The sequence below is a fragment of the Amphiura filiformis genome, chromosome 15 (genome assembly GCF_039555335.1).
Source record: "Amphiura filiformis chromosome 15, Afil_fr2py, whole genome shotgun sequence".
In the NCBI taxonomy this organism is placed as follows: Eukaryota; Metazoa; Echinodermata; class Ophiuroidea; order Amphilepidida; family Amphiuridae; genus Amphiura; species Amphiura filiformis.
In genome coordinates this window covers 11,694,758-11,822,927 of record NC_092642.1, presented here as the reverse complement: position 1 = coordinate 11,822,927, position 128,170 = coordinate 11,694,758, and the positions used below count along the sequence as shown (strand labels likewise).

Sequence of the window (128,170 nt, the reverse complement as noted above, 5' to 3'; positions counted from 1 at the left end):
CCTTTCCACCAAGTATATTTTAGTATACTTTTTGTATGCTGTTCAGGGGACATCTCTGACATTCATAGCAGTGAAAAAAATTCTGTTGCAATTAGTGGTGAGTCAAAACCCACTTTGACTGGACTATAATGACTAATTTGCATATTCAATATTTCTAAACTTCAATTTTAGCCAATTGTTGTTTCGCGTCATTTTAAACCTTGCAAGCAGGTTTTTAGTGATCTAAAAACGGTAGTCGCGTCATTATTTGTTTTTCCTCAAAACTTTCAGTTCCATCAAGTTACACCATCCCACCAATTTTGCAGCCTTTCGTAACTTTCCTTTAGAAAAACTCTTTTACGAGTTCAGATAGGCCTATTAGATTTTGCACAGAGGCGTTGTTGTATACACACGCGTTGTGATAATGTCACAACATGTTGAGCTGATAACCAATAGAATTGAATAAGATCTGTATGATGCATCCCGATTTGATAAATTAGGATTGTAGGCCGATTCCACGATTCATTACGAGCATTCAGCGCGCGGCGGGTTAGCCGTAATGTCCTCGATTTGCATAATTGCATCACTGAGGTACCGGGTTCGAGCATTTTGCATTTGGTTTCCACTTTATATAGGCCTACTCGCTTCCGCAGGAGTTCGGCAGTGGCGTAGCGTGGGTCATCCGACGTGCGGTACATGTCTTTTTTAAGGTGACAATTTACAAAGAACCCAATTGAAACCCAATGGGGTTCCTTGTAGAACCAAAAAAAGTTCTTTAGCCAAGAAAAAGGTTCTTTGTAGAACCTTAAGCTTGATGAACCTTTAAGGAATCTTAAAGAAAGAACCCTCAAAAGGTTCTTAGTAGAACAGAAAGAAATGTTCTTTATCCAAGAAAATGATTTTTTAGTACCAAAAAGGGTTAACACTACGTTTTACTTTTCTTAACTTTGTGATGAGTCCCTGAATGAATGAATTAGAATGTCCCCAGGCCTATTTAAATCTTTAAGGTTCTTTATAGAACTTTTTAAGGTTCTTTTTAGAACCTACTGCTAGGACAAAAAAGGTTCTAAGTAGCACCTTTTTTTCTGAGAGTGTACCGGGTTGAAAATTCAGATATTTTGAAAAGTCTAAGTAATTGAAACATAGAAAAGTACTAAAATCATAGCTTTTATACTTTTCATATATGACGCTAACTAGTTTATCTCATATATCTACAACACAGCGCTACCAGTAGGGTTCAATTGCCTATTGTGAGTGCCCCTATGTTGTGTGCATACATGTAGTTAACAATAACTGCATGATGGCCTGTCCAAAACAAGCAAACAAACAATCAAACAAACACGATTCGTTAGTATTATTAAACGTAAGACGCTTGACTGCAGTATTACTCAATCTAGTGACAATCTGATGGCTTGCAATAAATGTAGGCCTATTGTGGAAATTCCATAATGAGTTTATAACATTTTCACGCCGCCGTCGTTGAACAATTGCGTTATGGATCCAATGGCTTGCCATAACCACATGAGCGTTCAAGTACATGAAAATCTGGAATTTGCTGGGTCAGGTGATGACCGTTGTGTTGTTTACTGAGCGACGCACCCTCGGGGACGCATCATTAGACTTCAAGGGGGGGAGGGAGGAAGTTGGGGTCGGTGCAATTTTATTTTTCGCCGCCGAAAGCGGCAAGATTTTTTTGCACTATATGTTGGGCAGATTTTTTTTTTTGCACTGGGCCTATATGTTGCCCAGGAGTTATTATTATTTTTTTTCTAGTGATAGTGGGGAAAGTTTCCTTTTTGCTCATGTTGTGGGGTAAGTTTTTTTTTTTCAAACACTTCATCCTCATTGAAGTCTAATGGTGCGTCCCTAATCGATGTGTACTAGCCATAGTCATCATCATAACTAATATATTTCTTTTGGGGACCGTGCAATAATTATGAGCCCTGGGTGGACGGCACGCTGGGGGGGGCAGCCCCAGTGGCGGTGGGCAGGCTTCGGAGCCTTTGAGTTTTGAGGAATGCGAGTCAGTGGCGTAGCGCCGTAGGGGGTGGGCAACGTCTGGGCGCCACCCTTTAATAGGGGGCACCGTTTTGACCAATTCAGCATCCAGGGCCCCCTGTCCCCATTATATTTTACAATTGGCTGTTTTATTTATTTTAAAAAAAAGCGCAGTACCGTAAAATGGGGTAACTTCGGTCAGCGGGGTAAAATGGTCATATTTTCGTACAGCAATATTGTTTTTAGTCATATTTGGTGTCAATTTGTTAAGAAATATGTTTGGAAGAAATAATAGTCGCTCATGTGTAATTTCCTTGAAATTTACGAAAAAAGCGGGATTTTGACCAAAAATCAGCATTTTTTACATTTTTTCAGAAAGAATAAAATCGATATTTGTGAGCAAGGATGTGTGTTTGATTAATTTTGCAAGGTGTCAAATGTCACAAAAAACAACAACTTGCCCATATTCAGCGAAGATCAATTTTTTTGATTTTTTTTCCTTCATGGAATGTAATACTGTGACCAAAGTTGCCCCAAAGGCGGGGTAACTTTGGTCAGGTCATTTTGAACCCCTAGGGCACCCTTACAAAATTATTAAAAAATCTTTTTCAACTTCGAGGTGTAGAAGGGAACCCTAATGTCACAAAAAAGAGTTAATTAGAAATATAATTGGTTTTGTTTGGAAGCAGTGGTTTAAAAACTCTGAAAAGTGCCCAAAGTTACCCCATTTTACGGTAATTTTTAGTGCGCTACGCACAGGCACAACGCCTAGACTAGACGTTGATCCACAAGCCTCAGCACACTTTACAGGTTGTCGCTGACCACTACGGCCCCATATCATTCCATAAACCATTTAACAACAAATCAGGGACTTTGCTGCTTCAAGAGCGCACACCCTAGACATTCCACAAGTAACCATCGCAACCAGGATTTATTCATTCATTTATTTATTTATTTATTTATTATTTATTTATTCATTCATTTATTTCTTTATTATTTTCTTTATTTATTATTTATTCATTCATTCATTCATTCATTCATTCATTCATTCATTCATTCTTTATTTATTCATTCATTCATTCATTTATTTATTATTTATTTATTCATTCATTTATTTATTATTTATTTATTTATTCATTCATTTATTTATTATTTATTTATTTATTCATTCATTTATTTATTATTTGTTTATTCATTCATTTATTCAATATTTATTTATTCATTCATTAATTTCAATATTTATTTATTCATTCATTTATTTCATTATTTATTCATTTATTTATTTCATTATTCATTTATTCATTCATTTATTTCATTATTTATTTATTCATTTATTTCATTATTTATTTATTCATTCATTTCATTATTTATTTATTCATTCATTTCATTATTTATTCATTCATTTATTTCATTATTTATTTATTCATTCATTTATTTCATTGTTTATTTATTCATTTATTTCATTATTTATTTATTCATTCATTTATTTCATTAATTATTTATTCATTCATTTCAATATTTATTTATTTATTTATTTATTTATTTATTTCATTCTTTATTTATTCATTCCTTTATTTCATTATTTATTTATTCATTCATTTATTTCATTATTTATTTATTCATTTATGTAGTCTTTCTTTCTTTCTTTCATTTCATTTATTATTTATTTATTTATTTATTTATTTATTTATTTATTTATTTATTTATTTATTTATTTATTTATTTATTTATTTATTTATTTATTTATTTATTTATTTATTTATTTATTTATTTATTTATTTATTTATTTATTGCTGACAAAACTTTTATAATAATTATAGGCCATTCATTATTTTATTTATTTGTTTTGGGTTTTTTATTTTGAATTTCCTTAAGTAGCGCATGCGTGGCAAAATGCCGCCACCTGATTGGTCGATTGGTTAAAGTCAGTGTCACATGACCGGACCACAACGCCATTTTAATTGCAGTGCATCGATCGACCGGGAAAGTTAGTGAGGTGAAGTGAAAGTAAATTAACCATTTTTGACTACCTTATGACAACAGTTGATACTGACAAGTTTGCAGGAGCTTCCAGGGTGATTGTCGCATAGTTCGGTGAGTTATTAAAGTCAATTTAGTATAGTTTGTACCAGTGTAACACATGAACATCTGTCAACGGACAACGCGGCAATTCAGTCGCAAGCATGCAAGGCAGTCCAACTGCCACGCTCAGAGTTGCCACGCTAATCATGACATGGTAATTGGTATTGCTGTCTGTACAGCAACCTGCATGATGAATGGCTTGCTACCGCAGTTGGCCGTTAAAAATGTATGGACGGGTAACGTGGCAGGCCCCTGGGGGAAAGCCTACATTTTTTAAAGCTAAGTCACATTCATTGATTGAATAGTGGATGTAGGTCTACTCATGTACTGTTACAACATTGCTGTCATTGCGTAAACATTCCGGGGTATTAGCAGCCCTTTGGGTCAAAATGTGTCAATTTTTTTTTCAAATCAGGACACATGTTTAGATTTTTGTTACGGTACCTAAAACACAGCTGATATGACAGTTTTGACCATTTTTTGTTTGTTGCAAATCTGGACCCATATTCAGGGTTTTCTTGTAAAATAGAGTGGCACATCCCTGTATACCTATGTGAGCCCACCCCCCCCCCCCAAGATGAAAAATCATTGTTGAGTGGCTAGTTTGAAGTCTTACAAAGTGTCACCTAAATGTGGACCTGTATAACATTTAAAATTTAACAATGAGTGTGATGTCGATCAAACACAAAATTCATTGTTCAATTTCATTACATTGGCCATTCTGAGAGCATATTTTGCTGAATATGCCATTACAACTTGATTGACGGTTCCAGAGATATGGCCAGTGTTGCTCATAATAATAAAATACAAAGGAAGAAATAATAATATTGACTCTGTCTCAAAATCAATATTTCCGACATCCGACTCATAATTCTCAATCATCACAACCAACTTGGGTACGCACAGATATTTGCGTCGAGCGAGACCACATGCTTACGGCGCAAGCGCATCTTTTGAGAAGTGACCAATTACGGTCTTTGGCTGTGCAATCGGCGTGTTGTTCCATGAAAAGTACGCTGAAGGCACATCCTAATTGCTATAGAATAGAATTAATGAGAGCCCACAAATTTTAAAATCAAGTAAAGTTACAGAAGGCCCTAGTTGTGTGGGGTTAAATATCAAACTGTTTGAATGTTGGTTTTTTCATGCAGGCTCTTACAAGTTGTCCTAATGAACCTAAACCAATATGATTTCTGTATAACAGCAGATTAAGAGGGAATATTGTTTTGAGTAGGTTATGAACTTCACAGATTTTTGAAGGTACAGTCTTGTGAACCAATCTATTTTCAATGTTAGTGACCCCAGCTTTCTTGATTAACCGGTTAAAATAAATGGCGGTTATTTAACTGGTTAATTAATGGTAAGATTGGTTAATTACCGAGCTTGGAATTCAATATGCCATCATACTGAAGAACATTGTGCAAGTATTTGGGTTATGGGGTGGGCAAAAATTGACTGTTGTCGTCAACACCATGTGATTGTTCGGCAAATGTAGTGAAAGCTATGCGATTGTCTGCAAATTGCAAGAGTGTTACTGAAATTGTGCTGTTACTGAAATAGGCCTATATTGTTAATGTTATAGTAGTTACCGTATTCATTTCATTAACAGCCCATGCCCTATAAGCGCCCACCCATAAGCAAATTGTGATATTAGTTTATGATCGAACTACCGGGTACAAGCAAATCTTAAACATGGTTGGAAACATACACTGATGATGATGGATGAATATTTTGCCCCTTTTTATGTATTGTAGGCCTAAACAATGTGATTTCTATGTTTTGATAGTAAAAATACATGAAGATAAAAAAATTGACTTTGTCAAGCGCCCTGGGTGATAAATGGAACGAATACGGTACTTAATTAAAAAATTTGTTGAAACAAATTTGACCTGGCTAAAAATATGTTTTTTCAATTCACACATTATTTTTTTTTCGGGTGACTTTTTAGGTTGAGCATAGTCATTGATGATGTAACATTTCCTGAAAGTTACTATTAATTATGCACATTTTCCATGTTACAAATAAACACTTGCGGGCGAGGCTTGTGGTTCAAAACCGCCTTGTCTTTTGAATGTGCTAACATTAAACAAAACTGTTTTTATATTTGTGTCTCAGATGCTTATACCTACGGTGCTACCCTTCTAAAGATAGTATAATGAAGAGAGGAGCGCAGCCTGACAGAAGTTCACAGAACTAAGCTAGGATAAAAGATGACATTGTGTTTTCCCATTAAATATTGATTTGAATCCAGCCATTTTTATATGTCGAATCCGCAAAGAAATAGAACTGCAGAGCTTCCACAATGTGATAATGCACTACACTTCAGATGAGTTCAGATAAGTATTATGTTTGAAATTTGAAAATGATTAAAATGTATTTGACTGTTGAGTTGCATGGTGTAATTGGTGTTACAAATGTTTCATATACTGTGTTATGTTGCAGTTTAATTGGCATTGCAAGAGTTTTGCATGCTGTCTGGAGTAATGTAGTGTTGATAGTTCTTTTGCATGATGTTACAGATGTTTTGCATGTAGTTTTGAATTATAGTTTTTTGCATGATATTACAAATGTTTTGCATGTAGTGTTGAATCATAGTTCTTTTGCATGATGTTACAAATGAGTGTTAACATTTTATAGTTTATAGTTGTAGTTGTAGTTTATAGTTGTAGTTGTAGTTATAGTTGTAATTATAGTTGAGTTTATAGTTGTAGTTGTAATTATAGTTGAGTTTATAGTTGGTCGCATGTCATAAGGTGGTCCATTTTGCGTTACAGACCAAAAACTCACCAAAAAATTATTTTTGGATATTTTGGAGGTTTTGACCCCTTTTATTAAAATCAACATGACTTTTGAAGAAAAAATATGTTCCGTTTTTGCGAAAACAGACAGTTTCCGTCTAATTAATGTACAGGATTCAATGTAAATTTGAAACTTTAAATGCATTTTTCTCGTTTTCGACTATTATCAGAGCAATTTACATTGCACATCATTGGAATAGAATTTTTGGAATATTTTGTATCAGAATATGTTCCAAACATGATTGTGAACATCTTGGAGTCAATAAATGACCCTTTCATTAAAAGGCGTCTTGTATACAGGGTGCGCAAAAAGTATGTAAAAGTAATAAATTATTTTTTTGAATTTTTAAGGACAACTTGTTAACACTTCAACCTACACAATTTTGAATGCAAATTTTGAATTTGTCAGCAAATTTCACCCCAGAAAATGTAATACTTTTGGCATAATAGGGTGACTAATAAGCGTGCTATGGCAAAATGCTGTTTCTTCAAATTCGATATTAGAAAACAATAGAATACATAAGGAATTACAAGTGCATTCCATGCAAATCAGCATACCACTTTATAAGTAGTGATACTGAAAATGTTTTAATGTTTCAGAACAATACTCTGATGTGTTACTCACAATTAAATACTTCAAACAGCCCTGTATTGTGTACTGTTTAAAAGATATTCATTGCAAAACATGTCTGGGTATGATAAAAAATAACATCCCCATTCACTCAGCACACTCAAACCTCCTCCTGACCCACCTGCTCCTGACCCACCTGCTCCTCCACCCTCGCAATTTCAAATGTAAACTGCTGCCATTTTTTTGTTTAAACTTCTGTTTCATTGACATTTTACACAATATTTACCCCATCCTTCAGCTTTAAAATGAGACCTCAACTAGCTCAATAGGACAAGGGGTTCTTGCAGTATAACATTTTTCGTTCCGCCCCATTTAGAAAAATGTAACACCTCCACCTTTTTAGGGTATGAACTTGTGACATGCGACCAGTTGTAGTTGGAATTATAGTTGAGTTTATAGTTGTAGTTGGAATTATAGTTGAGTTTATAGTTGGCTAGATCGAGTTATATACATGTAACTAAAGACATTCTCTGTACCATTGTTGAAATTATGCCATAGCTTCCCATAATGCATTGTTAAAACTATATGCTATACCTATACTCTGTAGCGGAATGTCTTCCCATAATGCATTGCTGTAGATTGTATTGGAATGCTTTCCCATAATGCATTGTTGGAATTCTTGCCCATAATGCATTTTGTTATTGTCATGTTAAATAGGCCTACATGCATCAGCTGTAATATATTCCCATACAAAGTATTGATGAAATGCCATAGCTTCCCATAATGCATTGTTGATACTATGCTATACCTGTAGTGAAATGCCTTCCATAATGCATTCCTATGCATTCCATACCCTGTACTGGAATGCTTTCCCATAATGCATTGTTGAAACTATGATATAGTTTCCCAAAATGCATTGTTAAAACTATATGCTATACCCATACTCTGTAGCAGAATGTCTTCCCATAATGCATTGCTGTAGATTGTATTGGAATGCTTTCCCATAATGCATTGTTGTAACTCTTGCCCATAATGCATTTTTAAAACCATGTTATTGTCTGTGAAATGTTACATGAGTCCTTTTTGCAAAGGTAAACAAAGATACTAAACTGGGGTCCTGGGAGTTCTATAACTTCATGCTTGGCGTTGAGACACACAGTGAGGGGTCAATGTGTTGATGATGTTATGCAGGAAATGAAAGCCTCTGGGTGGTCAAATCATGGCCAAAACAGCAACCCATTAAATATGCAATTTATAGATAGCTCATGTCACTTCATGACTTAAGGGTAGACGAGGTATTGTTGGTCGAAGCAACCTAAAAATCGATTTTCATTGTCTAGATTAATATATTATTGAAAATTAACACCTTGATGTTTTGCAAAAGTTCATTCTACAATTCGTATACTCTGCAAACTTGCTTAATTTATTGTTGTTAATGAGTTATGTATGTTTTACAAAAGTGTTGTTGTTTCAGCCCTCTTCACAACGTAACTCAAGAACCGCAGCACCTATAAAAGTATATCTGCGATATTTTAATTCTTCTACACGCTCGCTATGAATTGAGCAATGCAATTTTTGCCAAAGCTCACTACCATTTGTAAGATGCTGTGGAAGTGGAACTACCAAATCACAACAGTTTAAAATAATTAATAACCTTAATTAATTTTTATAGCATGATCCTTCATCAATTCATAGACCCAGAAGAGCACAGGCATACCAGCATCAGCAGTAATGGGGAGTGGGAGAGGCTGGTCCCGAGAGACCCTCCTTTTTGGATTTCGCAGCTCCGAAAGACCCCCTATATTTGACCAAAATAGAACTCCGAAAGACCCTTGATTTTGATAATTTCAGCTCTGAAAGGTTTTTTTCAGGCGATTGTCAACCAGAAAGCCAAGATAGACCTTTGATTTGGACTGTTCGCAGCTCCAAAAGTCCCTGTTTTACTTGTTCGCAGCTCCAAAAGACCCCCTTTTATCGTTACGCACTCAGCTCCTAAAGACCCACCACCTCAAAATTTCGGGGGAGCATACCCACCAAAATTTTTTGATGTGACCCCCCCCCTGGGGGCTGGTCGATATTGCCTCGGCTCAAAATACTGGGACAAAATTGACCAAAAGTATCTACTTTTGGCCTGGTTAGACCACAATTTTTAAACATTCTAATTTTGACCCAAAATTTCTCAGTGAATATTAACAATATCTTAGTAGACGGACAGCAGGAAGATTTGGAAATTTTTCACCTCTTGGCCCCTTCTTAATTCTCCCACTCCTGTAGAAGAGTTTATACCCTGTCTTTTGAAGGTGAAAATAAATAGGGTTCTATGTACAGGCCTGTCAGTGGTTTTACTTTTGGCTCCATCACCCAAACACGCCTCATTTTGGACTGTGCACTAATTATGAGCTGTGGGGATTTGGCACTTTAAAAGAGGGGGCAGTACCCCGGGCAGTACAGAAATGTGTGCAAAATGTCATGCTTGCTATGCTCGCAAATAAACTATTTAGGGACCGTTCACAAACACTTGTAAGGGGGGGGGCCTGAGGCAAAAAAAAGGGGCACCATTATGTATCATTGGCCCCTGGGCACCACAACCCCTGAACTACACCACTGAAAACTAATTAAACTAATAGAGTGCAATTTGCACTAATTATGTTATGCTAAATGGTACTAAATGGCACAATTGTTTTAGCAAATCTATACCAAGTCACAGCACAGATCCTGGAATTTATTTCCTGGGTCTGTTTTCACAACTACTAATCATGCTAATAGTCTCCCACAGTGAAAACATTTAATATGGCCATAAAACTAATTCCCCTTTGTTGTGCCCTCAAGTAATTTACCCAGGTCTTCCAGAAAAAAAGAGTATCTGATGTTGGAGTATACTCTAAGAAGATTTGAATCTATAGACCTAGGTTTTGAATTTACTAGGTTTAATACCTGATCATCATGAAAGATTTCTTACTTCTGTGATCATATGTATCATAAGTGAAATATTCAACCCTAACTCTAAACCTACAACTACTATAAAGTAACTATAAACTCAACTATAACTCTAGACTCAATTATAACTCTCAATCCAGCTACAATTCTAACTGCAACTATAAATGCAACTATAATCCAACTACAATTATAAATGATTATAAAAATATGATTACAACTATAACTACAATGTCAATGATAAAAATACATTTACTCGTTACAAATGGTTTGCATGTAGTGTTGAATTAGTCCTTTTGCATGATGTTACAAATGTTGTGCATGTAGTGTTGAATTATAGTTCTTTTGCATGATGTTACAAATGTTTTGCATGTAATGTTGAATTATAGTTCTTTTGCATGATGTTACAAATGTTTTGCATGTAGTGTTAAATTATAGTTCTCTTGCATGATGTTACAAATGTTTTGCATGCAGTGTTGGGTTACAGTTCTCTTACATGATGTTACAAATGTTTTGCATGTAGTGTTAAGTTACAGTTCTTTTGCATGATGTTACAAATGTTTTGCATGTAGTGTTGAATTATAGTTCTTTTGCATGATGTTACAAATGTTTTGCATGTAGTGTTGAATTATATTTCTTTTGCATGATGTTACAAATGTTTTACGTGTAGTGTTGAATTATATTTCTTCTGCATGATGTTACAAATGTTTTACGTGTTGAATTAGTTCTTTTGCATGATGTTACAAATGTTTTGCATTTTTGCATGTAGTGTTGAATTATCGTTCTTTTGCATGATGTTACAAATGTTTTGCATGTAGTGTTGAATTATAGTTCTTTTGCATGATGTTACAAATGTTTTGCATGTAGTGTTGAATTATAGTTCTTTTGCATGATGTTACAAATGTTTTGCATGTAGTGTTGAATTATAGTTCTTTTGCATGATGTTACAAATGTTTTGCATGAAGTGTTGAATTATAGTTCTTTTGCATGATGTTACAAATGTTTTGCTTGTAGTGTTGAGTTGCAGTTCTCTTGCATGATGTTACAAATGTTTTGCATGTAGTGTTGAATTATAGTTCTTTTGCATGATGTTACAAATGTTTTGCATGTAGTGTTGAATTATAGTTCTTTTGCATGATGTTACAAATGTTTTGCATGTAGTGTTGAATTAGTTCTTTTGCATAGTCTGTTACAACTGTTTTGCATGTAGTGTTGACTTATAGTTCTTTTGCATGATGTTACAAATGTTTTGCATGTAGTGTTGAATTATAGTTCTTTTGCATGTTACAAATGTTTTGCATGTAGTGTTGAATTATAGTTCTTTTGCATGATGTTACAAATGTTTTGCATGTAGTGTTGAATTATAGTTCTTTTGCATGATGTTACAAATGTTTTGCATGTAGTGTTGAATTATATTTCTTTTGCATGATGTTACAAATGTTTTACGTGTTGAATTAGTTATTTTGCATGATGTTACAAATGTTTTGCATTTTTGCATGTAGTGTTGAATTATAGTTTTTTTGCATGATGTTACAAATGTTTTGCATGTAGTGTTGAATTATAGTTCTTTTGCATGATGTTACAAATGTTTTGCATGTAGTGTTGAATTATAGTTCTTTTGCATGATGTTACAAATGTTTTGCATGTAGTGTTGAATTATAGTTCTTTTGCATGATGTTACAAATGTTTTGCATGTATGTTGAATTATAGTTCTCTTGCATGATGTTACAAATGTTTTGCATGTAGTGTTCAGTTGCAGTTCTCTTGCATGATGTTACAAATTACAAATGTTTTGCATGTAGTGTTGAGTTACAGTTCTCTTGCATGATGTTACAAATGTTTTGCATGTAGTGTTGAGTTGCAGTTCTCTTGCATGATGTTACAAATATTTGGATGCAGTGTTGAGTTACATTTCTCTTGCATGATGTTACAAATGTTTTGCATGCAGTGTTGAGTTACAGTTCTCTTGCATGATGTTACAAATGTTTTGCATGCAGTGTTGAGTTACAGTTCTCTTGCATGATGTTACAAATGTTTTGCATGCAGTGTTTGTCCCAAGTGGAACAGTGCCACAGGACAAAATATAGTAACAGTACATGTTGAACCAGTGTTTGTCCCAAGTGGAATAGTGCCACAGGACAAAATGTAATAACAATACATGTTGAACCAGTGTTTGTCCCAAGTGGAATTAGTGCATGTTAAACCTCATAGTTGTCCCAAGTGGAAAAGTGCCACAGGACAAAATGTAATAACAGTACATGTTGAACCATGCAGTGTTTGTCCCAAGTGGAATAGTCCCACAGGACAAAATGTATTATTAACTAGATTACTTTGATTAGTGCATGTTGAACCCCATAGTTGTCCCAAGTGGAAACAGTGCCACAGGACAAAATGTAATAACAGTACATGTTGAACCAATGTTGGTCCCAAGTGGAATAGTGCCACAGGACAAAATGTATTATAAAGTAGATTACTTTGATTAGTGCATGTTGAACCCCATAGTTGTCCCAAGTGGAACAGTGCCACAGGACAAAATGTAATAACAGTACATGTTGAACCAGTGTTTGTTGCAAGTGGAATAGTACCACAGGACAAAATGTATTATTATCTAGATTACTTTGATTAGTGCATGTTGAGCCCTATGGTTGTCCCAAGTGGAACAGTGCCACAGGACAAAATGTAATAACAGCACATGTTGAACCAGTGTTTGTCCCAAGTGGAATAGTGCCACAGGACAAAATGTATTATTATCTAGATTACTTTGATTAGTGCATGTTGAGCCCTATGGTTGTCCCAAGTGGAACAGTGCCACAGGACAAAATGTAATAACAGCACATGTTGAACCAGTGTTTGTCCCAAGTGTAATAGTGCCACAGGACAAAATGTATTAACTAGATTACTTTGATTAGTGCATGTTGAGCCCCATGGTTGTCCCAAGTGGAACAGTGCCACAGGACAAAATGGAATAATAGTACATGTTGCACCAGTGTTGGTCCCAAGTGGAACAGTGCCACAGGACAAAATGTAATAACAGTACATGTTGAACCACTGTTTGTCCCAAGTGGAATAGTGCCACAGGACAAAATGTATTATTATCTAGATTACTTTGATTAGTGCATGTTGAGCCCCATGGTTGTCCCAAGTGGAATAGTGCCACAGGACAAAATGTATTATTATCTAGATTACTTTGATTAGTGCAGGTTGAGCCCCATGGTTGTCCCAAGTGGAACAGTGCCACAGGACAAAATGGAATACTAGTACATGTTGCACCAGTGTTGGTCCCAAGTTTAGTGTGCCACAGGACAAAATGTAATAACAGTACATGTTGAACCAGTGTTTGGTCGCAAGTGGAATAGTACCACAGGACAAAATGTATTATTATCTAGATTACTTTGATTAGTGCATGTTGAGCCCCATGGTTGTCCCAAGTGGAATAGTGCTACAGGACAAAATGTATTATTATCTAGATTACTTTGATTAGTGCATGTTGAGCCCCATGGTTGTCCCAAGTGGAATAGTGCCACAGGACAAAATATATTATTATCTAGATTACTTTGATTAGTGCATGTTGAACCCCATGGTTGTCCCAAGTGGAACAGTGCCACAGGACAAAATGTAATAACAGCACATGTTGAACCAGTGTTTGTCCCAAGTGGAATAGTGCCACAGGACAAAATGTATTATTATCTAGATTACTTTGATTAGTGCATGTTGAGCCCCATAGTTGTCCCAAGTGGAACAGTGCCACAGGACAAAATGTAATAACAGCAAATGTTGAACCAGTGTTTGTCCCAAGTGTAATAGTGCCACAGGACAAAATGTATTATTATCTAGATTACTTTGATTAGTGCATGTTGCGTCCCATGGTTGTCCCAAGTGGAACAGTGCCACAGGACAAAATGGAATAACGGTACATGTTGAACCAGTGTTTGTCCCAAGTGGAATAGTGCCACAGGACAAAATGTATTATTATCTAGATTACTTTGATTAGTGCATGTTGAGCCCTATGGTTGTCCCAAGTGGAACAGTGCCACAGGACAAAATGGAATAATAGTACATGTTGAACTAGTGTTTGTCCCAAGTGGAATAGTGCTACAGGACAAAATGTATCTAGATTACTTTGATTAGTGCATGTTGAGCCCCATGGTTGTCCCAAGTGGAATAGTGCCACAGGACAAAATGTAATATTATCTAGATTACTTTGATTAGTGCATGTTGAGCCCCATAGTTGTCCCAAGTGGAATAGTGCCACAGGACAAAATGTAATATTATCTAGATTACTTTGATTAGTGCATGTTGAGCCCCATGGTTGTCCCAAGTGGAACAGTGTCAGTGCCACAGGACAAAATGGAATAATAGTACATGTTGCACCAGTGTTAGTCCCAAGTGGAACAGTGCCACAGGACAAAATGTAATAACAGTACATGTTGAACCAGTGTTTGTCCCAAGTGGAATAGTGCCACAGGACAAAATGTATTATTATCTAGATTACTTTGATTAGTGCATGTTGAGCACCATGGTTGCCCCAAGTGGAATAGTGCCACAGGACAAAATGTAATGTAATAACAGCAAATGTTGAACCAGTGTTTGTCCCAAGTGTAATAGTGCCACAGGACAAAATGTATTATTATCTAGATTACTTTGATTAGTGCATGTTGAGCCCTATGGTTGTCCCAAGTGGAACAGTGCCACAGGACAAAATGGAATAATAGTACATGTTGAACTAGTGTTTGTCCCAAGTGGAATAGTGCTACAGGACAAAATGTATTATTATCTACATGTAGATTACTTTGATTAGTGCATGTTGAGCCCCATGGTTGTCCCAAGTGGAATAGTGCCACAGGACAAAATGTAATATTATCTAGATTACTTTGATTAGTGCATGTTGAGCCCCATAGCGGTTGTCCCAAGTGGAATAGTGCCACAGGACAAAATGTAATATTATCTAGATTACTTTGATTAGTGCATGTTGAGCCCCATGGTTGTCCCAAGTGGAATAGTGCCACAGGACAAAATGTAATAACAGTACATGTTGAACTAGTGTTTGTCCCAAGTGGAATAGTGCCACAGGACAAAATGTATTATTATCTAGATTACTTTGATTAGTGCATGTTGAGCCCCATGGTTGTCCCAAGTGGAATAGTGCCACAGGACAAAATGTAATATTATCTAGATTACTTTGATTAGTGCATGTTGAGCCCCATAGTTGTCCCAAGTGGAACAGTGCCACAGGACAAAATGTAATAACAGCACATGTTGAACCAGTGTTTGTCCCAAGTGTAATAGTGCCACAGGACAAAATGTATTATTATCTAGATTACTTTGATTAGTGCATGTTGAGCCCCATGGTTGTCCCAAGTGGAACAGTGCCACAGGACAAAATGCCAAACTGGAATAATACTACATGTTGCACCAGTGTTGCCTGAAGTGGAACAGTACCACAGGACAAAATGTAATAACAGTACATGTTGAACTAGTGTTTGTCCCAAGTGGAATAGTGCCACAGGACAAAATGTATTATTAACTAGATTACTTTGATTAGTGTATGTTGAGCCCCATAGTTGTCCCAAGTGGAACAGTGCCACATTACAAAAGGTATTATTATCTAGATCACTTTGATTAGTGCATGTTGAGCCCCATGGTTGTCCCAAGTGGAACAGTGCCACAGGACAAAATGGAATAACAGTACATGTTGAACCAGTGTTTGTTGCAAGTGGAACAGTGCCACCGGACAAAATGTAACAACAGTACATGTTGAACCAGTGTTTATCCCAAGTGGAACAGTGCCACAGGACAAAATGGAATAATAGTAGGCCCCCTACCGCATATGTTGCACCAGTGTTGGTCCCAAGTGGAACAGTGCCACAGGACAAAATTTAATAATAGTACATGTTGAACTAGTGTTTGTCCCAAGTGGAATAGTGCCACAGGACAAAATGTATTATTATCTAGATTACTTTGATTAGTGCATGTTGAGCCACATGGTTGTCCCAAGTGGAACAGTGCCACAGGACAAAATGTAATAATAGTATATGTTGCACCAGTGTTTGTCCCAAGTAGAATAGTGCCACAGGACAAAATGTATTATCTAGATTACTTTGATTAGTGCATGTTGAGCCACATGGTTGTCCCAAGTGGAACAGTGCCACAGGACAAAATGTAATATTAGTATATGTTGCACCAAGTTTGTCCCAAGTAGAATAGTGCCACAGGACAAAATGTATTATTATCTAGATTACTTTGATCAGTGCATGTTGAGCCACATGGTTGTCCCAAGTGGAACAATGCCACAGGACAAAATGTAATATTAGTACATGTTGAACCAGTGTTTGTCCCAAGTGTAATAGTGCCACAGGACAAAATGTATTAACTAGATTACTTTGATTAGTGTATGTTGAACCCCTTGGTTGTCCCAAGTGGAACAGTGCCACAGGGCAAAATGTATTATTAACTAAAATATTTTGATGAATACAAATACATGGTGAGCTTAAATATTTGTTCCAACTGAAACAGTGTTATAGGGTTATTGTATTAGCTAAAATATATTGATTAGGAAAAATAGTACAATGAACCAATGTTTGTCCCAAGTAGAACAGTGCCACAGGGCAGAATGTATTGACATGAATACTATTAAAAGAACACTGCATTCTGCAACTTGCCATGAAATTTGTCCCAAGTGGAACAGGGCCATGGCAAAATGTATTTAAAATAAAGTCCTAAATGATTAGTATTACTATGTATTAAATGTTGAACCGTTGAAAGTGGAATTTGGAACAGTGCCATGGCGAAAATGTATTAGTTACGGTACTATGATTAGAAATATTGTATAGATAGTACATGTTGAAGCGATATTTATCTCAAGTGGAAAAGTGCCACAGGACAAATGTAAATCAGACTGTGAATAGGAATTCAAAGATGGTTGTCCTGATCGACAGCCTCACACCCTCCCTCACTTTTTTTTTTTTTTATCAAAGTGGAGATTTTGGCATCAGAAGAGAGCTCATATTTTTTTCATAATCCCGTGAAATTTTAGCCCAAATTATGTTCTCTTTTGATGTTATGAATGAAAAAGTGATAGCCTCATCCCCAGTGAGTGCAGTATACCGATCTATGGGACAATTGTGAAATATGTTTTACTTCTAATTTAAAAATGGCTAGTGCAAATTGCATCAAAACTTCGAAATTTTATTATATCGGTACAGGCCTCAATGTGAAAAAAAAAAAAAAAAAATCTGACAACCTGCAATTAAGTTGTATAATTTCATGATCTCAATTTGATCTGTTAATCTGCTGATGTTTATAGACTTATGAATTGGATTTTGCTTTGATCTATTCTTGCAGCAATGCAGTTGATACTATCAATGACTGCTGGAACTATGCATATCAATGATATCATGATGAATTTGTCAAATCTGATGCCAACAGGCATTCAGCCTCATATAAAGGTAAGAATTAGAAGCACATGAATTAAAGGATATGGCTAGTTTTAGGTACATTGGTAGTTATAGTAATACTAGTTAAAACATGATATAACATTATAAAAGCAATTAGGGAATGTTCACAAACACTTGTTTGGGGCCTGATGCAAAAAAATTATCGCAAAAAATTTTTGCGGGCCCCGTTCAAACCTCCCTTTTGACATGAAAATTATGGGTCAGCCCCATAGAAAAGCATAAAACTCTTTTTCGCAGGAAAATGTGTGGTCATTTTTTCAACCCCCCCTAGGAGGTACAAAACTGTTAAGGTCCTCCCTTTTTGCATCAGGCCTCCCTAACAAGTGTTTGTGAACAGTCCCTTACTGGGTTCCTATGTGTACCATCCAAATATTAGCACTAGGATGTACACATATACATTGTGTTTTTTGGTTTAAGGGGGTACTACACCCCTGGCCAATTTTGTGCCTATTTTTGCATTTTTCTCAAAAATTATAGCGCATTTGATACAAGTAAGATATGTATATTATAGGGGCAAAGACTACAACTACTGCACCGAAAATTCAGCAACTCAAGGCAAGTGGTTATTGATTTATTGATCAAATACTGGTTTTCCTCATTTTGACTAACTCCACAACTGTTGTCCGTGCTGAAATAAAATGTCCAGTGCAGTAGTTGTAGTCCTTGCCCCTATAATATTCATATCTTACTTGTCGCCAATGCGCTATAATTTTTGAGAAAAATGCAAAAATAGGCACAAAATTGGGCAGGGGTGTAGTACCCCCTTAATGGCTTAAAGGAGTATTTCATGATCCTAGCATCCTCTTTTATGACATTTTCAGCAGATATCAACAAAAAAAAGCTTATACCCAAAATTTCAGTTGATTCCGATTTTGTATTTGTGAGTTGTGTATGATTATGTGTATTACACTGCTCCATAGACAATGTGTTGTAATTTCGAAACTTCAAATTTCACTATATCTAATTTGCTAACGAATTAATCTACAAGAAATTTTTGATTTTATTTTTTTATGTAGCCAGATGTTTGTGATATAAAAATCTCAACTTTTTTAAGTAAAGTGATGCTGTGGATCACAAAATGCCTTTTAAACTGGGAAATTAAATTTTGTGTTTTTCACTTTTTTTTGCTAATTAGTGTCTGAGCTGGGGGGAGGGGCACAGCTGCACATTTACCATTGTAGTTAACATTGTGGGCTACATAAAAACGCATAACAATTGAACCAGAAAAAGGTCATCGAACGGAAAAAAGATCATCAAACTTTACACAGGGTCAAATTTCAAAATTGCTCAAATTGTGTTAAAAAGCATTCCAATCAGGGATGCCTGATTTCCGGTAATTAATGTTTTTCCCCACAAATTTTCTGTTAATACTAATTTTCCTAACATTTTCCGTCGAAAAACAGCAAAATAGGTCAAGGTCAACAGGCGCAGGCCTCAATGGTACTCGACTTATTTTGTTGTATTACCTAACGTCCTAGATGGTGCAATCCTATCCCTATTTGAACTGTTTTATCAAAACGAACAATTTGACACCTCTTTTGTCAAAATCGGAGCAATTGGATGTTTTTGACCCCATAGAGCCAAAAACGTAACCTTTGACCATTTTGGTTATAACTCAAGAGCGGGACGTCCTAGATAGGTCAAACTATACATTTTCTGAATCCATTTGACTAGAGGAATACAATGAATTTAATGAAATGGTTTTAAACACAATTTGAGCAAGTTTGAAATTTGACCCTGTGTAAAGTTTGATGACCTTTTCCCATCAAAAGCTACTCCAGTTCAATTACTATCAGGCGTTTATGTAACCTCCACCTCTAACTTGTACCAAACACCCCAAATTAGTTTTGACCATCACTTGGCTTGATGGATTCATATACATATGAAATTGTATCCATAAAAACTGCAGCACTGCCATCGACTTTGAATTTGAATTTTTTTTTCCTGTATGCATGGAATGTGTTACATTTTAGATGCAATATACCCTCCCGAGATGAGTTTGTTCAAATCACAGTGCATGATTTTGAATAATAGACTGTGGATCGGTAATCATGGTAAAATAGCATATTGCTCCCATAACTAAATTTTTTTTTACTTCTACTTGCAGGGTTGGAGTGATTCCCATGGATTGTAACTAAAGCAACCACCAGAGAAAAAAATAAGAAAGGAACTGGAAGACACTACCTGATAAGAACAAATAGACTACGCACAGTTTTAAAGAAAGCATTTTTGAAGAAAAAAGTCATCTCAAAACCCCATTGAATTAAAGATGGACAGTTTAAATGGAATTTTGGTACTTTTGGTGTTTATGTCTTGTTAATGTTTCTAGCCCAAAAAAAAGGTCGTTTCCTGTAACACGTCCATTAGGTTTTTTTTTTCACTTACAAAGAAAAAAAATTCTGAAAAAAATCGCAAAGAATAATATAAAACACTACTGGAGTAAACATTTACATGTCACACAACAAACGAGCATAGTGAAAAAATACTGGAGAAAATATCACATTTCTTTAAAGCCTTTTTTAATCTATAGGTTGAAAAGGGATCATAAATATTCTTGAATATGAAAAAATATGATATTTTGTGTGTCGGAGAGACCCACAGTAAATTCCCATTCCAATTTGCAGCAAAAAAGGGTTTCGCATGTGACTTTTTTGACCTGCTACAGGAAACAAACATATTTTTTTTTTGCCTTACCCAAATATAAGATTTTTTTCTTGTGACATCACATGTTTACAGGAGTTTTTCGATACCCATCTTGGTAAACTTTTGTTGAAGTTGTGATATTATGGTAGCTTGTGGCACCTATAAACAATATTATTTTGTAAATTAAATCTAATACTGGAACCAAATTGATGGTTTGATGTCACATCAGATGCCTGATGATGTCAGATGGTTTCGAATGCAATGTAGTGAGTTGCAAAGTTTTAGTTCCAGTATTAGATTGACCTGTAATCAAGTTTGATAACAATTTGGGTATTATTTGCTTTAAAACCAAAAGTAATTTTAAAAAAATAACTGTGCTTCATGTCTTTTTACCATTATCTTTTGAGCCCAAAACCCCGGGGGGTCACTCCCATTGTGGCCTGTACACCATCCGCGAAAATGAAAACACGTAAAAAGGGTAGTTTTTCGTGGGTAGGCACGATACGAGCGTAACGTGGTTAGGGTGTCAAAAACATGAAATATTTGAAAAAAGGGTAGCAAAATTGCAATTGCTAATACGCGGAAATGAAAGTTAGGGAATGAAATTTGATGCAAGGAAGAAAACCCGTGTTTAGGGTGTGAAAGCACTTGTTTAGGGTATCGTTTTAGCCAAGGGTTAAATCCTTGTTTAGGGTGCTTTCAAAAGTTGATTATCACGAATGGTGTACAAGCCCCAATGGGAGTGACTGTGGCCCCCCCCCCCCCCGCCCAAAACAAAACATTTCAAAAGTTGATTATCGCGGATGGTGTGTACAGGCCCCAATGGGAGTGCCCCTCCCCCTGCCCAAAACAAGGAAACACATTCTATTTTCAAAAAATCCTGTGTAGTATTACAAAATACTGTAACATGTGATGCAGGTCAGTCTGTTCCCTGGAATACAGAAGCTTGTGTTGTTTATTCTGCAGATAATAAGATATGAGGGTCTGTCAGTATTTAATGAGTAAGTCAGGTAGAACTTGCTTGTGGGTTAGTTAATTTGGGTATGCCTAAAATGTTTTGCTTTAAGATGGCTGTATCTGCTCCGGTGTCATGCACAGAATTACTTGAAAATGATACACTGTGTATTGATGAGTAAACCTTGATTGCTCAAGGTTTTCCCCAAAAAATAGCAGTTTTGATATCTGCAATTTGTTTGTCATCTCAAAATCCCAACACAACGTGTACTACAGGGAAGTGTTTTTGGCACTTTGCCAATTTCTCAAAATAGCCAAACCTTTGAAAACAAAGATTTTATTAGAACTGGCAGTTGTATATAAAGTTTAAGTTTCATTTGCTGCCAATATATCACAGAATAATGCAAATTACCAAGTAACAATATATTTAAAAGAACTGATGGTACTTTTTCATGTTATCTGTATTTTTTGTAGAAACAATAAAATTCTAGGATTTTATTAGCTAATAGGGGAGGTGCTATATGGTTACCACCCTTACCAAACATGAATGCCTATTTGGCATTCTGTAGGTATTCGCCAAGCCCTCGAGTGCCAAGGATAGCGGTACTAGGTGGTCACTAGCACTCAGCAGCTAATGAATGCCTATAGAGCTGGTTCACAGGCATTCCGAATGCCTCACAAGAATGCTTCCAATGCCTATTTACTCATTAAGCCCTCAATAAAGTTCAATACTATTAACTTAGGCATTCCTAAGCATTCATAACTAAGTGGTTCTAGGATTAGGCGGTTTGCTATAGGCACTCAGTGGCATTCGGATAAGTCATAGGCATTCGGTTAAAAAATTCTTAAGTAATAGGCATTCCACTGAAAAATTTCTAAGTATTAGGCATTCGGTTAAAATTTTTTTTTTAAGTAATAGGCATTCCACTGAAAAATTTCTAAGTATTAGGCATTCGGTTAAAAATTTCTAAGTAATAGGCATTCCATTCAATTAGGCATTCTGCTAATAGCCTTGACTAGCATTCCTTAGTGGTTGACCCAAGGGTCAAACAGGTGCATGATGGGAATATATTTCTAACTGCCATTTTGAACTGGTGTGCCAGAGATGATGGTTTCTTAATCCTTTCATGTTTCCAGCTTTATTATAGGCCTTATTTTTCACTCTTTACATTTGGGATGTTACATGACAATGCCATATTATGTGGACAACATCATACATGTATGGGATCCATGTATATTTATCTTTGTGTGCAATAATATGCCACAATATGGATGGTGTAAGTATAGGTAAGCTTAAATATGACTAGATGTAACTTTGAATATAGGTTTTATGTAGGCAGTTTCTTGAAATATGGAATGGTCTAGTGTTAGGAAGGAGGAGCTAGTTAGCATATTGGGGCATTATTATTACATTAATAATAATTGTGTACATTTATACCACGCACAAATTCACTAAAAAGCACTCATATGGCACAAAATTAGGGGAAATTGTCTTCTTTTTTTCACTTTTGACTTCATTTATTATGAAGGGAATAGTTTAGACCTCCACAGTTGTTGATAAGAATTATTTAATTTGTTTCCAGGTGTCAATTTGGATAATTACATCAAAGAATAAAAAAGATAAACTATATAACAACCATAGCAGTGGCCAGCTTTCTGGTGTTTGCATATGGTTTGCGTGTTAATTGAGACAATAATAATTGTATCCTTTGATTCTGATATATTCGTTCAAGGGCTAATACAACCGTGTGATTAGAGGGCTAAAGCAACTACCTTTATGTGATGGGAATTCATTGAAGCATAGTTTGCATTTGAATTGGAAGGCCCAAGCCTCAAATTTACTCACTTTTTTCCATAGACAAAAGACGCAGTGATTTATCCATCGGATGTGATTTAGCCACCAGATGTTACATCTTTGCGTTCACTCAACTTATGTCAATACTGAATTCTAAGCTGATCTCCGCTAGTGTCTACACTAAAAATATCATAGACTCGACAAAGACAGACGATGTACTGAACTAAAATGCCTCTGCGTCTGTCACAATGGATAAAAAATGGAGTACATTCTGGGCTTACCATGTGCAATTTTCTGCAGTGCATTATATTATATATATTCCTATTCGTCACTCTCGTATAATTGCTTAGCCAGCATATAGTTATATAATTATATAGTGGTTCAAGTGCTTCACCTGTAAGTGGTTGGAATACCTATAAGCGGTTGGAATGCCTATAGGCGGTTGGAATGCTTCTGAGGCGATTGGAAATTTCATTGGCGGTTGGAGTGCTTCATAGGCGGTTGGAATGCCACTAAGTGGTTCGAGGGCCTAGCTCATTTACATATTTCGCCTCTGAGGAGGGCTTATGAACCACTTACGAACCACTAGTAGCGGTTGAGGGCTAAATAAGTGGTTCGAGTGCTAACCTGTAGGCGGTTGGAATGCTTCCTAGCGGTTGGAATGCTTCCTAGCGGTTGGAATGCTTCCTAGGCGGTTGGAATGCTTCCCAAGCGGTTCGAATGCTTCCTAGGTGGTTTAAATGCTAGGCGGTTTGAATGCCTCCTTGGTGGTTCGAATGCCTCCTTAGTGTTTCGAGTGCTTAGCTCATTTACATATTTCGCCTCTGAGGAGGGCTTATGAACCACTTATGAACCGCTATAAGCGGTTGAGGGCTAGCAAACAGGCGGTTGAGTGCTAACAACCGCCTATTAACTCAATGTTATAGTATTGGAAGCATTCACCATTTAGGCATTCATTACCGGTTCTTTACCATTCAATGGAATGCCTAGTGAGTGGCTAGGGAATGCTAGTTTTTTAGGTAAGGGCAAACTTTCAGGGGTTTTAAAGATGAATATCTATTCCCTCGCCAGCTTTTTCCAATTCAGTGTTTCTATTTTAAGCTACAGTGTTTCTAACATTCCCTAAAATACAAGCTGGAAAAAAGTAAACCTTTCATCCAAAAATCATGGTGAGAGAATTTAGGTATTAAGCTTAATTTTGGTAACCATAGCACCTTCCCTGTTGCCTAAAAAAATAAAAATTGGCAGAATTTTGGGAATAAAGAAAAACATACAAATTGTTACAATTCTGGGAAGACTCTTTAAAATAGTTGAGGAAAATACTTTTCTTTTGTTATGGTTGAAGATTTAAATAATAGACCTGATTGATTTGATACAGGAACTATCCCAGTCAGTTAATACTGACAGCTGAGGTTTCACAGGGGTTAAAACTCCGAATTGTTCGATTTGATTAAAACATATTCCAATATATTCCTCTGGTCTGGATTTGATGGCAAAAATCGAAATTTGGGAGTTTATGGGTGTCAAACAGAGAAAAGTTTACTAATTTTTCTGAAAATTCAATCAATATGTTTGTCTAATAATTCAAAAATTAAATAGGTTGCAGTACCTACAATGTGTCGTTACCATGGTAACACAGTAAACACAGGATGTGATTTTTCCAGATTTTTTGTGGCCAACATTTACGCAATTTTATTGATTTTCAGCCTGTTTTAGGGTATTTTTGCACAATTTCACACTGTTTTTCCTTTTTTACTATTTTCTGGATATTTCACAAGCTATGACACCCCTGAAAATAGTTCCTGCCCGTTGAGTCCAATTGATGTTGACTTATTTCCCGTGTCACCTATGCAACGAAATGTAGCACATATGGCAAACTTTTCTTTTTCTGAATTATTATAACAAAACATTTTTTAGATCATGTCAATATCGGATCAATTGTGACACATGTTGAGCCCAAATTGCAACATTTTACATTTTCACTAATAACTCCAGACTGATTGGTCTTAGGTGGTCAAACTGTATTGTTTTAAATCCTTGGACATGAGGAATGTTGCTTTTACCCAAACAGTAATTTTGAGTTTTGATCCCTGTGTAACCTTTGACCTCATTTTTTAATTGCTCAAGGGTGCCTCCTGGGCACCTGTCATTTTTGACGTCTCAACATGTTAGGCATCAATTTTAAGCAAGAAAATGTTAAGTCATGCAACTTAACTCTAAAGGAGAGAACAATTTTATATACTGGACTAAAAGTTTATTTCAACATAAAATATAGCTACAGTGGAAACTCTTGGGGCCACAAAATTTAGTTTGTCTTATCAGGATTTTTGTATTATCAGAGCTTGTATTAACAAGTTTCCACTGTATTTTACAAACTGTTTTTAAGAGAAAACTTCTGACATTATGGACGGTTCACAAACACTTGTAAGGGGGGCCTGATGCAAAAAAATGTTATCGCAAAAATTTTACGGGCCCCCCTTTACAGACCTTGAAAATTTTGACATGAAAATTATCGGTCAACCCTATAGAAACTCAATTTTTCCAGAAAAATTTGTGGTCATATTTTCAGCCCCCCCCCCCCCTTAGGAGGCTCAAACTTTTTCAGCCCCTCCTTTTTTTTGCCATCAGGCCCCCCTAACAAGTGTTTGTGAGCGGTCCATTATTATTTGATCTGAAATCAAACTGGAGGTAACGCCCAGCATGTATGGTATGATCATGGAAGTAAGAGCGCCTTTTATCTAAAGACTGCACAAAAAAGTAATGCAGCTGTTATAAACACACCTACCGGTATAGCTTCAGAACTATAATTATTGTTTTCACAATATCTTGACATAGAAAGAAGAACAATTTATGCGCATTTTGATACCTCAATAACCTCATTTGTCCAACGTTGTTCAATACAACACAGTAGTGCTTTTAAAGAAAAATATCCAAATTAAAAAAGTTTACAGCGAATCGCGATCAATGGTTATTACACAAGCATTGTGGCACATAAAATGCTCCATTATCTTCGCACAGACTTAAACGCATTACAAATAGCTTCAACTTTTAAATTCAGATATTTTTCTTTAAAAAAAACTGCTGTGTTGTTGATATTGGACGAATGGGTATCAAAATGTGCATAAATCATCCTTTATATCAGTGTTGAAACATTGTAAAAACAGATATTAGTTTTTAAGCTATAGGCATTTTATAACAGCCTGCATTACTTTTTGTGCAGTCTTTATAAGGCCTAAAAATTGAATATATGAATACAAAAGCCACCTAAGTCCATACTTTCGCCAAATTGAGTTAAGCATGGAAAAGTGTTGCTATACATAGGCCTGTCATATGTTTGAAAGAACAACTCAAATTCATCCTCTGTGTCTATTGAGCATGTGAAAAATAGCATGTACATGTATGAAAGAATCAACCCAAGTCCATGATTTGAGTCTTGTTGTAATACATTGATTGAAATCCAGTATGTATAAAAGTCCACTTGTAACATCTTCATTGCTGGAGAGTGACTTTTGAAAAAAAAATGGGTTTAATCAAGGAAAGTGTGTGGTTTATATTACATGGCAGAATGATTATCAACATTATACATAACTGTGTGCTTTATTTTGTATTATCTTACTAGTGGTAATATCATTCCAACATTATTGTCTTTGTATATGATTCAAAAACCACCCAAGTCCAGAATTTAAAATGAACCCCACGAAGTCCCTGAAATGCTAATCGTCATACCAAATACAGTTTAACCCACCCATTTGCACGTACAACTTACCATATTGACCAGGTAAATCTAACTGAAGGAATTAAAATGATACACAGGGTTTTTTCTCAAAATCACTTCCCATGGACTTGGGTGGGTTTTGGATTCATGTATTCAATTGTTTGATTGGGTAACATAAAAAAAAATAGGGTCTTCTGTATTTTTTTTATTTTTTTTTTACACACATCTTATTGGCCAAAATCTTCGTTATTTGGCCAAATTTCGACCTAAAAACAACTCTTATGTATAGTTTAAGTCTTCTACAGTCTTTTGACACCTTTTTTTGCAAAAAAAATGGCTAAAAATTACAAAATTTTGAAGAATCTTCGTTATTTGGCCGAATTTTGACCTAAAAACAGCAAACAGAAATTCAAGATTAGAAATAAGACAAATTCATGATTTCCCATAAATTTCACATAAAAGTGGTTATTAGGTAGAAATTTGAATGTCCAAAAATGGTGTCAAAATACTCTAGAACACTTGAGCGATACATAAAAGTGGCTAATAAGTCGAAATTTACCCAAATAACGAAGTTCAAATTTTTGGCTAAAATTTTTGAATGTCCAAAAATGGTGTCAAAATACTCTAGAACATTTGACCGATACATAGGTCGACATTCGCCCAAATAACGAAGTTCAAAAATTTTGAAACTTTTGGGCCAAAATTTTTGAAAGTTCAAAAACGGTCTCAAATGACGCCAGTACCCTTGATCGATACAGAAAAACCATTAAAAGTGTAATATTCAACGTAATAACGAATGTCGAATCTCTAATCTCGAGCCAACTTCACCGTGCCTTGTAATCACACCAATTCAGAGTATACCCCTAATCCCTATTGTGGTATTTTATAGTTAAGGGCAAATTACTGTTGTACATTTTGTTTGAAGGTAGCTGGTGCAAGCTCGTGGTACTTGCATCTGCTTAAACCTTTGTGAACCCTTTGTAACTTAAAGTTAGGTAAGCTGACTTTACCCTATGAAAATCAGGTGAAAGCTCATATTTTTCTCATTTATAACATATATTGAAATTAGGCGTTCCAAATTGGTATATTTCCGAAGAAATCGTCAAAAAAACTGGATTTAATCTCAACTGTGGTATACCACGTTTTCGACTACTTCAGTAGTTTTTTGATATCTTAAGAAATACACCGATTTGGAGCTCCTGATTTCAGTATGTTAATGAGAAAAATAGGATCTTTCATTTGATATCAATTTATTACATGATGATTATCATTTATAAAAACACTGAAGAGTACCATAAAATGGGGTAACTTCGGTCAGCAGGGGTAACTTTGGTCGGTCATATATATATTTTTTTAAATGGTCATATTTTCGTACAGCAATATTGTTTTTAGTCATATTTGGTGTCAATTTGTTAAGAAATATATTTGGAAGAAATACTAGTTACTCATGTCCAACTTTTTGACCAAAGATGAGCAATTTTTTACATAAAATAAAAATCGATATTTGTGAGCAAGGATGTGTGCTTGATTAATTTTGCAAGGGGTCAAATGTCACAAAAAAACTTGCCATTTACAGCAAAGATCAATTTTTTATATTTTTTTTCTTCATGGAATGTAATACTCCAGACCAAAGTTGCCCCAAATGTGGGGTAACTTTGGTCAGGCTATTTTTAACCCCTAGGGCACCATTACAAAATTATTTAAAAATCTTTTTCAACTTCAAGGTCTAGAAGGGAACCCTAATGTCATAAAAAAGAGTTAATTAGAAATATAATTGGTTTTGTTTGGAAGCAGTGGTTTAAAAACACTGAAAAGTACCCAAAGTTACCCCATTTTACGGGTACCAGTTTTACGCTGTACTCGTATTAAATGTCAGTAATTCCATAAAGAATTAGTCACATTTACAAGGAACATTTACATGATCTTTTTGCATGAATGCTTGAAAGGGATAACATTTTATGTAATACATAAGTTTTAAAGAATGTGATTTTCCAAAAATATCGGGTCTATGTATATTAAGCTACAATTTCATGTAAATCTGGTCAACCAGACATTGATGTTGCAACTCAACATGTTGTGATGCACGTGACCTTCCAGTACGGTATACAAGGTCACTTTCTTCACACGTGAAGAAAGAGAAGTTACCAGTACACAAGATACCTGTAACTCCTGATAAAAACGATTCTTTCCCAGTCTTGCGAAAGATTTGCCCGGACCATCCACTCCGGTTGAAGGAAGGTTGTTCAGCCCTCACCCACATACCTTTCACACCTTGCTCAAATCATTAATGCTTTAAATGTATTTTGAATCCCATGGCTTTTAAGATATTCCCAAAAGTTGTTAACCATATTTAAGTATTCCTCTCAAGGATTCAGAAAAAGTTAGGTTTTACCTATCTGCGACAACAGATTCGAGTTCAGCATACCCAAATTAAGAAATATAGGGCCTATGCTGGTTGCCAATTTTTATGCAAACTTGCCGATAGGAACGTGATTTTCCCAAAATAGAACCAGTCTTTACCCTATACTTGGCAACTCAATTTTAGTATTATATTGTATTTTTAATGTATTTTATAGTGTTTTTTAAAAATGTGTTTATAATTATGTACTGTGTAATTTTATTTCTTTTATTTTGGTGTGTGTATAAGGGACCCCATCCAGTGGGCCTGCGTGCCTGTTCGGGGATGCCCTTTTGCACCACACACCGCTTTTTGATATTTTGTGTAATAAAGGTATTAAACTAAACTATTATTTAGCCAAAAAAAGCTAGCGAGAGATTTTGGATAATATTCATTTACAATTTTACCAGTGGTAAAAGTTGGAATCAGTTGGAAGTTTTTAGTCCTAAAATTAAGGTTAAACTAATTAATTAATGCAAATTGTATGGTTCCAGCATTGGGATGTGTAGTTTACTCATACAAATCGAGAGGTGTGCACTTGGAAGGGGAATATTTTTTTATAATTTTTCCTTGGCGACATGTGGGAACCGATTTTCCTACCTTAAGCAGGCATGAGAATTGTAAGGCTGTTTTTTTTTTCTTTTTGCAATTTCTTTTAATTTCAGCCCGTTTTTGGCCAGTTTAGCCTAATTTCACATACTTATTCAGGTTTTTTTCATGCATGATCATTCTCATGCCTGCTTAAGTTAGGAAACCGGGGGGAGGGGGCACAACGAAAAATTTTGGTGGGTATGCTCCCCAGGAATTTTGAGGTGGTGGGTCTTTGGGAGCAGACAGCGTACCGATAAAAGGGGGTCTTTTGGACCTGCGAACAAGTAAATGGGGACTTTTGGAGCTGCAAACAGTCCAAATCAAGGGGCTTTCTGGTTGAAAATTGTCTGAAAAAATCTTTCGGAGCTCTATTTTGGTCAAATATAGGGGGTCTTTCGGAGCTGCGAAATCCAAAAAGGGGGGTCTTTCCAGGGGAGCATATCCTTATGGCCACTTGTGTTGAGTGCCGGCCCGGGGTTAGGAAACATCTTGAATCTGTTTTGGGACCATAAAAACCTGGAGGATGCAAAGGTGGTGGTCAGTGCTAGCTCCCAGTCTAAAATGGTGTGTCATTAATAAAATAAGCACATACCTTTGATGGCATAAACAGGAAAATGTGCTTTTTTATACTCTAATATTTTTGGACTAGAAAACTTGCTGGAAAGCACACATAGATAACATTATTTTCTTTCAAAACAAGAGAAATCAACAATCTTAGCCTACGATTAGGGTCTAATCACGGTAGATCAACTTTGCTAAGAAATTAATAGCTTAAATGTTCAAGTCAAAAATGCTCATCGGGATTCAATTTTGGTGTTGATAATTTTAAAAGGAAAAAGCAGATGAAAGTATCAAATAATAATTGCAAGTTGATTTCCAAATTGTGTAACAATTAGACCTTTAGTATTTCAGTATTCAGTATTTAATTTTTTTATTAGTTTGCTACCAAGTTTCCCGCTAAGTTTAGTACGTAAAGTGCTAATGGACCGTTTACAAACACTAATAGGGGTTGATGCAAAATGGAGGCACCGGGAAGGGGGTGCCTTTTGATAGAACATGATCTTACACTACTTTCTATGAGGTGACATGCGTACATACATTTTTCAAGGGGGGGAGCAGAAAATAATTTTAGGTCCGCAAATGGGTCCCTGAAAAAGTGTGAATTTTCCTGTTTACATCAGGCCCCCTCTAACATGTCTTTGTGAACGGTCCCTAATGAAAAAAAGTAAATAAATTGATGTTTTGCCGGGGATAAAGATTTATTTATTAGCTATTAATTACTGTATAAATTATTTGCTGTTTCATGCGAAAGAGGTAATAAAATGATTGTTATTTGAATATTGTTGTTTGTAGCACATTTTGTTCGTGTAAGTCTCTTGCATTAACTTAGCCTAAACTGTTGGGCTCATTTGAAGAAGAACGTGATGTTGATATTTTCCAAAAGATAATAATTTGAATGTTTTCCTCTTAGTTGCATTGGGCAAACAAAAAAACCAACAATATTAAATTACGATTAGGCAAGGGTTTCACTTTAAATAAGTTATCCAACAACACAATTAATATTCCTTAAATTTCAATTTATAGCTCCACAATTGCATTTGCCCCTTTAATCTGTCAATCACAGCTCATTAAATATCCTTTAATTCAGAGGTAATAACCGTAAAGTTACAAATGCCCCTTTAAACAACTTGATTAATATTCCTTTAATTTAGATTTTATAACTTCACAAATTTGCGAATGCCCCTTTAAACAAGTCATTCAGCAAGTTTGCAATCCAATCAGTAATCAGCTACTGAACAATCAGCGTTTTCAGCATTCAGTGATCAGTCTTATACCTGCTGAACAATCAGTAATCAGCTACTGAACGATCAGCAATCAGTGACTGAACAATCAGTAATCAGCTCCTGATCAATCAGTAATCAGGTAACCATTCAGTAATCAGTAACTGGTCAATCAGCAATCAGCAGTCAGTGATCAGCAATCAGTAATCAGTGACCAGTCTTTTATACCTGCCGTTGCAATTACCCTGATAAAAGAGTAAAATATCATCCCGATATCTACGATAGAACACTATGTTTGGGTCGGTTAAGATGAACTCTTTCTCAATAACGTACATGACCAAATCCGATATTTCGGGGATAGGATGTTCCTTGAGCCGCACCTACAATCTGAAGATAGAATTCATCATTAAACTCAAAACAGTTACGTTTGAGGATAAGTTCAAGAATTCTTCGTACTAGATGTGGTGGGGGTTTCGGAATTTGGTAGCGTTTGTTTGATTTTTCTAAGCGGTCAACAACAATCTCAAGACATTGATCCTGTGGTATATTGGTATACAAACTTGTAACGTCCGCTGTTACTAATGTTATATCTTGCGGGAGTTTTAAGTTTGCTAGAATTTTGATAAGTTCAGGCGAGTCTTTGAGATATGTTTCTTGTTCTTGGACTAGTGGTAGAAGAAAATAGTCTAAATATTCTGATAAGAGTTTGGTCGGTGACCGACATCCTGATATAATTGGTCTGCCACAAAAATCACTATCTTTGGGTTTAGGTTTATGGGCTTTGACCAGTAGATATAGGCTTGGTACCTTGATGTCATTGTTATCAGAAAGTAGATATTCTCTTGCATGTTTGTCTATGCATTTCTCAGCAAACAAATCTTCAACTATTTCATCCGCCATTTTGGCGGTGTCCGCTGTCATGTCATGATCGATTTTCTGGTATTGAAACGCCGACAATTGTCTATGCGCTTCTTTGATGTATTGATCACGAGAGACCACGGCACATGCCTTACCCTTATCAAGGGGTTTAATGACAATGGATTTGTTGTTTTTGAGTTGATTTAATGCAGCTTTTTCAGCTTTAGACATGTTGTCACTAGGATTTCTGCGCTTTAACTTCGAGAGTTCAAGTTTAGTTTCATCGAGATATTCCTCTAATTTGATATTATCAGAGGATCGTGGGTCCCACGTAGATGGTAATTTGAATAATGGTCTTTTTTCGACTTTCCACGCATGATATATTTCATTCTCATTTTACGTGCAAGTTGATGAAAATCTTGCAAAATTTGAGTACGTGGTGGTCTACGGCCCAGAGGTATAAATTTGAAGCCTTTAGATAGTGCAATGATTTGCATATCGGATAATTGGTAATCTGAATAATTATAGATGAACCGCTTACACAAATCAGCCTTGGCTTTGATATTCGCCTTAGCTTTAGATATATGATTTGATGTTGATGTTTTTTGACATCAACTCTATTTTTATGATAAGCAAGTTTAGATTTATTCTTTCCCCTTCTAGCCATTATTAACTATCAGAGATGGGTGGCTTTGATATATTTATATGATATTTAGAACTTAAAGGATAATAAGTGATACAATCAAGAGGTTATTAGGATGATATTTTATTTAAATATATATAATAACCAATTGTTGACATACAAAGCAATATCTCATTTTGAAGTATTGGTGGCTCTGAAAAGAGCCGTTTGGTTTATTTAGCTAAAAGGGTTTAGCACGATGATGACGGCGATAAGGATGGCGGCTGTTCTTGTTCTTCTTCTTCTCAGCTACTGCCTTTTTACGGCGATCTTCAAGGCGACGGAGTACCCTTTGTGCTTGATGCCGAAAAGCTCAATGGCCTTTCCTCGTTCTTCTTCGTCGGTGATGGATGCAAGAGAGTCTTCAGCTTCGTGAACCTCGAGATCTATTTCTAAGGATAGATTGTCGATGATACGGATGTATTCGGGTAAAAGGAGATTAGCCAATTTTGCACTATATTCCTTGACTTTGTCTTGGTAAACTGACAAAATTCAGAGGGAAAGTCTGTACCCTGGGGTGGCGTGGGTTCTGTTCGGATGCGCGTTACATTGGGAACAACACCACTGTTGATTTCTGTCACAGTCGTCTCGTGTGTCTGGATAATTGACTCACGGCGCCTGATCAAGGAATCAATGTTTGATATAAATTTGGACACAGACTTATAGTTCTCGTTTTGTAAACGGAGGCTTCTCTCTTTTGATGGTTCAAACTTTTTAGATGACAAATTTGGCTGGTTTGCGATATGCGATTTTTCATCCTGATGTGGTAGTGATGTCAGTACAGTGAGCATTTAATTGGGCACAGCCAAATAATTACTAGCGTTCGGTCAAAGCGCTGGTGTACACATGCACACGCTTAATACGCCACATAGATGCGCGAGCAAAACAGCTGCTTCAACGCGTTGACGTTGACTGCCACATCAGGGTGAAAAATGGTAGGCCTACATGTATGACTATAAAACCTCAAACACGCCCCTCGATAAAGGTTGGCAAATGAAGGAGGCGGCAGTTTAGCGAATATGCGAGTGTAAGCGCCGCCCTAACCGTGGAAGGTTTCCGCATACCGAATATAGGTTTATATCATGGCCTCTAGGCCTCATGGTTTATTTTTCGAAAAGAAAGCATAATCAATTGAGAAGGGAATGGATATTGCCATAATAATATCAAAGTTAATACTTGTCGTCCATAACAAGAAGGAATGCATCACGATTGTATAATATCCAGCTTTGGTATTTCATTTGATTAGGCTACACTAAACATATGAAGCTTTATCTTTACTAGATTTATGCACTTAACATTTGCAGACCAGGCCTTCTACATGTAGTGAGCACCACATTAGATTGTGTTTACAAGAAATATTTATAAAATAAATAAATAACATGAATCCATATAAGATTTATATAGTGCACCAGAGGATACAAAGCGCTGTAATTTCGCTGCTACTAGTGAATTATCAGAATCAGATATCCTCAACTATGCCGATTGTAGCCGATTAGATTGTAACATCCACTTATTATCTCAGCAGTTCCCCAAAGTCCATTGGATGAAGAAAGATGTGAGCGGTATGAATTAATAAGTGTCGCCTCCTAGAAATGTCCTAGATCACCAGCTTGGATGATAAAATATTATCTAGACACACGCATCTGTTTTTCAAGGTCTCCCTTTCATCTATTGACCTTAAAGAAAGGATTACAATTATTGAATAGAGTCCATGACCTGACGCAACGCATTATTAATGAGTAGCTATTAGGGACAGTCATGATGTTATGGTTGAGCGAGCAACGTATGACCACTACACAGGTCAATGGCCTGATTGCGATCTGGCGGGTTTTTAAAAGCACGGTCCCTGAACTACGGTGTACCATGAGGGACATGCAAACTTAAAATAATTTTTCACAAACTCAAATATTTTTTTACAAACTGAAATGATTTTCTACAAACTCAAATTTTTTTTTTACAAACTCTAATAATTTTTTTACAATCTCAAATAAATTTCTACAAACTCAAATAATTTTTTACAAACTTGAAATATTTTTTGGCAAACTTTCGACTTTCACGAGAGAGCAAGACTCCCAGCGAGACTCAGGCTATCGAGATTGAGTCTATGCACGATGCGATATTATTATTTTTTTTTAAAGAAGGGTCTTAGACCGCTCGGCCACACGACTTGTTGGTATCCATCTTGAATTTTTTTTACATATAATCGCAACCTCAACATAGGCTTACCACGTGGCAAGCAAAGGCAGAAAACGTACCATATTTTGGAATTTTATTTGCTTAAAACATTAATGTGTATTAATAGCGCCCAATTGTTGTTGAGGAGGCTGTGTACTCTCAGACATGCATGTAGTAAAAGTGCAATAACTTTGTAATTATTCGCACAAGACATATAAAAGTATACATTTTATGAAGGCAAGACATCAATAAATCTTAATATAAATACAGATTTGGGGTAAAAACAACAATTCTGAAGAAAATTACAAAAAATTGAGTTTTTTTTTTATTTAAGGTAGGTACAACAAAAAAAAAAACACTCTTTCCAAAATATTTTATTTTGTTTTTAGCTCAAACTTGAGTCTCCATTCCAAAAACGGTTTTTTTAGTTTTTTATATCAATTGGCCTTATATTTTGAGATATTGACCATATAAGACATCAAATTGAACTTTTGAAAATTCACAAACGCCTATTTGCACAAAATGATGCCGAAAATCGGAAATAGACCAAAATATAAAAAAATGAGAAAACCGTTTCTTGAGTCAATCGTGCTTTTTACGATGATCATATTTGCTTACCTATAGATGCTGTATTTATTGAGTTATCGTGTACCTAAATCGTCATTTTACCGAGAAAATGAACATTGAAATAATGGCCGTTGAAGTTTAAAGTGGTCACATTTTGCACTTTCATCGAATTTCACAGGGAATAGGGCAGTTTTCGTTTTTGTACCTTATATTACGTGAACATCGGGTAAATCCACAGCCCCTTGAGAAGTTTGAGCGAAATCCATTCATAACTTGATATTTAAATCGGGGAAAGAACTTGAAAAAACCCACATTTTATCAGCTAAAACGGAGCCATTTGACCACTAGGTTTTTGTGAAATCAGTGCTTCTGTGGTGTTTCCATAAGATGCGCCGCGCATGCAGATAAGCGTCACGTATGCGTAGCGTATTTGTGCGTTAACAAATTGCGCGATACGCAACGCGATGCGTTGTTGGGCGCGTGTACCCTGCTGGTTCAACAAAGATTTTCTTTCCTTTTCAATTTCAAACACGAGTGGAATAGTGAAATAAAATCCTTAAAATATTGCAGTTGGAGTTTACAAATCTGGATTTTCATTCCTTTTATTTATACATAACAAAGTGCAAACATAAAAAAACCCTCAATTTTGCGAAAGAAACAATGTCTAGAGTACACAGCCGCGTTAAGAGGCGCGCCATTTGATTTCAAGGGGCATGGGAGTTTTTGAAAAAAAACTTCGCCCACTAGTGAGACGAAAAAACAACTTCGCCCACTAGTGAGATGGAAAATTTTTTTGCCTCACTGGTGAGTAAAACAAATTTCTCCCACCCAACTTTGTATAAAGGTATACATTATAATTGAAAAATAAATAAATAAATAAATAAAGGCGGTGAAAATAAATCCTCCCTTTGGAGGCGATAAAAAATACAAAAACAATTCTGCCTGACCCAAACTCCCATTGCACACCTGAGAATCTAATGGTGCGTCCCCTGCGTGATCTAAATACAGAAATCCGACAATAAATGGGCCTCTACATGCACAATACATTATATTAAAGTTTGCAACAACAAAAATTAAAGTTTGTAATAATTATACGAGTTTGTAAAAAATCATTTGAGTTTGTAAAAAATTATCAAAGTTTGCAAAAATTATTTTAAGTTAGCATGTTCCTCATAGTACACCGTACTGAACATAACATATCCGTGGGCCATATGACCGAAATTGCCTAGCAATTGATGTCTCATGTCAACACAGTCTATAGTGTGATTAGAACATTATTGTCTGGTGATCATTATAGTATGATCAGTACAAAAAAATCCAGATTTTCAAAAATTAAAAGAACCACTTTTTAGCGGGAATTTTCGTAAGTTACACAGCTGAAGTTATGAAAGGGTTGAAAGACTACAATATTATGGCATAAACAAGAATATGTTCGATTGGTCTTTATTCCTATAGGCTGTACCCTTAAAGGGTGCCCTTGAATGGGTTGGATTAGGCAGTGTTAGAGCTAGATTTCGTGAATAAAAATTTACTGCTTTAACCAAGCATTTATGGTCGCATTGCCCGTCGGATCAACAAACTTTTCCCTTGCCAATCTCTTGATTGTCTCAGAAGTCTGATACCGAAAATCAGGATTTGGTGACAAGATAATGTCTTGAAACAGCCTCGCCAATTCTTCAGGGTCCTGCGTTTCATTTCCTATTTTGATATCCGGGTCAAAGTTGAGCATATCAGTGACGATCTTTCGCTCTTCTTCTCCTGGAATTATGCTGGCTGCGGCTGTATATAGAGCACAAGCGTTGTTACCATGGGGTAGAGTCAACCTAGTCGCGACGTAACCAGGCTCGATTACAGAAACCCTGTAAATAAACAGATTGCAAATATTTCAAGTTTGGAAAAAAATAGTGAAAAACATGATTCCGTAAAAATTAAGGTGGCACGCAGGATCGCTGAAATTGGGAAATGTTAGAGATTATTTTGTATTTCATCTTTCAAAGTAATGAAGCGCCAATATTGATTTTCCAAGCCAATACTTTTTCGGTCCGCCATAACAACTTACCTAAAATATCCTAATTTTATCCAAATTCCAAATTTATCGAAATTGCATATGTGTTCTAAAGACACAAAACTAAAAAGTGTTTTCTCAAGGTTTTTGAATTTTTTCTTCATTTTAAAAATATGGATCAAAAGGATCAAAATTTGCCTTTGATCAAAATTTTGATCAAAAATTCTCAAAAGTGTGGGCTATTAAACTCTAGGAGGGTGTAAACTAAATCCATAAATACAGGGGTCAAAAATGAAAAATGACTACTGTAAAATGCATGTCAAACTATCCGTCCTGTCACATAGATTTAAAAGAATGTGCAGTATACAAATATTGGCTGCTATGAGGGGCATGGTTGATTTTATAGGCCCGCGGTGATCTCAAAACCATGACTATGCCCCGAGACGAAGTCGAAGAAGCTAAACTGGTAAATAAATTCAAAAATAGTATGTTAAGGTATCTAAAAGATAACAAATAATGTCATGATTCATATTGTGCTGAATCTATGTTATTCACTATACTGTTTGATACTACACTACTGCTAAAATATTGGCCTACATAAAATTGTATTATGGTAAATTAAGATGGGTTCTTATAATTCATATTGTGCTGACTCTATGTTATTCACTATATACTACTTGATACTATACTACTGCTAAAATATTTGTTTGCTTAAAATTGTATTATGGTAAATTAAGATGGGTTCTTTGTTTATTTATTTTGTTTATTTATTTGTTTATGTGTATATTCGTTGTTTTGATTAAATTATAATTATTTGTTAATTAAAAGGTGGTACCACGTTATCAGGCCTCGGCTTTGTGATGTACCTACCTTCATCAATACTTGTTAATACACAATAATTGTATATACAGGGTGTCCCCAAAAAAAGAGGCCCCTCATTGCGCCCTCTTTTTCTCCTGTTTCTGAAAAGTTGATTAAATATATTTTGGTATGTAAAGAAACCTTTAATCGTTAGTTTTAATAAACCAAAACAATTACTTCAATCGGCTCACAACTTTTGAAGATATGCCATTTTGAATAAAAGTACCCGTTTTTCACTCTGTCCACGGATAGCAAACAGAGTGGTTGGGATGGCTCATGCTGTGGAGTGGCCTGCACAATCACCAGATTTTTTTTCCTTTGTGGCAAAATCCAAAATCTTCGCAAACGTATTACTGAATGCATTCGCAAGTATCCGGCGCACAAGGATGGTACGCAACGCAACTGATGCAATGAGGACCAGGGCTGAAACTTGTATTCGCCAAGGAGGCAACCAGGTAGAGGGCAGAGCAGCACAGTAAACTCACTTCAGAAGAACTATAGACAAACCAAACAGCCTTTCATGGCTACCTTTTATCCTAAAAAGAGAAATGACTTATGTTTTAAATAAAAATTTAAAAAAGCAAGAAACAAAAAAGTAAGAAAGTAAGAAACATAAAACAAAAAGGCATAAATAACCAAGAAAAAATAAGTAATTGCAAGTAAAGCAAAAGAAGTCCCATTCGGCATCCATTTTACCCACAAATTAATGACACTATTAACAAAATCCATTGCCCATATACCCACCGGTAAAGCCCATTCCATAAATAAAGTTATTTTATAAAGTTATCATTGAGGAATGTTTGATATTCATGCATGGTATGTGTACTCCTTTTCAATCTTTGAAGTAGCGAAACCTTCTCCGTGGAGAGAGTGAAAAACGGGTACATTTCTTTAAAAGAGCATATCTTCAAAAGTTGTGAGCCGATTGATATAATTGTTTTGGTTTATTAAAGCTAACGACTCAAGGTTTTTTACATACCAAAATATGTTTGATAAACTTTTCAGAAATAGGAGAAAAAGAGGGCGCAATGAGGGGCCTCTTTTTTTTGGGACACCCTGTAATAATGCTATAATGCTTTGTATGAGATTGATGAAAATAAAGATTGATTGAAGGGCATAGTCATGGTTTTGAAATCACCGCGGGCCTCTAATCTTAGCCATGCCTGGAATATAAAGCAGTAAAATTTTCATTTATCATGTGATTGGTTAAAACAATATGTAACATGTACTTACCATATGTTAAATTTCCTTAGTGGTGGAGCAATAGACTCACTGAAACCCTCCAGGGCAAACTTGGAGGCTACGTATTGTATAATTATAGGAACAGCTACAAATTTTAAAAATCAGAAAGTTCTTTGTTATCTTTTCAATTCGCCGTAGAAGTGATGATGTAACAGGATTAACTACCATAGCAATAGATGAATACAATTAGTGAATATATCGCCCTGCACTTCAATGTTCACCCGGTACATATGCATTGAACCAGCGGGCATCAGCATCTATTCATCTATTGCTTCCGATTAGAGCGCTAACATATTGGAAAATCTTACCAAAAATATTCATGCGAGTGTACATTCAACGTCCAGTTTTCGAAATTGGGTGACTTGTGTTTGGCAGGTGTGAAATACATCTGACTGGGTGTTTTAATTACGTAACGCATAAAGGTTTTGGCATCATTGAATGGCTGCCTAGTGCTGTTATTTGTTTGGTTTCTATAATAATAATAATTCTTATTTTCTTTGTTCATCCATTTCTTTTCCTTTCCCTGCACTTATTCTTTCTTATTCCGACACTTTAAGGGCCCATCACTCCCTTGCTCTACTTCTCCCTCTCTCTCCTCTTCTCCGTCCCCTCTGTCTTTCTTTTTCTTTTTGTCTTCCTCCTCTTCCCTTCAATTTCGATCCCCACCCGCTTCTCCTCTTTTCACCCCTCGGCCCCTCCGTCACTCCATCACTTGCACCTGGCTTTACAAATGGACATTCGTGATATTAAGAAGACTTTATTGAATAGGCCTATAACCATGATAATTACATATACTGCGAAATAGTTATTTGATAGAAAGTGACAGAGATAGACACGGACCAATATACCTGGCAGCCACGTCACGTTGTTACGGGTAATCGATCAGAAACTCTACAATTTATTTAAATGAGGCATCTAAATTTAGGTGGGCGGTGTAAATAACTGTACATCGACGGTAAAATGTGCGTTTGTGTGCTGGCGATCACACCGGTGTGCTTTATGAGAACAAAAGGTACCTCTCGCTCAAGTGGGCGCTTTCACATGACTTTCTTTTGATCACTTCTTGACAGTAGCCTGCCTGGTAAAGCGTTCGATCGGGTCAGTTACCGATTTAATGGTGGAACCCTTTTGTCCTGAACAAAAGGTACCTCTCGATGAATAGCTTTACGTAATCTATTGCGTTACGTAATCGATTGCGTTACGTAATATATTGCGTTACGTAGTCTATTGCTTCTCCATGATATGTAAGCTCCTTGCATTGAATGATGTCAAAGAAAAGGGATAAAGACCTGGATCGTAATTCTATAGAATATTCATATCAGGCTGATAACTCGCACCTGTAAGATTAATATCTTTGAAAAGAGCGGTATTGTATTCATTCTATGATTGCAGACATACACCGGTGATGCTTGTAGTGCAGGGCGATATATGCAAAAATTGTATTCATCTATTGCTATGGTAGTTAATCCTATTACATCATCACTTCTACGGCGAATATGATGGTCTGTTTTGTTTATCTGTTCAATATCGAGGTAATCCTTACAGTCTTTACAATATCAAGATGGCAGTTTCCACTGGGAAATATTTTAAAAGCCATTATGTATGATGTCGGTCAAAATTTATTATTATACTTTGACAAAAAGTATTACATAATATACAAGATACAAGATACAAGATACAAGATATTTTATTTTCCCATAATTCACATGAAATCACACAAGTATAAATTTTTAAAAACAAAGGCAATATCAAACAAACGAATTATGGAGGGGATGACAAGAAGGCCAGTAAGGCCAGAGGAAGTCACCCCCCTTAACAAAGAAATGTTACCATCAAAAGAAGTAAAAAAACAAAACAAAACATAACAAACAAACGAGAAACACAATGCTCAAGAATTAATCATATTTTGAGATCAAGTCACGTTTATATGTTTCAATGAATTTGCCGTTTTTATTGAGTTTGGCAATGAATTCCATAATATTGGACCAGCAGTACGAATGGCATGGTCAGTAAATGTTTTGTTGTTCTTCATTAAGTTGAATTTATCTGCGTTTCTCGTTTGGTAATTATGAATGTTGGAACATAGTGTAAAGAAGCCATCAAATACGCCCGGTAATTCATTATTACTGTACTTGTACATAAATACTCCCAATTCAAGTTTGTAGGTGTCTGCAAGAGTTAAAATATTGTATTTGGCCTTATATTAGAATTAAAATATTGTATTTGACCTTATATTAGGTTTTCTGATTATTTCGAGCAGAAATAATCGAGGTATTAAAAATGAAAGAAAATCACTATAGCCCCAGGCTATGGCCGCTTAACTGTGGAATTCTATCGGGCCGTTATATCGCCCCTGTCGTGACCTTGCTTCAATTAAAGCAATAACGTGTGATTTGCATAAAGAATAGATTCCTATTTAAATGTTTGTTTTTATTTATCACATTATCCCCTTTTAATTTCGAGCCAAACAAATGTGGTATAACGAAGAAAATTGCGATTTCATTCCAGCGCCTACATTGAGTGTACTACGCTCGCTGATCGTAACATGTAATACTGCACGGAGCATCGCGCTCGACGTGTGCACACATAAGCGGACATCCACGGGAGATGTTAGCAAGCGGTCGATCGATGAACTCTGAATAAAATCGGGTCGACCCGGTTTTAATATAAAAAGTTAAATTTTACTGTTATTAAAGCACTTCATGCTTAGTCTTTTACGTGGTATTTTAGTACACTACTGGGCATTATAATTATGCAAAGAGTAGAAATCCGAGTAAAATTGAGGGCGTCGCTGTGAAGCAAATCGCACATTATGGCTTTAAAATAAAAACGTAATTTGGGCGTGAGATGTCAACATCAAATTTTAGAATGTATCAGACTTTTAAATAAATCTGATACTCACTATAGAGAGCAACGATTATATGGTGTGTTTTGTGTTTGAATTATTAATTTTTATTTCAAGAACACTATTCTTGCAATGCACAGCGGAAATCACCCAATACAGCATTACTGTACGTCAGTAGCGTAGCCAGCGGGGGCAAGAGGGCAGAGTGCCCCCTGACAAAAAAAAAATGAAAGAAAAAAGTGCCCCTCTGACAAAAAATGAAAGAGAAAATCAGGAGGGCAAAGGAAAAGAAAAGAGACAAGGAGCCCCTTATCTACCAAATTTCAGCCCGATCATGGGCCAAAATAGTGTAAAAACGTGCGCACATTGTAAAGATATTGTTAAATATCTTTAAAATAAAGGACTTGTTTTGCGCGCTACGCACGTACATCGTTACAATAAAGCCTTTTTTGGAAGCTCGAAGACAACCAGTCTCTATGTATTGTATGATGCAACTGTAATTTTTTTCGTCTCTGCCCCCCACCAAAAAAACTGGCTACGCCCCTGCTGTACGTGCACAGATTGAAGAACATACAACCAATCAGGATTCGCAAAAGCATTGACCTAACGGTGTCACGGATTACCGACAACGCTTTACTCCACAAAATCCAGTTCTTATAACATAATATTAGTTACTTCAGAAACCATTCGGATAATTGGTGAAATTGTCTGATTTAACAATCGTTACAATCATTGACAAACATTTTAATTCATGCGTTGAGTTCTAAATTTGCGGGAAGTTTCTAGGGATTCTGAAAACGTCTGGTAATATAGCCGTTGTTAATTCCAAAGGCGATTTGCTTAGATTAGGAATAACATGATAATTGCCATAATATATATTTTCAGACTCTCTGGTAAATATGTTTCAAACCTAACGGTAAAGGGTGAATTGCACTGTGCCTGGTCACTATCTATGATTGTTTAACAAAAAAAAAACAATTACCATAGAATCCACATACACTTGAGATTTGAAGAATCTTGCCGCTCCGTTTCTCTTTCATGTACGGGACTACTGCCTTAGTCATTCTGGCGCATCCAAAATAGTTGATTTCCATGACGTCATAGTACGTCTGAATTGAACCGGTTTCCCACCAATGTCCAACTGATACACCTGCGTTATTAACTGAAAAGAATTTGAATTTTTCTCGCTTTTCGAAAGGCCAAGCAATCAAAAGCGAATGAGTATAAATGCATCTTTAGAAATGACCGCCGATTGTGTGTTCTCATATGGGTTTTATTAGCATGCTCTACCAGATTTGCAATATTAAAGGGGGTCTCCGGCAATCACAACATTATTCCTTATAGGTAAGAAAAAAATATCAAGCGCGAATTACGTGGTCTGATTTAAACAAACTCATAGTGACCATAAAAACGAATAAAATCAACGCTTATTCAAAATTCCCGGGCTTCGAAATCGTCGAGTGCAATGACGTCCCAGTATAAATACAATGAAGGCTGACGACGATTGAGCACAAATAACCATTACGTCATTGCACTTAGACAATTTTGGGGCGGGAATTTTGAATATCGCGTGTTGAGAGCCGACTGTTTTTATTCGTTTTTATTGTCAATATGAGCTTGTTTTGAATAAAACCATGTGATTCGTGCTTGATAGTTATTTTTCTAACATATAAGGCTTGATGCCCGGGGCTTGATGTTATGATTGCCGGAGACCCCTTTAAGTACCTTAGTAAAAGTAAAAACCGTAACTATGGCCAGAGTTTTTGGGCTAATTTTATCATCCAGACACGGTGATGCAGCAGAATTTGACACTAGTAGATTAAGCTAGATCTTACCCGAGTTCGGTACTTTAGATGCTAAAACGTCACGTTCAAACTTTAAGTTTACACACGAATTGAATGGTTACATTTATTTTGAAATGGTAAACTATGGCAAGCGGATCATTTAACAGCTATTTAATTGCGCATTTAACTCCACATAGAATTCGAGTCAAGGTCTGTCTGCGGATATTATTAGCACCCTCTAGCAAGGTCAGAACATCATTCTAATAACAATACGCTATTTAAATAAGAATTGGACACATGCTAATGAACAATTGTCACATCCTGATTTCTATTATCCTTGGCGATATATTCAAAAATTGTATTCATCTATTGCTTATGGTAGTTATTCCTGCAACATCATTACTTCTACGGCGAATAGTAACTGATAAACTGCAGGTCTTTACAATGGACAAAAATGCATTATAAAAATAAATATTCCCTCAATATCATAAAACTAAAATAAAACCAACAAACAAACAAACAAACAAACAAACAAACAAACAAACAAATTGAAGAATGGGTTTGTTTGGATGTATTATAATAATGCATATACTGATTAAAATCTTACCCAAAACATCGATCTGCCCCTCATTGTTGACAATTTCCATCACAGTTTCATCAATAGTTTCTTGCTTGGTAACATCCAATTCCCTAATAAACAATGTATCGTCAAGTATATTCCCTGCCTCTGTTTTCAACTCCTCTTGTCTTGTTGCCATATTACCATAGATGAACTCCTGGATGGGGCAGCTTTAATTAGCATGAGGCCACATTGATATGTAAATAGCGTATTGTTATTTAAATTTGCGCCCAGACGTATTGAGGGCGACAGTCAGGTTATCCAGACGGAGAATGGCTGCATATGCCGGGCATGTCAATTTGCTGAGTGAAGGCTGATAATCACCTTTCTGTATAGGTAATAAGCTAGTATATTTCGTGTACCAGTTGGTTATGACAAAAATTAGTATCATATTAAATATATTAAATGTATAAACTTTGAAATTTACATGAATTTGAAGAGCAGAGCTTCGAAATGTAGCTAAGTCAGGTGATGTGAAATTCTGCTGCGTGACCCCCTCTGCGTGGTAGAATTATATTCATAAAACATTGAATTTCGACAGATATCATGGGTAGCCAACCACGATTTATCAGCATTTAAAATATATGTTAATTAACAAAGATAAATAATAAAGAGTACAAATGGCAATTAACTAGTAAACAAGCCTGAAATCTTAAAATGTTGCCACGTGATTTCCCGAACACATGATATGTTAACATGTGACCACTATTCAGATTTACCGTAAATATTTGGAGTATGCTTGCACATCATGCACATACACTGTGCATTTCTTTACTTCCGTATAAAATCAATAATTCGTGCTGGGAGCCAAGTAACATTGTCTGCTCAGAGCAGATTGGTATTTTATTTTACTTGAGAGCATAATAGAAATACATAAAGACGAATAAGGCGCCATGATGGAAGGTCAGGTCGGGTATCAAAGGTTATTATAACTTAAATACTACTTGTATTTCTCACCTTGCCTCTGTCACATATTTCCTTCATATTATTGACAGCAAGTCCTAATTTTGACTTTGCTATTGCAAAATGTCATTTTATATCAAATTAGTAGACTTTCTTTGAAAAAACATATAACTGGTGCCTGATGGGAATACCCGTCCGCCATTTCATTAAACTGTATCGTTTTCGCCTGTTTTGCGCCCAGATGTATTGGGGGCGGGTTATACTCTCATTAAACAGGCAAAGTTCGCAAAACGAACAACGTTGTTATTTGCCAAACTCAATTAACATGATCCAAGGGTCGAACATGAATTATTCATAACGAGCTATAACGGATCGATAACTGGCCTCACTTTCTAGCTAGTAAACCAGCTGAATTTTTCATAGATTTTGCGTTGCTAATAGAACAACCGTGAATTTAGTGTCACCCCCTTGATATTACGCAAGGTAGCGTACACCTTAAAGCGCCGTTGTGGATCTCGTGCAAGAAATAAAGCTGTTTCTTTGCCGATGCCTTGGGCACAACCTGTGATCAGAATAACTTGTGAAGCCATGTTATATGTGTGGTACCAGAGCAAATGTATAGTCTAGACAGGTGGTAAAGACTAGCCCGATAAGTATAGTACTGTTTATACTCGCTTTTGCAGAAAACCGCATCACACGCACATGATCAGTGTACAAAATCGCGCGATTCAGTCACTATAAACAAGCATTACACTCGCAGTTGGTATCACTTTTAACAACAAGGATGCGGTCTAGCATGAGTAACCCATGAGTATGAACTCAGCTTTACACATTGACTAATTTACATAGGAACAAAAGACCGTGTACATGTACAGGCAAACATGGCAGAGTAGGGCCCGGGTGTCCTATCTTGACAACGTTTATTCTCTCTACCAGCACAGAGATACGAACAGCACAGGCTAAACGCTGTCAGTGACCTCGGCATCAATGAAGCGTGGAGACCTGCAATTAATGAGCCCGTCAAGTCGTTCACGTAGCGTCACACAAAATGTATTATCAACTTCGTTTTATGTATCTTAAAAGCAGAGGGGTGACACTTCTCCTGAAGCATGGCAGAATGACCCCTCTATTGTGTTTGTTCATTTGTGTATGGAGAGCAATTATACTAGAAATATCTTTTAAAAGCATTAAATTAGTATCACCCTGGCGGCCCCGTGCACTGGAAAACCAGAATATGTTATTTAATAAAAATTCCTTTAAAAGGAATAGGGCGGACAAATGAAAAATTGTCAAGAGAAATGAAAGAATGAGTAAGTCTTCACAATTAAAAACAGGGAAAATATGACACAATATCGATTTCCAATGGGGGAATAACACAAAACGTATAAACAAAGTTAAAAGAGTTTTTAACTTTATACGTTTATACGTTTGTTATTCCACCATTGGAGGTTGTGTCATATTTTCCCTGATTTTAATCTTATCTATTGCTTATACTTTGTTCTCTGCTAGTCAGTTGGAACAGATTTTCCCTGTTTTTATATTAACCCTTCACATCATAACAGAAGGCGTTTTATGTTAACATTTTATATACAACATTGTTGTAAAACTTTTGTAGATAATAGTTATTTGAAACATTTTCGTAATCATACGTAGAGTTTTTTTATCATCAGATAGAAAGACTTCTGCTCATCTTCTCTGGTGAGACAACAGGGCTGGGGTATCTTTCCATATCAAAGTTTAAAAATCTGTCATATCAATTTCCTCAATATGTTGTTTTGATACAACTTATGAGGGGAAAAGTTTGCTTTTACAATATTTCGATATTATTTTTTAACTTTGTAACTTTATTGTGATTAACATAACTGTATTTCAAAGCGTCAAACTATATCATTATTTTGTCCCAACAAAAATAATCCAGGGAATAAAATATTCATTCATATGTTTATTTATTTTATTTAACCTGGGCCATTTCTACTGGTGCACATGCATTCTAATAATGTGTCTATAATACCTTATAGAAGCATCAGCAAGCACTATGTGTCACAAGATTTGAAAAGTAAATATCCTATGTACACACTGAACACAATGCACATACAAGCTGTATTTAAGTACATGCCGAAGCTGTCAGTACAGTATAAAATGATATATGTGACCCCTCAGCACAACTGAGCCCTGAAGTCGCCAACCATCATTTTTGAGATATTCAACCAAAATATTCTGCTTGAAATTAGCTTTAAAATGATGTATATCATGTCTATAGTACTTGACATTTAAGCAGTGAAAATCAATAAAACAGTCAATAAATCCTTTGTTTCCTATTGTTTATTGTTAAGTTCGATGGAGCATATCTCAATAGTGGCACTGGCGACATCCGGGCTCAGTTGTGCTGAGGGGTCACATATATGACCTTCACGATGCTATTAATTTAGCCCAAAGATTAGGAAAACTAGCAAAACTGATGAACTGGTACTGTTCAAATAAAAACATCTGCAAATCTTGCTGCAATTTCCAAATAGTATTTCTAGTACTTAAATAAATATTTTTGTTATTTCTTTTAATACAAACACATCAGTTCAGTTCAGTTTTATTACTGCCTATGACGACTTTATCGTATTACTTACATATCAAAATCAAGTAATAATTACAAAACTCGCCGTAAACTATCACCTCTGTGGGTGTTTGGGATATAACCGGCACGAATATTTTCTCAACACTGTGGCATGTGAGAAAGTAGGTCAATAGTCAGAGAATATAGGGCGGGTGCGGCACGCCGCACCCGCCCAAAAAGAAACGAAAATACACAACAACAAAAAAACATATCCGCCTGTGTACATATAAATGGGTAGCAAAATTGGTCTCGAATATTAATGAATTAAAAGAAACATACGGGATATAATGAACCATTGACCTGACGCCAGGATGGCAGAATTTATTAGTCGTTTTATTCCATGTTTTTATAGTATGTGAAAATCCCACATCTTGTTTAAATTATAGTGACTTATTTTTTGCATGTTCAATGTGCAGTCCATATGCACAAATGAATACTTATCTTTTCGATATTGAGCTTTTTGTACAACTCATATAACATGTCATTAAAGCAGGTCATATGTGCTGACCTTCTTCTATTGTATTTGTTCATCTGTGTATGGAGAGAAGAACGCCATTGAAACTCCATCGGTATTAGGGCGTAGTTCATTGCACTCACCGGATTGTTATTCCAAGTACTTTGATAATACAGATAATATGTACTAATGGGTCGAGGCGATTGCATTATGTGCTGACCTTCTTCTATTGTATTTGTTCATCTGTGTATGGAGAGAAGACGCCATTGAAACTCCATCGGTATTAGGGCGTAGTTCATTGAACTCACCGGATTGTTATTCCAAATACTTTGATAATACAGATAATACGTACTAATGGGTCGAGGCGATTGCATTGAAAAACTAATAAATTATTCATAACAGTTACGTAATCAATCGATAGTGCGGACACTTTTCATTTGCAAACCACCAAAATTCGTGATCTTTTAGCGTTGGAAAAGAAACCACGTGAATAGAGTGCCCTCTCAAGAATAACTACTCTCTGCTTAAAAGTAAGCTATAGACGAATCCAATTTCACTCATTCCTACACCTCAATGACAGCCATTAGCTGGGTCCCCGTCGGCTCCATTTCACCTAAAATGTGAAATGATGCGGCCTTGGAGGTATTTTAAACTGCATTCTATCACCTGTGTTACACGTCAGACAAAAGAAAGATGACAACACAAAATAATCTAATATCGATTTTAAGTGGCTTTAATCCACCCAATTGGGCAGTCACAACACCAGTTAGGTGCTGCGGGGACCCAAAAATGGCCAACCAAATCCTGACCATGACTTGGCTCGTTGGATTCGTCTATAGACTTGGTAATTTCAGACAAGTAGAACAAAAGTACACTTTATCCCCGGATTTTATCCTGTCTTAAATTTAAATTTAAAAAATGATATTGAAATATAATATATTACTATTTTTACATTTTTCGATTTTTACAGTCATGTCTTTCAAATCGAGCAAAATACGGACACAGTACACTAGCCTTATCCTGTCTTAAATTTAAATTTTAAAAAATGATATTAAAATATATTCGATATAAAAATTATGATGTATATTTTACTACATTTTTCGATTTTGCAGATTTTTAGAAGACTATAATATTTATTAGGCCTATATTGGAGTCACGCGGTAGCCGTGACCAGCAAGTTTTAAAAAAACGACTGAAGACTAAACAGATGCTCCGCGAAACTATTATTTACATACATATATATAACAATTTCTTATCATATAAGGCGCAAAATACAACAAACAATACTAGATGAAATATAATACAAAGCAAAAATACAAATTCACATGAAAACAAATGAGTTTTCAGGAGGTACGTGTGTATGCATTTCTTACTAAATGGTATTGCAAGAAGAGTCTTATCTGTTGCAGACCGTGTAACTGGAGCCGTTGAAGGACGATTTATGTTAGCAAATAAGTTGGCAAGATATTCAGGACCACAGTGATTGAGACATTTGTACACATGAAGACATATCCATATGAAATCAAGGAGGTCCCCCACCCGACCCCCTCAGATTTGCTTTATATTTTAGTTATATGTTGAGGCAAATTTGAGGTCTGTAGCTCTTGCGGATTTTCTGTGGCAGCCATTTAAAGTTGGAGTAGGCGGGGCCTAAATTTAGACCCGAAAGTTGCCCTTTAAATAAATTCTTTGGGAGTCTGTGCCTGAAACCTTGTATACAGACTAACTGCATGTCCAATTTGTCACAAAGTAAAAAAAAATAAAATTTCTGTAATTGTGCGTTGTGTCACGGGGTCATTAAATCTGCAAGAAAAAAATGTAATGTTTTGTAAACTGGCAAGTTTAGCCCCCTTAATTCACATTTTTTGTCAGATTAATTATTTGTTGTTGTCACTGATGCTATAAATACATGAAATAGGATAAATACAATGCATATTCAAAAAATTGAGCTCACAATTCATTTACATTTCGAACAGCGCCCTCACGAAGATGAACTTTATTGCAAATTCAACATTTTCAGGGGGCCCAAAGTCGATGTGGTCCACCTTCAAAATTTATAACGTCACCTATATATGACTACTAGTCTTAAATTACAACTTTGCTAAGTCCCAGTAATTGTATAGGTTGACTTCATATTAAACGACAAGCCCAAAGGTGACCATTTTCTGCCTATATAAAACAAAATAATGATAGAACATTATAATACTTTCCTGGTTCATGTGTGTATAAAAGATATCTCAGGTTTGAGTTGGTGTGAAATATCAACTGTTCCATTCAACTCGGCCTTGTTGAATGGAACAGTCCATATTTCACCTCATGAAAATATTCTTACCATTGAACTCATACACATTCAATATTTGTATACCATACATGTATGCCTACAGTATGTGGTGTATTCTGTGATGCTGTGTACAAATCGTCTTTGAGATGATCATTAAAGTATCGTCAATGCCAGTTTACTGTTTTAACCAAGCATTCATAACCGCGTTGCCCGTCGGGTCAACAAACTTTTCCCTTGCCAATTTCTTAATTGTCTTCGAAGTCTGATATCTAAAATGAGGATTGGGTGAAAGGATAACATCTTGCAACTGTTTCGCCAAATCTTGAGGGTCCAGTACATCATTTCCTATGACGATTTCCGGATCAGAGGTCATCATATCTGTGACGATCTTTCGCTCTTCTTCTTCTGGGATTAAATAGGCTGCTGCTTTTGCAAATAGAGCCGTGGGATTTTCGCCAAACCTTTGATTCATCTTAGTCGCAACGTAACCTGGCTCGATAACAGAAACCCTGTAAATCAGCAGATTCCAGATCATTAGTATTATTTTAACTTTCTGGATTATTGTTCAAGTTCAGTGTAAGTTTATTCACTTAAATTACTTACATGTTTTGTTTTTGTTTTTACAGATGTCACATCCACAGGATAGTAATATTATTAAAAATAATGAGTACAATGATAATGTCGGGACCCAATGAAAAACCAGGACTGACACAGCTTCGTAAGCAAGCAAGAACCATATGAAGAGACTGTTTGAGCAATGTAAGAGTGTGTTCCACAGGAAGAACTAGAGGACCATATGAAGCAACCCTATTCGGACCAGCAAATGCCTAAGATCGCAGGTTTTGTAAAGCCAGCTCAACCAGTCTGACGTTTGACCTTTCACAACCAAAACTTGTTGAAGTTGAAAAATTCATCAACCATGAAGCCAATTCAGTAACAACCAGTAAGGAGCCTTGGATCGTAATCCACAGTAGCCGCACTAAAGCTGAATTTATACTACATCGCTGAGCTATAGCGATTGTTTTTTGGCCAATAAGGTTGAGCGCTTTTTGTTGCATTCGGAAAAGCGCTCTGCCTTATTGGTCAAATACCAACCGCTCAGCGATCGAGTATAAATTCAGCTTAAGTAGACTTTTCCAGTGCGTTCTTGTAGAAGAGTTCAAGGTGGCCAAGGCAAGATTATTCATGGCCCAAAAGAGACTCAAAAGACCCAGTAATCAAGAGCACCCAGCCAGATGGTATGTCAGGGAGAAGAGAAAGTGGACAGCCAACTTGGCAGTTGAGATGGCATAGTCAAAACTGAAGAACAATGAGATGGTTGGTACTACCAAGCTAGACCGTCAAGGGCTTGTTTGGACTACGCACATATGGTTGTCGACTTCTTCAGACAAGGAACGCCGCGAGCTGGTTTAACATGAGATAAGAGAGGCAGATGAGGAGAAGAGACTAGTTACAGCAGTAGGTCAAGCTAAACAAGGCGCTTGAACACGGCGCCGGATCCCGTCTGCTTACTACACGTAACATGGTATGAGCGCAGTAATCTGTATTTTTATACCTCAGACGTATCTTTGCGATAGGATTTTGTAAAATAAAGCAAAATGCGAGATACATGTACTTACCAGATGTTAAATTTCCTCAGTGGTGGAGCAATAGACTCACTGAAACCCTCCAGGGCAAACTTGGAGGCGTTGTATGATGCACCAACAGGAATGCCTAATTGTTTGAAAAATCAGCAAACCAATGTCTTTGTTACCTTTTTAATATTAAAGTCTTAAGGACAATCTTCTTTACTTGGCCCCAAGAGTAGGCTTCATAACTCAATTAATGATATAAATAGTCCAAAATTCGCCTGACCCTTATTTTGAGTCTTGAGTTATTTTGCAATATTATTTAACGATTATTTAACAATAACCATATAACTTACCATGGAATCCAACTACACTTGAGATTTGAAGAATTCTACCATTCCGTTTTTCTTTCATGTATGGGACTACAACCTTAGTCATTCTGACGCATCCAAAATAGTTGCCTTCCATGACTTCATAGAACCCGTCCATTGGACCGGTTTCCCACCAGGCTTTATAAGGCACTCCTGCGTTATTGACTGAAAATAATTTGAAACTTTCCTTTATACAGGGTGTCCCAGAATGATCTATACCGGAAAAGATGGAATTTTTAAGGTATGAATGGCATGTTTATTGGTTATATTGTTTTGCATTTTAAGTTCTACATTTATTTAGCTTTCTCAGATTTTTTAGATTTTAAAGATTGGACGTTTGTAGTAGAAGTTATAGAAGATTGCGTAAAATGGTGAATTCTAAGTTTTGACAATGCAACCTATTTTGAAAATCTGTAAAATTACTAAGCGTTCAGCACAAAGTTATTTGGAAAAAGGTATTTTAGTTGTGCCCCGTTCATATTTCCACTAAATATCCGATATCCATCTATTATTTATGACGTTACGAATCAGTTAAAGAATGAAAGTTGTTTGATTGACATTAAATGTACATAAAAAGATCCATGAGTTGATCAAGTGTGTTGTGTCATTTTTCAAGGGTATGCGAGTCGTTTGCGCTGAAAATGAACAGCAGGTTTTTCATCGATTTTACATTATTCCATGCCACGCCAAAACAAAAAGGTAGCGTGCTGAAATTAACAGAATAAGTAGGAGACATGATTGTCCAACATTATAATACAGGTATCAAAAATAGATACACTGCCCGTCTTCTATTTTTAGTTATTTTGGCAAACACGGTACAAATCATTCTGGGACACCCTGTACGTTCATCGTTTTTGTCCTTATCCACGCCAAACAAAATTTGGAAAGGCGGCTATTGATTTCTCCTAATGGCAGTTAGGTCAAAAACCTCAATTTGGTGACCACTCTCTGGCTAGTAAGGTTTGATGATTGATTCGACTTCTATGGACCATTTAGAAAAAAAAAATAGCCCATGTCCCCCGCGAAAATCCCGGCATTTTTCGCTGGAGGCCATAATCCAAAATGGCCGCCGCCGCCATTTTGAAAATTTAAGCTTTGAACTAGAGCACCTATAATCATGCACAAAGACATTTTTTCGGATATGTCGAGTACAAGGATTCCGATTCTGACATTAGTTTGACATTACGGCATCATTTTCACCCTGAAATCCAAGATGGTGGCCGGCACCATCTTGAAAAATTTAGTTTTGAACCAGAGGACCTAAAATCGTGTACAATGACACTTTTTTGCATAAGTTGACCACAAGGATTTCGAATCTGCCATTACGACCTCATTTTTACCCAGAAATCCAAGATGGCGGCCGCTGGCGCCATCTTGAAAAAATACGTTTTGAACCAGAGTACCTAAAATCGTGTACAAAGACACTTTTTCGGGTAAGTCGACCCCCAAGAAATCCGAATCTGACATTAATTTGACGTTATAATATAATTTTTGCCCAGAAATCCAAGATGGCCCTATTTGGTAAGGCGTAAATGTAATTTTTGAATGGGAGCACCTAGGATCATGAATTAACTCCTTTTTTTGGCTTATTATAAAATAGTAATGTATATGAAAGCATATATGTGTCATTTCAGCTTTATCTGGGGTTTACGTCCCTTATCTGGGATTTAGATTGCTCTATTTGCGGTTTACGTCCCTTAGCTGCGGTTTCCGTCCCTTATCTTTGGATAAAGCACCATATCTGGGGTTTAGATGCCTTATCTGGGGTTTACGCTCCTTATTTGATGGAAGGCGACTTATCTTGGGTTTAGACTGCCTTATCTGGGCTTACGTCTCTTAGCTGGGGTTAAGGCGCCTGATATGGGGTTAGATGCCTTATCTGGGGTTTAGACTGTGTTATCCTAGGTTTACGTCCCTTATCTGAAGTTAAGGCGCCTTATCTGGGGTTTACGTTCCTTTTCTGGGGTTAAGGCGCCTTATCTCGGGTTAAGACTGCCAGGTCTGGGGTTTACTTCTCTTATCTTAGGTTTATGTTCCTTATTTAGGGTTATGGCGCCTTATGGGTTGGGACTGCTTTATCTGAGGCGTACGTTATCTGAGACCCCTTGTCTGGGGTTACGGCGCCTTATCTGGGGTTTAGACTGCCATATCTGAGTTTACGTCTATTATCTGAGGTTAAGGTGCCTTATCTTGAATTTAGATGCCTTATCTGAGGTTTACGACCCTTTTCTGGGGTTAACGACCCTTATCTAGAGGTAAGGCACCTTATGTGGGATTTAGATGCCTTATCTGGGGTTAATGTTCCTTATTTTTTTTTTTTTTTATTTAGGGTTAAGGCGCCTTACTTGGGGTTTGGACTGCTTTACGGGGGTCTACGTCCCTTATCTGAGGTTACGGCGCATTATCTAGGGGTTAGATGCCTTATGGGTGCACACCAGTAAATAGCTCCCATTGACTTTCTGTACAAACAGGGTCTTGACTCCAGAGCGACTCAGTTCTTCAAAACTTACCCTTTCTGCAAGTCGGAGGTCAGATGAAGTCATCTATTGTAGAAATTATATACGGAGTCCAGCATTTTTTTCTAGATCACCCTATAGCCCATACAACGCACGCCACCTTACAAATAGCTTAGTGTTTCTGAAATGTAACACATTTTGAAAGTTTAGCCAAATTGTAATAAAAAGTCAGATCCTGCTCATTGTTCACACACAATCTATTTCCCAGGCCTAAATGAGGATTAAATATGAATCAGGGCCTAATAGTTGGGTTTTAAGCCTTTTCTAATGGATTTAATTCAGTCGTATTGCACGTTTCCTCGTTTGAAACACTGATTTTTTTTCTCCCAGGGTGTAGGAGACTTGTATTTACTGGTGTGCACTCTTATCTGGGTTACGAACGTAAACCCAGGATAAGGCCGTCTAAACCACAGATAAGGCGCCTTATCCCTAGATAAGGGATGTAAACCCAAGATAAGGCAGTTTAAACCCCATAAAAGGGACATGAACCCCAGATAAGGCGGAAAGGACACACTTATGCTTCTGCTCTCATTCAAATTGATTTCTGGGCAAAAATTATGTTATAACGTCAAATTAATGTCAGATTCGGATTTCTTGGGGTCGACTTACCGGAAAAAGTGTCTTTCTACACGATTTTAGGTACTCTGGTTCAAAATTTATTTTTACAAGATAGCGCCGGCGGCCACCATCTTGGATTTCTGGGTAAAAATGAGGTCGTAATGACAAAGTAATGTCAGATTCGAAATCCTTGTGGTCAACTTATGCAAAAAAAGTGTCATTGTACACGATTTTAGGTCCTCTGGTTCAAAACTAATTTTTTCAAGATGGTGCCGGCCAGAGTGGTCACCAAATTGAGGTTTTTGCCCTAACTATGGTTTTGATGGATTGGGCACAATAACCCTTGGGTACACTGACATTTGTAATGTTTGTTTCATCATCATCGTTATTATTTGGCAACAGAATCTGTCGATATTCCGGTATTTCAATATTTTCACCCTACTCATAATCTTTTTCTTAATTCGACAAATAGAATAAATCAGTAAACAACCCTAGGCCTAATATCCTGTGGTATTCGTTGACATTTTGTCACTTCTGCAAAGGCTAGCAATGTTGAGCCAATGGTGTGCCTAAATTTGCGACATATTATACAACTAATTTCAAATGATTAAAATCTTACCCAAAACATCAATTTTCCCTTCAATGTCTATAATTTCTTTCAAAGTTTTATCAATAGTTTCTTGCTTGGTAACATCCAATTCCCGAATAAACAGTGTATCGTTAAGAATATTCCCTGCCTCTGTTTTCAGCTGCTCTTGTTTTGTCGCCATATTACGCATGGTAGCATACACCTTGAAGCGACGTTGTGGATCTCGTGCAAGAAACAAAGCTGCTTCTTTGCCGATGCCTTGAGCACATCCTGTGATCAGAATAACTTGTGAAGCCATGTTGTATGTATGGTACTAGAGCAAATATTAGGTAGCCGAGACAGCTGGTGTAGACTATTCTATTTTGACTATATATTTGTACTAATGTTGACACTTTTTATCGCAACTTGTTGCTCTTTGCCCTATTTTGCGATATAGGTCAGTTCTTTAGTTGATTTGTGAATTGACCCAACTTGTGGCTATATCCAGTCAACAAATAACATTTAATTAAGACCAACAGAGGGCGCTATCACTCTTTCTGCCTCCAGAGAAGAGAGGATACTCTTATATGATCTAAACATGGGTGAACTCAACGGACGAGGACACAAAACATACCAAGGATCAATAAATGATACAAGAGGACACCTTGAATATGAACAATTGGAAAGAAAACGAGCACGGTAGGCCCTACACTGACTTGGCGTGGGGAATTTAATAGGGTCTATACCCTAAGTTGAGAATGGACCGTCCCACTCGATTTGTGAAAAGGTCGCGAACCCTTTTGGTAGACCCAAGTAACTGCCTAAAATAAGACAAAATTGAAAAGAAATGGGGTTTTAAATTGAACTTCGGAATTTGAACTTTGGAATTTGAAATGTGTAAATCACGTTAGGTGTAAGGCTGTGCTAACAACTTTCTTTGATGACTTTGACCACAATATTTATATTTTTTCAAATATCCTAAGAATGCAAGAATTTAAGCTAATTGAACAGACAGTACGGTACGCAGAGGGGGAGCAAAAAACAGCAAATGTAGCATTAGAAGAAGGTTAAGTTCGATCACCAAACATTACCAGTTCCAAGGCACACAGAAGTGCTAAGCCTTTAGAAACAACATGAATCAATGAGAATACAAACAAAAGTGCACTAGAACAAGTGATAAAAATCACCGTGCACGTACGATCAATCAAACAACCTATGTAGGCACAAAAACATGCAAAGTTCAATAGCCAAAAGTGTCCAATTCCAGAGCCCAAATAAGTGTTAGGAAAACAGTACAAAAGTACACTGGAAGTGATGACAGTGAAAAATAAGCCAAAATTGCTGGATAAAACACAAGTCAAGGAAGGTCTCAAATATTAGACTGTAGTATGCATACTGAAAAGAATTGGGGTGTAAAAAAACAGAGAGAAAGTAGGAATGTACATGGTCCATGGAGGATAAAAATTGATTTCAGTGGATGTGGAAAGGCCTGCGGCCGGGGCCTGCGGATGAAAGTGGTAAAGCCAAAAATCACTAAAACCAAAGCACAGTGATAGTGATACATGACAGTGATACACTAAAAGCTGGAAAAATATTAGTAAGCAAGGAGGCATACAGTAAGAAAGCCAAGTGTGAATTGACATATCAAATAGTAGGGCCTACATGAACGTCCAATAGTAAATGCTAACAAGATCCATATGCCTAATGTGCAAAAATTATGTATGCGTACCCCAGTGTGGTTTCAGTGGATGTGGATAGGCGTACCCCAATTCTCAAAGTGATCTGCCAAAAATCGCTTCCCCGTGGAGCCGTGCCAAAAAATCTTTGCCCCATTTTGACGTGCCATAAAATCTTAGCCCCCCCCCCCCCCACCCCCATTACACTACCCAGAATGTCGAAGGTGGTTACCAGTATAGCCTGTTTGTTTCTTGATTTCTCCAAAAATACATCAAATTGGATCGTCAAATTTCAGGATGGTAATGAGAAAAATATAATCTATTAAATGATACCAAAAACTCAACAATGAGAAAAATCGGGGGAATTATGCTGTCGATCGGGTCACGGACCTTTAACATTTAAAGGAGGAGTATATAGCTGCCCATGGAATAACGATATTAGGAGGTTAGCAAGGGTGATTGGTCGATTGCAATTCCATTGGGCTATTCCAGATGTATTCCGCACCCCCCCCCTATGGAAGACATTTAAAAAAATACAATTCCAGCTGGAATTGAGATGTGTCTAGAATTCCAGTCATTTTTAGCAAAGATTCCGGCTGGAGGGTATGGAAGACATTGAGATTAGGTGCTGATATCGGCTGCTGAAATAAACGAAAAAACAAGAGTGGGGATTATGAAAGGCCATGATGTGCCGATGGAAGACATTCACATTTCTTAATAGTCCGGCTGGAAAATGGTCAAAAATGCTCCAATTCCAGCAGAATCTTCACTTATGATCACCATCTCGATTAACCTATGAAAGACATTTACTTGAATTCTGACTGGAAACAAAAAATGTTCTAATTCCAGCTGGAACCCTATGGAAGACATTTACATTTACGTGCATTCCCGCTGGCCATATTAGACATATTACCACAATTCCGGCAGTGTCTTCCATGGGGTTTTCCTGACATGTGAATTCCGGCTGTCAATATTAGCCCCGAATTCCGGAAGTGTCTTCCATAGGGGGGGGGGGTGCGGAATACATCTAGAATAGCCCATTCCCCGCAGAGTACCTCCTCGTTGAACCTGTTAAAACACAATATGTGCTTCCCGATGAAAATTTATGAAGTCCCCTTTGCCTCCCCTTTAAAATTATTATATTCCCTTTCATATGATCAAAGGGGCTATCGGATTTCAAAGGGACAATTTGGAGAGAATCCCTAAAACAAAAGGAGAAAAGAAGCGGAATACAATATAACTGAAAAGTACAGTGAAGAAGAACTGACACAAAACCATAACCATACTGACGAAGATTACCTGAAGAAAATGTGGGGTTTTTTCTGATTCCCAGCAAACACAAAACGTTTTTGCAGAAAACGTTTAAATGTCGGTTTATATAAATGTTATTATGGTATAAAACGTTATAATAACATTATTGAAAACTATATAAAAATATTCTAGCATGAAGTTATTTAAGTGTTGGCAAAGTATTTTGCAAAAATATTTTGACAACATTAAATTATTTTTTGGAATTTTTATACAGGGTTTTATATACCAAAAATTTTAAAAGTTTTTACAAAAACTGAGACGTGTTTATAACGTTTAAAACATTTTTGTGTTTACCGGGTTATTGAAATCCTTTTGTTGTATTCACTGTTTTATAAGCTTGTATCACAATAATTCCAAGTAAAGGGATCGGATAGCAACCTGTGCACAGTATTGTTATACAGGGCGCGATTTACCTTTTTGGGGGCCCTGGGCCAAACCAACATTTGGAGGCCCCAAACGCAACGTGAGGAAAGCATGTGCACTCAAGTGGCCAAGTTTTTAGATTTAACTAGGACATTTGCGCGCAAAGCGCGAGAAAAATTTCAATTCTAAACTACTTTAGCCCAAATTGAAGCTGAATTTTGCTGTATAATAGGCCAGGGCGGGCGAAGCGCGCAAAATTTTGTAATTTTGTACACTATTTTGGCCCAAAACATGGTGTTTTTCGGCTAAAATGGAAGATGCACACTGCATAGGGCAATTTTGGGGGCCCAAAAAATTTGGGGCCCAAAAAGTTCGCGCCCGGGCCCATCTGGCCCTATGGTAAATCCGGCCCTGTTGTTATGGGGCCTGGAGAATATCAGAAACATCTAATTGCATTCTGAATACGAGGAATTTTATGGCAAAATATTAAAAAATTATATATGTGACATTTAACAGTCCTCGAAGTAAACTATATAAATCTAATGATATCGTTATGAATTCGGCAAAGAGACAAATCGAGAATTTTGAGCAACTTGAGTTTTTGTATGCTTATGATTATGTTTCAGGTTATCTTTTATTTCCACCAAAACTTAATGATAAATCTTACTCCCCGACGTAGATATTGAAATCTTGATTTGGACGAATCGCGCCTAAGTGCGATTAATGAATTCGGCAAAGAGACGAATCGTATACTTAACTGTACAAATCAGGTGGATCTATAGTATTGTATAACTAGAAACCCCTAATTTTTTTAATATTAAATGTCCTATACTAATATATTTGATGCCAACGTATAGTTGTAGGTATCCTCTATCCAGTGATACCAAAATAAGTACAAACATCCCCCACATAGTATGGGGATTTGCCATTTGGTCTAATACCATTTGGTCTAATATCTATTTCGTCTACATCCATTTCGTCTAAACCCATTAGGTCTATATCCACTACGTCCAATAATTATTTGGTCCTATAATCATTTGGTCCGATAACCATTTGGTCCGATAACCGTTTAGTCTAATAACCATTAAGTCTAAAACCATTTAGTCTAACAACCATTTAGTCTAATACCCATTTGGTCTATAACCAATAGGTCTAATACCCATTTTGATCTAATACCCATTTGGTCTACAAACCATTTTAGTCTTACAAGCATTTAGTTTATTAATAAATAGACGAAATTGTATTAGACTAACTGGTTATTAGACGAGTATTAGAGCAAACGGTTATTAGACCAAACGGTTATTAGACCAAACGGTTATTTAAGAAATATTAGACCAAATGGTTATTAGACTATATGGTTAGTAGACATACCGGTTATTAGACCAAACAATATTAGACTAAATAGAAATTAGACTATATAATTATTAGCCTTTCTGGTAACAGACCAAATGAATATAGACTAAACGGGAATTAGACCAAATGGTATTAGACCAAATGGTGTAACTTGCACAATTGAATCGTTAAAATTGCAACTTTTCATTTTGGGGTTTGAGAGTTTCGAGGCGCATATCTTGGTCAATTCTTGCTCAATGTTCACGAACAGGGTGTCAAATGAGAAAGAAAAGTCCAATTAACAAAATGTATATTTCAGAATAATCCAAAATTATTAGGTTATTGAACACCAAGGATGAATATAACTGACGATTTTTTTGTGTGTGTGCCTGGTGTAGTCTGGGAGACATGGTCCATGCTTCACATCCATAGGTTAGAACGGATTCGACGGTGTTTTTACATCTTTTTCCGTGCTAACCATACATGCACCCAGATACTTGAAGTCGCTCACCTCTTCAAGTTTGGTGTCATTGTTTGTCTGGATAGATATCTGTTGATTATGGTTGAAAGACATGAACTTTGTTTTTGAAGTGTTCATTTTGATGCCAACTTTTCCAACAGATGATTCAAACCTTTGCAGGCGCTCTTGGGCTTGGTGGATTTCCTCTGACAGTAGAGCTATGTCGTCTGCATAATCTACATCTGTTAGCACTTCAGGTCCGATTCGTCTGCTTCTTCTCTTTCCAGCTGGAATCCAAGCTGCGCTTCTTTGCCTTCAACTGCCTCCCTCAATGCATAGTCCAATACCACCACAAAGAGGTATGGGGCAAGGGTGTCTCCTTGCAGTACACCAGCAAGTATCTCAAACAGTTCAGTTTCTCCATCCGGTGAAATTACTTTGCCTTTTTATTTCTATGGTTTACACGAAGCTAATTGCGTATTCGACCCCGAATAAAACTCTCTGCGCGGTGGTAGACACATTTTGGATACAGCATAAAGCCGAATAGCTGTTAAAACGCGTTTTGAGGGGATATACCGATTGTTTCAAAACATCATCATCATCATCATCATCATCATCATCATCATCATCATCATCATCATCATTATCATTATCATCATCATCATCATCATCATCATCATCATTTGGCAACTGAACCTGTCGAAATGCTGGCATGTTTACATGATTCTTGTCCTAATAATAATCCGTCCTTCAGACTACAGCACTTAAAACAACCCTGAGACTTATCCTAAGGTACTGGTTGAACCAGGGAGGAACCACAAAAATGGGTTATCAGTTTTCAGTTTCAGTTTCATTTTTTTCACCATGCTTTTGTACATATACAATATGTATTTAAAGTGTTTCTCGATGGGAGTAAACGGGGTCTATTATTTGCCATTTTTGACCTTTCGTATTAAATATATACATTTGTTTTATCCCAAAACACCTAAAGAATTTAGGTCTTTTAGGGAAAAATATGTAATAACACAATTTTAATAATTTGCCATAAAATTTATATTATATCACATATCACAAATCAAAATTGTTTGATATCAGAAGGACATTCCTCGTATTCAGAATGCAAGTCTAACAAAAAGTGTGTGTAAACGTTGCTATCCGATTCCTTAAGGATGACGTTGAATGGAATTTGATTAGTGTTCGATCGATACACTGTAAGGTGCAAGTGTGATAATTATAGTATCGTCATTTAAGATTGGAACACTGTAAGTTGCAAGTGTGATGATTATAATATCGTCAATTCCAGTTTACTGCTTCAACCAAGCATTCATGATCGCGTTGCCCGTCGGGTCAACAAACTTTTCCCTTGCCAATCTCTTAATTGCCTTTGACGTCTGATACCGAAAATCTGGTTTGGGTGAGAGGATAACATCTTGCAACTGTTTTGCCAAATCTTGAGGGGCCAGCATATTATTTCCTGCGACGATTTCCGGGTCGGAGGTCAGCATATTCGTGACAATTTTTCGCTCTTCTTCTCCTGGGATGATTAAACCGGCTGCTTTTTCAAATGCGTCGGTAGGGTTGTCACCAAACTGTTTAACCATATCTGTCGCAACATAACCTGGCTCGATTACAGAAACCCTGCAAATCAAGAGATGCAAATATTTCAAGTTTACTTTGAAAACATGAGCTCACAAGAAATTAACGTGCGCAGTGGCGTAACTAGCGGGGAGCAGAGGGGGGCAACGTGCCCCGGGCGCTACCATTAGGGGGGGCGCCAAATTGACCAATTCAACATCGATTCTGCGCCCCTCCAAGCGATGAAAGTCAAAATTTTCGCGCGCTTCGTGCGCATTTCAACACAAAATCAATTGAAAGAACATTTTAAGACTGATAATCAACTTCTAGTAACCAAAATTAATTAGTGATAGGCCTTATTTGTCCAAAATTTCGCGCGCTCCGCGCGCAATTGTTTCAAGAATGGGGAGGGACATTATATATCCTTGGCCCTGGCCGCTACAAACCCCTAGCTATGCCACTGCCCGCTTCTAAGATATTCTTGGGTGAGGGGCCGGGGTAGGGGCGCCAATTTTGTTTCTTGCCCCGGGCGCTACCAACCCTAGTTAGGCCACTGAACGTGCGTTAACGTCTTGGCTCAGAACAGCGATGTCCTAAGCAAGGATATAAAGCACGTGGTGAATATTTTGTTCGACCCGTGAGCAGATCGTGAAGGAGCTGCTGATTAGATTGGTTGGAAAGATTCTTAATACGTCACGCATATCAAAATGGCGGACAAGAAATGTCACTAATTTGTAAAAAATACAGGTTATTTAACCAATGTCAACATGGGGTCATCAGCAGAAATATATCTTTCTAACATATTGAATTGAAACAGCTGTTTGGTACTTCACGATATGATAGTAATAGAAAGAAATTTCCTTCGTAACCAAATGTCTTAAATCGTGCAAACTATTCTTTTTTGGATTGCTCTATCAAGATAAACCTTTGAAACCATTTAAAAACATTTAAATTGGAAGCAATTTCTGTTTTGACCCAAGTGGGGCCGAAATATTGACATTCGATCTTTTCACATATAACTCTATAACTATATTTTATAAATTCTTATTACCAGAGGAATACTTTGGAATTGGGGTAACTCAATTTGAACAATTTTAACCCCTGTTTAAACTTTGACTTTGGATATATCGAAATGCCAAATTTCTTCTTCTACCCATCTGAAACTATATATAAAGCCTAAATATGATACCCAAGTTTACACTTTAAAAGACATTTTATCAAGTCGTCTTCTTTGTTTAATGATCATGAAGATCGTGATCTTTCAGCTCTTGTTAAAACGTACGACTCAGTGCTTCATGATGCATTTGACAAACATGCACTTGAATGTGAACGTGAAATATCCCTCCGGCCCCACGCACCTTGGTACGATGACAGTCTCCGTGCTTCAAAAAGAGAGAAACGTCGTCTGGAAAGAAAATGGATCAAGTCTGGTCTTACTATTGACAAACAGATTTTTCATTCTTTCTGTTCCGACTATCGTACATCACTAGAGTCTGCAAAGCGAGTCTATTACAACACAAAACTTTCGAATTGTAATCAACGCGAACTGTTTCGCACTGTTGACAAGCTCACCACTGCTAAGCCAGCCAAGACCCTTCCGGACTCTAATTCTCTTCAGAGCCTCACCAGTCAGTTTCAAGATTTCTTTGATTCAAAAGTAGACAATATTCGCTCGCAACTTGTCACTTCTGATCCGGGAACTATGTCTGTTGATATATCTGACTCCTGCACAACTGAGTTCGCGAAATTTCGTAATGTGGCAGATGACGAAGTTCGCAAGATTATCATGCAGTCTTCGAAAACATCTTGCACCCTGGATCCAATTCCGACACCGCTTCTCGCTGAGATGCTGGATTCGGTCTTACCCGTCATCACGAAGATTACCAATGAGTCGTTTTCAAGTGGTTATATCCCTGCTGAGTTGAAAGTGTCGTTGGTTTCACCTCTGATCAAGAAGCCTACATTAGACTCAAATGTGCTGGCGAACTATCGTCCAATATCGAACCTGCCTTTTTTGCATAAAGTTTTGGAGCGTGCTGCGGTTCTTCAAATTCAGCAATATCTGTCTGAAATAACTTTCATGCAAAAGCCCAATCTGCTTACCGACAGTTCCACAGCACCGAGACAGCTCTAGTTCGTGTCACAAATGACATCCTTCGTGCCCTTGATAAACATTGTGAAGTCATGCTGGTGCTGTTGGATCTGTCGGCAGCTTTCGACACGATTGATCATCATGCGCTCCTTCGCCGTCTGCAAAATCGCTTCGGTATTTGTGGCCTTGCACTTAAGTGGCTGGAGTCATATTTTCACGAGCGTCAACAGTATGTTGTGATTGATGGTACGAAATCTAATCCTGTACCCGTGACACGTGGTGTGCCACAAGGGTCGGTGTTTGGCCCTCTCGCTTTTACAATGTATATATCGCCCATTGAAGAAATTGTAGAAGCCCACGGCTTACAGTGCATTATTTATGCAGACGATACACAAGTGTATTTCACCTTCAAATCTTGTGAATTGGACAACGTTGTACACATTGTCGAAAGCTGTGTAAAGGATATCAAGTGCTGGATGGTGAAAAACATGCTTATGCTAAACGACAGCAAAACAGAGATTTTGCATCTTCATTCTCGTTTTGTACCAACAACACCGATTTCTTCTCTCCATATCGGTGACTTCGACGTTGAAACAACATCTTCAGCTCGCAACCTCGGTGTTGTTATTGACAGCAACGTAACCATGTCCAAGCATGTCAGCAGTATCTGCAAGAGTGCTTAGTTTGCGCTGTACAAGATTGGTAGACTGCGTAGTTTCCTTGATCAACCTTCAACGGAGAAACTGGTACATGCCTTCATCACCTTGCGATTAGCTGCTGTTTGGTCTTCCGAATTCCGAATTGGATAAATTACAGCGAATACAAAATTCGGCTGCGCGTTTGGTTACCAGAGTAAAAGGCCGTTGTCATATGAAACCTGTGTTGCGCCAACTCCACTGGCTGCCTGTGAAGAAAAGAATTATCTTCAAAATTCTTCTGCTTACCTATAAAGCCATCCACGGTTTCGCGCCTGATTACATCAAGGAGATCATTGTAGTTCGGAAGCCTGCTCGTACCCTTCGTTCATCGTCTGAAGTGCTTCTAAAACCACAGCCAGTTACATCACTCAAGACTGCTACATACGGCTATCGCGCATTTTCGTCATCCGCGCCGTCACTTTGGAACAAACTCCCACCATTCATTCGCGGTTCAAAATCTATTGAGCAGTTCAATTCGCATTTATTCACGCTGCCAGATTAATCTGATTTCACATTTTGGGGTTTTATATATTGATGTACCTAGCTGTTATACAACCATTTTTCATGTATATGTTTATTTAATTTGCTTACCCTGCCGATTTGTCATCTTACGGAGCAAGTTGCTGTTGCACTTGTTGAGAGTGATGTGCTGGTAACCTCTCCTCTCCAGGGATTTTCTACGTCATTGTTGTGCCGGGCACATCGCTTTTATCATTCTCGTGAACTCAGCCCTAGTGTTTCAGGGAGTATGTTGCTGTTGCACATACTGAGAGTGAAGTGCTGGTAACCTCTCCTCTCCTGGGTTACCATTTTCCTGTTATTGTGCTGGTCACGCATCTTCACATTCCCAAAGTTATTTTAATTTGTGCTATTTCTGTATATATGATACTTTTAAATATGTACTTTGTTTTTGTATATCCTAATTTATATTGTTGAAGTAATATTTGACTCAATATACTCGTAAATAATGTAAATTGGTTTTGTATTATCTTGCTTATCTTAAGGTGTTTAATATGTGTCAGATATATGCGTGTTATTATCATGTTTAAGTTAAGTATATCTGTATTTGTAGCTTAAGGTATTTTATTTGTTCAGCGCCCAGAGGCTATCAGCGTTGGGCGCTATATTAAGTCTCTCTTATTATTATTATTATTAGGGTTATCCACTAGACTAATAACAAAATTGTTCTCTTTGAGATTTTCATAGAGCTCTCAAGATTGGTAGAAATTGGGCCTTAATTGAAAACGTCCAGATAGAAACAAAAGACGTCTTAATAATAATAGCTCCGCCTTGAAGCACCACAGCCAAATTTGATCGATCTCAGGATCGACCGTCGATGCTACTACGATGTTTGTTGTTAATGACCTATCAACTAATTTTCAGACTTAACTGTAAATTTGTATTGGTCAATGCCTAACATGCAAAGATTAATGTTATCACAACTATATAGTCAATCTATTGATAATCAAGACCAAAAACCGGAAGTTGTTGTGGCGAACTAAACAGGCGATTTTGATCGATCTCGGGATCAACCGTCGATGTTGCTTCGATGTTTGTTATTATTGACTTATCAACTAATTGTTCAGACTTAATTGTAAAATGGTATTGCTCAATGCCTTACAAGATTATATATTATCACAACTAACAGTTTTCATAAAGAATAAGGCTATATTACCTAACATGATTGTAGTCTACTTACCAGATGTTAAATTTCCTCAGTGGTGGAGCAATAGACTCACTGAAACCCAGCAGGGCAAACTTGGATGCGGTGTATGATGCACAAATAGGAATACCTAATTGTTTGAAAAATCAGCAAACCAATGCCTTTGTTACCTTTTTAATGTTGTTTTAAGTCTTGAGGACAAGATTCTTTAACCGGTTATTTTGCAACATTAATTCAAAGGAAACTATTATATAACAGAAAACAATTAGGCCTACCATGGAATCCATTGACACTTGAGATTTGAAGAATTCTGCCATTCCGTTTTTCTTTCATGTATGGGACTACTGCCCTAGTCATTCTGACGCATCCAAAATAGTTTACTTCCATGACTTCATAGAATGTCTCCATTGGACCTGTTTCCCACCAGACGGTATTTAATATTCCTGCGTTATTGACTGAAAAGAATTTGAAATATTTCCTTACGTTTTATCATCATCATCACCGTCATCATCACCATCATCATCATCATCGTCGTCGTCGTCGTCGTCGTCGTTATTCGTCAACAGGATCTGTCGAATTGCCGGTATTTCGGAATTTTTACCCTCAACATAATCTTTTTCTAATTACCCCAAAATGATCCGACCTTCAGACTGAAGCACTACACAACCCTAGGCTTTATCATAAGGTATTGGTTGATCTTTGTCACTTGTCCAAAAGCTATCAATGTTGAGCCAATGACTTGCCTACTCTCTATTCCAGAAAAATACAGCATGGAATTAAAAAATATTATCCAGTTTTGCCAAATGAAACATAGCTGAATCCGAATCCTTTAGTTAGTTCTAACTGGCAATAAAGGTCACATTTTATAATTTGGCTACTTTTTTAAATAAGGGCCAAAAATATTGCGTTTTTAGAGTGGTTTTTGTTGTTGTATGCTGAGACATACAATCAAGTCATTTGTACTAAAACTAATTTCAGGTTATGTGTTATAAGTTTTGAAAAATATATTTTCTAATATCTTTCATAACCAATTTACCGTATATCAAAACTCACGTGAAATATCAAATGTATGTGAATGCTTAGACTTGTGCCAAGTCTTTGAAATTTAAGACTGAAATTGTTAGAAATCATGCAAAATTGCTTGTTTTTGACTAAATCCCCCCCCCCATTGCAAACCTATTAAAATTTGACTTTAATTCTCAGTTAGAACTTACTAAGGAATTACGATTTAGCTATGTTTCATTTGGCAAAATAGGATAATAAGTTTAACCCAAAATAATTAGTGCTGTATTTTTCTGCAAGTAAGTAAGCATTTCGGCATGTTACCATGTCTAATACATAATTAAAATCTTACCCAGAATGTCCATTTTTCCTTCTATGTCGATAATTTCCTTCACAGTTTTATCAATAGTTTGTTGTTTGGTAACATCCAATTCCCGAATAAACAGTGTATCGTCAAGAATATTCGTTGCCTCTGTTTTCAACTCCTCTTGTCTTGTCGCCATATTACGCATAGTAGCATACACCTTGAAGCGACGTTGTGGATCTCGTGCAAGAAACAAAGCTGTTTCTTTGCCGATCCCTTGGGCACAACCTGTGATCAGAATAACTAGTGAAGAAGCCACCGGTGAAGCCATGTTTGGTTGTCTGGTGCCAGCGAAAGTGTATCAAAGTCCCTTACAGTACTTTACAAGACAAGTCCCAGTTATATCGCACCCAATTTTGATAAATGTATCGTCAAGTCATATATCTCATGGATCTATATGGTCTAATTGATTAGGTGACACCATATCTATACGAACTTCATGCTACGATTTGCTGTCGCGAAACCCTATTAGTCTAGTCACCAGAGGGGTTCCCATACACCCAGTGTTTTTTTTCTAACTTACATTTTTGTAATCCTGAAGGTGTCTAGTAAATGAATTTTGATGTTCCCAAAATTAAATATTGTCCCATGGGGTTCATTTGGCGGCCATCTTGGATTCCGTCAAAATTCAATTAAACTGACATAACTTTTGAACTAGACATCATAGGAAGACAAATGACCCCATTTTTCGGGATAATGTGGACATGAGCAATCAATTGAAAGGGTTATTTTCATGATTTAAACATGTTGGATACATTAAAATGCAAAATATTACTAAAAATAATATCTTTATGGCATGCTCGCATGTAATAGGAGCTCTTTTTGGTACATTGAGAAGGATATTTTTATGTTATTGATTTATTTACTATTTTCTCTTCTAGGTGCATCATTTACCTTAGCATTAGCTAGAACTGGTGTTGGTGAACTAAAAATCGTAGCATAGTTATAGTGAAGTGGTGGATAATCATGCCAAAATGCAAGGGTGATAAAGGTACTGAGTCAGACTCACTGCAGAAACGTCCTCCTGTAAATTGTATTTTACATGTGAGTGGTATTGAGCATCTAGATTTTGCGCCGCTCAGTAAAGTAAGGGGGCCGCCACTGACAAGCTTGCTCAGCTACTTGACATTCGCGACAAAAGACTCATTGAACCTCATGATTCACCCTATCGCATTGATGATACCTTTATCACCCTTGCATTTTGGCATGATTATCCACCACTTCACTATAACTATGCTACGATTTTTAGTTCACCCACACCAGTTCTAGTTAATACTAAGGTAAGTGATGCACTTATAAGAGAAAATAATAAATAAATAAATAACATAAAAATATCCTTCTCAATGTACCAAAAAGAGCTCCTATTACAGGCGAGCATGCCATGAAGATATTATTTTTTGTAATATTTTGCATTTTAATGTATCCAACATGTTTAAATCATGAAAATAACCCTTTTAATTGATTGCTCATGTCCACATTATCCCGCAAAATGGGCCCCATGGGACAATATCTAATTTTGGGAACATCGTATGGGAACCCCTCTGGTGACTAGACTATGTCAGCAATGGACTATCAGCGACAATAATCTGTATGTTTCGTTCATCATGTTCATAGGACAACAGGGTCATAATGATAATTTTAACATAAGTTCAAGGTAACTTTACATTGTACTTTCCGTGAGTTTACACGCTATGCAAGTTTTATGAGTTCATGCAGAGAATATTAAAGTAACACGGCACCCCTGATTTTAAATGGTTTTGAACCATTTGGAAACCCGTTGCGCAAAATTAGCATAATAGCATTAGGGACCGTTCACAAACACTTGTAAGGGGGGCCTGATGCAAGAAAATTTCATCGCGAAACAGACCTCAAAAATGTCAGCCCCCCCCCCCCTTTTTGACATGAAAATTATGGGTCAACCCCATAGAAAAGCATATAAACTCAATTTTTCCAGGAAAATTTGTGGTCATTTTTTTCAGGGCCCCCCTTAGAAGGGTCAACAATTTTTAGGCCCCCCCTTTTTTGCATCAGGCCCCCCTTACAATTGTTTGTGAACGGTCCCTTAGCCTGCTTCAGTAAAGGACATGGTGTGCTAACCAAAGGAAAATATCATAAGTATTTCACAAGTCAAAAATCTATGTTTTTTTTAAAAGAATGGTGATTTAATTATGATGTGTAATAATTATCAGGAGCTTGAACTTTCAAGATCAGAGAAAAATTTTAGTTCATGTCAATTTTTAACCTTCAATGGAAGATGATTTTTTTCTTTCTTCACCACACCCTTAACACCCCAAGAACCAGAAACGACTTTGCATGTTGGTATCATATAGTTTCATGCATCATGTGTATACAGGACTTGGGTGGAAAGGAGTCAATTTTGAAAAATAAGAAACAAAAGGAGGGAATTCAATTGACATAATAGTCCACAGAGATTTTCTATTTCTGGTTCTCCAATTCTGGATACATTGTTACATTTACGTTCAATAAAGTTCTTTTAAAGAGATGAATTTTAAAGATGGAATACACAATCTATACATTTTTCTTGTCATTTAAAACAAGAAGATTGAATCCACTGTAGTGCATTATAGTCATGATAGTGCAAAATACAAACCGATGGTTTTATTTGTTACGTATTGGGTTCTGGTTGTAATTATGGGTGGTGTGTGCATTTAGAGACATCCTGTCCCCACCCTGGCTTTTTTGCCGTGCGGGGCTATTTTTATTTTAAGCCCGGCCGCGCTGGGTGCCGGTCATTGTAATAGGAGTCACCCAAGCCAGTGTGAAAGCAAGGGTAACGGGTTGCTTTTGCGCCAGACTTCTTCACTACTATCGTTACTGTCGATTAGTGGGTTGTATCGTAATTTAAAGAATCTTTCTAGCCAAAATGTCTTGTCATGCTCCTAACTCAATTGAATATAGAATGTGGTGGGTGCGAAGCGCTATTTTAGTCCGTTCCGCTTGATTACATGGGCACTCTCTCAACTTTCGCTTTTGGTGTGCGGAATTGTTTTGGCAAAATATTGGACCAATAATTATCCTCCTGCTGGACGGCTCACGAGAGGGATCAATTTTCAAAATGGTTCCAAAAAGGTTTCGAAATGCAAAGCATATTACTCGTTTATTACAAGGATTAATAAAATATATGGTTTGAATAATTGGGTAAATATACGACACCTATTAAATCACATATTTACCCAATTATAATATCATATCTTATCCACCAAAACCTGAACTAATTAGCCTGTTTGTCATTTTCGAAATAATGGTGTTCAGAATTTGTAGGCAGGGTGTCTCAGAATATGCTATGGTATATTTGAACAGACAAAATAGTGCGAAAGGGATTTGTAGCTAGGGCTGAAGCAAAAATTCTGGATATTATTTGATGGGAATTTATCCTATCAAATCCATTTTTTGATGACATACCTTGTTACAGTTGCATGCTGCTACGCAGCACTTCATCAGACTGGCAACCTTGCTTCTTCTTCTTTCTTGAAGTTGCTGCCGGTGGAAGGCTAGAAGCTGGTCGAAAATCTTCGGTAATAAATAATTCCCCTCGTCTCTGTTCATGGTGTTTCGCCCTCGTTTCCTGGTCCAAATTGCCTCTCTAATCTGTATTTTGTTCCTGTTGGCCTACCTTGATCTGATATTAGCGTCCTCCCAACCCATGACATGGTTGGTTTGCGCAACGTGGTATGTAATAGCAAATTTATTTACTTCTGTGAGCGATTGTTTCCTCTGTGACCGAGTATGTACCCCCAAGTGCTGCATTCTCCGATTCTCCTTGATGTTCTTTAGACGTGTGCCAAACAAGCGTGAAGTTTCGCCAATGTAGGCCTTGTTACCATTCTTGCAAGGGATCTCATACACACAGTCCGAGGTTTGCGATATGTCCCGTTTGTCCTTGGGGTGAACTAAAATATTGCTAATTGTTTTGTGCGGTTTGAAGGCTGTTGCAACGTCATGTTTTGACATTGGGTGACAATCCTTCAACAACAGGAACTACGACCAACCGACTTTTCCTGTTCGTTTCGCTTTTCTTTTTAGACTTTTTCAACAGGAACAAAAGACAGATTAGAGAGGCAAGTTGGATCAGGAAATGAGGGCGAAACACCATGAACAGAGACGAGGGGAATTATTTCTTACCGAATATTTTCGACCAGCTTCTAGCGCCGCCACCGGCAGCAACTTCAGGAAAGAAGAAGAAGCAAGGTCACGTTGCCAGTCTGATGAAGTGCTGCGTAGCAGTAGGAAACTGTAACAAGGTGTGTCATCAAAAATGGATTTGATAGAATGAATTCCCATCAAATAGTATTTATGAACAATCCAGATGAATCTAATACAACAAATTCTGGATATTAGGTATATTTTCAACTAATCATAATTGGCTATGAAATACCGGGTGAAATGAAACAAGATAATTTGTTTATTACCAAGCAATGATTGACTGCAGCGTTGTATCTTTTTTTAAATTAATTGAGTTTTTAAAATATTAAACTTAGAACAGTAACCAATATTTAGCATAGTTTTATATTTAGATATATTTTGTACCCAGGGCAAAATATCATAAAACAATAGAATTTTAATGCTACGTGTAAATATAGTCTCGCGGAGCATCTTTTTAGTTTTCTTTGTCAGTCGTTTATTTTAAAAACTTGTTGGTCAAAGCTACTGCGTGACTCTAATTCTGCAAATATTGTCGCCTTTGTGGACAGGGCCGGATTTACCATAGGGCCACATTGGCCCTGGTCCAGGGCCCAAAATTGCCTTGTGCAGTGTGCATCTTCCATTTTAGCCAATAAACACCATGCTTTGTAACAAAATAGGTACAAAAATTACAAAATTTTTCGCCCTTCGTGCGCACGATAAACTATGTTAAAACACGTAAAATGAACTCAAATAAGAATAGATTGTACTATCTAGAATGCTTTTTATTGCCAACAATCCATCAATAAAGGTCAACCCCCATTTCCGCCTAAAGAGCCTATTTCCTAGGTAATGAAGCATCCTGGATGGTGAGAACTATTCCTTTTTTGATTTCATTTTACATGACGATGACGAACACTTTGAGACCATTTTCATTGAAATCTGAGTACGTTTAGTTTTCAACCCCTGTGTGGCTAAAAACAATGATCACGCCTAATTTTGACCTTTCTGCTTATAACTTATATAGCTCTTGTATGCATAAAGGGTCAAACTATACTTTTTCTGAATCATTATGACTAGAGTAATACTTTGGCGTGGTTTTTGATAAGATCTGAGCATTTTTTAAATTTCAATCATACTGTATGAAATTTGACCCCTAGGAATACTTTTGGAATTTTTCAACATATCTTACCATTTCTACGTATGTTTTCTGATCTAGAAACGTTGATTAGAAGTATATTTCCGAGGGTGCACGATAGGCCCTTCTACCAACTGAAATAAAGTATAACAAGCATGACAAACGGAACATAAAGACAACAAATTTTCTTCAGTCATTTTTTTTTTTTATTAACGCTGTCTATTTTTGTTTCCTTTTTCCTCTCTCTTTTCTTTTCACTACGTTTACTTGTTTGTTCCACTTCTAGGCATCAGGATCAAAACGGACAAAGAGAGGCTATAGTAGCCTTCAAAGAGTCCGCCCTCTGGAAAACTTATGGGACATCATAAAAAGGAGATCAATAAGATGATGCTAGAGCCCCTTGGTGCGCCGAATTCTTCTCAAGCAACGTAACCGATTTGTCACGGTGAGATCAGAGGCCAGTTGATGTCAAAATACTAAAGGAAACTAAACAAAAGAACCAAAGAAACAGTACACAATGAAAAACCGAGATAAGTACAGATAAGTACAGTGAAGAAAATTAAAACAAAAACATAAGCTTGGACCACATTTGTTTTATTTCATGTACACGTTTTAGTATTAGATAAAGCTAAGAGTGAGTTTGAATGGAATTTGTTTAGGTTTAGATACATCGATGCAATTGTGATAATAATAGTATCGTCAATACCAAATTTACTGCTTTAACCAAGCATTCATGATCGCGTTGCCCGTCGGGTCAACAAACTTTTCCCTTGCCAATCTCTTAATTGCCTTTGAAGTCTGATACCGAAAATCAGATTTGGGTGAGAGGATAACATCTTGTAATTGTTTCGCCAAATCTTGAGGGTCCAGCATATCATTTCCTACGACGATTTCCGGGTCAGAGGTCAGCATATTTGTGACAATTTTTCGCTCTTCTTCTCCTGGGATTATACCGGCTGCTTTTGCAAATGCATCAGTAGGGTTGTCACCAAACTGTTTGATCATATCGGTCGCAACATAACCTGGCTGGATTACAGAAACCCTGCAAATCAAGAGATCCAAACATTTCAAGTTTGTGGTTTATTGCGAAAACATGAGCTCACAAGGAATTGACGTACGTTGACGTCTTGCCTCAGAACAGCGATGTCCTAACAAAGGATATAAAGCACGTGGTGTATATTTTGTTCGGCCCGTGAGCAGACATCGTGAGGGAGATGCTGATTAGATTGGTTAGAAAGATTCCAAATATGTCACACATATGAAAATGGCACACACAAAATCTCATTTATTTGTACCTTTACGGGCGAAAATACAGATTGTTTAACCAATGTCAACATGGGGTCATCAGCAGAAATATATCTTTCTAACATATTAAATTGAAACAGCTGCTTGGTACTACTTGGTATGAGAGTAATGGAGAGTAATAATATTGTCAAACGGCAATAAAGCTGACACACATCAAAATGGGTCAGTACGCATTCAGTCCTATTCATTGTGACTTATTTTGCTGTCTTTCCTTGGTAACAGAAAGTCCTGCATCGTGCAAACTATTCTATTATCCATTTGAGACAATTTGAAAAATAATAAAAAAATTTCTGTTTGACCCAAGTGGAGCCGAAATATTGACATTCGATCTTTTCAACTATATTTTATTAATCCTTATTACCAAAGGAATACTTTGGAATTGGGTTTAACACAATTTGAGCAATTTTGAATTTTAACCCCTGTGTAAACTTTGACCTCGGATATCTCGAAATGCCAAATTTCTTCTTCTACCCATCTGAAACTATCATATAAAGCCCAAATATGATAGTCATACCCAGGTTTACACTTTCAAAGACATTTTAAGGTTATCTACTAGACTAATAATTGTACTCTTTGAGATTTTCATAGAGCTGTGTTGAACACGTCCAGATGGGAAGCAAAGCCTTGAATAAAACTAATCACTTGAGCCATGTTTGAGCGGAAAATCAAGGCGAAAACCGAAAGTTGTTGTAGAGAACTAAGGGACGCACCATTAGATTCTCAGGGGGTAAGACTTTTTTTTAACATTCCCCACCTCACAGTGTATAAATGCATGAAAATTAAAAAAAAATTGCCCCGACCCCAACTTCCTACCCCACTGAGAATCTAATGGTGCGTCCCTAAAAAGGCGACGTCTGTCGCAACGGTAAATCGTCAGCAAAGACGTCTGCATATTAATAGCTCCACTTTAAGGCACCACAGACAAATTTGATCGATCTCGGGATCGACCGTCGATGCTGCTTCGATGTTCGTTATTAATGACCCATCAACTAATTTGTTAAATTTAATTGCAAATTGATTGGTCAATGCCTTTACATGAAAAGATTAAATGTTATCACAACTAACAGTTGTCAATTAATTGATATTTTATAAAGAATAAGGCTATCCTAACATGATTGTAGTCTACTTACCAGATGTTAAACTTCCTTAGTGGTGGAGCAATAGACTCACTGAAACCCTCTAGGGCAAACTTGGAGGCAATGTATGATGCACCAAGAGGAATACCTAATTATTTGAAAAATCAGCAAACCAATGTCTTTGTTACCTTTTCAATATTAAAGTGTTGAGGACAAGATTCTTTAACCGGTCCCAAAGAGTTGGGCTTCATAACTCAAATGATATTAGTAGGCCAAAATTCGCCTAACCCTAATTTTTAGTCTTAAGTTATTTTGCAACAGAAACTATTATTTAACAGAAAACAATTAGGCCTACCATGGAATCCAGATACACTTGAGATTTGAAGAATTCTGCCATTCCGTTTTTCTTTCATGTATGGGATTACCGCCCTAGTCATTCTGACGCATCCAAAATAGTTGACTTCCATGACTTCATAGTACGCCTCCATTGGATCCGTTTCCCACCAGGATTTAAAAGGTATTCCTGCGTTATTGACTGAAAAGAATTTGGAATTTTTTTACGTTATTATATCATCATCATCATCATCATCATCATCATCATCATCATCATCTAATATGTTTCATAACCACACTCATAGAAATTGTTCGTTGGCATTACTCAGTAAGTTGATGTAAGTCGTTGCGTCAACTTTCCGAGTAATGCCAACGCGTACAATTTTGAGTAACGCTGACTCGATATCATTATGTTGGTCGCACTCATTTGCACTTACTTTATTGAGTTGTTACAACTCAGAAAATGAAACTAGGTTCGCAGAATTTTCTAGAGGTGTGCTATAGTATACAACATTTTGCACTGATTACAAAAATAAATATTTGAATACTGCTAATTGTGCAGAAAATGATCCAATTACGTGAATTAAGTAACAAAGTACCAAATTGGAATAACTCAAAACAATAAGTACCAGTAACTTAATATGAACGAGTTACATCAACTTACATGTTGAGTTACAATAACTCAACTAATTGGTTCTTTGAACCTTGTTTATTTTTCTAAGTTCCCTGAACTTGAATACAGAAGTTGGCATTACTTAAAAAGTGCTGATGGGCTGTGCTGATGCAGGTATTGACATTGCCGGAATTCAAGAACATCGTCTAATTACACCAAGCCCAACTGATGAACTTTGGTCAGATGATAGGAACTGGGTTTTAATATTCAGTTCTGCTACCAAGCAAAGGCACGGAGGAGTTGGTCTGGTCATGTCCAAGCACATTCACAGATGTCTTAAGAGTGTTGAAGCTGTTTCCGAGAGGATACTATTTGTAACATTCCATGGCAACCCTCAGCTTAGCATCACTGTTGTATATGCACCCACTGAGTGCTCAACATCTTCTGACAAAGAAGAATTCTATTCATCTCTATCTGACCACCTGGATGGTATAAAAAGACACAACATCCATCTCATCCTCGGCGATTTTAATGCCAGAATAGGAGCAGATAGTCATCTTTCTCATCCTTGGGTCATTGGTCCACACTGCTACCATGATTCAACCAACGACAATGGTGAGCGTTTAGTCAACATCTGCCAGGAGTACAATCTTAGACCGGCCCAGATGAGATTCCCCAACCCAGGAACCGTCTCTGGACTTGGACCCATCCAGCTGGATCAACCCATGCACAGTTAGATCACATACTAATAAACAGCAAGCGGGTAAACTCTCTCCGCAACTGTCGAGCATACAACTCAGTAGAAGTGGACTCCGATCACCGTATTGTGAGCATCCGTCTAGCTGCCAGTCTGCGAACTAGCAAAGGAAAACCTTGCAAGAGACCAAAATTCAACTGGAAGAAGTTGCAAGATCCTGATACAAAGAAGGAATTTCAGCTGGAGCTATCAAACAGATTCCAGGTCTTGAGCATGGATGACACCACACCCATCTCTAGAGAAAGATGGAGGAACCTGAACACCAGCCTTAACAACTCTTATAAATCTGATGAGCTTGCTACCCTAAATAAGCAGATGGAAGACCTGAAGCTGGCCGACGAGATGGGGAATTATACCACCACCTGGAAAATCATACACTCACTTTATGGGAAGAACTCAAGAAAGGGGGGTGAAAGTCAAAAAGAGAGACGGATCAGTTCCAACCAGTGACCATGAACTGCTTGAGGAATGGAAGGAATATTTTAGCTCCCTCCTTAACAACGACAGTGGCACAGCAGCTTCAGAACTTCCTGCGCCAGCTGTTGAAGATCTTCCTATTATCACTGAGCCCCCAACTCTCCCTATGACTGTGCTATAACTGCAGAAGCACTTCAGGGAGGAGGGGATAGCATGATTGATATGATTCTCGAATTCTGTATGGAAGTATTCTCAACGCTGACACCGCCACGTCAATGGGTCACAAATGTAATAATTCCTCTGCCAAAGAAAGGTGACCTCTCTCTCATGACAAACTACCGTGGTATTTCGCTTATGTCCATTGCCGCAAAAGTGTACAACAAGATCCTTCTGAACAGGATCCGACCTCACCTTGATCCTTTACTGAGAAGCAACCAAGCTGGCTTTAGATCGGGTCGCAGCTGTGCTCAGCAAATACACATTTTGAGGAGGATCATGGAAGGCTTCAAGGAGTACCAACTTCCCTTAACAGTCACTTTTGTGGACTTCAAAAAAGCCTTCGACTCCATCAACAGGTCCGTCATGTTTTCAGTGCTGCGGCATTATGGAATACCAAAGGTTGTGGTAAATGCCATCCAGGTGCTTTACAAGGACTCCAATAGTGCAGCAGTATCTCAGAGCCATTCCAAGTAACAACTGGAATGCTTCAGGGTGATGTGTTGGCACCATTCCTGTTCATTATCCTGGTAGACTACCTTCTGAAGAAATCAACTTCTGGAATTGACGCTGGAATTGTTACCTACCCACGTCGGTCAAGCAGGTATCCTGCCAAGATGCTGAATGACCTGGATTTTGCTGATGATATTGCCCTGCTGGAATCTTCCATAGCCCGGGCCCAGTCACAGCTTACTAGGACTGCAACTGCAGCAGCAGATCTAGGCCTTGTCATCAGCGCACCTAAGACAGAATACATGACTGCAAACTGTAATGCCCAACCATCACTTGAAGTCTATGGTAGCACTATCAACCATGTCACAGACTTCAAGTATTTGGGTTCCAAGATGGGCTCTAGTGCTGGAGACCTAAAACGAAGAAAAGCACTAGCCTGGGCAGCTTTCTGGAAACTGGAACGCCTTTGGAGAAGCCCGTCCCTGCCAATCGAAACAAAAATCAAGCTGTTTCAGACAACGTGTGTTACTGTCTTTCTGTACGGGTGGAGAGTCATGGGTAATTACCAAGGACATGGAAAACAAGATCAATGCCTTTGCAACATCTTGCTACAGAGTCATGTTAAATATCAAGCGTGTGGATCGGACTCCAAATGAAACCATCTACCACCTGACCAACACCACTCCACTGGTTGCCAGAGTCAAGTTATATCAACTCAAATTTCTCGGCCATATACTGCGTCTCGAAGATTGCGAGCCTGCGAAAGAATATGCTCTTTATATCCCACCACATGGGAAGAGGAAACCGGGACGACCGCGCACACTGTACTTACAGTATGTCCAGCACCTACTAGGAGATACTGAAGGGATGCTGCAGCCAAACAAAATTGTTTCGCTTGCCCAAGATCGCAACAGTTGGAGAAAGCTTGACTGATGATGATGAAAAAGTTGACGCAACGACTTACATCAACTTTTTAAGTAATGCCAACAAAGTTGATTAGTTGACGGAACTTTTTGAGCTTTTTCAGCATTTTTTAAGTTCGGATAACTAAAATGAATTTTGTTTAGGCAACTTTTACACTATTTTTGAGTTGTCCAAACTTACTCCTTTTGAATTGCGCCAACAAGGCGAACAAGTCATTTCTATGAGTGCAATTATCAAAATTCACATAAGCAAACTCTTACCCTACATTACAAATTGTTGAATGCTTAGACTTGTCCCAAGTCTCTGAATTTTAACACTGAAATTGTTAGAAATCATGCAAAATTGCTTGTTTTTAAAACAATTCCCCCAAATTGCAAAACTATTAAAATTTGACTTTTATTCCTAGTCATATTTAAAGGTTTTGGCTACAAAACGAATCTCTCATAGACGCATCTATGCACAGTTTCCACCTCAATAAGCCTGAATACACAAATTTGTCCAAGCTAGCAATGCCTTGTCTCTACACAGTCTGTGTTTACGCTACACGGTTGAGTAGTAGGTTTTTAGCGGGTTCGCCGTCGGACAAGTTTAGAACTGTCAAGCTTTCGTCAGGAGTAGCTCTGACTTCTTCAGGACAAAGTACCTAAGAATGAGACATGTAGACCGCCCCTTGTCTACTGATGACTCTGAAAAGAGCCGTTTGCTGAAGACTGCCCCTTGTCAACAGAAACTAGCAGATCTCGCCTATCTGCTGATTTTGTAAGTTTTGGTGGCTCTGAAAAGAGCCGTTCAATGAAGACTGCCCCTTGTCTACAGAGAACTAGCAGATCTCGCCTATCTGCTAATATAAAGGTTTTGGTGGCTCTGAAAAGAGCCGTTTGCTGAAGACTGCCCCTTGTCTACAGAAACAAGCAGATCTCGCCTATCTGCTGAATTTGTAAGTTTTGGTGGCTCTGAAAAGAGCCGTTTGCTGAAGACTGCCCCTTGTCAACAGAAACAAGCAGATCTCGCCTATCTGCTGATTTTGTAAGTTTTGGTGGCTCTGAAAAGAGCCGTTCACTGAAGACTGCCCCTTGTCAACAGAAAACAAGCAGACCTCGCCTATCTGCTAAATTAAAGGTTTGTTCGCTCTGAGGAAGAGCTGTTCAATGAAGACTGCCCCTTGTCAACAGAGAACATGTAGACTGCATATACTGTAATAGAAGTATACGGCTTACCAGGAACCGTTTGGCCACTCATGGACCAATAATAATAATAATAATAATAATAATAATAATGGAGGGTTCTTATTAGGCGCACAATCTTCAAAAGAATTCAAGGCGCACAAACAATAAAGACAAACAAGTTACATGTGTGTATCCGGAAAAGCACGAAGAAAAAGATGTGTTTTAAGTTGCTTTTTGTACTGAGTAAGCGAATGTGTGTTACGGAGGCTGTTTGGAAGCGAATTCCAAACAGCCGGAGCAGCGAAATGAAAGGAGCGTTCACCGACTGATGTAAGATTAACACGGGGAGATTTCAATAATCGTTCGGTAGAAGATCGAAGTGATCGAGCTGGTTTGTACGTGCAGAGCGTAGCAGACAGATAAGTTGGTAAAGTATCTTCAAAGTGCCGAAAGCAAGAACAGCTAAGATTTAGGTTTTAAAAGTCAAAACCCCGAGTGATCCTTATAATAGTTTTAAAATTTTATGTCATTAAATGAAAGAGCACATTTATATTGTCTATATAGATTCATTTCAATGAGCGATAGCCAATCTCTTTAAATTGCCAATCTTCGCCTGTTTTGTCATTCGGTTGTAAATTCAATGAACAATGACTATGTTTTATTTGGCAAAACAGGATAATATTTTTTAATCCAAAATAATTAGGTCTGTATTTTTCTGGAATTGGGAGTAGTATTAGTTCTAGCATTTCGGCATGTCATCATTTCGACATAACATGTCTAATACATAATTAAAATCTTACCCAAAACATCAATTTTTCCTTGCATGTCGATAATTTCCTTCACAATATTATCAATAGTTTCTTGCTTGGTAACATCCAATTCTCGAATAAACAGGGTATCGTTAAGAATATTCCCTGCCTCTGTTTTCAACTCCTCTTGTCTTGTCGCCATATTACGCATGGTAGCATACACCTTGAAGCGACGTTGTGGATCTCGTGCAAGAAATAAAGCTACTTCTTTGCCGATTCCTTGGGCACAACCTGTGATCAGAATAACTAGTGAAGACGCCACCGGTGAAGCCATGTTTGGTTGTCTGGTGCCGGAGCATATATGCCGAAGTATATCACAGTTCCTTTACGGTACCTGAGACAAATAATGAGATAATAATGGAGTAGACTGTGTGTTATTATCTTGAACGCATATATCCCAGTTATATCACACCCAATTTTGATATAAACGTTTTGAACAAAATAAATGTATCGTCTAGTCATATATCTTGGAGATATATATGGTCTGATTGATCAGGTGACACCATATCTATACGAACTTCATGCTACGTTTGCCGCCGCGACAGGTTCATAATGATTATTAATATAACCCAGGTTAACTAGGTAACCTAGGTTAACTTTACATTGTACTTTCCATGAGTTTGCACGCTATTTTAGTTTTAGGAGTTCATGCAGAGGATATTATTAAAGTACCCAGGGGGCCACTCAAGTATGATAGTGTACACATGTGTGACCAAAATTTTTTGAAACGCCCCCTAAACGAGTTTTACCCTACCAGCAAATTTAGCCCCTTAATAAGATAGTTTAACATATAATTTACCACCTAATGAGTTTTTGGCTAGTAAAAATGCAGCAAATGTACCCTTTTTGGACTCATAATTTACCAGAAATTTGAAAAGGTACCCTTAAAAAGTTGTTCAGTTTCAGAAAAGTACCCTTTTAATAGAGCCTTCCAGATCAGAGAAAAATTTTAATACATGTCAATTTTCAACCAAAAGATTTTGTTCTTTCTTCAAACCCTTTACACCCCAAGAACCAGAAACGACTTTGCATCTTGGTATCATATATATAGTTTCATGCATCATGTGTATAAGGGGCTTGGGTGGAAATGGGTCAGTTTCGAAAAATAAGAAACAAAAGGAGGGGTTCAACTGACTGAATAGTCCATAGAGATTTTATTTCTGGTTCTCCAAATCTGGATACATTGTTACGTTCAATACGTTCAATACAGTTCTGTTTATAAAGAGATGAATAATATTAAAAGATTAATATACAATCTATATATTTGTTGTAGTTTTAAAGCAAATTATGGTTGGTGTGTGCATTTAGACGCATCCCATCCGCAATCTGGCTTTCCATCAGAAAAGTTAGAGGACATATCCCATTCGCCGTGTGGTAAATTGACTACGTAATAATCACACACTAAAGTGTATAGACCATTTGCTCGTATCCACTCCTTTCGAAAGCCGTATCTTTCTAAACAAATGTATTTAGGCCAAAATATCACACTTAGTATTGATTACAATATCTTCAATTACAAGGGAGTAGCGCTGTGAGGCTGCACCCCTTGGTGCTCTGCAAAACCAACATCAATTTTGCTGGCACCAAGCACTTTTACCAAATAAAACTGCTACCATTCTACTTGGCTAACATCAGGGAGTTTAATGATTCATCTTATTGAGTCTTTGGATGGACTATGCTTCGAAAGTTCATGATTCTTGTTTTGGATTTTCTGTTCTGTATGCTCAGCTTTACCACCATTGCTAGCCATGCATGTGTTGATTTGCATTGAGATTTGGACTGCCATATTCTTGTGGTCAACAATATTATTACCATCTAATCACATATTGATTGATCACTTATTGATGGAATCACCAACTCAAGTACCGATTAACTCTAGAGACCATCTCCTTGCAATCAATGATATTGGAAAATATAATGTATCCAAGGATGTTTTTGACACTATTTGCTCCTTGGGAGTTTCAAGATACAAACCAACTAGGAGAGGAAAGAAAGGAGGTCGAAAACTTAGACTAAAACTGCAACAGGTTAACACAAATAGACGTGTTGGGTCTGATGTTTCCCTCTATTCTTTGAACTGCCAAGGTGCCAAAGATAAGTCCAAGAACGGGATAATAACTGACTTGATTGTTGAACATCGGATCCAAATATTTTGCCTCACAGAGACTTGGTTCGCTGGAAATCAATCTGATGATTTCTGTCTTCGATCAATGACGCCACCTGGCTATGATGTGGTCAATGTTCCGCGTGGAGGTGGAGATGCTCATGGTGGAATTGCTGTGTTGTATCAGAAGTCCTTTAAGATTGTTTCCAAGATTGACAACACGGATCATCGGTTCAGGAGCTTTGAGTACTGTTCTATAGTTTTTACCTGCGGATCAAAATGTTTTACGGTTGTCACTATTTATAGACCTTATCCATCACCCAAGAATGGCCTCAACGAAGGACTGTTCCTTGAGGAATTTTCTCAGTTCATGCAGGATTTATCCATTGCTCAAGGTGAATTAGTTGTAGTTGGCGACCTGAATCTTCATCTAGATATCCTTAATGATCCCGGTACTCGCAAATTCAGTGAACTTATGAACATGATCGGTCTCAGTCAGTCTGTTACTGGACCAACACATCGCTGTGGCCACATGTTGGACGTTGTCATAGCACGCGAAAACGACAGTCTTGTAGAGAACACTTGTGTGCATGACCTTATTTCAGATCATGCACTTGTTGAGTGCACAATTAAGGTCGGTAAGCCTCCTGTTCCAAGAACCACAATCACTTCGCGGAAATACAGATCCATTGACTCTGATAATCTTAATAGCGATATTGTGGCAAGTGAGCTAACCACTTCGCTGCCTGAAAATCTTAATGCTGCTGCTGATCAGTACAATAAGATACTATCAGATTTATTGGATCATCATGCACCATCATGCACTATAACCGTGGTCCCTCGTGTTAAACAACCATAGTACAGTGACGCTTTACATCAAGCTAAACGTGATCGTCGTAAGGCAGAGCGAAAATGGATCTCGAGTGGACTGACAGTTGATTTTGAGCATTTCAAAGAGCTTAAAAACAAATATAATACTTCTCTGTACAATGCAAAATGTGAATTCTTCAATCAGAAGATCCTTGATTGTGGTAATGACTTTAAGTCGATGTTTGCTGTCATTGGCGACATCTTTCAGAATAAGAAATCTTCTAAACTGCCAGATCACATCTTATTTTTCGTCTAAGATACAGACAATCAGGTTGAGTCTCGCGTCAAGTGATCCTTTGCCTTCCGAAAATCAAACAACTTCGGAGTTGTCTTGGACGGAGTTTAGCACGGTTTCTGAAACAGATGTTAAGGACATTATTATGGAGTCTTCTAGTGCCTCTGGGCTTCTTGATCCCATGCCCACCTGGTTAATCAAGAAATTACTTGATTCGCTGCTGCGTATTAGCACATCCATCGTGAATATGTCTCTTAAAGAAGGAGATGTTCCATCTTCAATGAAATCTGCTGTGATTTTAATCACAGCAGATTTGCTCAAGAAACAGAACTTGGATGCTAACAACTTAAAAAAACATCGCCCTGTCAGCAACCTTTCCTTCCTGTCAAAAGTCCTTGAACGTGTTGTCGCTAAGCAGCTCAAACATTATATGTCTGATCACAATCTCAACGAACCTTTCCAATCAGCATATAAGCAATTCCACAGCACAGAGTCTGCTTTGTTGTCAGTGCACAATGATATTTTATGTGCAATGGAAAACCAAGGTGTTACCTTGCTTGTTTTGTTGGACCTCAGCAGTGCATTTGACACTATCGATCACGCTATGTTACTTGCCAGATTACAACATCATCTTGGAATAAAGGCTACCATCTTGGACTGGTTTTCATCATATCTTTCGGATCGGAATCAATGTGTGCATATAAACGGGAAGTTCTCTGCTCCACAACACCTGCAGTACGGAGTGCCACAGGGGTCTGTGCTTGGGCCCTTGTTGTTTTCGATTTACATCCTTCCTCTTGGTGACATTATTCGTAGACACGGGATGAAACTTCACATCTACGCTGATGACACCCAAGTTTATGTGTCTGTTTGCCCCACAAGTGGTGTGAATCTTGCTGTGTCCAAACTTGAGCAGTGTGTGAATGACATAAATATATGGATGTCTGAGAATTATCTCAAGTTGAACGCTGATAAAACCGAGGTTCTTGGTTACAGATCCCAACTGGCCAAGATCCATCTTCCGAATGTTAACACCGCAGGTGTTGATATAGCTGTCAAATCTGACCCAGTGAAGAACCTTGGAGTTATGTTTGACCCGGGTTTGACAATGGCTGCTCAAGTTGCAAGTATTACTAAGTCCGCCAATTTCCAACTTGTCAATATTGGTAGGGCGAGGAAAATGTTAACCACGGACTCCGCCAAATTAGTTGTTCACACCTTAGTCACATCTAGACTCGATTACTGCAACAGTTTGTTAGCAGGTATCAACAACAATCTCCTTAAAAGACTCCAGAATATTCAACGCACTGCAGCTAGGTTGATCACTAGAAAGCGAAAATACGATCCCATCTCTGACGATCTCATCAACTTGCATTGGTTGCCTGTTAAGCAAAGAATTTACTTTAAGATCATGGTTCTAACATACAAATCTCTCCACCAACAGGCTCCTGAATATCTTTCAAGCATGCTCCAGATACAGACTGACCGCAGGCCGTTACGTTCCTCCTCTGCACCACTATTATCCGAACTTACCACCGAACATTTGCAGACCGTGCTTTTACATGCTACGCACCTCGTCAATGGAACCGGCTACCGAAACATATCAGAAATGCAAACTCTCTTCTCATTTTCAAAAGACTCTTGAAATGCCATTTGTTTAATGTTGCCTATGGACTGTAATTTTATTTGGTTTAAGTGTTTATCAGCGCCTTAGTACAATTGTTTGGTTTTAGGCGCTATATAAATTTCAGTTGTATTGTATTGTATTGTATGTTAATATGTTACATGCAAAAATAATTGAAAAAACCGACACATGTACCTGATGTAATTTCAACAAAGCATTTCACTCTTGCGTAGTGAATATGGATGTGGATGACGGCGTGCTGCCATTCATAATACAGTTCATTCATCAAAATATCAAACTCACTCGATAGTATCGACCATAAAGTATATTCTAACCAAATTTGGACACCATCCGGCTATTTTCCCTATTATATATGTACCATGCAATATTCATAAATATTGGTCATAATGCCCCTATTTGGCAATATACACAAATATTATACACAGAAATATATACGCTAGAAATTCACACACACGGAAACCCGCTAGTTCCTCTTTGGATGTTCACTGAGGTATGACGAGTGTGGCCTTCAGCTAACTTCAGCGCGTAAAATTGGGAAAGCTATTTTGCATAACAAAGGGTTATTTCCCGATACACTATTGAGCAAGGAAAGTGGTTATTTGCATAGTAAATACACTATTAAATCACGGCGAGATGTAACTTGGGTGATGTCATAGCTCATTAAAGGTTGTCACTAGGTGTATAGCAACCTGTTGTAATGCATGACTGCGGGGCTATTTTATATTGGAACCCGTTACTTGGAAATCTTTTCTATGGGCTTGTGGCTTTTTGTGTTTTTTAAGCCCTGCCGCGCTGGGTGCCGGTAATTTTAATAGGAGTCACCCAAGCCAGTCATGAAAGCAAGTGTGACGAGCTGCCTTTGCTCCAGTCTTCGCATCTTCAATGACCATCTCTGCTGTCGATTAGTGGGTTGCATCGTAATCCAAAGTCTCATTCTAGCCCAAATGTCTTGTCATGTTCCTAACTCTATTGAATAGAGAATGTGACTGGTGCGATTCACTATTTTAGTCCGTTCCGCTTGATTACATGGGCACTCTCTATTAGCAAAACTTGACACAAGAACTGCACAACTTTGGCTTTTGGTGTGTGGAATTGATTTGGCAAAATATTTGTCCCCTGCTGGACGGCTCACGGGAGGGATCAATTTTCAAAATGGTTCCAAAAAGGTTTCGAGATGCAAAGCATTATTACTCGTCTATTACAAGGATTAATAAAATATATGGTTTTACACATATTGTATGGTTATGCAAATAGAGGGCAAAGGTCATTTGATAACTAAACAATAATTGGGTAAATATACGACACCTATTAAATCACATATTTACTCAATTATTATATCATATCTTATCCACCAAAACCTGAACTAATTAGCCTGTTTGTCATTTTTGAAATAATGGTGTTCAGAATTTGTATGCAGGGTGTTTCGAAATATGGTGTTCAGAATTTGTATGCAGTGTGTCTCAGAATATGCTATGGTATATTTGAAAGGGAAACAGACAAAATAGTGCGAAAATGATTTGTAGCTAGGGCTGTAGCAAAATTTTTGGATATTATTTGATGTGAATTCATCCTATCAAATCCATTTTTTGATGACATACCTTGTTACAATTTCATGCTGCTACCCAGCACTTCATCAGACTGGCAACCTTGCTTCTTCTTCTTTCCTGAAGATGCTGCCGGTGGCGGCGCTAGAAGCTGGTTGAAAATATTCGGTAATAAATAATTCCACTCGTCTCTGTTCATGGTGTTTCGCCCTCGTTTCCTGATCCAAATTGCCTCTCTAATCTGTAACAATAGAACTTTAATGCTGCGTGTAAATATAGTCTCGCGGAGCATTTTTAGTTTTCTTTGTCAGTCGTTTATTTTTAAAACTTGTTGGTCAAAGCTACCGCGTAACTCTAATTCTGCAAATATTGTCGCCTTTGTGGATCTTCTGCGACCTCTACAAGCCAAGTTACGAGGATTTGAATAGGCGGGTGTCGTAGGCCTATTTCGAAAATGACAGAGGCCAATTAGTTCAGTTGGTTGAAGGGTCTGTCGTGCACCTTTGGAAATCTACTACATAGATAAGCTATGTTAAAACACGTAAAATGAACTCAAATAAGAAAAGATTGTACTATCTAGAATGCCTTTTATTGCCAACAATCCAGCAATGGTCAACCCCCATTTCCGCATTTAAAGAGCCTATTTCCTAGGTAATGAAGTATCCTGGATGGTGAAAACTATTCCTTTTTGATTTCATTTTACATGACGAACAATTTGAGACCATTTTCATTGAAATCAGAGTACTTTCGACCCCTGTGTGGCTAAAAAAATGATTACGCCTAATTTTGACCTTTCTGCTTATAACTTAAGAAAGGTATGTCACATATAGGTCGAACTATACTTTTTCTGAATCATTATGACTAGAGGAATACCTTGGTGTGGTTTTTGATAAAATCTGAGCATTTTTGAAATTTCAATCATGTTGTATGAAATTTGACCCCTAGGAACACTTTTGGAATTTTTAAACATATCTTAAAATTTTCTACGCATGTTTTCTGATTTTAAAGTATATTTCCGAGGGTGCACGATAGACCCTTCTACCAACTGAAATAAAGTATAACAAGCATGACAAACGGAACATAAAGACAACACCTTTTCTTCAGTCATTTTTTTTATTAACGCTGTCTATTTTTGTTTCCTACGTTTACCTGTTTGTTCCACTTCTTTGTTTCATTGTTTCAATTTTCGTCAGTTATTTTGTTTTAGATTTTTGTTTATCGTGTACAACTATTAGATAGCAATATCGTATGCTCCTGGCATCAGGATTAAAACGTATAGTAGCCTTCAAAGAGTCCACACTCTGGAAAACTTATGGGACATCCTCAAAAGGAGATCAAAAAGTGGATTCTAGAGCACCTAGATGCGCCGCATTCTTCTTAGACAACGTAACCGAATTGTCAAGGTGAGATCAGACGCCAGTTGATGTCACAATACTAAAGGAAACTAAACAAAAGAACCAAAGAAACAGTACACAATTAGAACTGAAAAACCGACATGTACAGATAAGTACAGTGAAGAAAATTAAAACTAAAACATAAGCTTGGACCACAGTTGCTTTATTTTATGTACACGTTTTAGAATTAGATAAAGCTAAGAGTGACTTTGAATAGAATTTGTTTAGGGTTAGATACACCGATGCAATTGTGATAATAATAGTATCGTCAATACTAATTTACTGCTTTAACCAAGCATTCATGACTGCGTTGCCCGTCGGGTCAACAAACTTTTCCCTTGCCAATCTCTTAATTGCCTTTGAAGTCTGATACCGAAAATCAGGTTTGGGTGAGAGGATAACATCTTGCAACTGTTTCGCCAAATCTTGAGGGTCCAGCACATCATTTCCTATGACGATTTCCGGGTCAGAGGTTAGCATATGTGTCACAATCCTTCGCTCTTCTGCTGTTGGGATCGACTCGGCTGTTTTTGCAAATATAACACTAGGGTTTTCACCAAACTGTTTAGTCATATTGGTCGCCACGTAACCTGGCTCAATCAAAGAAACCCTGCAAATCAACAGATCCAAAAATTTCAAGTTCAACATGGAAATCAAGGGCGAAAAGTTGTTGTGGAGAACTAAAAAGGCGACTTCAGTCGCGAGGGAAAATTGTCAGCAAAGACATGTGAGTAATCTCGGGATGCTGTTTCGATGTTTGTTATTAATGACCTATCATCTAAGTTTTCAAACTTAATTATAATTGTAAATTTGTATGCAAAGATTAATGTTATCACAAGTGACAGTTTTTATAAATTTCATAAATACTAAGGCTCCATTACCTAACATGATCGTAGTCTACTTACCAGATGTTAAATTTCCTCAATGGTGGAGCAATAGACTCACTGAAACCCTCCACGGCAAACTTGGTGGCAGTGTATTGTACATAATGTGGAATACCTAAAAAAAGTCATAACATATCTTCAATTTAAATTTTATAATGTACGTATCAGACTTTTTAATGAACATTATTGGGGCATTCTGATACAGACGGTAACTATAACAATAACTATTAACCACCCTTTTACGGGTTTCAATCCCGGGGAAAGTGGGGACACGTCTATCATGTTTTTAGATGGGGCAAAATATCAAAATGCCCCTCACATTTTTCACATACAAGAGCTTATGATTTGAAAAGACCGCCACTTGAGATATACTTGATTTTATTCATAGCTATAATTGGCAGCATTAAACCATTTCTGGTATTTTTCCTAGCTATATGCCTAATGAAAAAAGACTGGTGGTGCATTTTCCTTTGATATGTCAATGTTTGATTATAATCTCAAATTATAGAATATATCCCGTTATTTTAAAAGCTATTGCTTGACTTGCAGTTGAATATATGTGTTGAATCGGCGCTTTGAAAACAAAAATCGACAAAAAATTTCTTGAGTAAGTAATGTTAACGAGGATGAGCATGCGCAGAACGTAAAAATTAGTCATTTCAGATGATGAATGGCAACGCTGCATTCGTAGTGGGAATGAATCTTTTTATCGTACGTGGTGGTGTACTTAGCCTGAGCCGAACAAAATCACCATGCGTGGCTGTTGAAGAACTAGTGGATTCGCCCTACTATCACGCCAATTTTTGATACAAAGATATAGGAATGATGACGCTGTGTTGTGGCCTGTTCTGCAATAACCATTAATGGGTTAAAATGTGCTGTTTGATTAGAGCAAAAACGAAATTATATAATTATTAGGTCTGCTACTGTATAACCAACAAAGGTGTAAAAAAATGCAACAAATGGTTTCAATTGGGGTGTAATTTTGTAAGATATTTCAGTCCAACAAAGGTAAACGATTATTGTTGAAGAAAAAGCAAATACCTCGGAATCCAATTCCGCTTGAGATTTGAATGATCCTGCCACTCCGTATATCTTTCATGTACGGGACTACTGCCCTAGTCATTCTGACGCATCCAAAATAGTTGACTTCCATTAGGTCATAGTAGGTATCCATTGGACTGGTTTCCCACCAGGCTCCACTTTGCAATGCTGCGTTATTTACTGAAAAAAGTGTGAGATTTCGTCTTCTACATTTACATTTCTTGGATATTTTCTACGGTAATTTTGAAATTGACAGAAACATTGGACCTGTTTCCCACTAAGCTTTACCAGAGTCCTGCGATGACTAAAATAATTTGAAATTTTCCTTATCATCATCATCATCATCATCATCATTATTATTATCATCATCATCATCAGCATCATCATCATCGTCATCATCATCATCATCATCATCATCATCATCATCATCATCATCACCATCATCATCATCATCATCATCATCAAAAAAAACATAAGCTTCGACCACATTTGTTTTATTTTATGTACACGTTTTAGTATTAGATAAAGCTAAGAGTGGCTTTGAATGGAATTTGTTTAGGGTTAGATACACCGATGCAATTGTGATATAAAATTGGATTGATTGAGCCCATATTTATAGCGAGACCAATAAATATTGGGCGTAAAGCATCCAATTTTATCATTATTATGTGTTGGATCCAATATTTTCACACACTTGGATTCATCAAAACATAATAATGATAATAATAGTATCGTCAATACCAAATTGAGGGCGCAATTTTAGTGAAATGTCCTTTTAATAGTCTTACCCAAAACATCAATTTTTCCTTCAATCTCGATAATTTCTTTTAAAGTGTTATCAATAGTTTGTTGTTTGGTAACATCCAATTCCCGAATAAACAGTGTATCGTCAAGAATATTCCCTGCCTCTGTTTTCAACTCCTCTTGTCTTGTCGCCATATTACGCATGGTAGCATACACCTTGAAGCGACGTTGTGGATCTCGTGCAAGAAATAAAGCTGCTTCTTTGCCGATGCCTTGGGCACAACCTGTGATCAGAATAACTAGTGAAGAAGCCCTCGGTGAAGCCATGTTTGGTTGTCTGCTGCCAGATCAAGTATACAGTATACGGTGCCTAAGACATTGCAAATAATGAGATAATGGAGTAGACTGTGTGTTATTATCTTGAAAGCATTTATCGCAGTTACAACGCAACAATTTTTGATATAAACGATTTGATCAAAAGTATCTTCTAATCATAAATCTGGAAGCAGACTTGTAGTATTGGGACCCGCCATAAGTACGGGTACGGGTATGGGTCCCAAGCCATGAGTACGGGTACGGGTACGGGTCCCAGACCATGGGTACCGGTACGGGTCCCAGGCCATGGGTACGGGTACGGGTCCCAGGCCATGGGTACGGGTACGGGTACGGGTCCCTAGCCATGAGTACGGGTACGGGTACCGCTCCGAACCCAAAATAGGGTGCAAGTGTGAGTACGGATACGGGCCACGGAAATTGGGACTCAAATACTTGTATGGGTATAAACAAAGCTATTGTTATTGGTGTAAACATTAATTTATTGGCATTATACCTCGCTGCAAATACACTCTTTGATGTCATTTATACCACAACAAATGAATAAAACTATATACATTCCGCACCAAAAAAAATTAGTTGCTGAGACATTTTTATTTGCTAACAAGTACTCTCATTTACAAAAACATTGTAGAACTGGTTTTGTGGAATTAATTAAGTATAAACAAAAAGAGTTGTAAAAAGTGGTGGTCTTATGAGATGATATTGAAATGACCAGACTGTCATTTGTGATTTAAATTTACTATACCTCATAAATATTTATTAGGTAGTCCAGACATCTTTAATTTTTTGGTTAATAACGCCAGCGTCCTCGTACGGTATTTTGACTACTTCCCCGCGCCTGTTCCATTACGCGCACGCGGGGAAGTAGTAACAACTTCCGCACCCCTACTATAATTAAAGACCGAATTAAAAAGACTAGTTTACGCGAACTAGTCTTTTTAATTCGGTCTTCAATTATACCACACGGTGTCTCGACCCCGCGTGGCACCGTTCCTTCAGACATTTGCGATATGCTACACAACGGCGATTCTGCAGATGCGTTTATCGTGAAAATAGCTGAACATGGCGTCTGCTGCAGTTATTTTGCTGACATTAGAGACTTTGCGAAATGAAGTTTGAAACCACATACTTTAACGTCTAGAGGATTATAGAGGATTATGTATTCAAAACCACCCTGCCATTAAAGCCGCTTGAAGTTAAAGTTAACGCCAGAATCTATAGTGTGCCGTCCTCATAGACTACATAATTACCACTTATGTATTATCTAGAATAATAGACCAATTATTGGAAATCTAATTTGGTTTGGGTAAAAAACAGGCTACGTGTTGCTGAAAATTATTGATTGAATTAGATTAGGGTTTCTTTGATTTTTGTTCCAAACGTCACACTTGATATATACTTTTGTGTGTGCTCATGACTTACACCAAATCAGTTTGCGGAACCAAGTTTTGGCTTGACTTCAACGCCAAGGGGATTAATTAAGTTCCCGTAAAAATGGACTGGTTTTACTTGATACTTGATTACTTACGATACTTCTGGAAGAGTAAAGCAGGTGCATAACATTTTTATAAATAACATGTCATAGGTTGTGCCTGGTAAGAGAGGGGGTAGGGAGAAGGAGAGGGAGGGCATTGGAAGTGGACAGGGAGGTGCTTTGCAGGTAGCCAAGGGGGAGGGGCAGCTCTCCTCTGGGACATCTTGTCTTCCTTCTTGACCCTCTCCTTTTGGATGCTGGCCGCCGTAATATTTTACGCTTGTAGGCCTTTTTAACGCTGGGTCCCGACATAATCCATATTGAGTGGTATCGCGAGTTCATTCATGTTTACTCAAACGAAGCTCTTAAGGTAGAGTCTTTTGTCTTGAAGTGGGACTAATAACCACTTGACTAAACAGAAGAGAGACATTTTGATGTAGTCGGTTACAAAGCTCTTACACATGCCCTTCTTTTGAACGCACATTGATACACATGTCCCGAGTTTAAGCGACAATACGCTGTTGTTGCAGTAACCAACCATACTTTCGCGTTGGAGTAAATTTGAGCAAGAAATCAAGTCGATATTTCTGAAGTTGCCTTTCCAGTTAAGGCGATATAATACCCTGGTTTTCATCAGTACCCATCTTCTTTTTTTGTTGCAAATTTATGAAGTATATAAATATGTTCATCATCTCATGTCCTGAACTTATAAAATATCTCTACATACAAAGTGGTTTTAAACCATTTTAGAAAATCATTTTAGCCCTATATATTTTTTTTTGTTTACTGTATCCTGGTAACTGAGATGTGTGTTTCATAACAAACCATAATTTATTCTATTGAACATGTCCAAGTAGAATACATGAATAGAATACATTAAATCCTTTGTTATACTATCTATAGAAATGTACTCACTGATTATAACACTGAATAAATTAAATAGGCCTAATCTCTTCCACATAGACAATTTAATACTACACAATGTACAGTTAGGACGCGGGACTACCAATTCTTTAGAAATGCATATTCGCGCTAAAAGTCGATCGATACATGTTAAAATCAGCACAATTCAGAGATACACCTTTTTGCTATGAAATTTATTTTCTCGGTCAAATATAAAGCAATATTTTTTTTTTTCTTCAGTAATGTCAGTTAAAGACATAGTGCTTGGATACACATTTTTTTTAAATCCTGGTGTTAAAATTCAAGCATCATATTTTGTCTTTTAGTGTGATATTTTTGATTTTTATAGGCCTTTAGTTCGCCCGCGAGCTTTTTACGGAATTCATTTTTTAGCGTCTCAAACTAATATAGTTTGCTAAAGAAAGATATTTCCCACCTCTGTAAAGCACATCGTATTGGTCTATATATTATAGTTTTGTCAGAATTTCCGTTTTTATTTTACCCTTTTTCCCTTCATGCTCCGAAAATGTCAAACTCAGTACTTTATCTCGAGAACAACCAGCAGAAATAATCGATATTTCAATTGTTGTCAACCAGGTCCCTTTGCATTGAAAACCAGGATTGCCTGACCAGCGATTTGGTAGCCCAAATCCCCAATTCTGGTAAATGAGGTGAATTTTGGAAATTTGCTCCCGTGATAGCCTGCAATTTCAATTTATAGGGGCTATGGATTCCATGATTATGAAAACCATTTTGTCTGTTTGTTTATTTACCTAGGATGAGGTCCTTGGGAAAATCCACTGTCCAAACCTAGAAAAATTCGCGTGTTATTAGAGGGGATTTTAATTTTCTGTCCCTCCTATCTCCAGGTGAATTTTGAATGACCCCCCCCCCCCCCCCCCCATCGCGGGTTGGCATTTTCATTACACCCTTCAGACTTGCGTTCGGGGTTGTGTAGGCCTATTTGTCATAATTTAGCGCTATAGGACCTACTTTCTAAATGTAGGCTATAGCTATAGCCGTGCTATATAAATATTATAAGGTACCGGTATGTAATATTATGTAGGCCTATGGGGGTGGGTGGGTACTCAACACATTTTAACCATGACTTACAATGCAAGGCTCATTGTTGCCATAAATGATTTTTCCTTTAGGTCATTATAATAGGTTGTTATAAACTTCCATGTTTAACCTTGTATTGTTTTGGCTGCTTCATTATGACTTTCGGTGGGTTTAAGCAATTTCAAACAAACACAAACAAAAGGCACTATACCCAGTCACCTTCATGACAATTGAAACACTAGGTAATTTCTTTGCTATATTGAAGTTCTGGCAACACTGTATCCAGGCCGGGCACCCAGAGATATCGATCCACAATGCTAGTATTAGCCTAAGATTTCACGCGTGGATTTGAAAATTTTTCAGCTGGTAGTCAAAAATTATGGAATCAAAACGGAAATTCTGACAAAACTATGATATATCGCTCACGGTGATGTGCGTTAGAAAGTTGGGAAAAATCATTCTTTAGCAAACTATATTACTTTGAAAAGCTAAAAGATTGATCCAAAAAAAGGCTCGCGGGCAGAGTTGAAGCCTATCAAAATCGAAAATCTTACACTAAATGACTGAATTTCACGACTAAGTTTAACACTAAGATTTGAAAAAAAAAAACATACAGTATCAAGCATTACAGTTTTTCCTGACATTTACTGAAAAATTATTGCTTTTCATTTGGCCGAGAAAAAAATTTTTACACTGAAAAGGTGTAACTCAAAATTTTGTTCATTTGAATACCAAATTCGATCATTTGTATTGCCTTATTAAATGACTGAGTGAGCCTTGCAGAACAATAACAATCGGTAGTCCCGCGTCCTAACTGTGTATGTGATGTGTTGTTAGGAAAAGAGATTAAAAAAGGCTATAAGGTCATCAAAGGTCAGGTTATAGGTCAATTGGTTCAGGTCAAATTCAGGCATCAATTTTGAATACATGTGATAGTCTGTGATATCATACATGTCATAATGAGGCATCAATTTTGATATTTTGTCTGTTACTGGATATATAATGGAAATGTGAGAGGTGGATATACTAAAATACCTTGGGATGTAAATGGTGAGTACAATTTAGATTGCCTAGTTGAGATGGATTGGGCAAATAAATATAAAATAGTTACCAAAATCACAAAAATGAAGCTTACGGAAAACTACCTAATATGGTGGTATAGGTGACAAAAAATACAATCTTTTTCAACATTGCTGTAGTGTGGTTGTGGTAACCTGTTACCTATGGCTTAATTAAGTTTCAGTGACATAGTGTCGCAAGTTCATAATACAAAATATAGCTCAACATTGAAAATAGAAGCATTTTAACCGGTTCGTTTTTGATAGTTGTGGAGCACCAAGTTCATGAAGTCATAAAAGAAATCAGGGACCACTTATTCCCATTTTACATATCAACATTATTTCCCTAATGTGTTAGCAACACATATCCAAAATTTTAACGAAATCCGTTGATAGTAAGCTTTCCAAAATGAAGTGAATTTAAAACATCAATGATGTACCACTTTTTGGCTTATACCATTAGAAGCATGTACGCGTCATTGATACTGATGCCACCAATTGAACGAGAAGATTTGCCCCTTCATTTTGCATACCACTTTGTCCAATTTCTTTTTCTCATTTCTTCACAAAATGCAAAAAAAATACAAAAAAAAATGCAATGGGTGAAGTACCCCCTTAAAGTAAATTTTCAAACTTCATTTCGCAAAGTCTCTATTATCGATGGATAATAACACGCGAATTTGACGTTTTATGAAACAAAATGTTATTCATGGAAAGTTGAAAAGAAAATATGGATTGAACAGAAATCGAACAAATTGAACAGAAATCTTCCAATAAAATCATGTAAGCAAAATATTAAGCTTTTTTACCATGCTGGCCGGCACGTTGACTGGTGTTTTAACTTTTTACCGTGATAGTGAAAATATAATGAGGTATACTAAATCAAATACAACATGTTTCATTTCGGGGAAGTAGTCAAAACTACTTGTCCCTCGGTGTCGGGAAGTAATCAAATCATCTAACACCTCGGGACCAGTAGTTTTGACTACTTCCCCTCAAAAGTATATGGTTTGTAGAATGAACTTTCGCAAAACATCAAAGTGTTATTTGTCAATAATTTATTGATTTGGATAATGAAAATCGATTGCTTTTTGGCTACTTCGACTAACAATACCTTGTCTACCCTTAAAGCCTGATCATTAAAGCTGATCATCGACCAACTTGAACATCACTTTGTGAAGTGTCATATTGATACTAATAATTAAAATAAATTAAGAAAAGAACAAACGAGAACAATAATACATATCTTCTTACCGTATATCCGAGAAAGCAATAATGGTTTTCATGTAATACAAAGTTATTGGCAAGCAATACTAACTAACATGTTCTGACCTCAGTATGACTCCGTAGTCCGTTCGAGATTCCAGCTATATAACTACTAAATAACACTGAACAAAAAGGTTGCTAAATATTTCTTACCCTTCAGGTAGCACGATTTTTATGCTTCGATTCATTTGACACAAAAGGTACTTTGACCAGAAAGACAAATATATTTGGTGCCTGTGCATTTTCAGTATTTACTATCCTAATGGAATGCATAAAGTATTTTGATTTTATTAATATTTGTTGGTATAATTGATCACCTACTGCACATCGGTGTCAACAACACATTCATTAATTTTAGTTAAAGCACGTCATTCAACTTCAAACGTAATAATTAATATAATATTGGAAAGTCAATTAAAGCCATAATGTACGATCTTATAATATGAAATTGGTTAATTTTTTTTAAAACCTGACTTTTTGGCATATTTGTAATGTTTACACATGTCCCAACTTGCACCTAAATGGAATCTGCCAAATTTGTTGTGTTTGTAACTGTAAGTCAACAGAGCAAGTTCGACATAAAGTCATAATTCATAAAATTATTGCTTTATATCCTCCTACATGTCCTATAGAACTGCATGTTAAACGGCCAAAATAACAGGTATTCATGATCGTGTTACCCGTCGGGTCAACAAACTTTTCCCTTGCCAATCGTTTAATTGTCTTAAAAGTCTGATAGCGAAAATTAGGTTTGGGTGAAAGGATAAATCTAGAGGGTCCAGCACATCATTTCCTACGACGATTTCCGGGTCAGAGGTTAACATATGTGTCACAATCCTTCGGATCACCTCGGCTGCTTTTGCAAATAGATCACTAGGGTTTTCACCAAACTGTTTAACCCACTAGTGGTCGCTACGTAACCAGGCTCGATCAAAGAAACCCTGCAAATCAAGAGATCCAAATATTTCAAGTTAATGGTTTATTGAGAAGGAATGAGCCAGTTAATGGTTTAAAGGAATTAACGTTAACGTACTTCAACATCTTGGCTCAGAAGAGTTATGTCCTAAAAGATAAGCACGTGGTGAATATTTTGTTCGGCCCGTGAGTACGTTAATTCCTTATGGGCTCATTCCTTCTCAATAAACCACTAACTTGAAATATTTGGATCTCTTGATTTGCAGGGTTTCTTTGATCGAGCCTGGTTACGTAGCGACCAATATGTGGGTTAAATAGTTTGGTGAAAACCCTAGTGATCTATTTGCAAAAGCAGCCGAGGTGATCCCAATAGCAGAAGAGCGAAGGATTGTGACACATAATTATGCTAACCTCTGACCCGGAAATCGTTGTAGGAAATGATGTGCTGGAACCTCAAGATTTGGCGAAACAGTTGCAAGATGTTATCCTCTCACCCAAACCTAATTTTCGCTATCAGACTTCTAAGACAATTAAAAGATTGGCAAGGGAAAAGTTTGTTGACCCGACGGGTAACACGATCATGAATGCATATTAGTAAAGAATAATAAAATCAAAACCAAGCAAGTTGTGTTTTTATTTCTAAGCTGGGCATACTTTTAAGGAAAACAGTTGCGAAGTAAATTTAGCAAGACCGACATTAGAAGCTTTTTGCAAAGTCAGCCAAATAAGGGGCCCCGCCGTAACAGGCCTACGGGAGTCAAAAGGAGCATGAGGACACCCCTGTTTTTAAACAACATTTTTTACCTCCTTTCTGACTCCCGTAGGCACGTACTATAAAGCGAATTCCCCGGGTACTCTGAACTACTCTGCAAAATGGAATTTTGTGCAGGTTTTGAATTCGGCGCTGCTTAGCTCAATTATTTTGCGTGGGCGATTATTCATTTCGCTTATGTTGTATAATTTTTTCTTAAGGATACAGCTCAACTGATCATACTTTTCCTACATTCGACCTTGCATGAATTTTGAGTTGACACAGTCATGAAAATAACTATAGATACTTGACAAGACCATTAGTAGCCCAGTTCTGAACCTTTTCATTGATCATTCATAACAATAGGTATCTGATGGATCAGTGAAGATAAGAAGGGATTATAATATCCGTAACCTTGATATTATAGTACATCTCGAGGAAAAAGTGCAATGGACATGTTTTCATTTTATGTTTCAAATATCCCGCGCATGAAAATTGAGTATTTAACCCAAAATGGAAAATGGAACAATTTATTGGAAATCTGTTTTAACAGATTTTTTGACATCTTTTTCTGCACTGTATTATACCTAAATTAAGAAATTTGATAAATATTCAAAGAAAATATAGGTCATCCAAAAAATTGTGATTTTTACACATTTTGGGGCAAAAAAGGAAAAATAAGCAAAAATATCAAAATCTGTCTAACAGTTTCATTCATCAAATCATAACAAACGGCCTACATGCTTAATTTCTAATAAAATATTGAAATTGTGAAAAATATAGGTATTTATTGATTTTCATGTTTTTTCTTGCAAATATGCTAATAATATGCAAATTATGAAATTGCAAAATAAAGTTTCTACATAGCATACATCTTTCAAGTATGATGTTCAAAATGACAGACATCAAAAAGAGATTCGATGAAATGTAAAGGTGTAGTAACAATTTTGGCATGGACTGTCTGGTTAGGCAAAGTACGGTAAGTTGAGCTGTACGATACATGATTTACCGACAAGTGCCTCATTTCGGAATGCGATCATGAATTTCTAAGAAAAAAAGTTTCCACAGGCTTCGCTGGGATTCGAACCAGCGATTCGAAACTTCCTTCGATTACGCGTCTAGCGCTTTCCCGCTCGGCCACGATGGCAGTTGAGTGGAGGAGTGTAATGATAAATGATAAATCTCATAATGCCATCTTTAGCCTTTTGTTTACTAAAAAAAGACGCGTTTTGAAAAGATATATTAGCCGTTTTATGCATAAAGCGCACGAACGTTTCGGAAAGGTTTCAAAAAATAATAAAGACACTGATGTGATGATGAAATTGTGTAAGTCGGGAAATATCTGCGTCGCAATGTTTTGTTTTGGTTTTAGGAATTTGACCTTAAAATTTACGACTTCATGACATTATCATTCGAAATCAACAAAAGATATTTCAACAGTATATGGCATCATTCTTTCTCTAGAATGTTTTATGCATGTATGTGAAACAGCTTCAACAATGGTTCGCTGCATAATGGTAAAAACAGCCTTTACCTAAAAAAAAAAAGGGGGAGAGGTACCATATTTACGGATTCAGGTTAAATTTAAAATTGATATAAAACGTGTGTTTTTGATCGATTAAAAAAATAATTTTTGTCATATGAAGAAATAGTGTCTGGCGTGAATTACACTACAGTTTTTATTCTTAGGGCTCTTTGACTTCTTCAAATGATTTTTTTAATGATACAGTGAATCCCCTGGCCCTCTATAATTACGCACAAAAGATCGAGTCCCCTTAATGCACCATGCTCACGTGATTCTAAACTTGTGACGCGGAACTATTATAACATGGTGAATATCAGAAAGTCTGATAATTATAAAATGCTGGTTACCTCCCTTGTTTATTCCTTCCTCGCTGATGATCTGCTTTATCGCTTATCTGCTTTGATGTAGTCGCTAGCGATGAGCAGCTAAGATCTGACCAAAAAGCGTGGTCGTTTATTGTTTTTTGGAAAGAACAATCCGCTTCATTGGTTAAAAATTAATGTCTCGCGCACGATTCGAATGTAAATTCAACTTGTCTAATAATTCAATATATTTTTAATATTTCGAATTTAAATTTAGCTTGTTTAATACTCAGTTCGACTGTGGTTGCTTGTGTTTATGTCGCGTGTTAAAAGACAATTTCTCCAATACACCAGCTTAAATATTCCGAAGTATGTTTATTTTTTCTCGATAGGATGTTAAATTTCAAACTCATTCGAGTATCAGAGTGTGAAAAAAGCAAATCTGTTGTTGTAATTCACTTTGTTCTGTTCTGTTCTTACTTCCCAACGCTACATACGAAACCAGGCGACTCGTTGACTTAAAAGACTGGTAGAGATATAATTTGATGAAACTGAGGCGTAGACCAGGGAAGTGAAACTGTAGAAAGGGAGTGGAGAGGAGATCGTATTAGCTATAGCAGTAAATGCTTAGGGGCAAGGAGTAACGTTGAAACACGGATATCATTTCATTTCGGATCTGTGGCATTCTCTGAACTGAAAAGAATCGAGAACAAAAACGTAAGTTTTTCTCACGCAGTACAGTACCTTAACAATATGGCTAGCATTTGAAAAGTTATTCTAGTTTAGAGAAGAGACTGGTGAAAATTTGAAATTTGAAACATTCTAGTTCAGAGAAGACATGTGTGCTTTGTGTGTTCAACGTTAGCTGTGAAGAGTTGCTGATTGTGTATCCGAGAAATGATTCTATTGCAGCCAGTGATTGGCTCAGTTTTCTAATTAGTTTAAAATTTGCTGGTTTCTTTGCAATGTTTTTGAATAAATGTATCAAAAAACACTAAATAAGTACGCAATGAATCATTGTTTTTGTTTGAAACGATTAACATTGATATAATTTAGCTGAATTAATCGAACTACTTTAGCTGTGAAGAGTTGCTGATTGTGTATCCGAGAAATGAATCTATTGGAGCCAGTGATTGGCTCAGTTTTCTAATTAGTTTAAAATTTGCTGGTTTCTTTGTACAAATGTATAAATGTATCAAAAAAACACTAAATAAGTACGCAATGAATCATTTGTTTTTGTTTGAAACGATTAACATTGATATAATTTAGCTGAATTAATCGAACTACTTGGGGATAGGAACATTAAAACGGAACAGTTAAACGTCTTGACTCTCCGCTGCACCGGCGTTATAAATGTAACTTACTGGCATGCTAAAAACCTTAACAAACAAGTGTATTATATCCATTAATTACTAGGCGAGCGCCAGACTCGTAATCCATAGGTTGCGAGTTCGAACCCCGCTTGTGTCAACATGTTGTGCCTACGGCGGGTGGAGTGCGGTTGGATGTTTGTATAGTTATTTGTTTCTAAGTTATAAGTTACTGCCTGCAAATTGCATTGTGTCTGTTCAGGTGTGTTTAATGTAAATTCTAGCCATTTGACCTGCGGGTCACCGTAGAGTTTTAAATAAAACCTTCCTTTTATATAAAATATATAGGCCTAACAATTTGCAATTTTTATTTAGTAGCAAAGTAATGTTTTACCCAATAACTATGTTTTTTTTACAAAACATTGAATAGGTAAAATTTTACACAATTGTTATCTATACCTACATCGAAATTATGTAAAATTGTACATAACTTATGTGACATTTTCTGTATGTGTAGATTGTGTCTTAACATCACAATTTACCATACTTTGTGTGATATTACTTATTCTAGGCACTACAATAAATTTGAACACAAGAAAACAAAACGTTTAGTCATGTGAGTCTAAGCTATAGTCAGACACGGTAGAAGCCGTAACCATGGGAAAGATATCGATTCCACAATGACAGACTTATGGCATGAGATTCCTTAGACGATTGTACATCTTCAAGGAATAAATATTTTTAAAGGGGGAAAAGCAGACAAGAATATATCGATGTGGAAGCTAAATTTATACTTTTCTGTTGTGGTATTAAATATGATTACTTTGCATAAGCGTGCAAATTAATCCACTGATAACAACTGCCTTTCTTACAGCGATCTGTTTGGTTAATTACACGATATAGCCATCTAGGTGACTAATTAAAATACAAATATAGATATTTAAGGGGGGTACTAAACCCATTGCATTTTTTTTTTTTTTTGCATTTTGTGAAGAAATGAGAAAAAAAATGCACAAAGTGGTATGCAAAATAAAGGGGCAAATCGTCTTGTTTTATTGGTGGCATCGGTATTAATGTTACGGTGTACCATCTCCGCCAATTTCCCTTTTTAATTTGCCCTTTTTTTAATTTCCTTTTTTTTAATTTCCTTTTTTTTTTTAATTTCACTTTTTTTTAATTACCCTTTTTTTGAATTTCCTTTTTTTTTAATTTCCCCTTTTTTTTAATTTCCCTTTTTTTTTTAATTTCCTTTTTTTTTTTTTTGAATTTCCTTTTTTTTTTAATTTCCTTTTTTTTTAATTTCCCTTTTTTTAATTTCACTTTTTTTAATTTCCCAAGTAAAATAAAGTTTGGCAGAGGCGGGTTCGAACTTTTTTTTGAATTTCCTTTTTTTCGAATTTCCTTTTTTTTTTTGAATTTCCCTTTTTTTTGAATTTCCTTCTTTTTTTTTGAATTTCCCTTTTTTTTGAATTTCCTTTTTTTTTTTTTTTTTTCCTTTTTTTTTTTTTTTTTTTCCTTTTTTTTTTTTTGAATTTCAACTTTTTTTTTTTTTGAATTTCACCTTTTTTTTTTTAATTTCCCCAAGTAAAATAAAGTTTGGCAGAGGCGGGGTTCGAACTCACGGCGCAGGGCTTTGGATACTCTGTGGGCCTAGCGCCTTAGACCAGTCGGCCACTTGTCATATTGTTATGCTTTTGAAAATTATTTGAACATATGGTCGCAACTTCAACATTGGCCTACCACGTGACAAGCAAAGGCAGAAAATGCGGGAGAAAATGTACCATATTTTGGAATTTTATTTGTTAAAAACATTAATGTGTATTAATAGCGCTCAATTGTTGAGAAATCCGACAATAATAAACATGATAAATGGGCAATTATTATACATGCATTATCGATTTGAACTCGCTAGGCCGTATGGCCGCACCGGCTGCACGTGCTATAATACTCCTATATACCGGGCCCGGGATACCGGGTATATACATGTGGTTCACATTATAGAACCTGCCATTTTTCGTGCATACACGGTCTGGATTTTCGCAATTTATAGGATAATTACACGTAGGTCCCCCAAAGTTTCTTCCAGTTATTGAAGTGCTTATATAATGACATGATGTTGCATTCAATAATATAAGCCTACGTATACTTTTATACTTTACCTTTAGGCCGTATAAAATTAATATTTTGGTTCTCGTCCAGAGGATTTTCATGACTTGATGAGGGAGGGAGGTTTTTTTGTTTTTTTCCAATGTAAAATCACCATTTTCAGTAGTTTTCGGTCTTTTCCAACAGTGCTTGAAGAAACGATGAGGCACTTTTTTTTTTTTTTTTTTATATTTTGAGGGATAAACCCCCCGAGTACCCCAAAAAGACTTGGAAGTGATCCTTGTTCTCTAATAAACTTATTTATATAATGTATGAAAAATTCATAGATCATTCCAAAGTCTAAAATAATTGAAAAATCTATATAAAAAAAATCTGACAAATCACAGAAATTGAGGAGGGAGGGGACGAGAACCAAAACATTAATTTTATTCGGCCTTACTGTCACTATTATAATTATATAAACTTTTTCATAACCATTTTATTCTAGTATTTTGATGTAATAAATATCAGTATAATTTCGAGTTCAACTGAATGCTTTCATCATGATTAATAACATGTTTTATTTATCAAAAATCGACTATGGCATAGTCTAGGACCTACGTAAAATTTTCATAAAATTTTTACCATCAATAGAGTGTTAATTTTGACTAAATTCAGAAAATATTTTGGCGTATATAATTATAAAATTGAAATAAAATTCTCTGCCTTGATTTATTTGTTTGTTTATGTATTTATTTAACAATTACCGGTAATTGATTATATGCTTATTTATGTGTTTATTTATCAATCAATGAATTCTTTTATTTAGGCTATTAATTTATTGATCAATTAATGATTTATTTTATTTATATTTATTTCTTTATTTAATCGTTTTCATTTAATAAATTAATTGATAACAACCGTATTCATTCCAATAAGCGCCCATGCCCCAATATAAAGCGCCCACCCAGGGAAGCTTAGGGATTAAGTTTAAAATGTAGCTCCTGGATGACCTTTGACCTCGGATGACCTCGATTTTAAGTTTTACGTGTTCCCCTCATATCAAGGATTCCACCCACCAAGTTTGAGCCAGATCGGACAAAGTTTGAAATTTGACCCCTCCATAATGACCTTTGACCTCGCTTGACCTCAATTTTATTTCGGGAATATATTCCCCTCGTATCAAGGATTCCACCCACCAAATTTGAGCCCGATCGGACAAAGTTTGAAATTTGACCCCTCAATAATGACCTTTGACCTTGGTTGACCTCGATTTTATTTCGCGCATTATATTCCCCTTGTATCAAGGATGCCACCCACCAAATTTGGGCCCGATCGGACAAAGTTTAATTTTTTGATGAATATGCATTTTTTTTGGCGAAATAATTTCCCCCTTTTTTTAAAATTTTTTAATCCAATAGAGTGATCACGAGGCTTATATTAAAAGAGACCTAATTTGAATTAGATTAGAATAATAATTGTTAATAATATATTAAATATTTAGACCCTTCCACTGTATAAGTCTTTATTCGGCCTATAGCTAAAGCCACAATTTCTCCGTGTTCATGGTGTTCCAAAATCTAAAATCCGTCTTGCAAATTGGACGATTCCGTGATTTTCCGTGTCCACTGTAAAGCACTAGGCCTATGGCCAGAATCTTGGATCGTAGGCCTAAAATTAATGCTAGAATTGATTGTTTAATGGTTGATTACTGCTAAATAATCACTTTTCTTTGTTTTATTTTACAAATCAACACAAAAGTTAGACATTTTATACAGTTTTTCACTATTTGGTGGCATTTTCAAATTTCCCTGAGCAAACCCCGACATAAGATGAGTTTTTAACATCTTTTTAAACATAGTTACATTTTTAGCAGTTCTAAAATATATAGGCAATTCATTCCATGACGTGGAGCTGCAATTTCAAATGACTCATGTGCTCTTATTTTGTTTCTTGAAGAAGTTGCATGTTTCCAGATCGAAGAGTAGGCCTACGAGTGGGAACATAATTTGAAAGAAGTTCAGATAAATATGACGGAGCAATAGGCCTATCATTATTACATTTATATACAATCAACATAAGTTAAACAACAATTCATTGGAACACAGGAAGCCAATGCAGTTCCTTACCAGTGTCTTATTAGTTTGTGAGAAAATGCAAAAATAGTCACATAGGCCTAATAGTCATAAAATAGCTCTATTAAATAGTACGAATATGCCGTCCCTTTACATGGCAATTTTAATGGCAATTTTAAAACATTTGGCATGTGCAAAGGAGGGGGGCGAAGATTTTTTTGGCAGGCCGAGAAGGGAAGCAAGCAATTTTTTTGGCACACCTTGGGAAAATTACACCCCCCCCCTCACGGGCCGGGATAAAACCATTGCGATTTATATACTAGTATTCTTATGGTTTTCCCGTGACTTGAAATAAGTCTACGGCCCTAGCACACAGGCTCCGGCACAGGCTATATCAGTGGTGTAAATAATACACACACATGGTCTGACCACTGACTTCTACACAGTGGGTCTGTCCATATACTATATCCATGGTCTGTCACACGAGCAAATTCTTGGACAACTATTGAGTATGTGTCTCGGCCAAGATTCTGCTTTGTGAGAAAATAAAAGGGGGAATTAAAAAAAAAGAGGGAAAATAAAAAATTAAAAAAAGAGAAATTAAAAAAAAAGGGAAATAAAAAAAAGGGAAATTAAAAAAAAAGAGGAAATTAAAAAAAAGTGGAAATTAAAAAAAAAGTGGAAATTAAAAAAAAAGGGAAATTAAAAAAAGGGAAATTTAAAAAGGGAAATTAAAAAAAAGGGAAATTAAAAAAAAAAAAAGAGGAAATTAAAAAAAGGGAAATTAAAAAAAAGGGGAATTAAAAAAAGGGAAATTAAAAAAAGGGGGAATTAAAAAGGGAAATTATGGAGATGGTACACCGTATAATGTAGCTTACATGCTTTTAAAGGTAAAAAGTGGTACATCAGGCAACCTTCCCAAATAGGAGTATATTTAGAATTTCAAAATTGCTACCGTGAATCCACTCATACATATATATTTAGTACTAATGTCAGACCCTAAAAATACCAAAATGGATTTTTTTGGAAATGCATTAATTATTATGCACACCTTTGAAAACACGTGCTTCTTCAAAATAGGCATCACTTTTAAGCACTCAAGGAAAATTCACTTATTTTTCCCCTTCCAGTTGACAATGATATGCAAAATTGGTGTGTTCGCAAGCCACCTAGGTTTCATTATCATTGAGGTATAGGACTTTTTATTTTTTCAGAGAAGAGCAGGTAGGGCAACTACTTGATTATATTTCTACATGTTCATACTACATACTCTGAAAATTTTAGAAAATTTGCACGAGTCCGTTTTTTTTTAATCTCATTTTTGTTCCTAAAATGGGGGTTATAGCGCCCTCAACGGACACTCTCTCCATAGGGCTACATGTAAAGACCAGTTATAGACAAATGGCCCTAAAATAAAACGGACTCGTGCGAATTTCCTCAAATTTTGCATATGACGTAGATTTAACATCTGGAATGTAATGCAAGTGATGTCGTTGCTGCTCTTCTAAATTCATTTTTAAAATGTCCGCCCAGACCAAGGTGAAGCCAGCACATCAGTTTTAGGTTTGATACAGTAAGATAAGACAATGCTTGGTTTTCAGTATTACGTGAATTTTAGGCAGTGCACTTGCTGGTCTTCTGAGAAAAATACGAACACTGAATATTATTTATCTCGTTTCAGCTTGTGTTTTGGACCCCGAACTCTAAAATTTATATGGTGATAGTATATTTTTAGTGGAGTCCTATTGTCCATGTCTTATCTAGATATTAGCTGGCAGTGAAAAAAAATCAAATTTTTACGGAAATGCATGTCTACTTTCACGTGTGTATTGGACGTAAATGCCAGAATTGAAGCCTACCCAGCAAACACAAAAACGTTTTAAAAACGTTTTAAATAAGTTATATTTTGGCTTTTGGTTTAGGTAAAAACGTTTTAATAACATTAAAATGTCGGGTTATATAAAAGTCATGGAATCGTTTTAAAACGTTTTGTATGAAAACACACTACAACAATATTTTAAAAATGTTTTCGAAATGTCATTGTAAACTATTTTTGCAAGCATTTTTGGCCAAATATTTTGTCAACACTTAAATAACATTATGTTAAAATATTTGCACCCAGCAAACACAGAAATGTTCTTAAAATGTTTTTTACAAAACGTTTTAATAACATTTAAATGTCGGGTTATATAAAGGTCGTGAAAACATTTTACAAACGTTATTGTAAATATTTTGGGCAAACATTTTTTGCAAAATATTTTTTCAACCCCAACATAACATTCTGTTTAGAATGATTTGTACCAAGTTTTCAAAAATGTTTTTGGAATGTTATTAAAACGTTTTTATACCCTTTATATGACCCTACATTTAAATGTTTTCTGTAAAACATTTGTGTTTGCTGTGCAGTAAATTACAAACAAATGTTATTTAATGTTATGAAAACGTTTTATACCATTAATGTACCCTTTATATAACCCGACATTTAAACGTGTTCTGACAACCTTTTATAACCTTTTGCGAATGATGTCGAAAACGTTTTGTGTTTGCTGGGTATCGGCAATCCAATTCATACCGTTCAAAATATATATAAATACATAATTAGAAGACGTATTTATCATCTCGTACTTCTATGTATTTCCTAATGCTGCAGTATCAGTACTGATTTCGCCTGTTTTGACGAATACAACCAGATATTTACACTTCCACGAGGAGGTCTACAGGGATATGTTCTACAAGGTCATTATTTTCTACACGGATTATGAACCTTGGATGATGACGATGATAAATGATTAAGGGTGGTGCAATAATCATGTGTGGGGCCTCCCCCGGGGTGGGTGAATTATAGGGGCGGGGGGGGGGGCGGCAAAATTTTTAGCAGGCAAAATAGGGTGGGGGAGCAAGCATTTTTGCTAGGTCGAAAGGGGCGGGCGGTCAAGTGATTTTTGGCAGGGCAGGTTGAAAGGGGGGGGGGCAAGCACGATTTTTGGCACAGATATTTTGGCCAACGTTTCTATATTACGCCCTAAAAATGTGTAGGAAAACAATAGGAACACGTTAAAATATGCAACATTTACTGCTCGCTGCGCTTGCTAATATATGGTAACACAATTTAAGGTTTTAAATTCGGGTTCCCAAAAATCTTACACGTGAAGGAGGAAACGAGAAGGGAGCAAGCGATTTTGACAGACCACTATGAGAATTCACCACTCCGGGGTTACACATAATTATTGCACAGCCCCTTAATAAATGAACTTGGTTAATTAACTGATTAGATGATTGATTGATTGAGTGATTCAGTGGAGAAGCATCTCCTCCACCCCGGCGGAGTCTTGCCCCCTGGCCTTATAGGATGCAGGCTGACCGCCCTAATATGATATCTATTTTTGTGTACCTTGTTTGTGTACATTGTTTGATATTCTTCTTTTAACTCTCCCCCCCGGTATGTTCTCGGTATTCATAATTCCTTGCGCTACCTATTCATTTCGAATACCAGGAATTGTAGCCATAATTAATTCGATTCTATTTTCTGTCGAATGGTCTGTAGGGGTTTCATTTTCTTCTAAAGAGGGGGTCATGAATATGTCGGTGACCGGTCGGTGACCTATCAAATTTTTATGCCCCCCTCCTTTCCGCACACACAGACTCCAGACAAATTATTCATTGTTGGAACTAAGGCACGGAGCGCACAAAAACTTGTAAGTGTAACGAAAGTGCGCGGAGCACCCAACAATTTTTATCATAAATGTAAAGAATAGGCCTATACAGGGTGTATCAAAATGATTGGTACCGGGCTATGTGACATTTTCAAAAATATATCAAAAATATAAAATTGCTAATCAATATAATTTTGTACTATAAATAGAAAGGGCATATGTTAACTTATTGATCTAATAATTTGAAGTTGATGGGTTGCTGCATCTGGGAGTTATTGTCATGTAAACCAAGATCGACGTAATCATGGTTTTGCTTAAATGAACAGGTTCACTGCTTGAACTATTTATTGCATACATGCTCTTCAATATCTCACCTCAGTCTACATAACATAAAATTGCTTTACACATGCTTTTAGAAAGACAGTCCTGAAGTCCCTGCCTTACGACTCTGGCAGTGTGAGGTAAAGCCCTATCTTGAATGAACACCTGGGATGGATCCATTCTGTAACTGCCCATATCAAATTTTGAAACATTGCAAGTGATAGCATGTTTGCATGGGATACTCCTTGCTCTCGGAAACTGTCTTCTAAATCTTCTCTGCACATTGTGTCAATCAGTAATTCTTTACTGAAGTGTGGAATACTGTTGAGCCATTCCAATAACTTTTACCAGGTCTAACATAACCTACACTGTCTACTAACAGTCTACAGCCACACCATCTACTTAGTAATCTCTATGCATCTTATACTACAATTTAACCGCCCTGGAAGGTGTTGATAACTTCTTTCACTTCACCTAAATAATTCAAGTCTCAATGAATAAATATTGATTAAAACATTTATATATATTATAAATGAAAAAAGTAGGCAAGGAAAAAATAAACATTTCCATGATTTTCAACATATCATTCTCACAAGGTATTTATAGTGAAATAGAGCTTTAAAAATGGTGCGCTCCAGCGTTACGAGGAAAATTGCAAAAGCACATACTTTCCTTTAAAATCATGTAACTTCTGAACAGAATGTGCTATCATTATGATCTAAAATTCTTAGAGAAGATAACACTACTATAATTACAAATATTAAAACAATTAACCCAAACCAGGTATAAAAATTGTAAAAAATTCGGCAAAAATGAGAAGTCGTCGGTACCAATCATTTTGATACACCCTGTATTATATTAAACTAAAGATTGTGCACACATTTTGATTAAGATAAAAGAATGCACGCGGAGCGAAAAATTTGAGTCACCATCCCTAATAATTTTGTAAGCCCTCTATTTTTGGTGTAACAAAATTATGACCCTCCCCCTAATTATGACCCTCCCCGTATATTCATAACCCTCCCCCTCATTCCAAAGAAAAATGACCGCCTCCTAATATTTACTCATTCGAAGCACCCTCATAAGTTTTACATGGGCTTACATTATATTATAGTATAGTATAATACAACGCATGACGTCACCTCATTAATATCAATTGGGCAAATTCGGTCGAAAGTTGGACCGTATTTTGGCCTTTTTGGCCATTAAAAGCATTTAATCCCTAATTTTTGATTAGGTAGCACAATGAGGTGGGTACCGATTTTTTGACCAAATCTGTTCGACCTGTGTATTTCCTATTGGTAACAAATTGACGTGTGCCAGTCCTAAATATATAGCCTACATAGGCAAGTCGTATATAGCACTGGTAGCGGGTCTAATACTGTATGTGGTTATCGATGAGTGTTAGGAACGGCAGAAACCGGTTGTGAAGGAGACTATGTGGATCGCTCAAAAATAAGCGTCCTTAACAACCAGTCAACTTTAAGACAAATGGGTGAAAAAAGGACCAATCAAACCAATATATTTGTGTAGTACCCCCTTAAGCTCAATGCTTTTCAATCCTACCCCCATTCTTACCAAGCTGCTGATTGGCTCAATTAATCATAAAAAATAATAAATAAATGTAGACATTTATATAGCGCTTTATGCCGTAAACAGCCTCTAAGCGCTTTACATTTATTCCGCCGTCATTAGAATATGTCGGAACCACGTTTGCAGCCTACAAGTGGCGCAGGGTCCATCAGTACAACGACTGTGACTACCCCTAACAGCTTCCCATTGCACCTGGGTGGGGTGATGCAAGCGAGGCAAAGCGCCTTGCCCAAGGGCGCAACACGGTGATGGGACGGGGACTCGAACCCACGCACGTCGAGCAAGCTCTCAGATTATGAGTCCAAGGCCGTAACCACTGAGCCACCGTGCCCTCATAATAGTCTTCTTGTAATCAATCAATAGGTAGTACTCATAGAGCTAAGATTCTTTGCTTTTCCTACCATACTGTGCAATAAGTGAAATCTTTGTAGCAAAAACAAACTAAATTAGGTTGGAAAATACAGGTTTCAAAAATTCATTAAGAAGAGTAAGAAAACAAATAACACCTATAGAAAGTTCACAATGGAAAACACACATTGAGTTTTAAATACCATAAAGATAATTTACTAGAACAAGTTTCTAGAACAAGTACAACGGGCAATAATTATTATGCGATGAAATTTTAAAAGTCTACTTCAAAAGCACATACTTAAGGTACCTAAATTTATTAAGAAATTCTGTTGTGTATTTATTTATTTTGCCGCTAGGAATGAATTTGCATTAAACATGTTAAATTTGGCTTCGTTCTAATCAGAACCACGTAAACACCAATTTACGCTCCTAAATCCATAATTAGAGTTCGGCTAGCTAACTTGTCATGTGATATCAAACAAAGAAGTTACAATAAGCAACATCTCGTGATGAGCGTAGTCTGCAAAGAAAGTGTGTGCATAATTGTCTTGAAAACAACAACCAATAGCTGCCGCGTGTCTAGGTTTGATATATGAGCGTATGTATAATTTGCCTTCTGTAATAATTATATTGATAGTTAGCAGCATACCTAGAATATTTTGACCTACCATCTTACCGAAGGGTTAGGTATTCGGTCAAACTTGCAGGAGTTGTTGAGACCCAGCGACTTTTATTTTTGCTCTTACAAAAAAAGTAATATTTTAGATTCTGAATCTGTGTGACCAGAGTTTTTGTGTCAGTTCCTGAGAACTGACACCTTCTAATACAGGTTTGACGATCATGTGACAATTCGAATCATATCGAATTGTCACGTGATCTGTAAAAATATCAATATCGATATCAATACTATTTGCAGCAACGAAATGGACCACAGCTGATGTACTTACTAGACTGTCTGTTTGACATGTTTGAATCAGGTGGTGTATGACGTGCAGTCCCTAAATTCAGTAAATTTTCATCGTCGACCGTGTAATTGAATGGGATTATTTTGAAATTTTAAAACGCTTGAAATATCACAAACAAATAGGCCTATGTTGATAAATAATATAAATACAAGCTAAAACCGTTGGGGTTCGATAATGAACCCCACAAAACTAACCGAGTATATGGAAAATGCCATACGGCCGGGCGGTTTCACGAGTTGCCGGCTCGATCATGTCATCCGCCGCCTGGTTTGAATACAAGTATAGGGAGCATAGCCGCGCGCGTGCGCAGAATCTAGTCTCAATTCTAATGTAAATTGGGTCACAAACCAATTCGGTCCTCGGTCACGTATCGTCAATTCAGTCCCAAAACCGACGAACATTTGGTTGTTTTTTCCATTACTATCATATTGTGAAAAACCAAGTAGCTAAAGGCCTAACTTTTGAGATGGTTTGTATGTTTGAAGGTACAAAATTAACAATAAGGCGCCCGGTCACTTATACCGCCGCGTTCAGCAAGTAGCTAGCAAGTCATCATCACGATACCTGTAAACAAATTTGAAGAATAGAAGGCTGACGCTGTGCCAAAACACGTATGTAGGCCTAAGTGTATAATTATTTAATGATAAATGAACTACCACTAAATGTTCCTGTCAGTGCTGCAGTCCCGGGCTGCAGTGCAAAACTTCTCATGCAATTCCATCTTTAACATTACATTCAAATAATAATTACATTGTAAATTGGAACTGACACCAATTTTTTTCAGGAATATCTTGTTTGGCATGGGTTTGATATAAAATTGGATCGATTGAGCCTCTATTTATTGGTCGAGCTATGAGTTTAAAATATTGAACCTGACGTCTCGTCCAATATTTTCAAACTCATAGCGTACATAATAATGGACAAAAATTGACCAAACTTGACCCGAATTTTATTATGTACTACTCAAATTTATTATGTACTACTCAAAGAGCAATAATCAGGAAAGAAATAAACCATCCAGACAAATTGGCAAAACCATCTAGACCTTCAAAATATTGCTTTCTCTACCGTACTAACGCCTTTTGCCCCGACAGAGTTTACGGTTCTTTAGTCCGAAGGTTCGCTAGTCCGAACATGTGTTCATAGCATTCCCTAGTCCGAATTTTAAAAGAGGTTCTCTAGTCCGAAAAAAATTTAAAAGAGGTTCTTTATTCCGACGGTTCTTTATTTCGAAGGATCTATAGTTCGAATTTTAAAAAAGGTTCTCTAATCCGAATATTAAAAGAGGTTCTTTAATCCGAATTTTAAAAATGGTTCTCTAGTCCGAATATGAAAATAGGCTCTATAGTCCGAATTTTAAAAAGGGTTCTATAGTCCGAAATTGCAAAAGGGTTCTATAGTCCGAAACGGATACCGTGTTCTTTAGTCCGAATCAGTAAAAAGGCTCTATAGTCCGATTTTTTTTATAACATTAACATTTACTGCACCCTCTAGCTAGATAATAGTAGAGTTTATAGTAAACGGGATGACGCTACTTTTAGCACCCCTCATCAAAAACAAATCCTGCGTACGCGCCTGATATCCCCCAACTTACTGTAAACAAAGATCCTAAAAATACGATATTTGCTCCAAAACTGTTGACATATTTTTTACACCATCAGAAACGAAAAGAAAAATAATGAATGGAACGAAAATATAAAGAAACCTGAAGAAGTACAAAAAAATACACACACAAAAATAGAACAAAAGAAGGACACAATGAAGGAAAATAAATGAAAGAACAATGAAACAACTGAATAAAGACTAAAAGGAAGTCCAAATGAAAGAACAATGAATACAAAGATAATGAACAAAATAATGAACATTACAGAAAGAACAAGGAGAAGAAAGAAAGAATGTAATAAGGATAGAACGAAAGAAATTAGAATATAGAACAAACAAAAATGAGAAAGGGAATTTAAGAAAGAGTTAATGAAAAAAATATCGAACGAAATCAAGAATGAACAAATGAATGATGATTTGACAGTGAAACAAATGATGAAAATAAAATTCGGACTATAGAACCTCTTTACCAATTCGGACTAAAGAACACGGTGTCCGTTTCGGACTATAGAACCCTTTTGCAATTTCGGACTATAGAACCTTTTTTAAATTCGGACTATAGAGCCAAGTTCCATATTCGGACTATAGAACCCTTTTTAAAATTCGGACTATAGAGCCTATTTTCATATTCGGACTAAAGAACCGTTTTAAAATTCGGACTATAGAACCTTCGAAATAAAGAACCATCGGAATAAAGAACCTTCGTAATAAAGAACCGTCGGATTAAAGAACCTTCGGACTAAAGAACCGTCGGAATAAAGAACCGTCGGACTATAAAGCTTCCACCAATTGGACAATTGCAGTAACGAATTTTATTGAAAAAGAAAAAATTTCATTGCCCCTAAAGAAAAGAGGTAAAGCTTCACTTTCACCTTCCTATACTATTTTCCGCCGGCTAATGTTGATTTTTCTTGGGAACTCGCACTACTTTAAAGTTTTGTTTTGTTTTTGTTGTTTTTTACGGAATTTCAACGACTTCATTATGCTGGTGCCAATAATTTCAGGAATAGCCAATATTAAACCACTGTTTATTTTTAACCATTTTATCTTTGTTGTTAAAACAGATCTGTGTACACGATTATAACGGGATCCTTAAACAGTTGGAAGATGTACTTTATTGTCCAAACTACAATTGCCCGTCACTGGAAGTCGATCAAATTCTCTCAGAAAGTTCAGAAAGAATCGTCGCCAGGTAAGAAAGAATCTAAAGATTGAACATCAGCTCAGTCATCCATCTGAATCAGAAACTACTGAATTGTCCAACCCCATTCTTCCATATCTTTGGATGTAAAACGCATTGAAGCAGTCATTCGTCGTGAGCGGGGGAGGAAATCGTTGTCAAATCTATCACTAGGAACCACAACATGCTAATCTATCAGGGGCACAGTTCTTATACCCTAATACATTTGTACATTCATTGAATGACCTTTGAAGATTTGGGTACAAAAACTCATTCTCTGCAACTTGAGGTCAAAATTTGCACTATGATTATGTAATTGAGGTTATTGGCCATTGGGATGAGGCTATTGTGGTCCATAGTGTATCTTGATATCAGAAAGAGCTTCATTTCATCTGCACTGTACCAATACCAAAAATACTATTATTGACAAAAAAGACAAATATGTTATTGTGTAATTGTATATTCTTAGTGAATGAAAACAAAGTATTCTACAAACAATAAAACTAGTTAAGAGAATTTGGTATGCAGTTCTTTTGGTACAGCCTGATTTTTGTGCACCAAGTTACCAAGAGTTGTTCGACAGGCGTTATGAGGGGTATTCGTAAACTAGATTAATAGTTTTGTAGTTATAGAGCACACGAAGATTCTTAATTTCAAGATACCTTCAAAATGTCGAATTTTAGCATATTCCGAATCAAAACTATTTGTATCATGTTTTCCCTTATTTTCTTAAATCTGGTGTTTCACGTTATTGCGAGGTTGCAAGTAGTTCCTCTCTGGAATACTCCTGACAGCTTGATATGTTCTCTCACCAACGATAAAAAACAAATAATCGATGAAGTCACGTTCACTTTCAGTGGAGATCCATTCAACTCGTGCAGTTTGCAAATATCAGCATCAGACGGAACAGGTGCTTTGATACGTATTCCTCAAGGTATGCCCACTGATACGTTTATATACGTGGACAAGGATGGAGATCTGTTAAATTGTCAGAATAGATATGTTGTTGTTGCAGGAAATGAATCATGTTACATTGTATTTGCACACCCAAATCTCCTACTACATATGCAAGGTACTGGCAATTTCCGTATTAGTAATATACCAATAAACCAGTCCCTGCATTTGTGCTCAGAAGGAGATGGTGAACAAAATCAGGCTTTTTCCGGGGTATATGATACAAACAAATGTCCCGCAAAAGAATTTAATCATACTATTACCTGTTCCTCTTTCTTTCATTTTATTTGTTCGTTTGAGTTTCCAGCTAACTGTGATGCTTTTCTTGGGAATAGATACGTAGAATTTAGGTGTCACAACTCACAGTCCAGCCACACAGCTCTGATTATTTATCCTAATGATATCATGATATTAAACCTGTCAAAACAAAATATAGTGCAAGTGACTAGTAATGCCTTTATCGACCAGAAAGGGTTGACGAACCTTAATGAGTTGTACCTCCATGGAAATCAAATAATCTCATTGGATGGGGATTTGTTCAATGACACTAAGAAGCTGACTGTGCTCACACTACATGCAAACAATTTAACACTTTTACCGAAAGGGTTGTTTAAAGGATTGATTAACCTTGAAAACTTGCATCTCTATGAAAATCAAATAATCTCATTGGATGGGGATTTGTTCAATGACACTAAGAAGCTGACTGTGCTCACACTACATGCAAACAATTTAACACTTTTACCGAAAGGGTTGTTTAAAGGATTGATTAATCTGGAAGAGTTGCATCTCTATGAAAATCAAATTATATCATTCGATGTAGATTTGTTCAATAAGACAAGCAAGCTAACTACACTCGATCTGGATGAAAACCAGTTGACAATTTTACCAAAAAGTTTGTTCAAAGGGTTGTTTAGCCTATATTACTTGTACCTTGACGGAAATCAAATTAGTTCGTTAGATGGAGATTTGTTCAATGAGACAAGTAGGTTGCGCGATCTCAATCTGAATAGAAACAAGTTGACAATTTTACCAAAGGGTTTGTTGAAAGGGTTGATTAACCTTAATCAGTTGTCCCTTAGTGGAAATCAAATTATTTCATTAGATGGAGATTTGTTCAATGAGACAAGTGGGCTGAGTGTACTCGATCTGTTTGAAAACAAGTTGACAATTTTACCAAAGGGTTTGTTGAAAGGGTTGATTAACCTTAATCAGTTGTCCCTTAGTGGAAATCAAATTATTTCATTAGATGGAGATTTGTTCAATGAGACAAGTGGGTTGATTACACTCTCCCTGTTTGAAAACAAGTTGACCATTTTACCAAAAGGTTTGTTCAAAGGGTTGATTGACCTTAATCAGTTGTTCCTTGATGGAAATGAAATTATTTCATTAGATGGAGATTTGTTCAATGAGACAAGTGGGTTGATTACACTCTCCCTGTTTGAAAACAAGTTGACAGTTTTACCAAAGGGTTTGTTCCAAGGGTTGATTGACCTTATTCAGTTGTTCCTTAGTGGAAATCAAATTAGTTTATTAGATGGAGATTTGTTCAATGAGACAAGTAGGCTGAGTATACTCTATCTGACTGAAAGCAAGTTGACAATTTTCCCAAAAGGTTTGTTCAAAGGGTTGATTAACCTTAATCAGTTGTACCTTCATGGAAATCAAATTATTTCATTAGATGGAGATTTGTTCAATGAGACAAGTAGGTTGCGCGATCTCAATCTGAATAGAAACAAGTTGACAATTTTACCAAAGGGTTTGTTGAAAGGGTTGATTAACCTTAATCAGTTGTCCCTTAGTGGAAATCAAATTATTTCATTAGATGGAGATTTGTTCAATGAGACAAGTAGGCTGAGTGTACTTGATCTGGATGAAAACAAGTTGACCATTTTACCAAAGGGTTTGTTCAAAGGGTTGAATAACCTTTATTACTTGTTCCTTGATGGAAATCAAATTATTTCATTAGATGGAGATTTGTTCAATGAGACAAGTGGGCTGATTGCACTCTCCCTATTTGAAAACTTGTTGACAATTTTACCAAAAGGTTTGTTGAAAGGGTTGATTAACCTTAATCAGTTGTTCCTTAGTGGAAATCAAATTATTTCATTAGATGGAGATTTGTTCAATGAGACAAGTAGGCTGAGTATACTCTATCTGACTGAAACCAAGTTGACAATTTTCCCAAAAGGTTTGTTCAAAGGGTTGGTTAACCTTAATCAGTTGTACCTTAGTAGAAATCAAATTATTTCATTAGATGGGGAATTGTTCAATGAGACAAGTAGGCTGAATATACTCTTTCTGACTGAAACCAAGTTGACAATTTTACCAAAAGGTTTGTTCAAAGGGTTGATTGACCTTATTCAGTTGAACCTTGATGGAAATCAAATTATTTCATTAGATGGGGATTTGGTCAATGAGACAAGTGGGCTGAGTATACTCGATCTGACTGAAAACAAGTTGACAATTTTACCAAAAGGTTTGTTGAAGGGGTTAATTAACCTTAATCAGTTGTTCCTTAGTGGAAATCAAATTATTTCATTAGATGGGGAATTGTTCAATGAGACAAGTAGGCTGAGTATACTCTATCTGACTGAAACCAAGTTGACAATTTTACCAAAAGGTTTGTTCAAAGGGTTGATTAACCTTAATCAATTGTCCCTTAGTGGAAATCAAATTATTTCATTAGATGGAGATTTGTTCAATGAGACAAGTAGGTTGCGCGATCTGAATCTGAATAGAAACAAGTTGACAATTTTACCAAAAGGTTTGTTCAAAGGGTTGATTAACCTTAATCAGTTGTCCCTTGATGGAAATCAAATAATGTCATTAGATGGGGATTTGTTCAATGAGACAAGTGGGTTGATTACACTCTTCCTGTACAAAAACAAGTTGACAACTTTACCAAAAGGTTTGTTCAAAGCGTTGATTAACCTTAATCAGTTGTACCTCCATGGAAATCAGATTATTTCATTAGATGGGGATTTGTTCAATGAGACAAGTGGGTTGATTACACTCTTCCTGTCTGAAAACAAGTTGACAATTTTACCAAAAGGTTTGTTCAAAGGGTTGATTGACCTTATTCAGTTGAACCTTGATGGAAATCAAATTATTTCATTAGATGGGGATTTGTTCAATGAGACACACAGACTGAATGCACTCTCACTGTCTGAAAACAAGTTGACAATTTTACCAAAAGGTTTGGTTAAAGGGTTGATTAACCTTGAAACGTTGTCCCTTGATGGCAATGAAATTATTTCATTAGATGGAGATTTGTTCAACAAGACAAGTGAGCTGAGTGTACTCAATCTGACTGAAAACAAGTTGACAATTTTACCAAAAGGTTTGTTCAAAGGGTTGATTAACCTTGAAATGTTGTCCCTTGATGGAAATCAAATTATTTCATTAGATGGGGATTTGTTCAATGAGACAAGTAGGTTGATTAACCTCACACTGAAAGAAAACAATTTGACAATTTTACCAAAAGGTTTGCTCAAAGGATTGATTAACCTTGAAAGGTTAATCCTTGTTGGAAATCAAATTATTTCATTAGATGGAGATTTGTTCAATGAGACAAACAGACTAAATACACTCTCGCTGTCTGAAAACAACTTGACAATTTTACCAAAAGGTTTGTTCAAAGGGTTAATTAACCTTAATAAGTTGTCCCTTAGTAGAAATCAAATTAGTTCATTAGATCGAGATTTTTTCAATGAGACAAGTAGGCTGATTGGACTCTTACTGTTTGAAAACAAGTTGACAACTTTACCGAAAGGTTTGTTCAAAGGGTTGATTAACCTTAATCAATTGCACCTTCATGGAAATCAAATAATGTCATTAGATGGGGATTTGTTCAATGAGACAAGTGGGTTGATTACACTCTTCCTGTCTGAAAACAAGTTGACAATTTTACCTAAAGGTTTGTTCACAGGGTTAATTAACCTTAATCAATTGTACCTTCATGGAAATCAAATTGTTTCATTAGATGTAGATTTGTTCAATGAGACAAACAGACTGAATGCACTCTTGCTGTCTGAAAACAAGTTGACAAGTTTACCAAAAGGTTTGTTCAAAGGGTTGATTAACTTTAATCAGTCGTACCTTGGTGAAAATCAAATTATTTCATTAGATACAGATTTGCTCAACGAGACAAGTGTGCTGAGTGTCAATCTGACTGAAAACAAGTTAACAATTTTACCAAAAGAGTTGTTGAAAGGGCTGTTTAACCTTTATAAGTTTTTCGTTAGTGGAAATCAAATTATTTCATTAGATGAAGATTTGTTCAATGATACAAGTGGGCTGCGCGTACTCGATCTACGTGGAAACAGGTTGACAAGTTTACCAACAGGTTTGTTCAAAGGTTTGATTAACCTCGAACAGTTGACCCTTAGTGGAAATCCAATTATTTCATTAGATGCAGATTTGTTCAATGACACAAGTAAACTGATTCTATTGTCCATCAACCTGTCAAATATACCGAAAGGGTTGTTCTCCAGAATTAGTAACTTGCAATTACTATTCATCCAAATATATGGAATAGCATCATTAGATAATACATTTTTTGAGGATTTACTTCACTTAAAGGCGTTGTATTTAGGTTTGCCCAGACTGATGAGGGTAGGATATAAATCGTTTTGGAGGCTTGTTAATTTGGAAACGCTAACCCTGAGAAACAGCATCTATTTGACTGATTTACATTACAGAACATTTGAGGGATTGAGAAATATGCAAATTTTGTCTCTGTCTTTCAATCGGCTACATATGTTGGATTCCCGTATATTTCAAGACACATTGAACCTCACTTATCTAATATTGAATAATAACAGGTTAACCAACATTCCAAATATTACACATTTAAACAATCTTACCTACATTGACTTACGAGAAAACAGATTGACAATGGTAGATAACAATACATTTTTCGGTTTTCTAACGCAGACTGTAATTGTGGTAAGCCAATCAGAAATATGTGAATGTTATCTACCAAGTGATAATTGTAAAGCTGCAGAGGTGAGATCTCCATATTTGACATGCGATAGATTATTGTCTAGTAGGGTGCTGTTGGGTTTTATGTGGCTCATTGCTTTGAATGCCATAGGTGGCAATTTGTTTGTTTTATGCAGGAAAAAAACAAAAGAGGAAAAAGGTAAAATTCAAACATTTCTGCTTAGCAACCTGGCGATGTCTGATTTACTTATGGGAATCTATATGCTTATCATTGCGTCCGCTGATATCTACTTTGGTGAATATTTCCCTATGCAGGCTGAGTCCTGGAGAACCGGTGTCCTGTGCAGAATTGCTGGTGCAATGGCAATACTATCCAGTGAAGCTTCTGTTTTCTTTGTGACATTGATAAGCATTGACAGATTCATAAATATTCGATTTCCTTACTCTAGTCGCAAATTAAGACAAAAGTCATCAGCTAGAACAGTTGCATTTCTTTGGCTGATTTCGTTCGCATTAGGAGTCGTTCCCTCCATTTTCTCAGGAAAAAACTTTAAATTTTATGAGAACTCTCACGTATGCATCGGACTTCCTCTGGCGCAGATTGAAAGATTCGAAATCAAGAATGCATCATTTAAGGAAATTCAGTTGGGGGAGACGTATTTTGTTTACCGAATAGAAATCTTTGATAAATCTGTATCTCTTGGTAATGTTCCTGGTATGTATTATGCGGCAGCAATATTTCTGGGTCTTAATGGCATCTGCATTATTGTTATACTGGTGTGTTATGTAGAGATTGTGCGATCTGTTGCCAAGTCATCAAAACGAGTAGGACGTGATCTAGGTATGAAAGATCAGATCAAAATGACTGCCAAAGTCTCTGCCATAATTCTTACAGATTTCTTTTGTTGGGCTCCGATAATTGTGCTTGGAATATTGGTGCAAAGTGGGGTAATAAATTTACCCTCTTTAGTATTTGCATGGTCTGTTTCAGTTATTTTACCCGTAAATTCTGCTATCAACCCTTATTTGTACACCATTGCGGCACTTAGCAGCAAGTATTGCAAAAAGCGTAAAACTGAAAAAATTGAAAACAACCACCGAGAACTACCTCGACCATGGGATCAGAAACCTTTAAGACAAACACCTCCGGATGAAAATTTGCAAAAGACACAACCTGTATTCATAACCCAGATGCCGCTATACAGTCCTCGAAATATAGAGCCACAAACTGTATCTAGTGGTCAATTAAAACGGGAAAATCTTCGCAATCCTGAAAATGAATCTAAAGAAGCCGAGACAAATATGTAAAATAACAGTATGGCATTACTGTTATAGGCCACGATGTCACTTTAACATCTGCATTTTCCACCAACTTTAGACATATTCTTAAGGTTCAAATGTTAAAGTTGTTGAAAGTTGCAGCTCGATGCCTTAAATGGACTCGCAATCTACTTCATCTTTGTTGATATGGCAACCACCTTGACACTACCTTGCCAATTTTGTCGCTACTTTGTGAATTTTTCTTCAAGTTTGAGTAAAGTTTTATTTATTTATTTATTTATTTATTTATAGTAAGAAATTATAATGAAACCATCACTAGATACAGTGCTCAACTATAAAATATAGGAGCGAAATACGCGTATATTATTATACTAGTGAAATTAGCACATAGCAATACAAATCTGTTTCGTATAGATGGTTTGACCCATCCACACTCGTCAGTTGCAATGTGTAAAATGACTTTTATTTATTTATTTATTTATTTATTTATTTATTTATTTATTTATTTATTTATTTATTTATTTATTTATTTATTTATTTTTTTTTTTTTTTTTTTTTTTTATTTATTTATTTATTTATTTATTTTTTTTTATTTATTTATTTATTTAAAACATACATTTTGGGTTTTTACTACTTCATGTCTTATGCATCGAGTCTTCTGAAGAGTGTGGGCCTAACGGCCGAAACAGATCTGTCAAGACATGTAGTAGTACAAGTCCAAATTTTATGTTTGTATGTTTTTATGTTTTTATAAGCTCCCTTATGGTTGAGCACTTTACCATTTTTTGATGGTTTCACCTCTATTTGGATTTTATTTATTTATTTATTTATTTATTTATTTATTTATCTATTTATTTATTTATTTATTTATTTATTTATTTATTTATTTATTTATTTATTTATTTATTTATTTATTTATTACTATCTCCGATAGACAGACTGACTCTGGGATAGACTTTGGCTGTGTTGACACCATGGAATGTATATTTATTCACATTCCCAAGAGATGGTAGTCCACCGAAAGCATTTTAACTTGTCGTCTGACGATTTCCTTTTAGGCATTAAACTCAAAATAACGACTACCTATTCTGGAAGGTGTGTTCATAGAAGAACTCCTGGAAGTGGCAACCTTAATTAGCATGAGGCGCATTGATATGTAAATAGCGTATTGTTATTCAAATTTGCGCCCTGACTTATAGAGAGCGGTAGTCATGTTATGGCACGATCTGCTAGGCATGTCAAATTCCTGAGTGAATGTGTATAAAACCCCTTTCTGTATAGGTAATAAGCTAGTATATTTCGTGTACCAGTTGGTTATAACAAAAATATGAGTATCATATTAAATATATTAAGTGTATAAACTTTGAAATTTACGTGAATTGGAAGAGTAGATCTCCGAAATCTAGCTAAGTCGGATGGTGTGAAATTCTGCTGTGTGACCCCCTCTGCGTGGTAGAATTATATTCATAAAACATTGAATTTAATAGATATATCACGGCCCTGCAAGGTGTTTCAAAGTGTTCATAGTTCTGGTCGCTAGGGTTCAAATCCCCGCACAGGCATGGAATCCTACGTAATATGTATCATGTTCGCTTCCATCTAGCGATCAATAACCTGAATAACCATTGTGTAATTCAATTCAATGCACAAGCTCATACACATGTGGTTCTTTGATGTCAATCGCATACAATATAACCCGTGATCAATAATGAACGTTGGTCAAAAGACGAGCTTACTGAAGTGAAAAATTATGTACATGCAGATTCATCATTTATGCATATTGCTTTGAAAATCATAAAAAGCAACTGCTTGATCAACCCAAATGATTTTATTATCGTTATTTATGAACCAATTTTCAAAACCACAAAGTGTTTTACCTGACATTTGATCCAGAAATGTATGAATTTGATGAGAAATTGTGATGAAAAATACTATTTTACAAGTCAGATTCAGAAAGAGAAAATTTCATTACACACGTTAATTACATCACAATCCAAACATAGATGGTTACGTTCATGGAGAATGTTACAAACTGTTGTATCTTTTGCCATATTGTTTTTCTATAGGGAATAATGTTTTATCGTTAAAATCGGACATGAAAACCTATCAAAAACACAACAAAAACGTGCATCGCTATTTGTATGCATGAAACAAATTATAAGAATTGTACAGAAGTGACCTAACACTTATGAAGGCTGTATCTTGAGAAAGCGCATGGTCTGATGCTAGAATCTTGGCAAGGACACTCTCGTGAAATAAAGAAAAATATATGTGATTGATTTTGTGTGACTTTTGAGCGTTAAATGTTTCAAAATTTTAAAATGAACAAAATGCGAGTAACTATGATGTCATCAACATGACAATAATATTCATGATAAATAATTATTGCTCCCTAAAAAAGAAATGGTTAACAAATGGTTTGAATACATCGCACGAACTTATAGTAACTGTATCTAGAAATTTGTGCAAGTTACTTGTCAATTTTCGCCAGAAACGAGCTATTTCTACGGTTACTGCCCAGCTCATTAGCGCGATATGGGATATTCTTTACCTCGAGTTTACTGCCCTCTGTTGACGACAGGGCTTCGAACTCTTATCAAGGCGATCTAAGAAGTGCAGGGCCGTGATACGTAAGTCAAATAACTAAGCCACTTGAGCGCATATGCCTTCCTCACAGTTGAGTTTGGGGCCCTCCAAATTTTGGCCTGGCCCAGGGCCCCAATAAAGGCAAATCCGGCCCCAGTGCATAGGCGTAT

General features: G+C 36.6%; 6 protein-coding genes across 6 annotated transcripts; all 6 read right to left on the bottom strand.

The window, feature by feature from the left end:
• Positions 1 to 32,014: 32,014 nt before the first annotated feature.
• LOC140170714 (uncharacterized) lies at positions 32,015 to 32,782 on the bottom strand. Its single transcript, XM_072193950.1, has one exon. It carries the CDS (start codon positions 32,780 to 32,782, stop codon positions 32,015 to 32,017), a length of 768 nt encoding a protein of 255 aa, XP_072050051.1.
• A 3,907-nt stretch (positions 32,783 to 36,689) lies between these two features.
• Positions 36,690 to 45,470, bottom strand: LOC140171255 (retinol dehydrogenase 8-like). Its single transcript, XM_072194485.1, has 4 exons — positions 45,320 to 45,470; positions 43,911 to 44,090; positions 40,075 to 40,168; positions 36,690 to 37,834 (listed from the first exon to the last, which is right to left on the bottom strand). The coding sequence occupies exons 1-4, from the start codon at positions 45,468 to 45,470 to the stop codon at positions 37,504 to 37,506; spliced, it is 756 nt and encodes a 251-aa protein (XP_072050586.1). The 3' UTR covers positions 36,690 to 37,503.
• Positions 45,471 to 51,752: 6,282 nt separating this feature from the next.
• LOC140170713 (retinol dehydrogenase 8-like) lies at positions 51,753 to 57,480 on the bottom strand. Its single transcript, XM_072193949.1, has 4 exons — positions 57,210 to 57,480; positions 53,502 to 53,681; positions 53,197 to 53,290; positions 51,753 to 52,086 (listed from the first exon to the last, which is right to left on the bottom strand). Exons 1-4 carry the CDS (start codon positions 57,475 to 57,477, stop codon positions 51,753 to 51,755), a joined length of 876 nt encoding a protein of 291 aa, XP_072050050.1. The 5' UTR covers positions 57,478 to 57,480.
• Positions 57,481 to 59,451: 1,971 nt separating this feature from the next.
• LOC140171254 (retinol dehydrogenase 8-like) lies at positions 59,452 to 70,152 on the bottom strand. The gene is made up of 4 exons (XM_072194484.1): positions 69,683 to 70,152; positions 68,604 to 68,783; positions 68,365 to 68,458; positions 59,452 to 63,938 (listed from the first exon to the last, which is right to left on the bottom strand). Exons 1-4 carry the CDS (start codon positions 69,963 to 69,965, stop codon positions 63,605 to 63,607), a joined length of 891 nt encoding a protein of 296 aa, XP_072050585.1. The 5' UTR covers positions 69,966 to 70,152; the 3' UTR covers positions 59,452 to 63,604.
• A 5,534-nt stretch (positions 70,153 to 75,686) lies between these two features.
• LOC140170712 (retinol dehydrogenase 8-like) lies at positions 75,687 to 83,319 on the bottom strand. The gene is made up of 4 exons (XM_072193948.1): positions 83,036 to 83,319; positions 77,712 to 77,891; positions 77,411 to 77,504; positions 75,687 to 76,017 (listed from the first exon to the last, which is right to left on the bottom strand). The coding sequence occupies exons 1-4, from the start codon at positions 83,316 to 83,318 to the stop codon at positions 75,687 to 75,689; spliced, it is 888 nt and encodes a 295-aa protein (XP_072050049.1). The 5' UTR covers position 83,319.
• A 7,796-nt stretch (positions 83,320 to 91,115) lies between these two features.
• Positions 91,116 to 99,736, bottom strand: LOC140170710 (retinol dehydrogenase 8-like). Its single transcript, XM_072193947.1, has 5 exons — positions 99,596 to 99,736; positions 93,553 to 93,878; positions 92,765 to 92,944; positions 91,742 to 91,835; positions 91,116 to 91,446 (listed from the first exon to the last, which is right to left on the bottom strand). The coding sequence occupies exons 2-5, from the start codon at positions 93,833 to 93,835 to the stop codon at positions 91,116 to 91,118; spliced, it is 888 nt and encodes a 295-aa protein (XP_072050048.1). The 5' UTR covers positions 93,836 to 93,878; positions 99,596 to 99,736.
• Positions 99,737 to 128,170: the final 28,434 nt, after the last annotated feature.

What these genes read in the sequence shown, in the direction of transcription:
- LOC140170713 (XM_072193949.1), bottom strand. Translation starts at nt 57,477, where the DNA reads ATGGCTTCACAAGTTATTCTGATCACAGGATGTGCTCAAGGCATCGGC. An exon ending in AGGGAAAATTGATGTTTTGG is followed by an intron (nt 53,682 to 57,209) that starts GTAAGATTTTAA and finishes AATTATTTTCAG; the next exon opens with TCAATAACGCAGGAGTGCCT. An exon ending in CTGAGGAAATTTAACATCTG is followed by an intron (nt 52,087 to 53,196) that starts GTAAGTACATGT and finishes GCTGATTTACAG; the next exon opens with GGTTTCTGTTATCGAGCCAG.
- LOC140170710 (XM_072193947.1), bottom strand. Translation starts at nt 93,835, where the DNA reads ATGGCTTCACCGAGGGCTTCTTCACTAGTTATTCTGATCACAGGTTGT. An exon ending in AGGAAAAATTGATGTTTTGG is followed by an intron (nt 92,945 to 93,552) that starts GTAAGACTATTA and finishes CACTTTTTTCAG; the next exon opens with TAAATAACGCAGCATTGCAA. An exon ending in TTGAGGAAATTTAACATCTG is followed by an intron (nt 91,447 to 91,741) that starts GTAAGTAGACTA and finishes GTTGATTTGCAG; the next exon opens with GGTTTCTTTGATTGAGCCAG.
- LOC140170714 (XM_072193950.1), bottom strand. Translation starts at nt 32,782, where the DNA reads ATGTCTAAAGCTGAAAAAGCTGCATTAAATCAACTCAAAAACAACAAA.
- LOC140170712 (XM_072193948.1), bottom strand. Translation starts at nt 83,318, where the DNA reads ATGGCTTCACCGGTGGCGTCTTCACTAGTTATTCTGATCACAGGTTGT. An exon ending in AGGAAAAATTGATGTTTTGG is followed by an intron (nt 77,892 to 83,035) that starts GTAAGATTTTAA and finishes AATTCTTTTCAG; the next exon opens with TCAATAACGCAGGAATACCT. An exon ending in AAGTGTATCTGGATTCCATG is followed by an intron (nt 77,505 to 77,711) that starts GTAGGCCTAATT and finishes TCAAATAATTAG; the next exon opens with GTATTCCTCTTGGTGCATCA.
- LOC140171254 (XM_072194484.1), bottom strand. Translation starts at nt 69,965, where the DNA reads ATGGCTTCACCGGTGGCTTCTTCACTAGTTATTCTGATCACAGGTTGT. An exon ending in AGGAAAAATGGACATTCTGG is followed by an intron (nt 68,784 to 69,682) that starts GTAAGATTTTAA and finishes AATTCTTTTCAG; the next exon opens with TCAATAACGCAGGAATATTA. An exon ending in CTGAGGAAATTTAACATCTG is followed by an intron (nt 63,939 to 68,364) that starts GTAAGTAGACTA and finishes CTTGATTTGCAG; the next exon opens with GGTTTCTGTAATCGAGCCAG.
- LOC140171255 (XM_072194485.1), bottom strand. Translation starts at nt 45,470, where the DNA reads ATGGCAACAAGACAAGAGGAGTTGAAAACAGAGGCAGGGAATATACTT. An exon ending in AAGTGTATGTGGATTCTATG is followed by an intron (nt 40,169 to 43,910) that starts GTAATTGTTTTT and finishes TAAAATTTGTAG; the next exon opens with CTGTTCCTATAATTATACAA. An exon ending in CTAAGGAAATTTAACATATG is followed by an intron (nt 37,835 to 40,074) that starts GTAAGTACATGT and finishes GTTTATTTACAG; the next exon opens with GGTTTCTGTAATCGAGCCTG.